The sequence below is a fragment of the Andrena cerasifolii genome, chromosome 15 (assembly GCF_050908995.1).
Source record: "Andrena cerasifolii isolate SP2316 chromosome 15, iyAndCera1_principal, whole genome shotgun sequence".
Classification (NCBI taxonomy): Eukaryota; Metazoa; Arthropoda; class Insecta; order Hymenoptera; family Andrenidae; genus Andrena; species Andrena cerasifolii.
The window spans coordinates 2,738,011-2,875,944 of NC_135132.1; the positions used below are offsets into that span (position 1 = coordinate 2,738,011).

The 137,934-nt window shown below is 35.2% G+C and overlaps 4 protein-coding genes and 1 long non-coding RNA gene across 7 annotated transcripts; 2 read left to right on the top strand and 3 right to left on the bottom strand.

Moving 5' to 3' along the window:
• Window positions 1–8,919: 8,919 nt before the first annotated feature.
• Window positions 8,920–63,381, top strand: LOC143377177 (uncharacterized). The gene is made up of 3 exons (XM_076828208.1): window positions 8,920–9,114; window positions 49,980–50,182; window positions 60,454–63,381. Exons 1-3 carry the CDS (start codon window positions 9,093–9,095, stop codon window positions 62,356–62,358), a joined length of 2,130 nt encoding a protein of 709 aa, XP_076684323.1. The 5' UTR covers window positions 8,920–9,092; the 3' UTR covers window positions 62,359–63,381.
• On the bottom strand, window positions 19,908–21,934 carry LOC143377288 (uncharacterized). The gene is made up of 3 exons (XR_013087278.1): window positions 21,763–21,934; window positions 21,294–21,389; window positions 19,908–20,147 (listed from the first exon to the last, which is right to left on the bottom strand). It is a non-coding gene; the product is annotated as an uncharacterized LOC143377288 (long non-coding RNA).
• Window positions 63,382–68,024: 4,643 nt separating the features above from the next.
• Window positions 68,025–76,113, top strand: LOC143377245 (uncharacterized). The gene is made up of 4 exons (XM_076828314.1): window positions 68,025–68,205; window positions 72,076–72,381; window positions 74,014–74,156; window positions 75,592–76,113. The coding sequence occupies exons 1-4, from the start codon at window positions 68,104–68,106 to the stop codon at window positions 75,677–75,679; spliced, it is 639 nt and encodes a 212-aa protein (XP_076684429.1). The 5' UTR covers window positions 68,025–68,103; the 3' UTR covers window positions 75,680–76,113.
• A 1,341-nt stretch (window positions 76,114–77,454) lies between these two features.
• On the bottom strand, window positions 77,455–101,430 carry LOC143377213 (uncharacterized). Of its 3 annotated transcripts, XM_076828267.1 has the most exons (7): window positions 101,203–101,430; window positions 90,592–90,650; window positions 90,385–90,534; window positions 88,020–88,217; window positions 86,651–87,043; window positions 82,337–82,612; window positions 77,455–80,791 (listed from the first exon to the last, which is right to left on the bottom strand). In XM_076828267.1, exons 3-7 carry the CDS (start codon window positions 90,463–90,465, stop codon window positions 80,678–80,680), a joined length of 1,062 nt encoding a protein of 353 aa, XP_076684382.1. In that variant the 5' UTR covers window positions 90,466–90,534; window positions 90,592–90,650; window positions 101,203–101,430; the 3' UTR covers window positions 77,455–80,677. The 3 variants fall into 3 exon arrangements, with proteins under 3 accessions (XP_076684382.1, XP_076684383.1, XP_076684384.1); XM_076828268.1 differs by lacking the exon at window positions 90,592–90,650; XM_076828269.1 differs by lacking the exon at window positions 90,592–90,650 and having other exon boundaries at window positions 101,161–101,430.
• Window positions 101,431–123,307: 21,877 nt separating this feature from the next.
• LOC143377221 (uncharacterized) lies at window positions 123,308–136,304 on the bottom strand. The gene is made up of 6 exons (XM_076828284.1): window positions 136,277–136,304; window positions 136,157–136,215; window positions 135,413–135,580; window positions 134,127–134,330; window positions 127,876–128,162; window positions 123,308–124,608 (listed from the first exon to the last, which is right to left on the bottom strand). Exons 1-6 carry the CDS (start codon window positions 136,302–136,304, stop codon window positions 124,593–124,595), a joined length of 762 nt encoding a protein of 253 aa, XP_076684399.1. The 3' UTR covers window positions 123,308–124,592.
• Window positions 136,305–137,934: the final 1,630 nt, after the last annotated feature.

Here is a 137,934-nt window from a genome sequence, read left to right on the forward strand (position 1 = left end):
TTCCATCGGACACTTCAGGCCTCCCTGCACCAAGTTCATCTTCAAAACTATACATATAGTTCCCAACTTCATATTTCTTGATCCATCTTTGACATTGGCTTGCACTAATAATCTGTCCATTCACCTCAGGTATGTTTTCCACCGCTACAGTTGCATTATTTCCTTTATTAAACTCATATAAGATAACATACTGAATATGTTAATTTGTCACGTTCATTTTAACGTTTGTAGTAACAGCATTATTCGATCTACACTCGTGAACTTTTGATGCGACATTGTCTGAAGGTTCCTATTTACTGTAGTGTATATATGTATGCATACCAAACTGGTGACGACCGCGGCGATTTCCATTGCTTTAAACTCAGCTCTCAGAAAACCCGCATTACTTATGGGACGAACTATTATTTTATTTCAGTATATTTAGACAAACATATTATTCTGGATACTCAGGACAACTGATTCGTGCTATATTACCGCAAATGCGGGATAGCCATCGACGTAGGTGGCGCCTCTACTTAGGCGTGTTGGAACTTCGTGCGCTCGGTGATGCGCAAAGTAAGTAGGTGCGTAAAGAAGTATACTGTCGATCGATGATGCGTATCGAAGCGGATAATGGATTCCTTGCTCAGGCGGTAATCGGTGACTAACACACCATTTTCTTTCCCTTAATAATCTTATCATAGCGGCATCAACTTTTTCACTGCTAACGGCGTGTTTTTACCCCCAAGCGATTTCATCAATTACTTGACATTGGCGCATTTTCACGCCAAGAAGCAATGCCATGGACGCAATGAAAGTGTTGGCCCACACCCTCTAAATGCGTGCTTTGAAACTGGATACTTCTTATCGCTGAGCTTGATGATTTGTCGATTCATTTAAGATCACTACTAACCACAAGGTTGACAATCTTCTCTGGTAGTTAAATGCACGAAAATAAATGCCAGGCTAACCAGTAGAGTGGCTCTCATTTTTTACTTTTGAATTTTCTTAGCGGCACCCACCAGAATAGTTCCAAATAATAACAAACAAATCTGTTTAAAGTTTGGGAACGATGGGATAACGGGAAAACGTACCTCTGGGCCCTTGAACATTTAAATACTTATTTAACAGCTCACAACGTCGATTTGATATAATATACTCCACGTTATTGATTACATAAAAAAATGTGTTAAACAAAAGTTGTAGATCCAGACAAGGAGCACTTTTTATGTTGTATTACTTTTTCTCGTGCGACAAACGGTTCTCGAAAAAAGTTCGAAAAATTGAAGAAAAAAAAATATTTTTCAAATTTTAAAAGTTTAAATCCTTCTCGAACATTTTTTATTTATGAAGGCGAACAAATAAAATACAATTTTTATTTTCGAGAACTATTTTTTAAACATTTAAGGGGGGGGGGCATATACCGAAATATGCGAAAAAAAATCTTATTTTCAGTGTTTGATATGTCATGAATGTTTCCTGAAAATTTGGGACCGAAATTCGCAAATATATCAAAGACAAAGGGACACTTTCCCTTTTTTCTATTAGATGACACCCAGAGGAAATATTTTTGGCACCGCAAAACCTCTTTCGTGATGACCTTGCTTTGTTCAACAGCAGCTACACGGCGAACAAGATGAATTATTATAATTTTTTAAAAATATTTTTCACAGTACAGTTTTTTTAACTAAATTACATATAGGTAAAAAAAACGTAATATAAAGTCCCCTGTTTTCATAGACCTAGGTGTATGTAACTCCTTAATGTCAATCAAAAACTTTACATCTGCCGCATTTATAGAAAAATATAAGTGTTTTACCAAAATATTTTCTTCCGATGCCAACAAGGAACCTAGTTATAATGGACATATTTCTTTATTTTTCAAATGTGGTAATTGTATTGTATTTAGCTTTGGATCTGTGTTTTTAACGTTTCTCTACCAATGGTTCTTTTATTCAGGATAGAAATGTAACTGAATTGACTTTTTTTAACCCTAAGCTATTATGCAGTAATTATATTAGAAACTCGTGAATAAAATTATTAGAATGCCTCAATACACGCACTGCCTTTATATAAGAGTTGCATAAAATAATTGCTAATCAGTAGGAGGTACGGAAAAATACAAGTAAACTTTCCTACATCATTTGTTTAAAAAACAAATAAATCGTGCTTATGTATTACCTGGTATTATCGCTTTTCACTTTATTCTATCTATTTTCGGTAGACAATACCATAAATCACTTTTAAAATGCATTCGCGTGCTGACGTATAAATTGTAAAAATCCTTTTCATCAACTTCCGAATACATTTAACTGTCATAATTTACATAACATAATTAATGGTATTTTCTACGGAGACAGTAAGTACATTAATTTTAATATACAGGGTGTCCAGTAGCTGGCAGCACAAACTGAAAGCTAGCGATTCCACGTGAAGAAATATGTGAAAAATATAAAATAATATTTTTCGTTTCAGTTAGAAAAAATGACACTGAATATGTAAGTAATTTCGAGAATGCAATGACAAATATAGTATACGTGCGAATAAAATTAATCATTTTGCAAAAAAGAAAAAAGATGGTAAATTAATTTTTTCGTATGGGGAATTTTTTTTGAGTAAATCAGTTGTAAAAATTCATCGACTTCGTATAGTTTGACTAGGTATTGGTTTCATCTTCAACACAGTTTTTTTTTGCAGAAACAGAAGTTCGTTTGAAAAAATGTTGCTCTACAATGGCGACTAATTTTTTAATAACGATTCATTTTATGAACAGTATTCTATTTGCTGCCGCATTCTATTAATTCTTGATCATGTAAATGTGTTATTAACGGATATTCTACGTTATTTTTTTTAAACATGAACCCAGAAAAAAATTTGTATTCTGTATTTTTGATTTATTTCTTCAAGTATAATCAACAAATTTCAGCTTGTACTGCCAGCGGGACACCCTGTATATCAAAGTATGATTTCCGCGCACCCTTTACAAACACCGTTATTGATTTAATTTTGGAAATCCATCATGATGCTGCAAATCTTAAGAGGTTATACCTAGTCAGGCGGCCGAAAAGAGGCGAATATTTGTGCATTTTTTTGTGAAGAAGCGGAAGCGTATGTTTTTACAAAACTTTTTGCGCTTAAAAGAGCAACGTTTAAAGAACATTTGGTAATTTTTTCGTAGAAAAATAGTTACGTTTATAATAAAATAACAAGCGACATCCAAAAAGCATTTTTAAAAATTTGGTTTTGCGGTGCGCACTGCCATTCGGAACCAGATTATCTAAAATCAAAAAACAAAAAAGATTTCGTTAGTATATTAATGTATCCTCAGGTTGACGGAGAGAATTTTCCGAAATATTAATTTAAAACGAAATGGCGGCTATTTAAAGTTCGCGAAAAAATCAGAACTTTCACTTTAAATAGCCACCATTTTGTTTTCAAGTAATATTTCGGAAATTCCCTCCGCAAATCAGAGGATACATTAATAAACTACCGAAATCTTTTTTATTTTTTGATTTTAGATAATCTGGTTCCGAATGGCAGTGCTCACCGCAAAAGCAAATTTTTAAAAATGCTTCTTGGATGTCGGGTGTTACTTTATTATAAACAATATAAATATTTTTCTACGAAAAAATTACCAAAGGTTCTTCAAACGTTGCTCTTTTAAGCGCAAAAAGTTTTGTAAAAATATACGCTTCCGCTTCTTCAAAAAAAAATCCACAAACATTCGCCTCCTTTCGGCCGCCTAACTAGGTATAACCCCGTTAAGTGCATCATAATATTTATGCAAAGTTATTAAATCTCACGCATGTTTAACAGTATAAATCATTGTTGTACAAAGCCTGACAAAATAATTTAAAACCAACAGTTTCCACCTCGACATTTATGTCACTAATAGAATTTAAATGATCAGCCTAACTCCAGTACTTAAATCGATTAGCATCCATAAATCTACTAAATCCAATTAAACATTACTCCGTACAGTTAACAACTTTACTCCGTACAATTATCATTCTTAACCTTTCTAACCACAAACAAGACGCACATTCGTAATCCTCGCCACTAGAACATACAGAAAAACACATTTAATCGTTTCATCTAGCTTTAATTAAATTACAGGTAAGCACAGAATTTAGCATTCGATACAACGATTACATTCTCTCAACATTCCCTCAATTAAACTCTCCAATTTCAATCCGTCCAGAACAAATGGATCTAATTTCGACGTAACAGGATACGTACCAGGCGTATCGGTCGAAGGGGCCCGGCGAGGTTATGTCACCGATGTAGGATCTTGAAAAACGGTTCGGCTTCCGATGCAAAATTATTTAGATCATACAACAGGAGATTGAAAGCGAGTGCCTGCCCGCGTACACATGTATACGCCTAGTCTGTTTTTCTTCTGACCGATTACCTTTCCCACGGCTTATAGGAGCATAACCGCGTTTATATTACAGCCTGCCGTGCACACTCAGTCGCACCGGCGTGCGCACGCACACACACGTGCACCGACACACGCGCGCCCAAACACGGGCAAACCCAACACACGGCCCGCTATGAGAAATTCTCATTGCGAGGGCGATTGTCTGTTGCAATCGTAAAACGTCGGCACTGATCCAGTTTGAAAATCAAACGCGTGGAATCTCCATGTGTGATTAAATCGCCGACGAAAGGGCTTTTGTCACGGTGCACAGATGTATCTGGCTGTACGGAGTCGACAAGTTCTGCTCGAACGATGTAGATCCGACTGATGGAGGGTATTAATAACGTTAAAGGTTTCCCAATTGTAATAGCGACTTGTACAGTGTTTTATGGCTGCGCCGACTTCATCTGATATATGGTGGGAACAAAAACGGATACAAGTTCATTATAAAATTGCGTTTGCACAACTGCGATATTATATATATATATAGGACTGTACTTGACTTTGGTATAATGAATTGTTAATAGGATATAGTTTTTCTTGGGAATGTACAAATTATATTGTGCTTGCTAACAATAAAATAGTATCCGTTTAATTTTGGTTAACTATGTTGATAGATAAGAACTTAAGGCGGATTTTAAAGCATTGCGGTGGAAGGTGAAATTCTTTTTCCATATGAATGAGTAATTCTGGTTTATGTGTAGAATAAGTTAGTTAATTGGAACTGAAGTTCTATGTAACAATTGATCCGTGTATACTTAAAATAAAAATTATAATGCAGTTGATGATTTTATGTACTTGATAATTTTGGTATTACATACCTCGGGGATTTTGAATACGTTGGGCAAATTAGAATTTAGAAAATAATTATTAGGATTTATAATGGCGTTCCTGGGTGTACGCTCCATGATGAGGAAGTCAAATTTTCTTGATGCATAAAATATTAATTGAACGTTAAAATGTTATATTTAAAATTGGTGATAATCGCAATACCATCATCCCAAATGTTAGGCTTAGTATTTATTAGAATTAGTTCCTAGCTCAATTTCGAATTCTCTGACTCATGACCTGGAAACTTCAACACATAAGAGATTTTTCTTTTAAAAAAAGGAAAAGTTTGTGAAAAACTCGTTGTTGATTTCATTATCAATATTCGGTTTTGGCATGTTCGCTATATTTTCATTTTGTTAGATTTCCAAACGGTGGTCCAACTGTTAGTGACCCGGTAGTTTGCTCTCGAATTTCTTACATTCACTGTACCACGTTCACCTAAGCGGACAGAACGTCGTGCTTTCCTTTCGATCGACTTCGTTGCTATGTATGTACCTTGTAATACTAGGTAGCTATGTGTTTATATTATTTTTTAGAGATCCTTCCTTGAAAAAGCAACAAACAATTGACTATTTGTGCATTAAATAACAAATGAATTGCATAAAGATAATTAGTGTTTTATTTGGTACACGATTAATTAGATAGACGATCCGAGTCAATGATTTTCTTAAGTGAGTGTACAAAGTAATTAAAGTTAATTAGTGTGAATTGGAGACTTTTTAATACCAGGGGACTTCGTTATTGCACATTTTGCCATTGTCACTGATTATTTAATGTACAATTTCTTGGCTAATATTCGATTCAATGTGATGTATATCGGCAGATGTTTGTAGTCTATATACCAAAAATATATAAATATAAGTAGGTATGTATTTATGTATGTGTATATATATATATATATATATATATATATATATATATATACACTCACACACACACACAAAATTGGTACATTGCTGTAAATAAAATATAATACAATACAAATAAAGCATTAGAAATACTTGGATTTTTACCTAATTTTTACACCTATATATATATATATATATATATATATATATATATATATTGCATCAACTACTAAATTTTGTAAAAGGGCGCTGGTGTAAAAATTCGGTAAAAATCCAAGTATTTCTAATGCCCTATTTTTATTGTATTATATTTTATTTAAGGGCGCTGGTGTAAAAATTCGGTACAAATCCAAGTATTTCTAACGCTTTATTTTTATTGTATTATATTTTATTTAAGGGCGCTGGTGTAAAAATTCGGTAAAAATCCAAGTATTTCTAATGCCTTATTTTTATTGTATTATATTTTATTTAAGGGCGCTGGTGTAAAAATTCGGTAAAAATCCAAGTATTTCTAATACTTTATTTTTACTGTATTATATTTTATTTAAGGGCGCTGGTGTAAAAATTCGGTAAAAATCCAAGTATTTCTAATGCTTTATTTTTATGGTATTATATTTTATTTACAGCAATGTACCAATTATTGTCTAACAAGTGTGAGTAGGAATTTCGAAAGAATGAAATTTCAACCTTTTTCTCTACAGAAAGACATAGTTGAGAGTATTTATATTTAAATGTATAATTTGTCTCTTTTTACCTTCGAAGATCTGCTTTACTCAAATTTAGTTTGCGAATTTAATATTTAAACGCATTATACCTACTACCTTTCGTTAGAATAGTGTTTTTAGATTTTGGCTTATGCATTGTATGATTCTGTACCGCTGTAGGTACCTGAAGTATTTTCAACGATATCTAGGGTACTAGAATTTCGATGACAATTATTCAGTGCATTTGCTGTTAACAGTTCATACTTACTCTTTGAAGATTATTTTAATCAGACTTCGTTATCGGTGTATGTGCATTATAAATTTTACGTTTAATTTACGTGAAAGAAAACACCCTGAGATTTTTCATTTTCTGTTGTGTTCAGTGCGCATGGTATAAAATTATTTTATTAGCATATTCGGAATAATTTGGGAAGTTAATCATTAATTTCTTTATATATTTATTTAGCTTCCCTATGTGCATATCATTGCATATATGTAAATAGATGAAAAAAATATACAGCATATTTTTTAATTGCCATCAAAATTACAAAATAACAGCAGTAGTATATAAATCTTATAATGTAGCTAACAAGTAATAAATCTTTCTATATCAACTGGCACTTAGAGCGTATTTTTTCCATTAAAATGTTATTTCATTTAACAATTCTATCCTTCTTTTTCCTTTCTCAAGTTCCTTTAATTGTAACAGACTATTAGCTTCATTCAAAAAAATGTTTCCATACACTACATATATAAATATAGTAATAAATTTATTGCCAATATATTTTCTATTCAATCCTTTCCACTGCATGTATTTTACTAATGAACACAGTTGACCTTACTTGTAGTATATTTATTGAATACTTAATATATCTGAAAGCATAAATTTTAATTTTATTTCTATATCACGCACAAAGAGTGGCATTCTTCCGACTATACGTTTTTCGAAAATTAGAGAAGACGCACTTACAAAAATTTTATTCAAGCTATTTTCTTGCGTTCGAACACTTAAAAAACAGCAGAATTAAATTCGTTTAGAAAAGTGATTTTACTAGCACGAAATTATTTTATTTTCATCATCTTGCAAACACTATAGTAATTATATTTCGCTTATCAGGTCCCATATTAACTTACCCGTATCCGTGCCTAATCTGTTAGGCATTACGACCGTATACCCTCCATGTTAAAATAAATACTATATGTACCATATTTCATTTTCAAAGTAAGAATTCACAATTCAAATTCACATTAACATAAACCTTGATTAATACACTTTCGTTTTGGGTGTACCTATTCAATTGCAATTTTTTACACAGTTTATTTAAAAAAGTATTATCATCCGTGGAACTAGTAAAGAGTAAACAGAAAATAGAGTAAACACAAAAATATTTCTCCAAATTCAATATTTAATTTAAATAAACATAATAGCAATAAGTTAATATTCTTCTAATATTCCTGCGATTTTATTATAACCTCGCCTAATCTATTATGCACATATTCAGTTCAAATAAAATCAAATGAAATTCGCGCTTATCTTGTTCCATTCTTCTAGGAAAATTTCCTTCACTACTTCTTTGACAGATGATAGTAACTAAAATTATATTAATCAAGGTTTACACTAAAATAAATTATAATGAGTAATTCTGAATTTAACATTACTTAAATAAGTAAAATATATTATACCTATCTAGCGAGCTGATACCTTTTAAGAGTAACTGTAAGTGTGACTTAAGTAGCGCCTAAAATTTGTCTACTCACCAATATCTCACCCTTTACAAAACTGTCTTCATTTTTAAAATTCTCTGTCATTTCTCGCCTTTTACTTTCTTCTGTTCCTTCACTTCCACTGCAAAACGAACTTTCTTACTCTACTTTTTGGTGCTGTAATAAAACTGTATTAATATTACTGCTCTGTTACTCTACTATCACCATTATTATTTATTTTCTTCCTCCATATAGCCAGCTCGTCTCACATTTTTTTTTATTATATTTCTTTCTAAACAGCACAGATGTAAAGTGGCCGTTAACGTCTGTGCGCAGAAACCGTTCGTCAGTCTCGTTGTAAAAGTAAGTAGGTATAACTTCAGAGGCGGGCAAATAATGTCCATGAAGCCAGACACTTCGTTCGTGTCTTTGTTTTCTGCATTTCGCGTATCCGCGATGCTCACTTAGAAACAGTTCGTTGTGGAAAAGTGGTTAACAACCCCACTTGGCCAACCCGGGCGCGGCCTTTCCCCTTCGTCTATAAAGCGACCAGGAACCCACTTCTACCGAACATTCACTCGGCACTTCGTCACTCATTTGTGCACCATGTGGCTGCTTATCCTAGCAGGTGAGTGTGCTGCATCCGCGCTTTTCACTGAATAACAGCAGAAATATTCGGCTGTTCAACACGAGCTTGTGACTAACACGTCTGTTAATGCGTTTCCGTGACAATCATTTCGACACACCATCCAGGAAAACGTGAGCACGTGTTACGATGTCGATTCGAATCGCGTGTGATTTTGTAACCAATCAGGGGTACATCCGAGGGTTCAAGGGTCCGGGGTACATCTGTAAAGCTGTTCACACCCCCAACGAACATAATTTCGATTTTAAATTCGCGGGAAAAATTTTTTTTCGAGGATACGAAGTAGTTTAGAAAATATTGAATATTAAATAGCTTTCGGGGGAAATTAGTTTCCTTATGAATTTGATTTATTTTATAACCTGCCGTGCAAGCAGATACATCACGGGGACGAAGGTTATTACGAGATCACAGTTTTAGCTAGTTTTTTAAAAATTTCAGAATCAGTGGTGTAAAATTTCTGTTGGGAAACGATTTTATTAACACTAAACCATTGCGTTCATTTTTCCCTATTTTTAAACCATAACTGTGTAAAGTGCAACTCGTGCTCCGAGCAAGTAAATAATTCGGAACTATAGAATTTTCTTCTGAATTACAATTACAATTTTACATAATTGCAATTAGTAAATTTACATCGAAGGCAAATTTAGTAGATAACAGCGTGGTGAAAATTGTTGGGCGAATTACATTTTCAAAACCAGATCAAGTACTCGAAGCATGCTAGTAACATTAACGGTCTCGTTATTTACTCGATTCGGCATAAATAATAGTGTCGTGAGGTATTTTTGCGAATTATTTGCTTCGAACTAAATCGGGGATTTGAATGACCCCAGTTTGATCGACGCTGCTTCTATTCATCGCGTTACTCGGTAAGGACGTTGCGCCAAGGTATGTCAGTGTGAACAGCTCCTTAAAATTGGGAGCATGCAGCACGACTTTCCTTGATTCACTAGATAAACTGGTGCGTACGGGCATTGCATTCGCATTAGAAACTTGCTTCCCGGACAACTGGCTTTACTTTCGCATTTCGGTTTGCACAAACATGCTGACTGCCATTTATTTTCTTGCCAGATCGCTGAAGAATTTCGTCCCGTTCACAGTTGCATTTTCATCGACGAGATTTTCAGATGAATTGATCTAGAACCGTATTAGAAAGTTCCCTTTATCGGCGAGATAGACGAGCACTTGGCGGTGTATATGATAATGTTTGCCAACGTTTCACTCTCTCTCTAGTCGAGTTAACATTTTAAACAACATTTTTTTTTGTATGGCGAGTGTATGTATTTAAAGCAGGGAAAGCGAAAGGATATGCAAAATAGGACAATAAGATATTTATCACCGCAGCGGTTGCGATGCAAGTGAAAAATATATTTAGGGGTAATACCACTACTGTTACATGTGATTCAGGAAACGTAAACGTGGCGAAGACGAAGAGTAGCGAAGATTCGCATTTGGGGGGTTGTAAATTCGATCGAAGGTTATGATAAAATACTTTGGCAGCTGTTATCAAGTTCAGTAATTATTTCGTGTGTACCTAATTGTGTAATTATCGTGCAGTGGCTATCGACCATGAATTGTTTGTATTTTAATTTGCAACCTTGACTTTTCCTTGCGAAAGCAACTTTTGTTCGATTTACTATTATAATTGTAAATATCTGAGATTATCTAAATCTCTGTAACGATTGAATTTCCTTGGGCTAATATTTTACCACGGGCACGTATACTTTCTCTGCATATCGCAACGTGGTGATTGCACTCGGCATTAGTGAAACCTGTTGTGAGAATAATCTGAGGAAGACGGCGGTGTTATTGTTACGCATGTGAATCTAATTAATGAGCTCTGACATATGTGAGGAACACTTTTTTTTTAAAGTCTTTTTAGATGGCGAAATGAAAGGAAATTTTTTATTTAAACTGTTATTTTAAACAAAGTATGTATTTTTGACGAAGCTCTGAGTTGTAATTATTATTTAACATGTCGTATAAAATTGTGAAGTGCATCGGTTTTACTATAAAAATGGTATTTATCTTTCGGTTAAAAAATTAGTAAACCATGATCTAATCATTTTCAAAACATCTGAACACGTACTCGGGTACTTATATACAGCCACTGATAACCGTGAAGAATTTTAACAAAATTTTGACAAGAAGTAATATAGTGAATGTCCCAATTTCTGCTCATGCCCCCATTTCTGCTCATTTCATATTTTTTTTTATTATTATATGCGTTACATTTGTACTATAGTTGCAACATAATAATTCTAAATTATTTAAACATCTTGAAATATTTTTCTTAAATAGTTTTTGAATTGGTTTATTTATTATTAAAAAGTTAATCAATTACTCTGCAAATTTTGATCACAAACAAATTTTTTACACCTTCTTTACGACGAGTTACCTCTTAAATCAGCAGAAATTGGGACATTCACCTTATAGCTCTTACAGTTTGTCAGCTTTGCCTAATAAGATGTCCCCATTTGCAAAATTTTATTTTCTGACTGACAAACAACCACGAATACAAAATATTCAATACTCTATGGATAATATTTTAAGTAAATTAGCTTGAAAATTTTTAAAATAACAAAACCTGTAATGGTAAAGCGAAGTAATGACATTTATTGTTTACAAAAACATTATTCCGTATTACTTTGCATAGTTGTGTTGAAAGTTTCTAGGTCTAGAGCCCCAAAAAATAGGTGATCTCTAGGAATTAATTAAAGGAAAACTACTATATATAATTTAATGGGACTTTTTGCATTGTATTAAGAATGTCTTAAGCTACAGAAATATATTTTTTCTTTTATAATTAATCATTACAGACGTCACTGGGGAGTCGTTAAAGTCGAGGCGTCAAAAAATTCATCCAAATCGGTGGGACCTGTATCTCCAAAAGAAATTACCCGATTCGACTGAAACTTTTTTTATTTTGAAGAATATACTTCTGGCTAGGGGGGAAACCAGAAATAATTACAAAAGTGACATTTTTTTAGAAAACAACGACACTTGAAATTTGAAATCACTTTTTCTCTATAGTTTTCATCCTTTCAACGCCTTTGAAAATTATTAATTTCCACTTTTTGTATTTTGTCTGGTTTCCCTCATAGCCAGAAGTATGTTCTTCAAAATAAAAAAAGTTTCAGTCGAATCGGATAATAACTTTTGGAGATACAGGTCCCACAGTTTTGAGAACTCTGTTTCGAGAAAAACGCGTTTGAAGTTTTACGTGGGTGCCGAGTGGCCGGGTTTTACCCACGCATTTGCCGCTACTCGAATGCCTATAACTTCGGGAATTTTACGAATTTCAACAAATCCTTTTAAACACGTTTTCCTAAAAGGTTGAACATTCGAAAAATGAAGTAAAAAAAAATCGATCTTTAGACCGGAACCTCCCCTTAACCAAGGACTAGATGCCTGAAGGTACAGAAAAAGTGCGATTCATGAAGTTTTGAAACAATGATGAGTCTCAAAGACCAATAAGCCTAGAGATAATAGCCAATTAAAAGATTTATTAGTAGAACTGATCGTGAATTCATGAAAGTGTTATAAATCTGAGTCACCTGTTGCTAGCCATGTGAGTGTGGTAGGAGTTTAAAAAGCAGGATACCTAAGTGGATGCCATATAAGTGTCGATTGGACATAGAGTGTACCCAAGGGAAGGGCACCAGAATAGGATCTCATTGGACGTGCAATTCCGAGTTAAAGGATTTCAGTGAAAATAGGTTCAGAAATTTTTCTTTAAACAGTCAGGTGAGAGATGTGTGCGGCAACCCGAAAATGTCGGGAACGGTTGGGTCCGGTTGGGTTCCCGAAAATTTAGGGATTCCCGAGAAAGTCCGGATTCACGGAGGTGTCGACACTGTCGGAAATCCCCAACATTCTCGGGAATCCCGACTTTCCCGGAAATTAGGGATCGCAAACCGGTAAATCGGTAAATCGGTTTGAAGGTTTTTTTTTCACTGATAACGTAGTAGATATCGACGGAATCATGCGCCACATATATGCCGCAAACTGGGGAAACATTGGCATACACCGGGATTACATTGTTTTACTTCAGATTAGTAAAACATAACCTCTTAATGCTATTAATATGATGTGCCAATGTTACTGGTAGATTTTAGTTAAGACGTAAAAAATGAAATAAAATAAACTGTGTCGATACGTAAATAAATTTAAGTGTCGATGTATCTTACTGACTTCAGATTATTAAAACTTAACGTTTTTAACGTGTATTGAAGAAGGAAAAGAACAAAAATTTTATGCATTTTGACACTCGTAGCACAATCACAAAAGATGCAATGTTATGATAGGATACTTGAAGCAAATGTAAACATGTTAATTTTTACATTATATAATAAAATGTTTCAAAAACCTGCCAATGTTCCCCCAGTTTACGGTGCGCTACATTGCTATACATACAATTTTTACCGGTAATACGCCAAATGTTTACCGGTAATTCGATAAATTATGTATTTCTCGCGATTTACCGGTAAATATCAAGAAAAACATAATTTATCGAATTACCGGTAAAAATTGTATGTATAGAAATATAGCGCATATATGTAGCGCATAATTCCGTCGATATCTACTACGTTATCAGTGAAAAAAAAATTCAAACCGATTTACCGATTGGCAATCCCTACCGCAAATCCCGTCTTTCTGGGAAATCCCGAACATTCTCGGGAATCCCGTCATTCTCGGAAATCCCGTCTTTCTCGGGAATCTCGAACGTTCTCGGGAATCCCGAACATTCTCGGGAATCCTAGGGTACCGATCGGGTCGAAAAATTCTCGTCCCGACCTGACCCGACATTTTCGGGTTCTCGCACACCTCTGAATAGTCAGTTATAATAAATAAAAAGTAATAAATGAGTCTGAATATAGTAACTATATATTCCGAACGCATTCTTGAAAACATGCCACGCTTTTTCCTTAGAGTCAGGATGCATGGCGAAATTTAAAAATAAGTCTATTCGACAATAATAAAATTGGTACCAATTTTTTTTTTGATGTTTTGATAATTGAACGATAAATATTTTTAGCTAATTTTTTTTTTAACCGGTATCATCGTGGTGAACTAATAATGTTTCTTAGACACTTAAGTAAATAGTTTTTAGCAATAATCTGTTGAAGAGACGTTCCCAAACGTATTTTCACTGGAAATTTTTAATACAGAATTGCGTTTCCCACCAGAACCCAAGTTAGTGTTCTTTCGTTTAAGGACACTCCGTATAATTGACTAGCGGACAGTACATCTACGGTAGCTGGCTCGATCTTAATGTAGGATTCAAAGAATTCCTAAAGCGCACGGTCGGTGCATCAAAAGAATGGAATAGTGACTCATACATAAGAGATTTCAAACCCTATTATTTACTTTTGCTTTCTGAATTCAGGTGAAATGATTAATGTGAACAGGTAATGTTAAGGTTTAGATAGAAATCATATGCTTCATGATTGATATTCAGCGTGGATAACTCCAGACTTTTAGTTTTCTTAATGACGACAGTCATGCGCATGCGTGACAAATGCTCCAGAAATTAAATGAATTATGTAGAATTCGGGCAGAATGCTCGCTGACGAATTATTTTGGTATCTCTTCGGCAGCTTTTTATGAGGGAAAATCTTTTACAGCTGAACGGATTTTGAAAAATATCTCTAAACAGTTTATTAATTTTAGAAACTTTAATTTTTGTTGTAGCAAAATAAATAGCTACCCTCTTCTTGGTAAATTCGTAGTAACTCGAATTATTTTGGTGTTATTGATGAAGTTCAAGTCCAAGATGGTTAGGAATTGAAATTTATTTATGGGATTAATGTCAATATCATATTATTATTTTTTGCGACAATGTATGCAGGATGTGAGCCGATGGGAAGAATATTTAGAATTTAACTATTTTTGACATACTTAAAGTCAAACATTTGCCTATCATTAATTGTAACAGATTGCAAATAAGCGAGAGTTATATTTAAAAAATGTGTGGACAGTCCAATGTACCATAGAATACATAGAATAACGATTTATCTGGGCCTTTTAAAGACCCACGAAACGGGACATCCTAACGACTTAGAAAAATCACGTACTAAAGATGTCGACGTTAAGAACCTGACTTTAACGCAGACGTCTTTAAGACATCTTCAAGACGTCCAGATCAGGTCGCATGATGTTCAGGCCAAAAATTGACGTAAAATGGTAAATCAAGATTATTTTTATTATTAATTTCAACCCCATTTATCTTCTTCCAGAAGAACCGAACATGTGCTTCATCAAAAGCTTAGGATGATGTTTGTAACTAAATATACAACAAGGGGATCGAACGGTTGGATTTTCGGGGATTTGCATGAAATTTTGAGAGATGAATCTATATAAATATATTTTACGCCAATGCGCAATTTTTATAAACAATTTAATATGAATATGTCTCTAAAAGTTGAAATCGTTTGCAAGGAAGCATTTTGGGTTGTTGTGCATAGTGGTTGTTTCATTTAGATGAGCTTTTGAAGAGTTACATTGGACCCCCTAGAGCATGGAAGGCGAACCTTTTTATCTGCGCATGCCAAAAATTTATAAATATTATTTATCGAATTGCTGATGTGCCGGGCAGTTTTTAATAGGGGAAAAAATAGTAGAAAATTAATCATTGCAGAATTTTATTGAGACAAGTTTAACAATTAACATAGATTTTCATAAGAATTAACCAGAATTGGGCATAAACTAAATAAAAAATTATTTAAATAACAAATCAAATAAAAGTTCCTTCAACTTTAGATTATTTGAAGAATGCAGTTAATTTCTTTATTCGTCGATTAAATTTTATTCAACACATGACGAATAATTAATTTTTGCCCATCTCTGGAATAAAATTCATAACTTAACATACACATTGCGTATAGTAAAAGCTGGCCAAAAATATTTCCGTAGGTGTATCGAACCATATAATAATTATTTTAGATTAATTTACAGATATTAATGATAGCATCTGTTAATCATTGACGTACCAGCAAAATTTCCGTACTTGCCACCGTTGGTACCGCGTGCCATATATTGTTAATCCCATAATTTAATTGGAAATTAATAGTAACTGGCATCCCCCGTCTCGGCTTCGCCCGAAATATTAGCGTAACTGATTCATAATCTTTAAACTCGCGAGCCCTCGGCCACTTATTCCCGCCGCGGTGCTATTTCGCAAGCGAGAAGCGCTTCGCCCGTTCGCCACCTGGCGGTCGCGTCCCGATCTACAATTATTGAAAAATCAGTATTTAAAAAAAATAAAAACATCGGAACCTTCCTCTCGGCAAAATGAACAAAGTGATGTAACACATTTGTGCGTACAGTTCATATTTACTGAGAAACCGCATTTCAAAGTATGCAACTTCAATTTTATATAATAGTATAGATAAGCTAATTACTACCTCAATCGCCCAACTTTTTGTTTCAACAGCTTTTTAATTAAACTGTAAGGTTAACAAAATTATATAACATTTTCAATCATTTTAGGACTAGAGTGATTAATAATATAAGTTTACCTACTTTGTCCTGAAAGAGAAAATTTCTTTTCGACATAGAACGTGTTCAAACATAACATAAACATTCCCTTTTTCTGTTTTAATAAAAATTTCGCCAGCAAAGGTCATGGATCGAAACTGATTAACTCTGAAATTGGCCGAGATCGAAGCGAGGACGAATCGAAACCGTTAATTCTTATTTTTGCCTTATGTCTCAGCGTTCGCTTTGTTGGCGTTTAAGGCCGTTTGTCCATCGCCGCAACGTAACTGCAATTGGACTAAAAAACGATTGCATGCAATGTCGTGGGCATAACTCGAGGAAATTTGTCAGGTTGTTTCTTAAGGGGTTATACCTAGTCAGGAGGCCGAAAAGTGGCGAATGTTTGTGATTTTTTTTTGAAAAAGCTAAAGCATATATTTTTACAAAACTTTTTGCACTTAAAAGAGCAACATTTAAAGAACATTTGGTAATTTTTTTGTAGAAAAATATTTAGGTTTATAATAAAAATACATCGACATCCAAGACACACATCTCAAAAACTACTGCACCCATCTTTCTGAAATTTTGTGAGCTTATTTTTTATATAAAAATCTATTAAATGACGTTTTTCCTTGATAAAATCGAAACTACACAATGGAAAAAATCTCTCCGTCATTCAGTAGATTTTTATATAAAAAATAAGCCCACAAAATTTCAGAAAGTTGGGTGCAGTAGTTTTTGAGATATTTAGCTCACCGTTTTTAAAAAGGCTTCTTGGATGTCAATGTATTTTTATTATAAACATAATTATTCTTCTATAAAAAAAATTACCAAATGTTCTTTAAATGTTGCTTTTTTAAGTGCAAAAAGTTCTGTAAAAATATATGCTTCCGCTTTTTAAAAAAAAATCGCCTCTTTTCGGCCTCCTGACTAAGTATAACCTCTTAAGTAAGAATGGCTGTTATTTGTTAATTTTTTAATATTTTTCTCTAACAAAATTACTGAGGGTTACTGCATAATGTACTTTTAAAATAAGCGAATAGTTATAAAAAAATATACAGCAAATATCCCACAAAAAATTCCGGAAAATCGCTTTCTTTTTCGAAAGCTGACTAGGCATAACCCCTTAAGAGGTTAACGAAAGAGACGTTGCGTTGGCAAGACACAGAACTCTGCGAGCGATCGGCGCCATTGCATGCAATCGTTTTTTGGTAAAATTGCAGTTGCGTTGCGGCGGTGGACGAGCGGCCTAAGCGTGTCCAATTGATTACACGGTATGTAATCAACGCTTTACCGAATAATTAATGAAATGAAGAGTTGAGCAGGAGTGAAGAAATCGACATTGACTTTATCGGGTCATCGCATCGCATAACCGTTACGCACAAACGCTGCTTCAGGTACCTACCTATATTGCTAGAAGATGAAACGCAATAGTTTATTTACAGTTGCCACTCATTCACGCCCAATTGTCTACATTCTGCAATCCATCTGATACATTTGCAATGTTTACAGAAACTTTTCTCGATCTCATTGACATTGTTCACCTTCCTTCATTCAAATAACGTTGCTAGCTTCTTGGAAGATGACAGTCTGCTGGTGCAATATCCGGGGAGTAGACGTGGTAAATCATCCTTTCCCAAGCAAAAATTCTTTCTGTTTCTGTAATATCCGTTCTGCCAAGTGCAGCCGTGTGCTGTCCTGGAGAAAGAGGATTCTGTTTCTGTCGAGCAAAGGCGGGATCTCGCCATCCGTTTAGCTGATGCCAAGCACACCTTAGGCCGAAATTAGGGCTAGAATTATTTGTCGAATTTTTCTTTATTTAAGTGTTTCAGCAACTGGAGTGTTTGAATATGTTATTTTTATTCGTATTTCTCTACTTCCCTACTAATATATAAAAGTGAAACGTTGTCTGTTTGGTTGTCCTCCTTTCACGCCTAAACGGCAAAACGGATTTCAATGAAATTTGGAATATATAACATTATATGCGCCCTAGATTAGATTATAGGTTATTTATTTTTTCTTTTAGGCTTTTTTATTTTGGAAACGTCTTAAATAATTCCCGGGTGAGGTTCACCCAGTTGGGTAACGGGTCAGCTATTAGTATGGAATAAAATTCAAAGATTATTTTACTTCTCGAATATGTTTCAAATAAAATTCGAATATTGTAGTATCTACCTATTAGATAATGTATTTAACCCGGCGGGAGGTGCACCCCATATTGTAACACAGGTTGTCGCTACCGGGTCAAAAATACCCAAAATTGAAACGTAAGAAACCACGGTTTCAAAATATTTTTTTTTAATATTGTAATTTTTATGTTAAAGTACAGTGTTTTAAGAATCAAACAAAATTTATGAAATATCTTAAAATCTTCATTAAAGTTTTTTAAAAAATTGTAACAAAATTTTACCGCCGAGTTAATAAGATTTAAATATTGTTGTAGGTACTCGAATATTACATTCGAATTAGGGCTCTATTAGAATCTTCGAATATTCTTATATTACAGTCCTCAAATTTTTCTTTGTTGAAACCGACATAAATGTGTAGAACATTGAATATAATAGTAACGTATTTTTTTATGTCTCTGTTAATAAACGGTGAAATAAAGTTGTCAAACTATTTTAATCCCAATCTATTTGTCTTGAAATTAGAATTTTATCAAAAAGAAGAATTTTAGTATTTGAATATTATATTCGAATATAGGCATTATTTGAATATGGTTCTATTTCGAACGTAATATTTAAATATTTCAATGTTCAAGAAATATTTGTAATATTCGACTACTTGTGAAGCATCCAAATATCTACCGAATTATTCGAATAGTTTCAACCCCAGTCGAAGGAATTTCACTGGTTTTTAATGTGTTTCGTATAATCACCACACTATCTCAACTTTCCATTGAAGAATTTCGACGGACGGTTGCCTACCATTAGCTGGGCGAAGAGTGAGAATGCACTGTAATTATTCAGTTCAGTTCTAAGAGCTTAAATTATAAAGTGTTCCATGTACGTATATTATTTTTGTACCAAACAACCGGCATTAGTATCCTCCTGAAGTTATCCATTTTCTTTTGCGCATACTTTTAGGACTTTCCCCGCACGACATTCTCAGACAATTGTCTACCACTCCTTCTTTGTTTTCAAGTATCCTCATTTTATGTTAGAAACAGGAGTGAAAAATTTCTCATCAAAACTAGGAATTCCAATTTTACCCGGCATTTTGTTATAAATTATTGTTTCATATTATATTTGTATTGATACATTTTAAAACGTACTATCACAACTTTCATCGCGCGGATCTATTTCGAGGACAAGTAAATTTCATATTTTACAACGATTTTAATTTCATTTTGCTCTCTAGGGAATGCATTTTGAATGCTTGATTAAATTGCAGAAAACAATTATTATAATAGTAAATAATTGCTTTTTGTTTTTTCAACTACCACAGTACATATTCCCTTTAATCCTTGGCCTTGGGCGGGTCGCTCGACCTCACAAATGGCGGCGCCTATGGCCTTAGGCCGGGGATCCACTTGGAAACTGTAAGCAGTTTAAGACGACGTTCCTTTCACCAGAGCAATTCATTTGTGCGATTTCTAAATTTTTCTCCATTACTGTAGGAAAATTGTAAATATTTTGTAAACATTAAAATTCGTTAAACGTTAATTTGTGAATTTGTACTCACGAGAGTTGGCACATAATCGTGCGTCGTAAAATAATAAGAAATGGGAGTTGGAAGAGTTCAATTAGTGTTCAATTGTTCCATCATTAAATACGATTTTCACAATTACTATGACGCTGGGCAAGGTTACACTTGTGGTCGAAAATTACCGGAAGTAGAAACTTTTTCCAGCCCAAAGAATATCCCCGCGTGAGAAGATATTGAAACATACGATTAGACGCAATCTATTTTTTTTAGACACAATCGTCGCTAAAAGTACGAATATGAAAACACGAAGGACGAAGTTTCCCATATGATATGATTTTAGTGAAAATGGACAAGTGATTTTAAACTTTTGTGTACGCTGAGGATTATTTCAGTACCTACCAGGGTAGATGTTTTGTAGATAGTATATATTTGTGCCAAACATATTCGGCAGTAAATAAAATAGGCATAGTGGGTCCGGAGCGTGAGAATGTGGTTAAATGTCTCCTCATATGATGTCCTGCGCCACCGTATACGTGAAACTACTGCAACTGGCGTGTCCTCAAGACAAAGGCACTCTACAGAGTGTTCCTCTACTTATGGCCAATACTCTATGGTGTGATTATACAGGCAAAAATAAGACGAAAATCAAGAGTGACGAAATTGCGATAAAGGCTTCCTTTTCGAAAAAATTGACATTGATTTCACCTAAATACGCGAGCATCGTAGGCGCTTGAGAGACACGCGGAGGAGAGCGGAACTTCCTACGGGCAGCTGACGCGTTCCGCTCTCCTCCGCGTGTCCCTCAAGCGCCTACGATGCTCGCGTATTTAGGTGAAATCAATGTCAATTTTTTCGAAAAGGAAGCCTTTATCGCAATTTCGCCACTCTTGATTTTCGTCTTATTTTTGCCTGTATAATCACACCCTAGAGTATTGGCCATAGGTAGAGGAACACTCTGTAGAGTGCCTCTGCCTTGAGGACACGCCAGTTGCAGTAGTTTCACGTATACGATGGGGTATAAGTGATCCAGGCAATACCTCATCCCACGGGCCGTAGTACTCCTCGTCGCGGTCGACTAGGTGGATTGCCAAAGTGTGTAGTACTTGCATTTTTGTATTCTACGTAATATGATTCTTTTAACCTTTCGTTGCATACTGTTGCAAATGTGCGACATATATTTTCTTTTTATTATTTTTTTTTTAACTAGCCTGTAGTGTGATGTAACTACTTTATCATGAAAGATACATATCCTAGTTTTTCAACATTTACAAACATCACGCTGAACATTGCAATTCCGCGGTTTTTAAGTTTATAATCATAATGGAGGAAAGAGTGGAAAAATAAAAAAAGTACCAATTTTTTTTTCTCTTATTATTATCACTTGTACGAGTCCAAAAATGTATTTTTTCAAAAATCGAAGAAGTTATGCAACCAAGGGTTAAAAGATGTATTTTTTATTACAAAATCTGATCCACTGTGTTACAGTGTGCGTGACAATTTCCTTACTTTTTATCGACAAATCGACAAATTCCCTCACTATGCCGTGCCGATATCAGCCACCATTTTTAGCACCGTAACTTCTTGTCGTACAACGTGTTGCCGCCAGATGCTAAACGACTGTAATAGCCTCGCAGCATCTCCAGGTACTCGCGTGTAATCCGTATCTTGAAACATGTCTAAAGTTCAGTGGCGGATTTAAGGAAAAAGGCCCAGGTGGAAAACGTTCCGAGGGGCCCATTTTTTTGAAAAATGAGGAGGTAGTTTACTAAAACGGATAAGTGTACAGAGAAGTATAGAAAAAAAAATATAGTGCTTGGATAAAGTCATAATTTCTTTTGAAGATAGAGCCCTAGGAGGGCCTTCTGAGCAGGGGCCCATTTTCGGGGAAATAAAGCGGTAGTTTACTGAAATCGGGTTCAGTGTAATAATACAAACAAAAAAAAAATACAGTTTGGATAAAACCATATTTTTTTAAGGGTGGGGGCCTGAGGGGCCTTCTGAGCAGGGGCCCATTTTCGGCAAAATAAAGCGGTAGTTTACTGAAAGCGGGTTCAGTGTAATAATACAAAAAAAAAAATATAGTTTGGATAAAACCATATTTTTTTTAAGGGTGGGGGCCTGAGGGGCCTTCTGAGCAGGGGCCCATTTTCGGCAAAATAAAGCGGTAGTTTACTGAAAGCGGGTTCAGTGTAATAATACAAAAAAAAAATATAGTTTGGATAAAACCATATTTTTTTAAGGGTGGGGGCCTGAGGGGCCTTCTGTGCAGGGCCCCACGCGGCAACTGCTCATCGGCCGCCCTGTTAAATCCGCCACTGCTAAAGTTGCATCCGTTGCAAAATAGAATACCTCTATTCTTCGCCTTCTTCTTCGCTGACCATTCCTTTCCTTGTTCATCTCGCCAACCCTTCTTTTATACGGGCACTACTGTTGTGCTCTGTACCTATCGATATGTGTTTATATTTAAATAAACCGTACAAAATTCTCACAGAAATATATAAGGAAAGATATTTTAACCATTTCTGACCTACAATAAAATTTGTTTATTTAAACGCCAGAGAATGAACGTCCTCAAATTTTCATCTTAACAAACTAAAGTACACATATTTATGAAATAAAAATGTACATATTGTGTGTTACTTGTGGTGTGTCTTGACAGTTATATGGGATGTACAAATGTCCTGTGAGTCGCATACTGACGAAGGCGGGACACGGGTCAAGATTGACCCACCTTCGCTGGCGCCGCCGGCGGACAGTTTATGCACAGCTAACCGTGGAACATTCTTTACGTATCTTGCAAACTATCCATTCGATGGGTGTACTTCCCAAGGCTTTGTGCATGCCACCAGATTAGAAAGACTCCGAAAAGGAAAGATCGAATCGATAGTAAAAGGAAAGTGAGCGCTTACGAAGATGAAAAAAAACCAGGCAGCTCGTTAAATTTTTTGCTGGTCTGAAAGTGAAAAACGGCCGGCGAAGTGTGCGTGACTAACCTCGTATATTAGAATCGAAGCAGCTGTAGTAATATTGGACATTTAGAAATCGTTTCAACTGGCGGAAGAATCTGTGCAATAACGGTGCGCTTTCATTTCGAGGGAAATCAGAACCCCGTCCTTGGTTGGCTTCGCATTAAAGGAGATTTTGAAAGAGCCACTACGTTATTTCTCGTCAATTACAACTCGACTCCACGGTTCTCAAATGATGAGAGAGTAGTAGTAGTCACAATAATGACGAGTGAGGATGCATGGGGCCGTTGTGGATCGACGGGTTTCATTGACTTTCCAAGTCATCGTCCGATTGCATCGGCTTCCGGTTCGGGGGTTTATCGGGTCTGCGTGAGATTTCTATTCCTAATTGCCTTGCGATATCAATGCAAATTGATGCGAATCGACGTAAACATCTTCGCAACGATATAAGAAAGAACTTGAGGATATTATTACTAACGAAAGTTTAGCCTCACTTGTGCCATTATTATCATCGCAACTATTACTAAATGTGGCAGTAATTATGAAAGTGGCCAAAGTAAAAAATTATTTTATGTTCTGTTTTTATTGGACTAAGGTCATTTCTGCAACCACTGGCACGAACTTCTCATTTTCATTATTTTTAGTTTTACGTTTGAATTATCATAATGAATTCGTAAAATCAATTAGGTAACGGTACAATAAATGCCCACTTGAAAATTGACTATTTGTATATTCTGAGATTATTTAAGCGGTTGCGCTCAGTCAGCCGAAAAGGGTGCGATGTTTGGGATTTTTTTTCTCAGAAACTATCAAACTTTATTCAAAAAACTTTTTTTTGTTTGGAAGGTTGTACATTTAGCTAGGTCTCTGAATTTTGGCGGTAAACAATATTTATTAATAACAAAGTTATTTACAATCTCCTAGATGTCCTTTTCGAAAGAGGGGTTTGCGGTGACCACGATTACTCGGAAGTGGATTATCTAAAAACGAAAATTCAAAAAAATTTAGTTAATATATTAAATTATCTAGTTCTTGGACCAAGGGTTTTTCGAAATATTGATTTAGGACAAAATGGCAAATGTTTAAACGTAAAATGTCGATTTTCGGCCACAACCCCACTTAATTTTCATGATTGTAAATAACTTGGTTATTAATACATATTTTTTAACGCCAAAATTCAGAGACATAGCTAAATGTACTACCTTTCAAACGGAAAAAAGTTTTTTGAATAAAGTTTTATAGTTTCTGAGAAAAAAAATCCCAAATATCACACCTTCTTCGGCCTCCTGACTGAGTCTAACCCCTTAAAAGGAGAAACAGGATTACACTTTATCTCTTTCAAAAACAAGCCTGCATAAATTTTGTACATAAAATAAAACCTAAAAGTAGTGAAAAGGCGTAGGCGTGCGTTTGCACACGACAAACTTGGGCATTGATATTAATTTAGATATCTCGCGAGAGATGTTTACTGAAGGGTATCAAATAGAACTGAAAAGCCCCTTTCATTTATCCAGTGAGTGGCAAAAACTTGGACAGAGCTCTTTGTTTGAGCAAGGCCATGCCCCAGAAATATTTGAAATAGCTACGGTTTCTTTAAAGTCGTTACAACCTACCGAGGACGCCATTGCATTTCCACGAATATTCGTCCTTTTTTCGAAAGTAGCAATTACGGAAAATTTAGTTACCGTGGTTAAACTAATTTTAAAGTTTCTTTCGTCAGTTTTATGACGATGTAAAAATATAAGAAAGTTCCTTCGACGGATGCTCGTTTCCAGAATTACAATCGCAGCAAAAGAAGTGATAAGAAAGAGCGGATTAATACACGAGGATAATGATAGAAAATCTTGTCGTGTCGCATAGGACCGAGAATTCTCTGTCGGGAAGTATAATAAGCGGACATATGTACATGTATATGTTCCACGATATCACCTTTCTAACCAGCAGTTTACTGGCGACTGCAACGCCGCAACTACAGTCGCAGTCGGCTGCTAGCCTAAAAGAGAATGTGGACTGACCTAATATTAAAACCTGGGTTTTTCAGGTGACATTTTCGATTCCTTTTCATGTTCGACACACGATCTTGACTCTACTGCTAAAATACACTACGAGTTTTATTAAATATTACGAACTGTTTATAGTTTACAGATTTATATTTCGCGCCAAAGCTTTGCTGGGAAATAATAAATGGCGGAGGGATCTGTTAGGTTAAGAATTTGTACACTGTAAACGTTCTTTGACAAACGCGTTAGTGGCTTAAGTGGCGTTTTTATTTCTCAGATATTTGCGTGCAGAATAAAACTATTAATAGAATATTGTTTTTTAAAAATAAAGTGACACGCTCAAAATTTCTAAAAATTTTACTAGGGCCACTTTCATGGGTACTGGTGTAAATAAACAATGTAAGAATATTAGACAATTATTTGCGGGCCCTAATTTATTGCTGTTTATATACTCCTCGTTTATTTATAACAGCCGACGAAAATTGATCACGAGAGCAGTGAAACTCTAGGCAATTTAATTTGTTCATCCCGTTAATAACTAAGGGTAATTTATTTTAAACAAACATTTTCGAACGTTTGGGCTTCGCAGGACTTCGTGGCATTTAAGTCGAACTGGCATTCATTTATCAAAGGGAACAAAGAGTTGCGACTAGCTCCGTGCAATAGATTTAATTAGAGGGGGAAAAGCAAATTAATGGCTACGTGGTGGGTAGATTCCGTGGTTGAAGGAAATAACAGAGTTTCAAAATGTATGCAAGACAACTCACAGGCAGAAATCGATTCCAAGAAGTTAATTGTTAGAAGATAAACTTAGCGGTTAGATCAGAGGTTAATCGGTGAAATACGAGTGGCGGGAGTTTCAAAATCACGTTGGTAGGAGGCGCAGCAAATTCGAACGTCAGATCGAGAGCGAAATTAACTGTACTGTCGACCTTTCATTGTTGAACCACTTTGTTACTGCTTAATCATCGGGTCCGTTTTAGGCTACATTCTTTTTTGCTCATCTGATGAAACACGTTAATCTCTTTTTTTTTAATCTACTGAATGGAATTACGTGCATGGTGTAATATCTTTCTTTTTAGTTAACTTTTTTTCTGAAAATTCATGAAGAAGGATTAGAATGGGTTTTAAAAAAAAACTGTGTGCTTTTAGTTAAACAATATTGTCTCCTTAATTACGAAACAAAACTAATTGTGTAAAGATATAGTGAAATATTAAATGAAAAATGATGAAATAACATTTGGGTGCTTGAAATGATGCTACAGAAAATTATTAACATTTTGACTTTCCTTCAGAATATTATTTCATTTGTCGCACTAATTCTCTGCCATTTCTACTGTCATGGCGTATCAGTTTGCTTGGACTATAATTTCGCAACTGGAAGCACTGTGATCATTCATGTTTGTAGTATAATTATAACAGAAGAGTTTCGAAAAGAAAAAGTCAGTCCATGATACTTTCACTTTGTCATCGGAAAACGGTTCCTGTGCTATTTTTTTTATAATCACAGTTCTCAGGGATCAAGTCTACAAAGCTTTTTATAAAAAGTGGACAAAACATTGAACGAATACTGTTACTGTACTGCCAACAAATAGTTACTGCGATATTTCTTTGTAATAATAATAATTATAACAGCATCAATTTCATAAATTTAGAGTTTATAAATTGAACCAAACGTGGTTTGAGTTTCGAAGAATTTACTTCATAAATATCCCCAATATTTTAATGCACTGAGATACAATATTAATTAAGTTTGATATTATATGTTGATTAATTCTATACTATAGATTGTAAATAATTCTAATAATTCTATAAGATAAAATAGCAATAATTCTATAATAATAACATAATATATTAATTATAGAATTACACTGTCCAACAAAATTGAACTTTTTTTCTGTTCTGTTACATTCAATAGCAGTCTCTTATAAATTTTTGTGCGCTGAAAACGAATCCGCAAACCTTTTATCGCCATCACCCTAAGTTTTCGAGAAATTAGATTTTGGAAAAAAAAATGCAAATTTTCAACTTTGAACATCTTTTGTGTTGAAACAATAATAGTTATTCGGTTGCATGGTCTGTCAAATTATTCTATGAACCCTAACGAACACAACGATATAAGTTATTATTGAATTTTAAGCATTTCAATCTGTTTAAACAACGATCAAAGGGGAAAGGACACCCGAAATGCACCAATTTTTGCATATATTTTGCTATATATTTTAAAAACTAAGGGTCTAGGAGAAAATTTGACTGCTCCACGCGATGCAGCAGAAATTTTTCTTTCGGATAGCATCAACAGAAGTGGTAAGACACGTTTTGTTTTCAATACAGAAGCGAAATAGTTTGGCAAAACGTGCGGCGCGGACAGTGGTAGTCACGCGCGCCGCCGTTGACCACCACTGTCGACGCCGCACGTTTTGCCAAACTATTTCGCTTCTGTATTGAAAACAAAACGTGACTTACCACTTCTGTTGATGCTATCCGAAGGAAAAATATCTTCCGCGTCGCATGGAGTCGTCAGATTGTCTCCTAGACCCTTAGTTTTGGAAATAAATTTAAAAATATCTGCAAAAATGGGTAAATTTCGGGTGTTCTTTTCCCTTTGTTCGTTGTTTAAACATATTTAAATGTTCATAATGCACCAATAACTTATATCGCTGTATTCGGGAGGGTTTATAGAATAATTTGACGCGAAAAGCAACCGAATAACTATTATTGTTTCGACACAAAAGCTGTTCAAAGTTGAAAATTTGCAGTTTTTTTTCAAAATCGAATTTCTCAAAAACTGAGGGTGATGACGATAAACGGTTTGCGGATTAGTTTTCAGCGCACAAAAAATCTATAAGAAACGGCTATTGAATCTTACAGACCAAAATTGCTGTTGGACAGTGTTTTTAGAATCATTTATAATTTAGAGAATAGGATTTTCAGCGTAACCAACACTGTTTCCTCACATTTGTGTGTTACGTTATACTTGTAAAAAGTGCAAGACTTGTCCCAGTAACATTTATTTCCCAATGTACTTACACATGACGGTATCGAACGCGAGACATTGACAAAAGGAGTCAAGTTTTACATATATGGGAATGTGGAAACGCAACCCGTTAATTAAATAAGATGCGTTAACCGGAGGTTGTTACTTAACTGTCTTTCGGTTGAGGATGCTCGGTTTATTACTCAACGCGAACAAATTGCTCGTATCTGTGTAATTTCTCGCGCGGTAACAAAGGAAAGGGAGACCTAACGCTCAGGTTTCCTTTTTCTCTGTTAGTTAAAACAAAGATTTCCCGGCGAGGAAAACGTTCCAAGATCGATCTAGCCTGTAGGTACACCGTGTGGAAACGGTTTAGCAATCTTTTCTCAGCTCAGAAGTTCCCACAATCTTACATCTTTGGGCATGTTCGCAACTGACTTGTGAGTGCAAAATAATTGGCAGATGAAGTGAAAGCGGCATAAGATTATAGAGCTTAACTTCCTTCGATCTTATTACAATTATCTGACAATTTGTCTTATTGGTATTTATTATATCTTACTGAAAAAACATTGAATTCTATCGCTTTATAAATATCAGTATTTATCAGCATTGGGAAATATTTCATTTCTTTGCAGCTTGGCAGAGTCAAAAATATATATTAGTAGTGTTATAGAAAATATAACATGGTGTGTTTGGTTTTCTGCACAAGGTGCATCGGAAAATTTAGAATAAATTTTATACGAGGCTCCGTTTCCGAGAAAATCCCTCTGAATTAATTTTTAAAAATTTCGTAGAATACAAAGGTAAATATTGTATAATTGTGGCCGAAATGAATTCTTGTTGAAAAATCTGTCGGAATTGTGAAATAACTTTTTCCCGAATGTGACTTCACTTTCGAAAAAATAGACTTGAAAATGGAGCGAATTCTTAGTTCAGTGCACATATACCTGACGAAATTTCAAAATTGATTTTCTCAAAAGCACAGCTCATAAGAAAATATTTCATTCTAAGTCAGGCCCGTTTAGCCTGTGCCACAATTTGCAAAACACCCTGTAGCTAGGGTGGTGCGTTTTCGATGCTACACACTGGTGAAAGGGGTGGTTCCTCACGAAAGAATGTGTTGCAAATGTGGAATATCATTTTCTGATTTGAGGCTTTTTTCAGTTTTCGAAGTTCTTTTTTCGAAATGGACTGTAGATATTTGTCTTAAAGTGAATTTTGAAAATTCATAGATTATGCGTACACTTGACTAGGAGTCGGTACCATTTTCAAAAACAATTTCCTAAAAAATAAAGCCACGTTGGAAAAATAGCAATTCTACAATTTTAACTCATTTTGCAGAAAAGTTCATTTCATCTGCAACTGTACCATATTATTCTACCTGTATTTTTCCGCTTCTAAGTTAGGGGTTCGCATATAGACTAGTTTTCAAATTCGTTTTTCTTAGGTATAAACCAGCCCCCAATCAAAAAATTAATATTAATATGAACTATATAGATAATTTATAGGTATGTAAATTATTTATATATATACCTAATTAAAACTGCCCTATCTATTATAATTCATTTAAATGAACTAAAATTACACTCTAACTATATAAAAATTTAATAACAATATAAAAAATGTAAAAAAATTCATTAGTCATAATCTAGACCCTCCACCTAGATTTATGTACAGATTAAGAAGTATAGCTCAATCTAGAACCTCCACCTAGATTTATATACAGGTTAAGAAGTACAGCTAAATCTAGATCTTCCTAGAATTAATATTTTTTGATTGGGAGAGAGATTCTTAGTGAAAATATAAATAGTTAATTTACAAATTATTGTATAAATAAATAAATAGTTAATTTACAAATTATTGTATAAATAAATAAATAGTTAATTTACAAATTATTGTATAAATAAATAAATAGTTAATTTACAATAATTTGTAAATTAACTATTTATTTTTCCACGAAGAATCTCTCCCTTTCAGGTTGTAGCACCAGAAAGGGACTGCCCACACATTAGATGGGTGTGCATAAACTTTTGTGACTATCTGTATTTACAAACACACGATAATGTAATTTCTGCACACAGTAAACAGACTTTACTGCTTTATTAATTTACTGATCTTGTATTTAGACAATCTCGTTTACTCAAGAGGCGTTCAATGAGATAAACAGTAGATGTGTTTAAAGTCTTTTTGCATACACAAATGAAAATCTCACACTGTTGTTTTCAATTCGTCCGTACTTGAATTTATATTAACCATACGACTCTATTCATAAAATAGTCACACTTATAAAATGAAGATGACACTGGTATACCGACAAGAATAAGGGCTTTCTCACACGAAACCCTTTCGTACCTTGTGCATGGTATTTTAGGGACATTCACACCTTTCACATCCCTCTGCATCTGTTTTATATGTTCTGCTTAGTGCTGTCTCCGTCAAGTGCCTACCGCGTACATACCTACAATACAATTACATCCGCGACGCCAGTCGTGAGTCACCGAAGCGTGTCGTGTGAACACAGCCTAATGTATTTCATGCGAACTCGGACAGATTTCGGAGTAATTTTCGTAGATTGCAGAAATTTGAATATTCTGTAGTCTTTAGTGATATTTAAACGTACCTGAAAGGATTTTTCAAAATTTTGAAAAATGTCGATTTCACAGCTGTTTGAAGTTAAGCGCTAACTTTTTTTCAATAAATTATAACGATGGAAGTAGTAAACGGATGGGGATGCGCTTTACGGTGCTTATAGAGAAGGCATTGAAGTTTTAAGAAAAAATTATTTCAGTTTAAAAAAAAAATTGCACCATTTCTGTGCAATTATTTTAAACCAATGCAGGTTTTTAACATCGGGCGCGATTTTAAAAATCTGAAAAAAGGAGAATATAGTTCTATCCTTCCCCTTGATGTTCAAATTTAAAAAAATATGGACACTTTAAAATTGGCGCCGTAAAAATTGCCGAAAGTTGACGCTGCGTCGCCCAGCACCGCAGCGGCCAAGCGGCTATACCCGATATTCTTATACAGGATTTTCGAAAATGATAATTATTTGAAAAAAAACTGAAGGAGAAAAACTCTTACTGTTTTTTTATCTCCAACATAATACGGTATCTGAATTTTTGGTGTTCGCAATATTTTCCTTGAAACGAGGGTGACTTTTATTTTTTTTTAAATGGAATGCTATATATTTGATTACCCAATATCGACTGTCAAGACAAATTCAATCATATTGTACACTATGACCTTCCAAACCACACAAGCTTAGGGAATCACCCCCGGGTCAATCAAAAGTGGCCTTTTCGTGGCCAGACTCTTATTATAGTTTCTCTAAAAATTTATTATTCCTAGCGCTAATTATTTATGAACCCCGTTTAGTTGAACTGAGCGCAATAATTATATTTCTTAATTAATCTTATTTATTGAATAAGGAAGCTCAATATGAAATTGTTTAAAAACTGTGAATACAATTTTCCTACACGCTTCCTTGGTGAATTAATGATTTCTTACAAAAGTTTAGAAAAAGAGTAACGTTGACCTGACAACATTATAATCTAGAACTTCAGGAACTACTGGAACGAGACGTTACAAAGATTGAAAATGTGTGAATACGTCTGAAATACCAGCCGTATAATCCTGGAAGTATTTCGTGTGAGGAGGCCCTTATGTACATATATGTATCTCGTGTAATTAGAGTGACAGTACACTGTCAGTTCGTAAGACTGTAATTGCATATCGCCTTTGTGACTCCGCATGGGAGGAAAGTTGATCGCAAATACTGATATTTCCGTTCCAGAAGGGAAATACGTGTATGCGTCACGTTATTATTTTATTACTTTCTCACAGCTATACAAATTATCATCCTCTCGGTTGTTTAATTTTTAATAATTATTCACGTTGGGCGAATTCCACTCACGCCCAAATCGCCCGCGCCCACGACGGTAGGAATTTTCGGTTTTTGTAATAAAATGAATATCATAAATTATATGTTCCTGTTTCCGAGTGATAATTTATATTTAAAAATAATTATTTTCGTATTTTCGGATAATACCTTTTTCACAGATTTCTCTTCCATATTTCAGGAGATTTTCATAAATTTGAAACGAGAACCACGGGGGTTGCGGGCGATTTGGGTGCAAGTGGAGTTCGCCCATTATAGTCTGAAATTTTTGATGCTATAGTGACAGAAATTAAATTTATTATGCGCTTATTATGTTGCCATAAAACAATTATATTAATCACATAAAGTTATTATAATATTTATATAATAACTCTTAAAATAATGTTAATACATTAGCTTCAAGCTTATGTAAAATTAATATATTGTACATTAATTTATGTACACATTTAAGTTCAAACATCCTGTACATTTTAATAGGGCGTGGTTTCTAGGATCATTTAAAAAAAAATACCTTCAATGCTGTCGAATTTTTTAATCGTGAATTTACATTAATGGGGGGGGGGGGTGAATTTTTTAATATAAAAAAGTTAGCAAAAATTCAAATTCAAATTTTACACTCAAATTCAGAATTATGGACATTAAGCCAACAAAACGTAGTGGTAGGTTTTGTTACATGCATAAACATTATTTAATAACTTTCTAGGATCTAAAGATATTTTAGTTATGATTTAATCATTTGTTTATTCAATATTAAAGTACTCTAAATCAAGCTTCTCTACTTCTATTACGACTTTATTATTTGTCTCAAATATTACATTTTCCACTGAACAATATTACATACGATTGATTTCTACAAAAATATTGTTCCAATATAACTAACTAACTAAATATAAGCAAGCAATATAACGAATTAACATTATTGGTAGGACACGAACTTAAGTCACTTTCTTTCAATGTTCTAAAGTTTTTATTATTCGGGTGGTGACCAAATTGAAATATATGAAAGTTTTACAGATATTAGAAACGCGCAATTACACATATTTAATTGAGAAAGCATACAGAATATTAATAACGAAGCAGCACGCACTGCGCAAAAAATTTATTACTTGCGAGTAAAAGCAAAGTAAATTTTGTAAATTAAATCACAATTACCCTCTTGTTTCGCTTCATACCTGTCAATTGGGTTTTTATTTTTCACATATAAAAAAATTAAAAAAATTAAAACCTCAAATAAACAAATTTACCAAATTCAAATTCCCTCTAAATTTATTTTCTCAGACAACTGGTTTTCACAAAAGATCCTATAATAAATATTAAATAAATTTTCTCTTTTCACTATTATCTTCGTGTTTATTAGAATTATACTGTACTCTAACTAAAAAACAGTAAGTTACACAATTATTATTTAAAAACTGTCTATAATTTCAACTGAAATTAAACTGCGAGCACTACAAAATGTCATCAAGTGAAGTTTCAAAATATTAACAAACAAGTAATCGCAAATGTGAATTCGAAATGTCCGCTTGGTCGCAAAATCAGGCGAAGTTTTTTTTATTAGAAAGTTCTTGGTACACCCGTTCGATACTTTTCTTATTTAATAAGGTAACAATACGAGTAACACATTCTACATTCCATTTGCGAACCAACTGCGAGCAATCGGTCATGGATTCGAGGTTATATGAAGTAATTGAAACTTTCTGGATGTAATTTAATTCGGGCATAAGAACTCTGCAGAAGGTTGGTAAGGTTTTTTGTTATCGGTGGTTTATTTGCTTCCAATGCGGTAACGAAATGGAACAAAAGTGGGAATAGATGTAATACGATGCAACGTGCACCGTGTTTATTTCCTTGCTAAAAACGTATTTTGTTCATCTTACATAGCAAAATGAGAATGCCTTACTATAATTACACAATTTACAATTATATAATTATAACTCTCTATAATCGAAAGTTTTATGACAACCAGACATTTAAAGATTATAGTTACATTAATACGCAAATTTTAGTTTCATTTTACAAACATTTTATTGTAAAATGCAGATTTCTGATTCCTATGTTCCAATAGCTGAATTCGAAACTTTTGTTAAGTAGCACCTGGAATGTAAAAAAATGAAGGAAGGGATTTTATTCACATAAAAAAATTGGCAATTCAAAATAATTTTTTTTTATTTGAATCTTCGTTTTATACAAAATTGATTTTCAAATCTCGACTAGTATGCGTACAATTCGCTTAAAATTGATACAGTACAGAAGTAAATACGGTTCAATTAGGGGTGAAATAGATCCTTATCCAAAAATAAATGGAAATTGTAGAATAATTTTTTTTTGAACGTGAATTTTTTTTTAAGAAAATTTTTTGAAGGTGGAACCGATTCTTATTCCAGAAAATCCCTTTCTAAAATGGATTAGGTCTGCGTGAGAAAATCCAGTTTCAAAATAGGAATCCATTTACAAAATGTGTTTTCTCAAACGGAAAACCAAAGTTGAAAAAATATTATCCCACAATTTCAACTCCTGTCTGTAAGGATTCGTTTCATTTACAGTTGTGCCACATTTCCACGACGAATTCTGCGCATTTTAATGAGATGCCAATTTTTTCGAAAACGTAAAGCTCGAATGAAAAAATTTAATTTTTCAATTTCGACTTACTTGTGCTCCTTTCAGTTGCGAAAACATGATTTAAAAAATTTATATCACTTTGATATGCAATATATGAAACGATTCTGTCAACAAGGTTGGGACTGCAATACATATGCTTGCAGAGTCAGACTATTTTAAAAGCAACGCGGATATTTCGTTGCATTATTTATTAGCGTTAAAGCTGCGTGGGTGTGGCGTTACATTATCCTGGTTTCAATATTGCGAATTCATGTTTCTGTAAAACACAGTTGACTCTTTTAATAGCACCATTTTCTAATGTAAAAGAACTGCTTCTCATAGAATGCCTGATAAAATATTTTGAAAACGAATCAAAATCATGAAACTTGAAAGTAGTAAGCTGCTTTTGAGTATTAGATTAGATAATTAATTACATGTATTCTATGGTGATAGAATGTTGCAAAGATTTAGGTACGTAATTTTAAAAACAATTATTACAATATTTCAACGGTGCTAGGGGTTGCTTTGCGGCTTAGGGTAATTGCGGGAGAAATGCCGCACTGGGAGAGACGCCGCACCTTCGGTATTTCAGAGTTATCGGTAATAAAATACAACACTGTCGATTTTATTTGCTTTAGGCCAGGGGTGCACAGGGAGCCGTTTTTAGCGCCTAGATGCGGGCAACCCGCCTGTCCCGTTGCTAAGGTTAGAATCGGTGAGGCGAACTGCAGTAGTGTATATAGCTGGGTTTAAGTCATACCAAATGCACGTACACTACTGCAGTTCGCCTCACCGATTCTAACCTTAGCAACGGGACACGCGGGTTGCTCGCAGTTAGGCGCTAAAAACGGCTCCCTGTGCACCTCTGCTTTAGGTTGTTCGTTTAGGTTAACTTAAGAAGCGAGAACGTGTTTCCATTATTACTTTTAAAGATTTTGCTATTTTTCAAGGTAAGCCTACCGCACTTTGCCTCAATAGTTATACGTCGAGTTTATTTTTGCTGTCGTAGTAGTTAAAAATTCATAGTTTTTCGTGATATAAATTTTTCAATATGTTAAAGGAACTCTGTGGATTATTTCTCGGCCAGAATAGGTGATATTCGACATAGCACTTGGAAATACGAAAGTGCGGCGTCTCTTCCGGGCATTTGCGATAGATGCCGCACTTTTATGCGCACTGTATCGGAAGGCACCTACACTGCATTCCACATTAGAGCATACCTGCTTCGCGCAGGCACGACCCTCGCGAGGCGTTGCTACGCCCGACACCCCCTTAAGGGGTCATGCTCAGTCAGGAGGCTGAAAAAAGGGTGGTCTTTGGAAATTTTTTACTCAAAAGCTATAACACATTTCTCAAAAAATCTTTTTTCCTTTTATGGATTGCATATAGTACCGTGCATCGTATTTTTTTTATTTAAAAATATTTATAATTAACTATGTTATTGTCCATCACCCGAAGGTTCTCTAAAAATAAAGGCTTCTGCGGTGACCACTGCTGCTCGAAAGTCGATCATCTAAAATAAAAAATTCAGAAGAATTTACTTAACATATTATATTATCTAGTATTTGAACGAAGGATTTTTCGAAATATTGATTCGGGAAAGAATGGCTGATGTTTAAAGTAAAAGTTTCAATTTTTATCATAAATCGTACCTGATTTTCGTGAATTAAAAGGAAACTAAGCATCGGATAAAAAATCCTTCGTTCAAATACTAGATAATATAATATAATAAGCAAATTCTTTGGAATTTTTTATTTTAAATGATCGACTTTCGGCTGCTGTGGTCACCGCAGAAGCCTTTTTTTTAGAGAACCTTCGAGTGATGGACAATAACTTAGTTATTGATAAATATTTTTAAATAAAAAAATTACGATGCACGGCATTAGATGCAATCCTTAAAAGGAAAAAAGATTTTTTGATAAATGTGTTATAGCTTTTGAGTAAAAAATTTCCAAAGATCACCCTTTTTTCGGCTTCCTGACTGAGCATGACCCCTTAACCGCTTATGTTTTTCTCCGTCGCACAGCCTTCTACTCTCTCTGTTAACTTTTCGTGCGGGACGTTGTTTACGTTGACAACGGGTAGGTCCCGCGTTTGGGATGTACAGTATTGTCTCGTTAGCGGCTCGCTGGTCGGGGCCGGCGTTGAGCCCATATCGTGAACGGAGCTCTAATTCCGAGTGTTCGTTTCTCGCTTCTTTCTGGCCGAAGGGGGGAGCGAGATGGAACACTGCGTGCGCGGCGAGCGTGCGCGATGGTCGCAAGCGATTACCGTGGGCCGGTTTTCGTGCTCACGGTAAACGCTCGCGACCATCGCGCACGCAAAGGACGGAGTGTCAGGCGTCCGAAAGACGGAGCGAGTCAAAACATCAACGCGTCGTCTGTCTCGTACCGTTCTCGCTCGCTTTCACTACCTCTCGCTCGATCTCATTCCATATCGCTCTCGCCTGCGCCGGACAAGAGTGAGACAGAAGTGGTGGGGATAACGAAAAGTCCGTATCGTGTACACCAAACCGAGCCCTTAACGAGACAATACTGTACCAGTTATTCCTTGGAAACCACCATGACGAATCGCGTGCGGTTCAAACCGCGGGTAGTAGTGGGAGCTGCGCAGACCGGTCGCATATCGGTAGGGGCATCGGGTATGCTCTTATATGGAATGCAGCGTAAGTCGACTAAATGGATGCTTTTAATGCTAAAAATACAAAAAGAGTGTCTCAAAATAGATAGGGTAGATGTCCCATTTACTGTCAGTGTCCCTATTACTGCCACTTTATTTATCTCACTTAAAAAAAAACGTAACGTATAAAGAATGTACTGTAATAATAAGAACAGTCCCAACTTTATGATAAATTATTTTTTACACTATTCTTCATACGTTGCGTGTTTATTAAGTAAAGTAAATGAAGGGGCAGTAATAGGGACGCTGGCAGTAATTGGGACATTTACCCTACCGTGATATCTCAAGGCAAATTAGTTATTTTTTAATCAAAAATCTGATAATCCAAACATATTTGTGGGCTTTTACTCTTATTCACATTTCATTTTTATTTTATGAGTAATGAATGTGGAAGCAAGAAGAAAAGAATTAAATTTAGAAAAACCGAAATAATATCTGCACCTATTTATTTTTACAAATTAAAAAGATGTTTCATTTTACTTTGCTTTTAATATTTTTTTTTAAGTAAAAAGTTAAATTTAACAAGTTTAAATGGAAAGTTAAATGTTTTTCGAAATGCGGCACCACTCCCGCACGCGCAGCGTCTCCCCTAAATAATGGATGTTTTTAGTTTCAATTTTTGAAGTGCGACAAATATTAAAGTTTTGATTTTCTTTAATGCCAGCTAATAAATAATGATAAACTAATAATATGTGTCCTTAGAACAAATTTTCATTGCAAAATTTAGGCACGGTGACAATTTTGCGTAAGGTGCGGCAACTGTCCCGCAATTACCCTAATTGGTATTTCCTTAAAATTCGCGAGATTCCTATGTATTTCTGTTGTTTTTAAACTACTACAACTGTCTCTAGCAAGTGAAAATAAACAGGGTCAGATTTAATAGCAACAGGCTATATTGTCAACCCCTCCCGTTACACACTCTCAATTAGAAATTTCTCTTTCCCTTGCACTTTCGCCATACAGTCACTACCGTGTAATAGAAACGTAAGTGTAATGACACACAAGATATCAATCGTGAGCCACAGAAGTGTCTCATGTGAAAAGGTTCTTAAATGATTTTAGTAACATTAAGAAGATTTTGAATTAAAAAGATTAAAAAAAGAGAATATAAAATTCGTTATTTTTAAGATGTCTATGAATTTTATTTATAGGTGTAGCTTGCCAATAATTAAAATAATAATACCGGTTTATATCCGCAAAGGAATTTTTTTTTTTACTATAGATGGACATAGTTGGCTCTGAAATGATCGTTTCATCTCTTACTTCATTATACCCTCCCAGTTCTTCAATCAGGCGTTTCTAATTACATACACCTGCGCCTACATACTGCAATTTACGTTTCGCTGCAGCTATTTCTAGTTGCTAGTAGAAGTCGTGTACAGTGAAAGACCGGTTTAAAGGCGCGACTATTACAAGATTATTATCATTATATTCCGTCTGCAGAGGAAAAGGAGAAGTGCAGGAGAAATTTCCTGCCGGTTCACTTTCACGATTCTTTGACACTGATCGATAAATCCAAGGTCGTTATTTTTTACATAATCACTTCAAGTTTACCTACAGTCCTATATCCTCTCAAATAGGATAAAACAAACCATGGCTACGGAAATAATTATTTCTAATTATGTTTTTAAATTTACCGTGCTTAGAAGAATACAATTTCCCTTGTTAAACAATAAACAATAGACTGGTTTTAATATTGATATATTTGTTATATATTTAAACATACAATCATCCTTATATATTTCTGGTTAATTCTTAAACTTAAACATTATATATTTTATATTTAAGTATTGCTTAAATATTATATATTTTATATTTAAGTATTGCTTAAATATTATATATTCTATATTTAAGTATTGCTTAAATATTATATATTTTATATTTAAGTATTGCTTAAATATTATATATTTTATATTTAAGTATTGCTTAAATAATTTCGCACAAGGTATAAAGGAGAATTTCCTTAATTGTATTAATTAAATAATTAAGGCACTTTGGTCATTAAATAAGAGATTTGATGCGACAGTAGAACGTAGCATTAAACTCATTCTCCACCTGAATCCAATCAAATTCTGTCCATTATATCCTGAGCAGTGATTTCCTTCTTGCAAGCCACATTGAATCAAAATAAAACGATACCAAAGAACATTGATCCTGTAAGAGGCTTCCGGGTTGGTCGATGAATAAGCTTCATGGGTATAAGCGTCAACTTATACAACGGATGTAGACCTATAGGTTGGTTATGCTCTTACCTTTATTATTATTATTATTATTATCAGCTTTCTGCAGTGGCGGATTCAGGAGCCTTTCTTGAAGGGGGTGAAATATGTAAAAGTACATAAGTACAATTTTTAATCTTCCTTTACAAGATTTAAAATTTCCTTGTAATTTATATTTTAATATCTCTACCTGATACTATAACCTAAATAATTAATTACTTTACTTAATTAATTAATTTACCACATTAATTATTTATATAGAATAGTACACAGTGTCGTAATATTTTTCTTTTATTACTTTTGGGGAGGGGGGGGGGGCGATCGCCCCTATCGCCCCCCTCTGGATCCGCCCTTGGTTTTCTGTCAGATACTTTTGAAGTTAGAGTACCCGAATAATTCTATTGGAAGATTATATTGGATCATTCAATAGTAATGAACTTTTGTTTAGAGCAGGGACCCTAACTGTTATAACCTAAATTTTAAAAGTTATAGCATATGAATTAATATTTTTGTTTAAATGAATTTGGTTATGAATAACCATTATTGTCAACCGAAATATTTTTTGGTCACTAATAATCATTATTGACGACGGAAATATTTTTTGGTCACTAATGAACTGTTATAGACGACGGAAATTTTTTTCGGTTACGAATAAACATTATTGACTTATTGAACATTATTGTTTTGGTTACGGCGTAACCAATATATGAGCCGTTTATTTTGAAAGTGGCCTAAGTCCATTTGTTATTTTTTTTTGTTGTTGACTGTAGTAATACGTAAAACTAGAAGTTAGTATTAAAAATTTATATATAAATTTTTTTTAAATATAAATGGACTTAGGTCACTGTCAAAATAAACGGCTCATATATTGCGGGAATCCAGCGGCCATGGCCGTGATGGAAACACCGGTTCCCGTAAGATCACCGAAGTTAATCATCACGGGGCGGCGTACTGGGGAAAGATGGGTGACCGACCACTTTGTTTCCCGGTGCGTCGCTGCTGCTGGGACCCGAAGGAGGGAGGAGGGAAAAAGGAAAAAGGACTATCGTTCGTTGGGCAATATAAACGAAATGCTTGAAACCGCGCTAACCTGTGTGTTAGGAACACACAGGGAAACAAAAAATACAATACAATATATTGCGGGAATTTTATTTTGGTTACAGCGTAACCAATATATATTGCGGGAATATTTTTTGGTTACGGCATAACCTATATACATTGCGGGAATATTTTTTGGTTACGGCATAACCTATACAAATTGCGGGAATTTTTTTTGGTTACGATATAACGAATATGTATTGCGGGATTTTTATTTTGGTTACGGTATAACCAATATGTATTGCAGGAATTTTTTTTTCGGTTACGGAATAACTATTGAACTATCGAATATCTGGAATGTAAATACGGCACGGAAAACCCCGGACTGGCCAGGCCAAGAGAGTGGCATTGAATGGGTGTCTATCCTGTATCATACACCATCCTGTAGTAAATCTACTGCTATCCTGTAGTAAATTTGAGTATAGGCAGGTATATACGTGTGTGTAAGAGTGAAACAGCACCCCGCGCAGTGCAACTATCTCTTTTCAACAGCGCGTCGCGGCTCCAAATACCCACAGTTCGCATTCCAGATATTCTATAGTTCAATAGTTATACCGTAACCGAAAGAAAAATCCCGCAATTCATATTGGTTATGCCGTAAACAAAAAAAAATTCCCGCAATAGATGTTGGTTATATCGTAACCAAAAAAAAATCCCGCAAAAGATATTGGTTGTATCGTAACCAAAAAAAAATTCCCGCAAAAGATATTGGTTGTATCGTAACCAAAAAAAAATTCCCACAATATATATTGGTTACGCCGTAACCTAAAAAAAAATTCCCGCAAAAGATATTGGTTATACCGTAACCAAAAAAATTCCCGTCAACGATAATGGTTATTAGGGTGTGTCAATTTTTTGAATGTTGTAATTTTAAAAACGACTAGTGAGTAAACGGTACAATTTCAGGTTTAAAATTAACCACTACCTTTAAATTTTGTGTAATGCAAAATTTACCTAGTTGGGATTGCATTTGAAATTATAGAAAAATACGAAAATTATTAAAATTATTTAAAAAAAAATTAATATTTGAACTTATGAACCGCAACAAAAGCAAACCAGATGTCGTTTCTTTGGTTGACTTTGTTAAATAGCATTAAATTTACTACATAAATGACATATGCCTAGATCTGTTGCTAAAGTTACATATATTTTCATTTTGTAATAAATTTCCATACATTTTCATGTGAATGTAATAAACACTAATTTTCACATATTTTTATTTTCATTTTCATGCTTTTCTGTAAGCAAGACTCACCTTAAGCAGTATATGAGTATGTAGTTTGCAGTTAAATTTTACTTAATTTTCACTTTTTTCAACTGTGATTTGAAGTAGCTAAACCTCACTCAAATAAATTTCTGAAGATAGTTTCAGATTCAGGATTAAAAACAGCATTACTTTGTCATCCTAAATTTTTCAAAAAATTTAAATTTACCCATAAAATTGACACACCCTAATAGTTATTCATAACCAAAAAAAAATCTCGTCATCCATAATGGTTATTCGTAACCAAACAAAATTCTGGTCATCGATAATTATTATTATTCGTAACCGAAAACAATTTCCGTCGTCAATAATGGTTATTCGTAACCGAAAACAATTTCCGTCGTCTATAACAGTTATTAGTGACCAAAAAATATTTCCGTTGACAATAATGGTTACCAGTAACCAGGGGCGGCTTTAGCATACTTGGCACCCTGGGCAAGATTATCATGGCGCCCCTCCAAGGGCACGAAAATCGATTAGCAGAACGGATATAAATGAATAAACGCATACAGCGGCGCCCCTACAGATTCAGCGCCCCGGGCGGTCGCCCTGCCACCCCCCCCCCCCCCCTTAAAGCCGGCCCTGTCAGTAACCAAAACAGATAAATCTTAATATTTTTTAATCACTTGATTTTTCTGAAAATTTATGCAGTATTTAATGAAGACTGACTTCCATTTAAATAAAAATGAACTTTTCCTCAATGATTTTTTTAGAAAAAATTTAAAAAATAACTGTTATTTCTGGTCTATGGTTTAGAAGCTTAATATAAAGTTATAACAATGTTTATAAAGGATTTCACTTTTAAATTACATATTACATATAATAGTGTATATTTTATATTATTAGATATGTTAAATAAAAATTTATTTAACATGCGCAGGAAGTGTTATATGATCTTTATAAGAAACTAAACACATGATACGTGGTTTAGAAATTTTTTAACATGTCATCTATTATAGGTGGTTTCTTATATAGTAGGCTGCGGATCTGATAGAATTAATTATAATAGATTAATGTTATTTTGAGGCATGGTAGTAGGTATACAGTGTCCAGAGGACTTTAGATTTATTTGCTAATGTTATTCCTTTTGTTAAAGTTAGCAAAATTCTTATGAATTACTATAATATTCCTGAACTGGAAGGCTTACCATACATTTCTTCTGTGGAACGTTTTTTGTCTCACGGGAACATCTGATACTTTTCGAGTACTGTACCATTAGCACCTTCAAATATCTAATGACATTAACTGAAATACTGATAATAACATCCGAAAAAACTTTCAAAGAAAATTAGAAAAAGCTATAGATTTTAAAGCATTAAATTTGAACAATGCAGACTTTAATTTAAATTGCACGTCCGAAAATTAACGACACGTTAGGAATATCAGTTGAATAATATTGTTTTGTAACTATTTAAAGCTTGACAGAAAAATTTCAAAGAATACAAAAAGGAATTGCAGGAAATAAGAAGAAATTCTAGTGAATTTTCAAAATAGAATAAGTGGGTGGTCTATTCTTTCTTTGTAATTTCAAAAATTACTCTACCGGTACAGAGTTTCATTAAAATGTTCATCTAAACTCGATATAAGTAATAAATAATATTACGCATTTTAAAATATAGCTAATAGTAGGTTATTTGTACACAATTAGCAATACATTTTTTAAACTAAATAAACTTCGTGTTTTTTCATTTGAAAGATATATTACTGTAGGAACAGCTACAAATTTTAGCATACCGTATATCTTGCCCTCTTGCAAACTCTTATATAAAAAAGATATTAAATTATTTAAATGCCCATACAAAGAATTTGAACAAAATCCGTTCTTGAGAAAATGTCTACAGACTATCCGATCCAGTGTAGGGGCAGAGCTGGCAAGGTATAATATGAATGTACACACCTATGCGGATAAAATATTTCTTATTACACCAATTGTTTTAGTCCTTTCGTTAGACTTGCTAGTGACGAAACGTTTTATTCAAAACGTCGAAAGTGAACCTCGTGGGAAAAGTTTCTCAAGAGCGCGTAACTTTCTCTGCGTTAAACTGCTTTCCCAACTCCTTTCCGCCTTTGGACTGCGCACTCTCAGTCAAGCAGAACGACATAAAGTTACCCGCGAATTCGTCCTTCCGCAATTTTGTCGAGTCGAATTACAAATACAAGTCATTCCTTTCATATCTTCGTGTTAGGGGTTTCTCCGAGTCGTTATGCTTTCACGGATCATTCTTATGAGATATATAACAATAATCATAATAGTACATCTTTATCACACTACCAATTTATGATACGTTAGTCTACGGTTAAGGGGACTAGGCAGTCGAAAAATCGTTTTTATTGCATTTTCCGAAAGTACTATTTTTTCTTAATAAAATGCCGCTTGGTTTATAGTAAAATTTGCAAAATTGTAGATTTGGCAGCTAAAACTTTAAATGAGCTTTTCTCGAATATTTTTCTCTTTATTTTTTCCTGATTGCGAGCGAATTGAGGTTCAAATCGACTTGGAAAAAATTACAGGATGCGTAGAACAAGTGTCATTTCGGCGCAAACCTCTGATATGGTCCGTAAAAATTCGAGAATTTCATAAAAAAAATTAAGAAGTCACCAGATTTATTTATGAAAATCTCGAATTTTTACAGACCATATCAGAGGTGTGCGCCGAAATGACACATGTTCTACGCATCCTGTCATTTTTTCCAAGTCGATTTGAACCTCCATTCGTTCGCAATCGGAAAAAATGAAGAGAAAAAGAGAGTCGAGAAAACTTAGCTGCCAAATCTACAATTTAGCGAATTTTACTATAAACCAAGCGGCATTTTATTGAGAAAAAATAGTACCTTCGGAAACTGTCCTAAACGTTGCGGCGGAACCATTGCTGTAAAATCTCCGAATTGCGGGAATACACTCCTGCAATATTACCCAGGGCGGACATAGGAGTGAACCTGCAACTTCCCTGCAATGATGCGGTGCAACATTGCAATCTCGCACCGCAATATTGCCGAAGAGTTGCAGGATCATTGCCACAATTGTGCCGTTTCGTTGCAGAATCATTGTCGGAACGTTGCAGGACTACATATTTGTAATGCTGCCGCAATGTTTCAGAAATACACTGCTGCAATATTGTTAAGGCGGACGTGGAAGTGAACCTGCAACGTCTTTGCAATGATGCGGTGTAACATTGCAATCTTGCACCGCATCATTGCAGAGACGTTGCTGCAATGTCATGGTCCTGTGTGGGATATGATTTTTTTTAAATCCAATTTCACACCCCTACATCATGACATTACAAATTTCAAGTGCAACATTTATAATATGGTACCATTTATGTCCACGAAACTATGAAAATCACAGATATCAGAAAAAGGGCCATAAAGTATTGAATATTATTAAATTGTTATGAATCTATATGCAATACCCAGATATACCAAACTACTACAGAGAAATGATAGAAGTTTTCACTAAAGTGCTAAAACAAAAATAAAAGAAATTGCTGAAAAATTCACTCTCGTCTAAAATACAGTGTGTAAGAGCTGATATTTTTGAAAAAGGCACAGGAAACATTCGTCACAGAGGACCAAGTAGATAGCATTGATCGGAATAAGAGTTGGTCATACTAAGTATCTACATACACACTGTCGTATCTTTTGAGAGGGAAACTATTATTTCTTCTTATTTAAAATATTAATGGGGACGAAGTTTATCAAGTCAATAGAAATCTAAAGAAAGTGAAGGTTAAAATTCTTCTTCACATACTCTCTGTGCTTCCTTTTCCTGAAACAAACAATAATATTGGAGTCACTTCGAGAGTTTACGCCTATAGCCACCCTCTGTAAATTAAGGGGTTATGCCTAGTCAGCATTCGAAAAAGAACGCGATTTTTAACATTTTTTTGTGGAATATCTACTGTATATTTTATTACAACTATTCGCTTATTTTAGAAGTACATATATGCAGCAACTCTCAGTAATTTTGTTATAGAAAAACATTAACAAAATGAACGAATAACAGCCACTCTCGCGAAAGCTGTGTTGATGTCGGTGAGCAAGATATTTCGGAAACCACTGTATCGATTGGCATAAACTTTTGCAGACTTCTTTTATATACCACGGACTAGTAGATCAACGAAGGATTTTTTATTTTAACAAAAACTGTATTTTTAATTAACGAAAAACGAAGAATTCAGACATCGGAAAAGGGTGGTTTTGCGCCAAAAGGCCGCCATTTTGTCAAAAACCAACTTTTTGAAAAAACCTTCGATCAAAACTTTATATGCTTTTACAGTAAAATATATAAACATAATTTAATAAATTTAACTAATAAAATCATTCTCCAAATTTCTATTATTACTATTATAATAACTATAAACTTCCTTCTAACTAACAAAATCCTCATTTGAATATCTCTAGAAATTACAACCATATCATTTATTAGAATAACAATTATATAAAAAAACTACAACACCAGAATCATCTACTTCATCATCTCCTTCATTAGAATTAAGTACAATTATTATATTTCTAGGCATTATTGTATATCCATCAATCAATCCAAACATAATAATTATTTTAAGAGTTATAATTAAAGTTGCCATATTCCAATTCAATTTATGATTCAATTCAATAAGAAAATCCCTAAGATATATAAATTTAGGAGTACTAATAACCCTTATAAAATTTATCCCATTAAACATTATACATCTAACAATTGAAATAATTCAATAAGAAAATCCCTAAGATATATATATTTAGGAGTACTAATAACCCTTATAAAATTTATCCCATTAAACATTATACATCTAACAATTGAAATAAATCAGTTTATTATACCATTCATTTTAGCAAGAATAATTATTTCCCCAATTACAGCAATGAATAAATCTTCACTAAAATTAATCTTATCATATTCATCAATTCATTAAACTAGATTAATAATAATAATTATATATATATAAACTTTTAAATATTTATTAAATACTTTATATTATACTCAATTATTACAATAAATCTGCTATCTATCCTGAACAGAGAAAGAAATAAATTAAAATACGAATTTATTATAAACAAAAAAACAAAAATTACATTTTTTCTATTAATAACCTGATACTCGATATATCAACAGAAAGTTTTTGAATTTTTAATTTTAGCTGATCCGGCTCAGAGAAAACTTGCTCACCGCGCAGCGCCTTTATCAAAACAGCTGTTATTCGTTCATTTCTTAATGTTTCTCTATAACAAAATTACTGAGAGTTGCTACATATATGTACTTTTAAAATAAGCGAATAGTTGTAAAAAAATATACAGTAGAGAATCCACAAAAAATTCCCGAAAATCTCGTTCTTTTTCGAAAGCTGACTAGGTATAACCCCTTAGTGTGGGTTATTCATAACCCACTTGAGCGTATGTAACCTTAGAGATACCATAATCATAACACTTATTTGCGTTCTAATGAGGTGAATGAGTCACCGCGGAATCGGGGCAACTAGGTAAAGAACGTCATGAACATTATATCCGGCTTCATAAATCACTGGTAGCCACATTCACTGGAAATCGAAGCCATAAAGGAAGCGCTGGAAGTTATTAAACAGCGCTCTCTTATAGACGAAGTGTTGCACTGCCCAGAGCCTCAGTGTGTGTTAGCGTGATCTAAAGTGAAAAGAAAAAATCGGAGGAACAAACTGGTATTTTTGTTTAAACTATTCAAGTTAGCGGGTGGAAATTTAACACAAACTATCTGGTTATATTTAAATTTACAAACGTTTTGTGTTGTTGGAGGAAACTAGCTATGGCAGAAAATACATTTTTTCGAAGAAGCTCTAACATAACATACACACTGGCAAAAAAGTTTTGGTTCTTACTTAGAAACATAGTAGAATAGAAATATTTTATTCTACACCTAATTTGTGGGCTGGACATAAATTTGCAGGACACATAAAAATTTTGTTTATTTTCTGTATTTATTTTAAACGTTTACTTACAATATCACTAATATTTGGTAGCTAAACCTTTCCGTCGCAATAATGCAGCAGAAGTGACATGGCTTAGATTTTATTAATCTTCAGCATTTATCAGAGGCAATCGTTTTCTGAATTTCTTTATCAGCCACGTACCTACAGTTGTTCCAGGTTTCATGATTTTTCTTGTTTCATATATCGCTCGACGTCAATCCGTAGCATTTCAATCGGATTTAAATCCGGAGATTCCCCGGCAACTTCGTTACATTAATATTTTCGTTAATTAAAGCCTGTGTTGCATCATTATACACCTGGTAGATCCAATCTTCCGGCATGCAGTCCCTGACAAATGGTACCAGCACATCCGTCAAGATACTCAAATATACAAATCGATGCATAATGCCTTTTATTTGATGAATTGGACCTGTACCATTTGCATTCATGGAACCCCAGGCGAGCACTGACCCGCCACCACCTTTCACTCTTGCTTTCGTGCAGTTTTTATTGAACTCCTTCCCCACACGACGTCTCACATACAGTCTCTCGTTCCAAATTTAAATAAGATGTGTCCGTAAGCTTATGGCCGTCACTGTACGTAACATAGTTACTCCCGAAAATATTCGCCCACCCCGTACGTATAACATATTTCACTTATTTACGTAATGCTTTTTAAGTACTGCCATATACCAAAAAAAAATTGCTAGAAGAATGGAGCAAGATAATCCCAACTTTCACAGAGAATTATTTAATTGAATGTGTGGGTAATAGATTAAAGCTTATAATAAAATCGCAGGAATATTACGAGAATATTAACTCATTGCAATTACGTTTGCATAATTTAATCCCGATTTAACCCAGACCTAACCCAGACCTAGTTTAGTTTAGTTTAGTTTACTGTGCTGGTGGGGTGGCGTGGTGACGTCAGAGGCCGCAAAGGGAGGGGCATGTCCTATCGGACTAGCTACCCCCGAAGGGGAGCCTCCATTACCCAACCGGGGATAACCAGGACCTAACCCAGATCTAACCTAGACCTTTTTTTATAGAGGGGGAAAATACATTTACGCATACCCCGACATTTGATGTCGGGGTTATGTTGGACTACCCGCAGAAATTGCGGACTACCCACTAAAAACCCCCTCTGAAGCCCTCCAAGGGCAGGACCCAGGGCGCTACCCGGAACTTCTGACGTAGTACGTCGGGTACGGCTAAGACCTAACCCAGACGTAACCCAGACTTGTTTTTTTTCTTTTTTGACGTGGAGAAATCCCTAACGGATACCCCGCCCCCCGGGGGAGGGACGGGGTGTCGCGGAGGGGTGAGTGTGCCCCCCGGCACCCTCACCCCGCCACCCCCGCGATCGAACAGTAACCCGAAGGGCCGCGGCCGGGCGAGGAGACGGCACCTGGTCAAATGATCCCGGGGACCGTTCTTCCGCCGTCGCACCCGGGAGGGCCGCAAGCGGCGACCGGGCCTAGGCCCGGCGGACACCCCGGGGCAGGGGCAGAGTGCAATGACGGTCCCGTTGACCGCCGAACTCACCCTATCTGTTCGATCGCCTACGACGGGAGCGCGTTAACATAAGCGCTTATAGCGCGGCTCCCGGGGGGGTAGCGGATGTTCGGCTACCCCCCGAGGAGGCCCTCTACGAGGACCTCCAGATCTTAACTGCGCCACCGCACGTCGCGACGGTCATAATAAAATCTCTACTACAGTAAGCACTAAAATTGCTGTTCTAAAGTTCGAAATTTTATTTCTAAAAGCTTCAAACTCTCTAAAAAAGGAATCCACAACTTTGTTTATGGATACAAAAAGTGAACCAAAGCTACTGCAAACTATTTTGGTGAATAAAATAAAGTATATTGAAATTGTGTGATTTCCTTTTAAACGTTCTTGGAGAAATAGAAGAAATTTTTTCAATCAACTTAATATGTACCTGACTTTGAAAAGTCAGGTTCTGTATCTGGAACATGAATATTTGAAATAAGATATATGTACGATTACAACATCCACATTGAACATGTCTTGTTATTTTGTGTCTTTCTTTGTGACTTATTAATTTTATCGAGCTCTTTGTTGGTAGGTTTTCTAGCGGTTTCCACGGGGGAGCAGACGATTCCTAATGCAGCTGAAAAGACAGAATCGTCCTCTGGCAATGCAGACGACATTGTCATGTTGGAAATCGACGTGAAGGAACCTGTTAAAAGATCACCAATATCAGGCGGTGCCGAGTATGGAGCCTCCCCTAATCAGTACATTCTCCAATCCGCTGATGGTATTCAAGAGGTAATAAATCATTTCTTAACGATTCGATTTGTCGGTACTGTTCTTATCAAATATTCCGGCTTATGTCTCTAAAACAATTCTAACTTCGTTTCCATATTTGGAAACTGAAAACTAAAATGAAAAAAGTGCTGTATAAACATGGTGTCAAAGACGAGCACTTAACGAGATATATGTTTTTAAACATTAGCACCACTCGCGCCGCAAAGTTGTAATAATTTTACAAAGTTATATGGTCAAAATAGCCACCGGTTTCTTCTATGCAAAGATCAATGCGGCGCGGCGTAGATAACAGTGATTGGTTCTCTATTTGTTCAGATAATGCTGCGCGTTGACACCTTCAGATGCTTCTTTGGATCTTATGTGTCTCATTAAGCATTCGTTTTTGACACGACGATTAGAGAATATTTTTTTCTTCATTTTACCTCTCTAACCGCCCCCTCGAAGGGTATATTTACCTTGTATGCTATATTTTATTTGTCGGTAACCGATAGTCACTTTAAGGGGTTGTTCCGGTCTAGAGCCCATAAAATAGGTGATCTTTAGGAATTAATTAAAGGAAAACTACAACATATAATTTAATGGGATTTTTTGCATTGTATTAAGGGTGTCTTAAACTATAGAAATAAATTTATTGTTTTATAATTAATTATTACAGACGACACTGGGAAATCGTTAAAGTCGAGACGTCAAAAAATTCGTCCAAAACGCTGGAACATGTAGCACCTAAACCATTGGTCTGAAATAAAAAACAATGCCAGATTATTAACCCCTTGCCCTACAAATTAGCAGGAGAAAATCCGCGCCAAACTAGTTTGGGACGACTTTAATCGAATCCCTTGTAAACAGTAAAGTTTCGCCTTCATGAATAGAACGTTCATCTTTGTCTCGAATTTAATTCCACGAGTCTGACTCGTAAGAATCATGATTGGTCTAAAATGTTCACCACGAGTGGACTCGTCAAAGTAAGGCAAGGGGTTAAAGGCCACGAAACTCGTTCGTGGACATAGCAGTAAAAATTACAAACAATGCCATTTTTTGAGAAAGTAACGACACTTAAAGTTCGAAATCTCTTTTTCCCTATATTCTTCGTCCTATCAACGCCTTTAAAAATTACAAATTTTCAATTTTTTTAAATTTTACTGGTTTCTCCACGAGCCAGAAGTGTATTCTTCAAAATGAAAAACGTTTCAGTCGGATCGGATAATAACTTTTCGAAGTATAGGTTCCAACGATTTTAAGAACATTGGGCCGTATGCACAAAAGCAAGTGTCAGCTTTTACTAGTGATTTTTCAAGCAAATACTCAGTTCCGTATGCAATAAAGGATGAAGTATTTATTAGAAATAGTTTTTACTAATTTTTCAGTAAATACGTAAAATACGTATGCATAAAGGTACGTCTACACAACGACACTTTTGTGTGTAGATCAAGTGTATACGACACTGGAAAAAAAATTCCGGAAGATTGGAAACTGCCTAGGGCAGTTCGCGACACTGAATTGGACCTATCGTGGCGGGAGTTGCAGCTAGAGCTAGGCTGACAACACTGCAACTAGCTCTACTGTGCCCGGGTGGAAAGAAGTCGGTTGAGGTGTCACAGGGGCAAGAGGGGTTCTGCGCTCGCTTTGGCTCCCGCCGCCCGTGTCCCGTTTGCTCACTTTGTATTCGTCGAGGTTATCGCGCCGGCCAATACCCTAGTAGCATTTCTGGTTGGCCCACAGCAGGCCTTCCCAAGTAGGGGAAATGCACTACTAAAACAGATGTTTCGGTTCTCCCTCCACCGGTGCGCCTTCGGCTAAGGTGGGACGACTCCTACAACCCTCTCTCCGAGGAGACAGTAACGTCACTGGGAAGTATGTTGGGCGCTTTAGGGCGAAAGTACCAAATGTGTCAAATTTTTATAGGAAATTTCATAATGACTTAAAAAATAGTATGAAAAATTAAAATTTAAACTAGTTGAAACTAATTAAATTAAAATTAAAACTAGTTTAAATTTTAATTTAACTAAAAAACTAGTTTAAATTTTAATTTAACAATGTATGTAATACATTTTTTGTAATTTTTTTTACGTCATTTTGAAATGCTAGTTTAAATTTTAATTTTTCCTACTATTTTTAAGTCATTATGAAATTTCCTATAAAAATTTGACACATTTGGTACTTTCGCCCTAAAGCGCCCAACATGCTTCCCAGCGACGTTACTATCTCCTCGGAGAGAGGGTTGTAGGAGTCGTCCCACCTTAGCTGAAGGCGCACCGGTGGAGGGAGAACCGAAACATCTGTTTTAGGAGTGCATTTCCCCTACTTGGGAAGGCCTGGCCCACAGTATCCCCAAGTTGTGAATAAAGCTGGGATTTCCAATGCGCGGCTCGCCGCGGCGGCTGACGGCGGTCCCACTAGTGCAAGGGAGAAACAGATACATACTTCTCCCTTGCACTAGCGGAACCGCCGCCGGCCGCCGCGACGAGCCGCGCATTGGAAATCCCAGCTTTAGCTGGCCATCAAAGTGCCAACAACAAATGCTACTAGGTAGGGATATACTATTCGGGCCTGATATTTGGACACCAGAGTTGGTCGACCGACTTCTTACCATCCAGGCACAGTAGTTAGACACAAAAGACACTTGAGCTATACTCGTTTCATCCTAAGAAAAATCCCGTTCGCGCAGGGATGATTCGGAGGAGGCGCTGGTTGGTCCGACTCCCCACTTAACCGCCTACGTTTTTCTCCGTCTTACCACCTGTTACCTCTCTGTCAGCCGTTCCGCAACCTGCAGTGTTGATATTGACATCGGTCATGTCACGCCCTCGGAGGGGCAGGGAAGTCGGCAGGTAAAGTGCTGCGAGCAATAGCCTGCGTCGGGCCCGTAGGCGGTAGTGGGGGCTGCGCAGAACGGCCACAAAACGGTCGGGGCATAGGATTTTTCTTAGGATGAAACGAGTATAGACACAAAAGTGCCGCCGTGTAAACGTACCTTAACACATAGTACTTACTGAGAACTGCAAGTAAATGCTAGTGTTATCTTAAGTCTGCCAGTGGTCTGTCTTAAATTGTCTGCGCAATCATGGCGTTGTTCGTGCAAACTCATGCCCCTAACCCAGACCTAACCATTCCCGAGAGTAACGTGCCATGTTTAGACTCGAAGAACACCATGTGAACTACCTGGGGGATACATTTTTAGATATCGTGAACGAAACCAGAGGTGGCGATCTTTCACGGAAAGAGAAAATGAAGGTATTCTTTAGATACACAGGTGATCCCGGTTTGCAAGTAGGCATTGGTGAGGATACGGGTGTTCATCGGAGTAGGCATAGTTAGTCGAACAGTAACTGAAGTTGCCGGCAAAATCTGCACCAAGCGCCGAAACTGGATTAAATTTCCAAAAAATACAAATGAAGTAGAAAAAGTGAAAAGAGAATGGCAGACAAAATTCAATTTTCCGTGCTGTATAGGAGCTTTAGACTGTACACTCGTGTAACGGTTCCGTGCGAGACGTTGCCGCCTGTTACAGGAAATATCCACAATTAGAATAGTTTACTCGTGAAATTGTAAATAACGTGAGGTAAATTTTTGTTTTTTAAAAAAAAAGCTTTTTAAAAAATTTTGTTAACGGAAGTTTGTAGTGCTTATTGCGCCATTCAACTTTTGTTTGAAAAGTTTTTTTCCTTCTGTTGTACTTTGGGAGTTATACGGGAAAAAGTGGAAGTGCCTATTTGACTTTGGGGTTAGTTATCACCCCCTTAAAGGGCGGTAGGGCCTGAATGAAACACACCCTTGTTCTTGTCTTGAGTCACTCTATGAACCCAGAAAGTTGCGTTCCAATCGGTGAGTGCGAGTTCGCGGTGTTCCCTTCTAAGTAAATACTAGTAGTATTTGTTGGAAATTACTCCACAGAGGTAGAAAAATAATGTCACACTATAAACATAACTATGGTTTATTATATGAACAATGCACAGTGTATCAATCCACGTACTAGTGTTATTTTATAAAGTATAAAGGTATACAAGAAATAAGAACTTAAATTGACGAGTCGGAACACGATATGCACGCCGTGGTCACATTTCTTAGACCAGGCCTTCCCAAGTAGGGGAAATGCACTCCTAAAACAGATGTTTCGGTTCTCCCTCCACCGGTACGCTTTCGGCTAAGGTGGGACGACTCCTACAGCCCTCTCTCCGAGGAGACAGTAACGTCGCTGGGAAGCATGTTGGGCGCTTTAGGGCGAAAGTACCAAATGTGTCAAATTTTTATAGGAAATTTCATAATGACTTAAAAATAGTAGGAAAAATTAAAATTTAAACTAGCATTTCAAAATGACGTAAAAAGAATTACAAAAAATGTATTACATACATTTAAAACTAGTTTAAATTTTAATTTAATTGGTTTCAACTAGTTTAAATTTTAATTTAATTAGTTTCAACTAGTTTAAATTTTAATTTAATTAGTTTCAACTAGTTTAAATTTTAATTTAATTAGTTTCAACTAGTTTAAATTTTAATTTAATTAGTTTCAACTAGTTTAAATTTTAATTTTTCCTACTATTTTTAAGTCATTACGAAATTTCCTATAAAAATTTGACACATTTGGTACTGTCGCCCTAAAGCGCCCAACATGCTTCCCAGCGACGTTACTGTCTCCTCGGAGAGAGGGTTGTAGGAGTCGTCCCACCTTAGCCGAAGGCGCACCGGTGGAGGGAGAACCGAGACATCTGTTTTAGTAGTGCATTTCCCCTACTTAGGAAGGCCTGACTTAGACTGACTACGGTCGCCACTTTACGTTTCGGCCAAGACCCTTCGCCCTCCCCCTTTTTCCTAGTTTGGGGAAACGCAGCCCCTTAGGACTAAAAACCCTTACGGTGAGAATCGTTGAACTCCAACAGTATTTACTTAAAAATTTTCATCACTTACTATCTAGTACCAGTAGAAGATTATGCATACGAAATCTAGTATTTGCTGTTACTTATACTTATTACTTTCAGGCATTTCCTTATTTTTATGCATACGGTGTTTCGAGAAAAACGCGTTTAAAGTTTTACGTGAGCGCCGAGTGGCCCGGTGTTACTCATGCATTTGCCGCTACTCAAATGCCTTTAACTTTGGGAATTTTACGAATTTCAAAAAATCCTTTTAAACAAGTATTCTTAAAAGGTTGAACATTCAAAAAATGAAATAAAAAAATAAATTTTTAAACTGGAACCTCCCCTTAATGATGAATCCAAAGACCCACAGTCCTTCAAGTTCACCAAAGGTCCTTTAAAAAACTTGAAGGAAAGAAAGTTTCATCTCATTAACCCCTCCCAACAGAACGAAGCTATTGTTACCACACGCTAGCTTCCACAAAACTATGCAACATTTATAGAAACCATTTTTATGAAATTTTAAATATAGCAGAATTATTTCAGGTTATAGGTGAAACACCCTGCATGTCTGCTTATAATTGGCTGAAAGGCAGACCTAAATTGGATGGTAAAATTGAAGCATAGTAGTATTTTAATGTGCAATGGGTCCGCCTATGGCTAAAAGGTGAACTAAAATTGGCTGGTAAAATCGAGGTATACTGTTATTTTGATGCGCAATAAGATTTAGCTAGGTAACCACTTCTGTGTACCTTCTGTTTCATGTTCCATTGGTTTACGGGCAATACTTTTTATAATTTCGATGAACAGGTCAGTGAAGCACAGATTCTATCAAGGACAGTTCCGTGAACGGCAAATATTACGTGTCTAGCCCTTTCGTCGGGAGACAATACACGTTCCTAGAAATAAGTAACATTATCGCTCGCGGTCAGCGACGTCCATTGGTCGCCTATCGCCGCCTAGCGTAGTGACTGACTACGTAGCGTGCACTGTGCAGTCATGAGCGTTCCAGATTTTCCTTTCTTATTAGAACGGAGAGTTCGCCTTCATTATCTAGATATTGCACTGCAATAACAATTGGAATGCATCAAATTCCACGGGTTTCGTTATTCAGAATTCTCATTCCACATTCCACGAAAGTGAGTTCGATATTAACCTGTTAGCTGCCACGATCCGCATTTGGGGATTTTGGAATTTTACGTACACCACTCGGCGCCAAAAATATATTTGGTACCCCTGACAGTTTAGTTTCATTCTATATATATATATATCCGTCAATATTGTGTGTAGCAGAAAGTGTATATTCTGTGCTTCGTTTCTTTACAACAAGCGAACAAATTTGAAGTGCGTTTGCAAGTTGAACGGAACAGAATTGGAATTGCGTCGGGATAGGTCTGGGTTAGGTGGACTGTTTGGAAAATAAAAGAAATAGTTTCTTATTAGTTTTCTTTCATGCAACCTGCCACAATCCCCATTTGGGACTTTTTCAAAAATATCGAATATTTTCAACACAAAACATAAGTTGAATATAATTATATTGTTACACAACTTTTTGTGCATATATATATATAATAAAATAAAATAAAATACCCTTTTTGGCAAGATATTATTCTGTCAGAATGTCCAGGATATATATATCTCGTATATATATATATTTTTTTAATTTTTAGCCGGATACGATATATATATACGAGATATATATTTAAAAAAAAATGAAAAAAAAAATTTGGCAGTTAATGGGTTAATTTATGTAAAATGTTTTCTCTCCCCGGTCTTGATCAAATTTTAATAGTTACATGTCCCGGACATTCTGACAGAATAATATCTTGCCAAAAAGGGTATTTTATTTTTAAATGACTGTAAATAGAATCCAGTGAAAGAATTTGAAATCCAATGTCTGCCAACCTATGAAATTTTAAACCTTTTTCCGCAATAAACTACGGTATAAAAAATTTACAATGTAAATTATGATTTCATAAATAAAGAACCTGCAAAGGATATAAAAATAAAAGCAATTCTATTGTACGAAACGAATGCCAATTTACGTTAACAATTCCAGTAAAAATATTACATCTATCATCCACCTTTCAACCTTCACTAATAATATTAACAGAATCCTTTGAATTAAAATGCAGAGGCTTTGCGATGCGATAGACCGCGTTGTAACTCAGTGCATGATGACGATTATGGGCTAAAAAGTATAAATAACTGAATTTTGAAAGAAGTAGCACGTAAAGGTTATTCTTGTTGTATTTCCCGGAACAAAGTGAAGTTACTCTTTAAAAATGGGAGAATGAATCACTGACCCGTGGTGCTTTAGTTCTGGAGGGGTTTTTAAGTCTCCTCAACACCTACACTCGATCATGATCGTGTCTAGTCGTGCTACACGCGATCGTGCTTTCTTGCATAACTTTTACCTTCTAATCGGTTCGACCTGACAAAACCGGTAAAACCACACCCAATGATCGTGGATATATCCGTATGCAAGTCTCCCAGGTCACAGATATGTTCTCTATATAGTGCACGGCCTTGCCTTGCACGTTACCGTAATAAGTCACTTTGAATGGGATCTTTACTAACGCTCATTTATGGACTATCGATTCATCCGCAATATTGCAGAAAAATGTTCCATAATTACTCGGTGTATTTAACACGTTATAAGTTCGCCATTAGTTTGTAGGGTTATGGGGAGTAGCTACTCTCTCAAATTTTGTAGAGATTTTACTTTTTCAATGTCTTTCTATTTGATATCTTACATAGGGTTTGGAATTTTAAAGAAGTTATTTTCTCCGGGTTTGAATAGGTTTTGTTTTAAACAAAATATGCTTAAAGCGTTTTAAACATTATAAACACTTTAAAATTGTAAGTAATTCTTTTTTTTTCAAAATAGATATTTCTGTAACTCTGTTATGGTGTTACGTATGTACTGATTAAATTTTAATACATATACATATGTACATATATTTATATTGATTGAATATTTCGATTATGCTCGTTATGATATAGTTTATATTTTTTCTTATTTTTATGGCGACTACCACTGTAACTGTTTATGTAATAGGTATGTGTGTACGTGAATGTATTTTTGGGTACAATAATGGCACAACATGTTCAGATCAGTTTTCATAATTTGATTTTACAGTAACTTTTCTAAATAGTAACGTCACTTCCTTTAGAAAAGTTAGAATATTGGGTTTCTCTTGATATTTTACAAATATGTCCTTCAAATTTAGTTGCAACTGAAAAATATAGGTAACGATAATATTATACAGGGTGGCTGAGTAATCGTGATATAACGAGGAAGGGAACAATTTTTAATGCAGAAGTAAGACAAATCTGCAGTATAAAATTTTTACATTTGAGCAGGGGCGGATTTGAGGAGCAAATTTTGGGGAGCATTCAATTTTGGGGAGTATCAAATTTTGGGGAGCGACAAATTTTGAGGGAAGAAATTGAAAAAGGTTTAAACCTAGAAACTTGAGACAGCTTTAAAATCAATTCATTTTTTTCGTGTAGCGAATTAGTAATGGCTCATATGTGAGTTGCCATATTCAATTAATTTTGAAATTGTCTCGACTCTTTTAAATTAAAGTATTCGATAATATTTCGCGGAAAGGGCGGCACCCGCTTGTTAGCCTCGGGGCGCCAGATCTCCAAATCCGCCCCTGGATTTGAGTCTTCGTTCTTCGAGAGAAATAGCTTGATAAATCTATTGAATATGCATAAGCTTCGCTAATTTTAAGTCTCGATGCAACAGATTTTAGTATAAACAACTATTTCTGTACTGGTACAGGATATTTTCGGAAATAAAGGTGTAACAATCAGTTTGTAAAATTCATTCTATGCGAATGTAGGAATTGTGCATAATGTCCAGGTACTCTGGATTATTGTAGCTTGACATTGGGATAGATTCGTAGAGACTGATTGTACGAGCCGATAATAGGTGAGAGAATAGTAATGAATAGAAATGATAGGAAGCAAGTCATGACATTGCCCTTGTGTACAGATACTAACACGAGTAGAATGAAACAATAACGCGTATTGTGATCCGTTAGATCGAGAGTTACGATTGGTCAAGTTCAAGAGTACATACATGTTTGTCTCACAAACGAAGATCTGTCTGCAAAAACATTATATCTACCGCAATTTCAACCTATTTTTCGAAACATAAATAAAAACTACATGACAACTTTTATTTTTCTAATAAAACATGAATTTTATTACTTTAAGTAGGCTAACAACTTTAATTAATATTTACTCGTTAAAAGATTATAGCATAAACTCTTCAGAAATTGAAGCAATGCGGGAATAATGCATTCAATATAATTAATAAATAGAAACTTTTTATTTAAATAATCCAATTGAGTTAATATTCAAATATGTAGCACACATAGATACTTTGTACAGTTTTCTGAAAATATAAAGCTCATTTTTTGTGAACGACAATACCACGTGCACGCAAGATACATAATTTTCTTCCTACGTTCTTAATTTCGCTGTTGCAATTAACAACTGACTAACATTATATTGTTACACCCTGTTTCAAATATTCTATAAGCTACTGTATAAAAAAGATTGACGGGCTAAGAGTCTCAGAGGCGCTGAGCAATTAGCCACTCTATCGGATGTTATGGTAATTTTTTAAGGTTTTTGGTACCAAAGGTTATGTAAGAAGGTTTTCATAAGATGCCCGCAATGAACTATTAAAAAAACACGCATGACACCAGTTCTCGTCGGAAGTTAAGCGGCGTTGGGCGCGGTTAGTACGTGGATGGGTGACCGCTTGGGAATACTGCTTGTTATTGACATTTCTTTTTCTCCACCTCCTTGTTTTTACTCACAATTATTGTTTATAACTACAACGAGGATTATATCTTATCTAGACAATTAATTACTACTTCCAAGTATAACATGTTCCACAAGCGACCAGTTTTAACACTTTGAATGGCATTCCAGTCTTTACCTGACTTTGGCGTGTCTTCACACGAATATTTTTTGTAAAGAATCGAAATTATTATGCAAGTGCCCCGAATGTTAGTTTTAGAAATGGCAACCGACTTTGATATGAGTCATCTTCGTGAGAGTACTTATTACCAATGAATTGGCAAGGTTCTCCTGATGAAAATGAATCTAACCTCAATTCTGTTCCGACTACTTTTAACTACATGAATTGTAGAATTAGTTTACGGAATTCCTTCCGAAAAGATAAATTGGCATTTACAGTCGTTTTCAGTAGAAAAACCTTCCCAATCTATTAATAATACTCCCACGGAGTTTTAATACAAAATTCAATATTTACATTTTCATTAGTCTCAGTATGTGTCCGACTAGGAATAATATTTCGCCAAATTCAGTGCCACTCAAAGTGTAATTACTTCTGGTTAACATGCATTATTTAAAAGAATATATGAATTTCCAGCTGCCAGCGGAGTACGTATCGGTTGCACAACAGTATGCGCAAGAGCAACCGCAAGCAGCGCCACCTCAACGCAGACCACAGTCAGCATACGCGAGACAGCAGCAAGCGTTGCAACAATCCTACTATAACTTCCGAAAGCCAACAGTCGTCCCGCCTAGACCACGCGCTCAACTTCATCCTCAAGCCTTAGCGCAGGCTGAAGCAGCTGCGGAGGTTCAAGCTCAAGTCGATGCTCAAAATCGTGCCGAAGCCCTTCGTCTCGCTCGTTTAGGATCAGGTCCTTCCAGCCCCATTGGTTATGAGGGTTCATCCTATGCTCAACCGAAGTTGGGAACCTTCGAGCAAGAGTTACTGCAGCTAGTCTCGGCGAATCAAGCTCAAGAATTCAAACTGATTCCAACCCAACCTAAAGGAAGTTCGTCAGCTTATTCCCAGCAGTTAGCAAGTTATCCAGCTCAATACGCGAAACCAGCAGCGGCGCCATCTCAGTTGCCTGAACAGTATCACATCGAGACGTCTCCGCCACGATACCAGCAACAACAAGTCGTTGCTTACCAGCCAGTCGAGGAACCCATTCAGTACCAACCAGTTCAACCTGCCAAAGCTTTCGTTCCTTCTCCTCAGTACGATTACGTTGATGAAGAACAGAAGGCCTATGATCAGGCCCACGCTCAAGCACAAGCTCAGGCCCAAGCTCAAGCACAGGCTCAAGCATTAGCTTTGCAAAAGGTTGTGCAAGCCGCTTACAAGAAACATTTCCAAGGTGCGCTAGACCTGTCCAGGGCCACGAATCAGGCCCAAAAGGAGCACGAATCTGCTTTGGAACAAATTCAGCAGGGTTCTCAAGTGAGCGACGCTGGACGCTCACATCTCCAAGAACAGTACCTGCCAAAAAACGCTGAAGCCGCTTACAAGGCCAAGCTGAAAGCCCAAGCAACTGCTGAGACGGCTGAGGCGAGGAAATTTCAACAGACCGCGGATATTAAGGCGCATGCTGACGCCATTCGAAAACTGGAAGCCCAACAACAGGCCCATCTGAGGGTGCAGGAGGAGGCTCATAATTATGCTCTGAATTTTGAGGAGCATCAAGCGCGTGCGCAGGCACTGGCACAGGCTCAGGCTGAAGCACTCTACAAACACCAACTTCAGGCTCACAATCAAGCTAACAAAGAAATCGTGGCGATCTCCAAGGACGGACAAGGAAAGAAGAATGATAATTCAATATACCGTTACAATCTGTCACCCGCGTCATCCCTGCCTTCGCCCAATACTTACCTAACCGCCGAGCAACTGCAGAAATATCACGTCCCTGGCTCGTCCCATGTACCCAGGTCCGCTCCAAAACTAGACGACGCAGGCGCTATCGAGGCGGCGCAGGCGCAGGTGCACCCGGTGATCACGCAGCCGCGGCAGGCTCACAAACTAAAGATCCCTTCATCTGCTCAGGCTGTATACGTGTCTGACTCAGGTCTGCTGAAAAAGTCGCCCATCAAATCGTTGACCATCGAAGAAGTAATCGAGCCAGAGCAAAACAATAATCGTCCAGTGGTTCAAACTGCTTCATCCAGAGGGCGCACATTGTCCGAGGAAGATTTGTCAGCTCTGATCAACGCTGGATACACCGTTACTCCTGTGCCACTAAATACGAAACCTGCCCAGCAGATATACGCTTTAGAGGGCGCGCCTGCGGGATATTACCCGAAGAAACAAAAGGCTCCTGTCCTGAGGCCCGACTACGCAACTTACGAAGACGCGATACAGCGTCCACGTAAGCTTGTTAGGAAAAACGTATCGATTCTAAAACAGGATGAGAGAGATGGCGCTGAGAGCGAAAAGGTTACGTATTTGGTACCTCTAGAACCTTCCTTCGGCACGAGACAACCTCCATTGAAGCACGAGGAATAATGCAGGGTTCAGACATTCCGTTTGTCATCATTGCATCGAGTATTAACAATGCAACATATAACTGAAATATAACTTCTTATAATTTTATCTCTCGTCTCTGGTTTCGCATTGTATTGCACCGAATCGATGTTTTCAGGCATTGTTTGCAACGCTAATTTAGTACACTATGAAGCGGATACAAATAGGAAATAAACGTTGGGGAAAATTTGTAAATGATAAATTGAATTATTCACTTCACGATTATAATCACATACGTCGACTGATACATCGATACTATGATGGAATATTTATTAAATACTCGTTTTATTTAAGAAGCATTGAATTTCTTTCGTTTACGATGAATCCAATAGGAAAATATATTAATTACATGTTCCCTTTTGGTACGTAATAATTGTTAAATATAGAATAGTGATGATTTACTTCCTAGATGCAATGCAGGCTGCTCCTTCCGTATTCCTCGACTTATATTCCCCTTTAAATTTTTATTTCGTGTACTGCTTTGGACTAAGATTGAAACGAACCAAACATATTGATTGACAAACATAATACAGATAAGAAAGATAAGAAATTGTAAATTAATTTCTACCAACGTATTATAACGTATTATCGAGACTCAAAATTCGTTCGTGATTGTTTTCATCTCAACACGTTTCGTTTTACACCATATTGTTTCTTACACGTCAATCAAGATGAGTGATCAAACTAAATCAAAGTTCATCAAGCGTAAATATAGATCGACCAATTTTATAACGTTAATGAGTACGACAAGTACGTTTTTTACGCAATGTTATTTTGTAGATGGTATGTGCGACGGTGCTAAGTCGAATAATCCTTAATTTATACTTACTGTTTGTATATACTAGATTTTTACTAAATAAAACAGTTTAAAGTCTCGCTTCGCGATATACAAAATGTATTCTCTTTCCTTCTAGTTCTTCAACAACATAATTTAAACGACCTTGCTTTTTTCCAAAATACGATCATTCCGAAAATATTATTATAACAGCAACGACCACATCCATTTCGTCGATCAAGTGTTTCTATGTTTTCATTGAAAGTGAAAAATAAGTAAATAAATGTATTATATAAAACGATTTCAAATTTAATTATGATTTATTACCCATTTTACTAACGATTTTAACACGAATAAAATTATGTAGTTATTCACTTATAAAGAAGTATACAGATTTGTATAAAGTGCAAGTATGTATATTGGGTGGCTTGTGATCTTATTTCAAATTTCATTTAAACATGTATTAAGATTGACCCACATGCTCTCCCCGTAAGGGATAAGACGGGAGTTAACTTGTATTTTTTTTTGTATTTGTATTTTTATTTTTCCTGTGTTTTTACACAGGATGATGGGCGGCGTTGCAAGCATTTTGCTTACATTGCCCAACGAACATTAGTCATTTTACTTTTTTTCCCTCCTCTCTCTTTCCTTCGGGTCCCAGAAGCAGCAGCGCACCGGGAGAAAAAAGGTGGTCTCCCCGGTCACCCATCTTTCCCCGGTACACCGCCCCGTGATGCTTAACTTCGGGGTTAAAACCTAACGAGAACCGGTGTATCATCACGGCTACGGCCGCTGGTTGGGGGTTAACTTAACAAGTTCAAATGGAAACCTACAGAAAAACTATCATATCCTTAATTCGTCCCACAAAACGAGAGACTTTTATCTGAAACAATTTTTCTTAAAATTATAACCTCAATGTGTAGTTACAAGTATTTCAAGTCTGGAAGGACGTGATTTCATTAAGTCAGGGTTAACTAAAGGGCCGTTGAAGGCCTCTTCGAAATTATAATTTCTCTGGTTCGGAGATTCCGGCAATTAGGTTTTTCAGTAATTGCCGTTTGAAACTGCTTTATAGGTTCCTTCAAATTGTGAAACAACGCGTGTAAACTCAAGGAATTTGTCATTAGATCATTGAATGGATACGATCCTTCAATCTTACTGTAATTTACTTTGAATTTTAAACGCCTGCTATACTCCCTGTCATTTAAGAAGGAACCTGCCGACCGACGAGTTTAGACCGGTTCTGCGCAGGTTGACGCTCATTGGTGCCGGGAGAAGCCACTATTGGCTGTACCCCCACCAACGCATTTTCGGAGCCAATGAGCTCATTCTACATGCGCGAAACGGGTTCCTTCTTAAATGACAGGGAGTATACATTCGGAGCAATGGTTTTAACAAAAATGTTTCGGGCGAAAGTTGCTCGTTTTGTATGGTAGATGCACCATTTGTGGCCACTTTAAAGTATTGTACCAGTTTTGGCCACTTCTTAAAAAATATAATATTTTTTCGTGGAAGCAATAAATATAACCTTATGTTTCTGGCGGTATACTAAACAAAATATTTATAATTGTGAAATTCTCCACATAATAATGATCTGCAGGCAGTTCAAAAATAAGATAATTACCCTAACACAGATTAAGGAAATGATAGGTTTTTTATAGGTTTCCATTTGAAATTTTAAAGTGAATCCCTATTTTCTTTGTTAATTTCCGCCCCAGGGATCTATATAATTTTAAATAAGATAGATTGAAACTGATCGAGGGGTTTTCGAAATATTAAGCTGTAAACAGGAACGTAGATCACTCTGTGCACTTCTTTCTTACAACGTGTGATAACAGAAATCTATTAATTGTAAAGCAACTTATTAAAATAAAATAAAATCAATAGGATATATGTAATTGGGATCCATTAAGTGTAAGTACAGTACATATTTAAATTAATATTAAACTATTTTGAAAGTTGAAAGTGTTTAAGCTCAACGATCATAAAATTTCCCAAAATTGTTAATGTATTTCGATATGCGTAGCAAAAAATATCACCCAACTATGAAACATAAAATACGACCATTATTTGAGTAAGTTCAGGGCTTCATTCAACAATTTATGAATTTTAAGTTAAGTTAGTTAATTACTCTAGAATGAATGTAAATAAAAATATTTACTCGGAAAATCCCCCCATAAAACAGACATTTTTGATAAGTTAAGTAGTATTCTAGATATTCTATGTGCTCAAAAACTGCCAATTGTCCAACGAAAAATTGGAACATTCACTTCTGACGGACCTCAGAAATCAAGATCGCAATTTTTTGCGCAGAAAAGACAAGTTCATATATTAAAACTACGCTTGATTTTTTAGTTCAGATGAGACGTTACGTAGATATCCTATTAACGCGACTGCCATGTCTATTTGGAATGTAGACTGCTATTAGAAGCACATTAGAATAAGATTTTGCAGTGGTTTTCTGTCTACGTAATGTAGACGGAGCATCGTTCTGAAATATTGAACAAAAATGTCATATCTAACTCTACTTTTTTCACGAGAAGATCATAAATTTCGCCTTTTCTCTCGGCCTTTACAGTGAAACTCTTTAATAAAGCGTGAACCACTTTTTAACTCGAAATTAGCATCAGTACGAAATAAAAAGGTGTTCTGCGGTTTTCATTATGTAAGAGTTCGGTAACGAAGTCGGTAGGCGCACACAGCGTGACAACATCGCGAACAGAGTTGCCCAAAAAGCACCTCAAATGACGTAGTAGGGAGTGGTAGGAACTCAGTGACGTAGAGCTGTTCGGGTATTCGAATAAAGTGAGCCGAGCCGGGCACCCGTAATAACCAGGCGGCCCGAAAAATCTGGGTACCTGATTCGGGCGGCTCGGAATAAGAGGTTATCCCGAATTGTTTCGGGTGGCTCGGGATATCCGAGCGCCCCGAATGTGATACATGTGTAGATGATATATTTCGAATATTTTAAGAAATATTTTTCTGCTGGGATGTAAATGATGGTTATCAATAACCTGAAAAATAATTAAACTATAAACAGCAAATAGGAATATTCGGTAACAATAGAAAATAATTAATTAATTCTAATCTGTTTTTCTTTTCTTCGTGTTTGTCACGTTCTCTTTGGTTAAATTTTATTTCAACAATTTCCTTTGTTTTTTAATAAATAAATAAAGAGATAATCGCGATGTGTTTGTAAACATTTGAACATGTACCTCTTGCGTAATTAATTTTTGTCAATTCAGTATTTTGGGAGGATGGGAAATATTTATAGAAGTGTCTACGAAATTATGGATGATAAAATAAATATATACAGTCGTGTAAATATTTCTTAAAATATTCCATATACCTCGAAATATTTCACCTACTTAACACAGTCTGCTCGAATCACATTCGAGGCGCTCGGATTTTTCGGGCCGCCCGGGTTTTACGGGTACCCGGCTCGGCTCGAAAACCGAGTCCCGGCTCAGTCCCAATTTCAAGCTGCTCGAATATTCGAGTACCCGAACAGCTCTACAGTGACGTAGTGAGGTATAGCAGAGGGGGAATCCTCCCATGGTGGGCACGAGTCGTATATGTACAGCTCTATACATGCGAGGATTACTTTTCTATTACTCCCTACTATGTCACACAGGGCTTAGGTACTCCGGGCAACCTGCTCGCGTTGGCGCGCGCAATATAAAAATTGTTGTGACGCAGTGGAACGAGAATTAAGGGGTTATACCTAGTCAGGAGGCCGAAAAGAGGCGAATATTTGTGAATTTTTTTTGAAGAAGCGGAAGCGTATATTTTTACAAAACTTTTTGCGCTTAAAAGAGCAACATTTAAAGAACATGTGGTAATTTTTTCGTGGAAAAATATTTATGTTTATAATAAAATAACATGCGACATCCAAAAAGCATTTTTAAAAATTTGGTTTTGCGGTGAGCATTGCCATTCGGAACCAGATTATCTAAAATCAGAAAACAAAAAAGATTTCGTTAGTACATTAATGTATCCTCAGGTTGACAGAGAGAATTTTCCGAAATATTAAGTTAAAATAACATGGCAGCTATTTAAAGTTGAAATCCTGATTTTTTCGCGTAATTTTTGCAGAAAAAATCAGGATTTCAACTTTAAATAGCCGCCATTTTGTTTTAAATTAATATTTCGGACATTCCCTCCACCAATCAGAGGATACATTAATATACTAACGAAATCTTTTTCGTTTTCTGATTTTAGATAATCTGGTACCGAATGGCAGTGCTCACCGCAAAACCAAATTTTTAAAAATGCTTCTTGGATGTCGCATGTTATTTTATCATAGACGTAAATATTTTTCTCTGAAAAAATTACCAAATGTTCTTTAAATGTTGCTCTTTTAAGCGCAAAAAGTTCTGTAGGAATATATGCTTCCGCTTTTTCAAAAAAAATTCACAAACATTCGCCTCTTTTCGGCCGCCTGACTAGGTATAGCCCCTTAATAAATTGTGTGACGCCAGTTCGAATCGAGCAGGGAAACGAAGCGTATTGAAATATAGAAACGCGATAAAAGCACAGCATCATTTTAAGTATCCTACCCGAAGTGCCAAGGAGTCGAATCTCCACTACAGTTCTATACCCCTTCTCCACGAGAAACATACCAGACCTATGTAGATTTATCTATTTACCAGGAAATATTTTCACAGTTTTTTCGGAGTTTCACTTGGACAAGGAGTTCGCGTCAAGATTGGTGTAAAGAATCAAAGAAAAGGTCAACAACGAGTCTGTGAAAGCCTTTGTAAGACAGCATTTCGCGGTGCAATTAAACGTTGCCGCACAAAATAAGAATGGTCCTTGCTCGAGTTACGTAGATACCGGTACGACTTTCTCTCTCACACTGTGACATAATCTTTTGAGCAGTTAGGGAGTTGAGCCTCGCCTGCACATTGAAAACTGGACTAGTTTCGTTTATTATTACCTACGGTGCAGACATGCCGCGAAATTGTTGCAGCTTTGCCGCGGTGCTGTTGAGTGTCATCCTCCTGACAACGCATACCACTCCTCTTCAGGTAACAGTAATAATAATATTATTTATTCAGCAGGAGTATTTCGTTTTCTATAAAGCAACTGTACGAAAGAGGGTACGTAAATAGAAGGACATTGCGAAGTGCGGTTATTACAGTAGAAAGAAAAAAGTGGAATGGATTTGTAAATGAAAAAGAGAAGGCTAAAGCCGGGAACCCACCGGGAAGCTAAGCTAAGCTAAGCTATGCGATGCTATGTTTTAACGTAGCTTTTGGTGGAAACGGTTCCATAAGAATGTATTGAAGCTAATTTTTTAAAACGTAGCATTGCATAGCATAGCATCGCACAGCTTAGCTTAGCTTCCCAGTGGATTCCCGGCTTTACTAGGCATTCCTCGACACAGCAATTTTTTGAGGCTCGTTAGGAGTAATGAAACTCTTTGTTCCTAACAGTAACATTACTTTGTTATATTTATAAACATTAGGACGTGGTTTATTATTAATTTTTTATATACTTTGACGTCCTTCTTTCTTGCATGGAAAATTAGGACAAGCTTATATGATTTATGTTTGTATTATTAGGTCGGTAACTCATTAGTCGGTGATTTTTATGACACTATATTAAATAATATTTTCCAATTTTGTAAGACTAATGGTAGTTGGTACAAATTATAGAGACGTGCGTTATAGCAAGTAAATAAATTGTATCCAAACGCGCGTAAATAATAATAATAATCAGAAAATATTGTATTATACTTGACTTTAACTCTGCTGTAAAAGTTATTAGAGATAGGATACTGCTGTACATGATATTTGAATTAGAAGTTAAATAACCGAGATTCATGTAGTTAAAAAGAGAGAGAAATTGTATTTATCATTTTTCACGTGTACACAGTCACTTAAAAATAATAGTAATCAATGTCTTATTGAATTTTGTACCCTCGACGTAACATTAACACCTTAATGTTGGATAAATTTTTCGATTAATAAATGTAGGCACTACGAAATACGATGTCATAAATTATACAAAGTTTATTTAAAATGAGCGCTATTAAAATGAAATTTCCTTGTTATGAAAATAACAACCACCTTTTCATTACTATCGTTCGTAGTTCATATTTGTTGTTGGTATTGGTATTACTACATAATTTATATAACTTTTATTTACGATTATAATTATTTAAAGCGAACGCTACTGTAAAATCTTCCTGTTATCAAAGTACTAACGTTCTTTTGATTACTGTTTTATGACAAGTTTACGAAGCTTTGTTGATACTATTTGGGATGAAAAATCCCAAAGTTAATATAACTAATGGTAAAATCATAGTAGCGTATTAGCTGGAGCTACAAGTAAATTACGTGTTCTTGTAAAACAGTTATTATTCGACAAGTATGTAAAGATTAAATCACACTCAGATACTAGACTGTCTATTTTTCATTCGAACGTAGAGTAGAAGGCAAACACGGCAATCGTACTAAAAATTTGTAGCGATAGCGTAGACTGTAGATTGTTGATCCACGTGTTAACGTTAGGAATTTATCATACAGACCTATCGTGCATGCACATAGGTACACAAGTGCATACATACTTTATTTATTACGCGAAATGCGTAACATTTTGAACGAGCTTTTCACAAATGACTCGTTTCTAACCATTTGCATCGTACGTTCACCTCCCTTCTACTTGCTAGATCAAGGATAATGTTGAAATCAGATGGCTGTGATAGTAATAGTTATGCAGAGGTTTTTATTTCGGAATAATGTATGTAAGCGGAATTCACGTGTTAGTCGGTTAAAGCTAGCATTAACTAAGCATTGTAGGTTTGCTAAAATTTCGTGTTATTTTTTGATTTTCTAAACGAAACGTATGGATTATTTGTCAGTTTCAAAGAAGTAGAGGATTTTATAGTAAAGATCAGAGGACAAAATAAAGTCAGTTGTTTTAGCAATATTATGGGTTGAATGTTGTCTTCTACTATTTCTCGGAATGATTCTGCAAAATAATTGTCATTTTTGGTCACTTTTAAAATTTTGACATTGGGCAGGTCATTTTTAAGATTTTATGAGCTTGTCGAACTTTTTCTATACAAACTTGTGTATCGTTTATTGGAACCACTTCCCCAGAGGACCTGAGGCACAAACAAACTTTGCGATTTAAATCCATCCATTTGTAATTATATTTTGTAAGCATGAAAAATAGAATTCTATACGGCACGAAATAATAAACATTTAGCAATAAAAAACATTAAAATCCGTACATTAGTTCTTGAGAAAAAAATTAATGAAAATAGCACCTCTTCTTCGACTAACAAAGTAAAATGGGCCTTTAAACTCGAATAACAGAGGGTGCCAGAGATGTTCTCCATAGTTTTATATTTACAGCAAAAGAAAAGTGAAAAATCATATGTACAAGAGAAACTTAAACGTAGTAAAATAGTGGAAGCAGCAGACTTCACAATGGTATAAATACGAACGTAATATTCAATTTTATCGGGCTTCAAGTGTTCATGGAACAAAAAAGGCACGATTTTATTTAATAACCAAATATTTAAGGGGAGTTGGGTGCAAGAAGCACAATGAATTAATATTTTATTGATATCTAGAAACAGGTAGATCTGTTACAAGTTCAAAAAATATGAACAAGACACCCTATAAGCTATCATCTTGATAGATGATATAAGATAATACCCTATAGGTATCAAGATAATATTAATGTCCCATTGTGCCCCTTGCATCAAAGTGGCCTAAGTCCCCCTACATATACAGTGAGTAAAAAAGTATTTGGACACTTTATAAAATCGCATAACTTTTTTAGAATTGGTCCAAACGCCTTGAGTATTTTTTAGAAGCTAGAAGGATTAGTTTGCTAAATGACGTATTTGGTCGTTTTGAAAAAAAATGTATTTGGTCGGAATAGCGAAAAAAATAGTAAAGGTCGATTTTTTAACTTTTTTTGTGAGCTTGTAATGAAAATTCAAAAAAACCGTTTGTAGATTGCAGTAAGTTGTATACGTGCCTAAAATTTCATCAAAATCGGTTAACGTTGCTCCGAGCTACAAACGTTTAAAGATCGCATAATAAGGTCGAAAATCGCTGATTTCGGGAATTTTCACGATTCTCGACCTTATTCTGTGATCTTTAAACGTTTGTAGCTCGGAGCAACGTTAACCGATTTTCATGAAATTTTAGGCACGTATACAACTTCAATCTACAAACGGGTTTTTTGAATTATCATTACAGGCTCAGAAAAAAAAGTTAAAAAAAGGACCTTTACAATTTTTTTTTTCTACTACGACCAAATGCATTTTTTTCAAAACGGCGGAACACGTCACTTAGCAAACTAATCCTTCTAGCTTCTAAAAAAAAACACATGACGTTTGGACCAATTCTAAAAAAGTTATGCGATTTTAAAAACCGTCGAAATACTTTTTTTACTCACTGTATATAAATATAGAATTAGTCGCCATAAAAAATAGCATCTGTCAAATACAATTAATGTTTAATATACAAATAAGTATCATACACTGAAAATTTTCAGAATCATGTATTATTCTTATTTAGCATCGCATAGTGGTTGAAGATTCTGATTACAATGGGTACCAAAACGACAACAATGGGTACCAAAATGTGAACAATGGATACCAAAACGACAACAACGGGTACCAAAACGATAACAATGGGTACCAAAATGTGAACAATGGATACCAAAACGACAACAATGGGTACCAAAATGTGAACAATGGATACCAAAACGACAACAATGGGTACCAAAACGGCTACAATGGATACCAAAGCGACTACAATCAGCGCCAAAACAACAATGAGCGCCAAAACGGCTACAATGGATACCAAAGCGACTACAATCAGCGCCAAAACGACAACAATGAGCGCCAAAACGTCTATAACGAGCGCCAAAACGGCTACAATGGGTTCCGAAACGACAACAATCAGCGCCAAAACGGCTACAATGGGTACCAAAACGACAACGGTCAGCGCCAGAACGGCTACAATGAGCGCCAAAACAACTACAACGAGTACCAAAACTTTCAACCGATAGCGAAGTTCGATAAACCGATCGTCGTAAAGGCTCTTGAGAAATCGAAAAACAAGCAGGACTTCAGTAAAATTCCTGGTATTCCGGGCGTAGACTTTCCTTTGTATCACACCGTACCGCCAACAAGTTTTTCTTGCGCCCACGTTCCATACGTACCAGGAATGTACGCGAACGTGGAAACCGGTTGCCAGGTAATCTACTCATTTCGATAATTGATCTTATTGTTACACGTCAAGTCTGTCGAGTTACAAATTGATAGATGCTGACTAATCGTAAGTGAAACTTCTCTCCTTAAACTGTAAACTATTGGCATGCTTAGAATATTTGTAAATGGGTCAGAATTTAAATTAATTAAAATTTTCCTACGAATTCCAATTTAGTACGTATACAAGGTGAATGAGATAATTCCTTGCTCAAAAATATAATTTAAGGTAAACAATAGGGTTTCCTCGTCCGAGGCTTTGTATTCGCACATTTTATTATACTTTTTATTGCGTAATTTCTTATTGTAACTTACAAGGGGGGGTACCACGTGATAGACGTCGATTTTGATGAGCTTTGGCACGATGGATCTATGTCGAAAATAAGTAAATAGGTGTCCCAATATTTGCACGTAAATTATTAAAAATTTCATAGTGGCCGCTGGGTTTTAGTGGGTTAAAATCCCACACTATCCTGGCGCCCCGGGGGATTCCCCTCTGGAGGAGTCAGGGTGTCTTTTGAAGATTTCCCCAAATTAAAAAAAAATATAAAAAAAATGTATAAAATTTTTTTTTAACGTGGAGATTATTGATAAACATCATTTACATCCCAGCAGAAAAATATTTCTTAAAATATTCCATACCGTTGGAAATATTTCAGCCACTCAACACAGTCGGACTGCTCGAACCACATTCGGAGGCGCTCGGATTTTCCGAGTCACCCGAAACAATTCAGGCTAACCCCCTCTTTCGCGCCACCCGGATTTTACGGGTACCCGGCCCGGCCCGGCCCGGTCGGTCGAGCCGAGCCAGGCTCGGCTCACTTTATTCGAGTACCCGAACAGCTCTATTCCACCGGACCTCCTCGATCTATTCACCTTTCACCGAAGTTTCGATTAAAATGTTGTCTCACACTAATTGAAAAGTGTGGAGGACGCTCGTAAATACAAAAGTAGATTTTACATTGAACGGATTGATTTTGGGTCCTATGTTGATTAACCCTCGTCAGACGGCACAATTTTACAACGTTAACAGACGGCAGAGGCACAATTGCACCCTCACATATTTCATACGAATATTCCCACTGTCGGTATAATCTGTACGATAAATTGATAACATTCAGACTCAATGAAAATCAATAAAAAAATTCCCAAATTTTCTTTTATAATGTAAATTATTTACATTTTTTACTTTCTTTTATAACAAAATAACATTATCATTTAAAAAAATCGCATTCTTTTTTTCTTGCATTATCTTCATACAAAATATATAGGGGCGCCACTGGGCCTATGCCGCTGTTATGGATGCAACCCTCGACTCGACCCCCTGGCTCGGAAGGGGGTTGAGATATTTTTCTGAAATTTGGTCTATATAACCTAGACGAAAAATTTAGAGATGTCACGAAACTTCAGCCCTCCCTGGGTTCTCGAAAAAAAGTTATCGCAATTTAAAAACGCAAAAGTTACAATTGTACCTATGCTGTCTGACGAGGGTTAAGCCTTGTTTACTACTCTCGGTGAGAACTATAAGCCCCTAAAGTCTTGGACCCTTTTCTTTAGCACCCGGTACATATGTAAGTTAGGTAGGTATGTCAATTGTAAATGACCCAAATTCATGTTTCAGGCGTATCACATCTGTCATGACGGTCGAGAGGGTCATCAAGGTGCATCTTTCCTGTGCACTAATGGAACGCTTTTCAACCAACGAGACTTTGCTTGCGATTGGTGGTATAATGTGAACTGTGCTGACGCGCCGTCTTTGTACAGGTGTGCTATAACACTTTCTTTCATAAACCCAGCTGTACCTAGGTGACTGGCACTTCAGCATTCTATTCAGAGCGAATGAATATGGTTAGCATAATCGGTTACAGTGTTTGCGAGATAAACGAAGGGGCACAAGAATAAAAGGTATAACAAGCTTAAGGGGGTAGGTCACCCTCGCTAGCCTTAAAACAGGCCTTTTTTCAAACGCAAATTGTAAGGTGATAAATAACAATAGAGACAACGTTTTTTTTAGTTTTATTCGTTGTTCTATGAGCTTTAACACATACAACGAAAAGCGCTCCAATGATTTGGATGAAAATTTAATGAGACATGCAGAAAACCATCCCCTAAGATGCGTTGGAAGCAGATTTTCGAAAAAAAATAATACAATTTTTATGTTGAAAAATACGATTTTAGTGATTTCTTGTATGGAAAATATTTTTTATCTTTTTTTTAAGAATTTATCTCGAAAATCTGCTTCCAACACATCTTAGGGAATGGTTTTCTGCATGTCTCATTAAATTTTCATCCGAATCCTTGAAGAGGTTTTCGAGATTTTATGTACATCATCAAACGGTGCACCGCGTGCATGCCATTACGTTTTTACTCACAAGTTTTATGTACTTAGAGATATTTAGACTTTTCTTTTTTGGTGTTAAAGCTCATAGAACAACGAATAAAACTAAAAAAAAAACGTTGTCTCTGTTGTTATTTATCACCTTACAATTTGCGTTTGAAAAAAGACCTGTTTTAAGGCTAGCGAGGGTGACCTACCCCCTTAAAGCCTTCTTACATGAGGCTGTCACACATTTTTCTTTTCTTTTTTTTTGCGTAATTAAGCCCAGCACAGCCACGTAGGGATACCGACAGAGTAGGAAGAATGATGTAGCGACATCTTTGAATAAAAAAAAAAAACAAATGTGTTATACGTATTCAGGACATTTATATTTTAACGTACAAATTAATTGAATTTTTACTTTCAATTATCAACAATTACACTTTTCGTATTTCAGAAATGTTGCTTTGTTGCAAAAGGAACCTTCAAATGTGAAGTAATATTGCGTATAGTACACAATATTTATGTTGGCGTCTGATTAAGATACATCACTTTTATATTAGAGTTGCAAAGTACAGTTGTGGTTTATATATCTAAATTTAATAGAAAATATTAAAATTTAATTAACAAGAAAAAAGTAAATTAATCTTCGTTTAATTTTCTACAGATAAAATTTTAATTTGTAATTCAAGCCTTTGGTCCTAACATTTCAGAGGAATATTTGAGACATGATTGTAATGATTGTATAGAAGACGTACTATAAAGTAGTTTGATTGTTTAAACATAATATAAAATGAGTTTAGTCGCGTATTTTGGTTAACGATGTGTGAAGTTTTAGCTGCCAGCCACCAGTTATCTATATTCGTATTTTATTTTTTGCAGAGTGAATCTAGACCCGGAGAAGAATCCCTATATACCAAAGAAACCAAAAGAGACTGCTCCGAAAAATATGAGGATCGTGGTGCTTTAAAAATCATAATCTACCTTCAGAATAAGTTATTAAAAATAAAAGCCTTATGTGAACTTGAACGGTTACATTAATGTCACAAAGAAAAGTTCGACAGTTTAAAAATTCAAAACATCTGATTTTTACAAAAAAAAGTAGTTTAAATGGTACTGATGATATACCTTCCTCCTGTTCTGACAATGAAACGAGTCCAAGTGGGGACACACCTCCCCCAAAAAATTGTTTTCATATTATCGTGCATATTCGCGAAACCGTCAAAGTTGTCAAGAAATGTTAAATGCAAAATTTTATGAGTTTCAATAATTTAAAATTAATAAGAAAGTATTTGTGAAAATAATTTGTGACAGGGGTGAATTCCGAAAAATATACTTTTTTTCATTCAAATTCTGACGAACTTGAAGGGGCAAGTATTTCGTGTCATTTTTATAAAAATATCTGGCCAGAGATTCTTAGTATTTTACAATTTGTTTATTACGGTCTTTAACGAAGCAAGTGAACAAAAATTGTTTGTATTTTATTATCAGAAGGGAAAATTTACGGGGCGTACGTATGTTTATATGAATTTTCTCTTTTATTAAGATGGTTATAATACGCTCCTAAAGTTTCTCCACCTGTTTGTGTTATACACTGTAGATTGTAAAACAATTTCAAAACGAATAAGTATAATACAACTGCGAGTTTCTCTTTCTGTGCGCTCAGCAGGTATTTACAGATTTACTCGAAATGGTGCAGCCGATTATCTATTAAACTTTAAGTGTACAAGAAGATATAGAAACATTATTTTTAATAAAAAAAAGTAAAGTTAACTGTTAAATAAGTTTCTTGAGTAGGTGCAGAGCAGGCATATCAATCAAATTTTGAAGAGTTGTGAATATTGAAATTTAGGTCAATATGTAAAACTTTAACAATTTATTTAAAATATTTTGTATAAAAAGTCATTGATCTGTATATATTTTTACGTAAATAGACTATAAGGGAAGTGATAAAAACTATCACATGCCACAAAATTGTTGTTAACATAGATTAATAAAACAAAATATATCCATAATGGTCGCTTTGGAAGCAAACTGGAACATTATGTTTTATAATTAAACATAAACAAATATATTATGTAAGTAGATATTTATAAACACCTCATTTAAAACTTGTACAAAATTTTAAACGTAACAGACAATAATGATCTTGCTGGCAATACATTACGATACGAGAATAGAACGACAACTAAGTAATGTAATGTGTTTATTGAACTGTGCTTATTATTTATTACCAGTATCGATGTAATGCACATTACTTACAATTAGATTTATTTTTTATTAGAAATATCCATTGAATTCTCTTTTTAGGATACATGTACAAGCAGTTATTTAGAAGTGTTTTTGAAAAGTATTTTATTATCACCTTACCCCCATTATGCAACACAAGTACAACAGGAGTTAAATGAACATCATCTTCAAAGGTAGACAGAAGTTAACACACCTTACTAAATTATCAGATTGCTAGATTATCTCAACATTTACGTATGTTTTACAATAATTGCCATAAAATATTCACCTTCATGCTTTTATTTCAATATTACAACATTAACACAACTTTGGCATTACTACTTTAATTAATAGTTTGGCATGTAAATAGTATAGTATAGTAGAAAACTGCAAGTTTATATGTATGTATATTGTTATGGTTAACAAATAGAGGGGCGTTTGCATTCAATAGTACATATAAATATGTATACGAAGTGCATACTATATTATACAAAGGGCAGAGGGAGAGAAAATTAGTTATTTATTTTACTATTGTTACTCATCTGTTATTATAAATTTGAATTCATAAACACTCCTTAAAACTATCGAAAATGAATTACAGTATTCCCTTTCTATGTGCACACCGGTTGGGTCCGCTCGCATGCTTTTGGTTTTTGGCACCAAAACGAGGAACTCATCATCTGTTTAGGTCCAACGACTGTCAGTTGAGATGGATAAGACAGGGCACGAAATGATTCATCCCCTAACGACAATTAACATTCTTATATTTCTCATTAGATCATTATGAGAACACTAACAATGGATGGACAAGATTTTCTCGATGAAAGTAAGTTCAAATGCGATCTTAGTCAGACGATTTATAATTCTATTATAAATAATGAGTAATTAATTTACAGTTGAATTTAGTCTTATTTTTAATTTGAACCCATCGTTGATCCATTTGTAATATGAATGCCATAAAGATCTAGTAAAACATATAAAATTTACTTTCTTTAGTGAGTGACATCTTGGACGTCGTTTTGATTGCTCCTGAGCAGAGGTGTCGAGCTTCCCCACTCCGAGAGCCGCGCGAGTCGGGCCCCCGGTCAGCCGGTTCCCCCACTTATTTTTCTCTAGGAATTGCACGAGACCTGGCAGGGCGAGAGTGGGGCGCCCGGAGGAGAAATTCATCAGAGTGAAGTAGGTGTGGAGGGGGTCGTTCTCCTACGGCTCTACGGAGCAGGCGAAGAGGAGAAGGAGCCACTGCGGCTCGCGAGCCGCTTGTAAGACACCCCTGCTCCAGAGCAATCGAGAGGTAAATGGAAATAACTCTCAGCATACCTATGTACACCCAAGATAAACATTGTGCATATAGTGAGGATATACTGTCGACGCAATATTATTACATAAAAATAAACATAAAGAATGTTTACTTTTAATCATTTCTCTTACATGCTGAACTTTCACACAGGCACGCCTGTGCAGATCTACCGGAACATGTGTAGCCGGCTTAAGCCGTCCCGAATTTCGCCTAGTACATACTGTGCTTTGCTGAGAAGATGTCCAGGAGGACGGCACGGTGGCAAGTGCTCTACGTCACGCGGAATTAAGGTGCACTCCCACCTGGGTGGTGCGTGGCGCGTGGGTCGGCAAGTCTTCTGGGCTCGTCAAATCTGTTTAGTGAGCGCGAGTCGGCAAGCTATGAGCGTTTCGACGACGCGGCTAGCCGAAACTGATCATTCCTACGGCGGATGGCTTGGCGAGTTTCGCGCCATTCGATCGCAGCTGTATGTGATTCGATTTGTCGATGTCAATACTATGGATACTTTGGGGATATAACCAATCGGATCCGCATTCCTTCCGCTTGCCACCTTCTCAGCAACGCACAGTACTCTCCATAGTACTCCAGGTTACTCTCCAATCTCCGACACGATCCACAGTCAAAATTTCACCACCCTAGGGTGTCAGTTATCTCAATACGATAGATGTACCGACTAGTGGCTGTCAGAGCTCTGCAATGGGTGGGTATATCGCGGGTCAACCCGCCCGTTACCCGGCCGTCTTTGGATTCACCCGATCCGCCCGTGCCCGCGGCAGATAAGTTGGGTCAGCGTTGATTTCTGTCCGCTCAAAGCGCCCGAGACACCCGAGGTACCCGAACATCCGAGACTCCCGAACACCGGAGACGGCCGAAACGCCCGAAGCAGTCACCAGTCATGACGTCACCGCGCGTATCCGACTCGCTCTTGCTCACACTGTTACTCGCTCTCACCCGTGACTGGTGGCTGTTCGGGCGCCTCGGGCCGATAGAAATCAACGATGACCCGACTCATCCGCTGTGGGTAGCCACCGGTATCGCGGGTTAGTGAAAGTTCGAGTCCGGAAGGATCCGGCGCATCGAGATACAGTCGGGTGACGGGCGGATCAAACCCGCCCATTGCAGGGCTCTGTTGGCCGTCTAACTACTTAATTAAGCCGACCATCCGGCCACATTTGTAGTTGGCGAGTAGTCGGCTCCTTGGGAGCCAATTAATCGGCTAGTCCGCTAGTTGGCCAAAGCTCTAGTCGGTACATCTCTACAATACGACTAACAAGGAGAGTATTTTAGGTGTCTGCCTCCGATCATTTTGATTTTTGGATATGTTATAGAGGACCGAAAAATAAGAAATACGTGTTTTTTTATTTTTCCCCGTTTTCATATTTGGGGGTGAAAACTGCGTTCAAAGTTAGGGTTGAAAAATCATTTTTGTGGATTTTTGAAAATCTGGTGTGTCAGTCATATTTCGCATTCAAAGATACAAAATTCGTCCATTGACACTATTCCCCTATCTCTAATAGTTCTCGAGATATTCCACAAAAATGATTTTTCAACCCTAACTTTGAACGCAGTTTTCACCCCCCAAATATGAAACGGGGAAAAATAAAAAAACACGTATTTCTTATTTTTCGGTCCTGTATAACATATCCAAAAATCAAAATGATCGGAGGCGGACACCTAAAATATTCTCCTTGTAAGTCTCTTTAAGTTGATATTAACATAAAAGTTTGAGCGATCACCGCTCAATATTCTATTTTACGCAAGATATAAAATGCCAAGGAAGTATTTATATCTATTTGTACTCTTAACAATACGAATAACTGGTTATTAATAATATATCGCTTGAAGTCTGTATTATATTTTACTGAACAGTATGTCAATAACTAATAATAACATAGAGTTATTTAAAACGAAAAGAAGTAATTCGACTTCTGCATACTTAAATTACTTAAAAGGCGCGTCACGCCATTGGAATGAGTTACGCGGCCTGTTTTATTGAGAGTAGCAAATGGTGGTACGAAAAAGATTGAATGATGTAGCAAATTCTATCTTTCCAGGATCTTACCACATTCATACATGCTACGATGCACATTCAGAATGTAATTACATCTTCGTTAAAGATAATCTCATATACTTTTTTAACAAACGAATCTAACTTGGCTAGATCAGGTATTATCTTATAATTTAAAAAAAAGAAATAAAAATTGGATATTATCACGGCTATCAATAAATAATGAAAATAACATATTATTTCCATATTTTTGTTTCTAGCCGTTATTGTAAATTATAGAAAGATATTTTTTAACTATATTCTATGTGTAAAATAATTTGAATGTGGACTTACGATTCAAGTAGTGGACAGTGTTAAGGTTAAATTTGTGTGTTAAATTATTATTGTGTTCATAATTTTGATACAATTAAACGAATATTTAATTGTCTTTCTTATTTGCAGTGTACCGTATTCCACCACTCACAACGTTTTTTCACCTCACTAAACGCAGTACCGGCAGGACAAAGCGAGGAAGTTTTTGACCATCCAGAACAGTTGTGGAAAACCTAGAAATAAAATTTCACATAACAATCATATGTTTAATAAATATTAGTATATCCCTTGCCTACTCAATCTGCTGATACGAAATCGAACTGAAATATGACACATTTAACATGTCTTTTTCTGAGAAATGTCAGTAGAAATGACATACATCATCACTGGAATTACTTTAATCAACTCCACGAAATTAAAGGAGGAAACTTATATACAATTCTACCAAAAAGAGTCAAGGTGATCGTGTTCTTTTATTAAAAGAAAATATTATTTTGAAAATCATATTACTCTAACTCATAAGCGATCAGGACCTGATTATACAAGGTGTTAGGATCGCCCTACAGACAGCTGCCGCAAAAAGACATCGAAAAGTCTTTTACCGTTTTGGGAACTGAGGCTTCGTTCTCGAGATATTTACAGTTGAATATTAATCGTGGAACGTCCGGGCCGCGGAGTTTAAAGCCGAGTCAGCTGAGCCTGCGGCAGCATACGCTCGCACGCATACACAGGAGCCGCGTATGGCTGCAGGTTCACGCCTGCAGTTGAACCGACCGTGCTGGTTCATTTCCACGGCTTGAACCAGCGCGGTCGACTCTACTGTGTGTGTGGGTCTTTATCTGCGTGCATCTCCTGTGTGTGCGTGCTGCGGATCACTGCTCCGTGCTCAGCTGTTTGGGCTTCAAGCTGCGCGGCCCGGAAGTAGCACCGCTAATATTCAACTGTTAATATCTCGAGAACGCAGTCTCGGATCCCAAAACGGTAAAGGACTTTTCGATGTGTTTTTACATGAGGATATTGTATGTTCCGGGATGTCCCCGAATTTTGGGACACCCTGTATACTGCAGAACCTTGGAGTTGGGCAGTCGTTCCAACATATATGTAACCTATGTATATAACTTGTTAAGTTACTTTTATATTTTTGTTATATATTAATTACTTTATTAACTATTATTACTCGTTACAGGCAGGGTGGGGCACTAACTTTGTCCACCTGAAATATCTCCATAATTTTTCGAGATATGAAAAAACTTTCTTTACAACAGTTGTACGATACCAATCTATACCTGTCAGTTATCATTTTTTATGTATTGCGGGTTTTCGGAGATTACCAGGCGACCTCTATTTTTTTAAATGGCAGGCTATACTTTTTTATCTCTAGTTGAATAGTAGATGTTTAGAATTTCAACGACCCATAGTGCAAGGTCACTCGACATTAAGTAATGAAGTGAAAGAACGACCTTTGTGTCATAGCAGGTGCTCGAAGTGGTGTCCTTGAAAATCCTGTGAAAATCCTCTATCCACAAAAAATTATTACTCGCATATTATTGCCCCCTTGGTACCGGACAACTTTTGGTAAAAATTATAAATTCCCCCACAGTATATATCACTTTCCTATATCAAACTATCGTTAGTACTTAAAAAAATCGTGATTACTGTTACGATAAACACGATGTATAAACAATAACTTTAGAAAAATGATAATGATCAAAGCTAAGGTCCAGTAAACGTTTGGGGCTACCAAACAACTGCACCCAACGACAGAATGAAATACTCACTTGACAGTTAGTTTCAACATCAGCAAACAAGCCTCGCCTTCCATTGCACGTGAAACTAGTTTCTGGTATATTGGTAAGATTTGTATAGCGAGAAACTGTATTACCCACGGTCAATCTGACATTTTGGTAAGACGTTGCCCGTGAGCTAGTATCCTTCGATTCTTGTTTCCTAACTTGGGCAGCAATATTCTGGTTTCTATTTGCAGAATGGGATCCAACATGTCTGGAGGATCGCTCGTGGAACTTATTGAGGAACCCTTGATAATCGGTAATGATCTGGAAACAAATGTTGTAAAACAACATACCCGCTTTTAGATATACGAAAAAAAATATGTACGTATTTTAAATAAGAACACTACAGGGTGGACCAATAAGAATGACCCTTCTTGAACATCTTTGAAATCATGGCAGTAAGAAAAAAATCTCTCGTAACCGGCTAAAAATCGTCAATATCATACGATGGTCCTTCTATACAAAATAACTTTTGCTCGAAGATTTTTCCTCCTCTTCCATGGTTTAGGAAATGTTCAAGGTAAAAATGATTTTAGCTTACGTTTCAGACTAATGGTACAAAGTAAGTTCGTTTACATTAAATAAAGATTTAGAATTTTAACAGACAATAAATCATCTTAATTACTGAAAATTTCTATTTACCAATCCCAGGGATTAGTCTCGGAATCCTGAGATAGACTTAAAAAAATCCCGCGATCCCGGGATAATCTTTATACAGATTACCGAGGCGCATGGTTGGTATAGAAATGGCACATGTTCCACCTACAAGTCTCCGTTGAAATCAGTCTGAAAGATTGAGTTTCAACGCAGAAACGATATGTGAAAGCACGTGCGTGTTTCCGCAGTACTTCGAAGAAGATGAACATCGAACATAAACACAACATCTTTCCTCATAATTTTCTATATTATTTTAATAACATGTCCATTCAAACAAATAAACAGTAAGGTTGCGCCACTAAATTTAAGGTAACAGTATTGAACAAAATACCCCCCAAAATCTTGGAAAAAATGGTTTAGGTACCGCAGAAACCACACACGTGAATATTCTTCCAACTTTTATTTGTTACTCCTCTAATGGAAATTTAGTTGCCTAATTTTCCAGAACAGTGTAGAAACTTTAAATTTGAAGCATATTCATTTTCACTGATTTTTAGAACAGGAATTCTTCGAATGGAACAATTTTTATTTTATTTTCACAAAAGCTAGAAAATGTCACATTTGTGACATAATTCAATTTTGCTATGATATAGTGCTACACGTTCACGGAAACAATTACCTACTCAAATATTAAAGAGGAAGAAGTGGTACTAACATTAAGTGCCATATACTTCGCTTAACGCATCAGCGAGACGATAGTAACACGATTCAACTACTGTTGTTGTGAAAGATGCTCGCGAGCCACGCAGATGAAATCCTGAGAAAGAGAAAAGGCGTAGTAACGCGCATAATTTGCATACCACGAGCGCAAGCGAGCGTGCAGTAGCAAGTGTGAACCAGCGTACACTTCTACGTGTCCTGAGTACAGGACGACCAGATGACCTATCTTCTTGCAGCAGGCAATCCTATAAAATTGCGGTTTGCAAATACGAACTAGGCAAACTAGAATCTCGTGTGTCGACATACATATGTATGTGCGTTACGTCCTTCTTTTATAGCCTGTGGTTTTCTAGTCGTGACAGCTGAGAAAGAAATATCGTTGAATATTTCTGTCGCCAGAGAACTACAGCAAACTTGATTACAGTGACTCGCATTAATATTCGGACACTTTTTAAAATCGCATAACTTTTTTAGAATTGGTCCAAACGACTTGAGTTTTTTTTTAGAAGCTAGAAGGATTAGTTTGCTAACTGACGCGTTTCGTTGTTTTGAAAATAAATGTATTTGGTTGGAATAGCGAAAAGAATAGTAAAGGTTGATTTTTAAACTTTTTTTTGTGAGCGAAAATTCTCGAAATCAGCGATTCTCGACTTTATTCTGCAATCTTTAAACGTTTGTAGCTCGAAGCAACGTTAACCGATTTTGATGAAATTTTAGGCACGTATACAACTTACTGCAATCTACAAACGGTTTTTTTTTTTAATTTTCATTACAAGCTCACAAAAAAAAATTAAAAAATGACCTTTTCTATTTTTTTTTTTGCTATTCGAACCAAATACATTTTTTTGAAAACGACGAAACGCGTTAGCAAACTAATCCTTCTAGCTTCTCAAAAAAACTCAAGTTGTTTGGACCAATTCTAAAAACGTTATGCGATTTTAAAAAGTGTCCGAATATTAATACGAGCCACTGTATATGAAGAGTCACATAATTGATGCAAATAATATTTGGTATAGCAGTACCAATATTTTAGTACCAGATTTTTTTAGCCGTTAGGATAATGTGGTAACAAACGTTATTACCTGAAATGTATCTGTGACGAATGGGGAATATGAGACATTGAGAGCAAAATAGGACTAACCCATATTTTTGGCGAAATTGAGTTAGCAGCAATAATGTATTCCAATTGGCTGAACTAATCATATGAAATAGGAAAAATTATTTTTTTCCAATGTGGACTAGTCCATTTTTGCCCGCAATGCTTCATATGTTCTATAGAACGATAACAAACGTTTCTGAAATACTTTCTTTTCATTGGAAAACCAAGGTCGCCTTGTGTGTTTTCAGTGGAATTCATATGATTTTACTTTCATAATATTTTTTTTTATGTACGAGTTTATCTTACAAGGGAAGGACACGATGTGGTAGACACCGATTTTGATGAGCCTTGGCACGATGGATCTATGTCGAAAATAAGTAAACAGGTGTCCGAGCGTTTCTGCCAATGGGCCTTAATAATAGAGATATTTACATCTAAATTATTAAAAATTTAGGGTTTTATTGTGTAAAAATCCCACACTACCCTGGCGCCCGCGGGAGTTTCCCTTCTGGAGGCATCGGAGTGCCTTTTGAAGATGTTTCCACTTTAAAAAAAAAAAAAAATTATAAATTATTTTTTTATCAATTTTTTTTTTAACTTAGGGAAATCTTCAAAAGGCACCCCGACTCCTTCAGAGGGTAATCTCCCGGGGGCGCCAGGATAGTGTGGGATTTTACCCACTAAAACCCAATGGCCACTATGAAATTTTTAATAACTAAATATTTCCTCAAATTTTGAAAGTTTAAATGCTTCGAGAACACTTTTTATTTATGAAGGCGAACAAAAAAAATGGAATTTTTATTTTCGAGGATTATTTTTTAAACGTTTAAGGGGGAGCATGTACCGAAATATGCGAAAAAGATACCAACGGCCCAAACACCCCTTTCCAAGTGGGTATTGATTAATTTATAATCTTGAAGTTTACTTATTAAAAGAATTTCTAACGGCCCGAAACGTTTCGGACTACCCGGAGTTTTCGGGTCGCCCGGATTTCACGGGTACCCGGGCCGGGCCGGTTGGTCGAGCCGAGCCAGGCTCGGCTCGCTTTATTCGGCTACCCGAACAGCTCTCCTCATAACGCGGTTCCCATATAACGCGGAGCAAAAATTGCGACAGTCCTCCTACCTATAACGCGGTACTCTCATAATGCGGTTTCCATATAACGCGGTTCGAATTAATATGATTTGTACTATGTAATTCTGAGTTTCTTATAACGCGGTTTCCATATGGCGCGGTACGAATTAATCGCGTTATAGGAGGGTTGACTGTATTATTATTTTTAAAGCGTTATGTTTACCGCGACGGAATTTTCAAAACAATTTTTGCGAAAACAAAGTTCAAAATAAAAAATGTTAGTCTGCATTGTTTACTTATATTTTCATACAGAAACTCCGTGTTGTTGATTTTACCACCAGATATTATTTTTAATCGTAACCCTTCGTGGTCACACCTTCTTATAATCACAAGTTGGTCACACAGGCTTCACTTTACCCCAGCCTCATTTTTTGAGTTACCATTTTCGTATTTTTGAATCTTTTAACTTTTCGCTGATAATTGTACGTTCGTAATACTTACACAATCATGGTCTAAAAGACTTTTTCTAGAAATGTAAATTTTGATGTGGTAAAATTTGTAGTTGAAAATGAGCGATTTTCCACGGTTGTGGGGAAAAAGCGATTTTTTAATAATTTTTTTTTCTTGCGATAAATCCCCTTTGGAAGTCGTAAGGACACGACATATTAATTCGAAAATTATTCTTGGGGTACAATACACCCCGTGCGACCACGAAGGGTTAACTTAAGCATTCGTCGATCGTGCAATTTGGTGTTAGTAAATAAAACCAAAAGTTAGACTTTTTTAAATCAATAAAAAATATGAAAACGTACCTGATGAGAGTTGAAAAGAGCAATGTTGCTGACGAAATAATCGTCAAGTGGTTCGTACACCGCATCCCAATCGTAATGTATGTTCCACGTGGGTATATAAGTTTCTCCCAACAAATCAGTGTTCCCGGGAAGTACCAATGGTGTTACTATGGGCTTGTAGATTCCAGGTTTTGTGGGTATCGTTAAAGGCGCGAATTGCGCTATGCTGGTGTAAGTGTGTGACTTTGGATAGTCACGATGCTTATTGCTGCCAAAGTTGTTGGAGTACTTGTAGCCATTATTAGGCCGGGAATATGGTGCACGAATGACGTATGTTGTGTCAACTGTTTTAGCATGATTATAGTGAAATCGTCCTTCTGGTGGAACGTATCGGCCATCTGGCGTTAAGTATACCTTTAAAAGTAACGTCCACAATTAATTATTGACACTTCAGCCCTTTAATCGCCAAGTGACATAAGTGCAAAATTAGCAAAAATGAGTTTATTATAAAAATACTAAAAATTAAGACTATGTGTGTCTATTTTCTTTTATATCATTTTTTTTTTTTTGTAAAATCTTTCATGAAAGTTCATTTTCACAAACAGGGGCTCATTTGCTTCATTACGATGTTATTCTTTTTTTCTGACAAGTTAACAGATTATTTAACAGAATAATGCTAGATGTATGCTCCGAGTCATTAACGAATATTAATGTTGGATCATTCCACGCCTACTCGATCACTTTTTTCCCTCGATGTCTGAGATTTTGTTCAAACTTGAATATGTTGTAGCCCTCGTGAAATTAGGAAGGGTTTGATTCACCATTTTGCTGATTTCGAATTTGTTTTCGTGAAAATGGGCAAAAATCGCAAAATTCAAGGCCCTGTATTTTTTAAACAAACTCGAAATCGGGAAAATGGTGAATTAAACTCTGCCTAATTTCACGAGGACTACAACATATTCAAGTTAGAACAAAATCCCAGACATCGAGGGAAAAAAGTGATCGACTTGGCGTGGAATGACCCTGTTATTGTTTTCTTTATGGTAGTGACATTTTGAAATTGCAATTTGAGACTTTGCAGAAATGTAGTTCAAGGGATGCTTATAACGAAACTATTTTTTGTTTTGGAATTTTCGCAAAAACGGGGTGGGGATAAATTTTGAAAAAGAAATTTTATCCGAAAATTCTTTATCACTATATTGTAGGATATCAAAACCCATCCAACTTTGAATTAACCTTTTTCGATATCTTTTACGGTTTTGCAGATATTCGCGATAATATGAAAACTCATCACTTGAACTACATTTTTGTAAAGTTTCAAATTTTGGGGAATTTTCGAGTTGCCGAACATCCCTAATAAGTATAATTTTTCATGAATGCTCTTGCATACCTTTAATACTTCTGGTATTGTTTGAACATGTTGTGAGTGTTTATGCATATGCCGAGCATCTAAAACTACACCATCCGGTACCGTGATACCTTCCTTATTTAATCGGTTGAGCGCCAAACGATCGGTTTTAAAAGCTTCCTCTGGAATCTTCCCTCCCAGGGCTGGCAGCACTTGCTCCCTGAATATCTGACGCTTTTGCTAGGAGAATGTAAAATTTGTTTGAACCGGATATCAGGAAGAAATTAGAAAAATGCCATGTAACATATTTAGTAATTCTACAATGATAACACTGCCCAACAGCCATTTTGGTCTGTAAGATTCAATATCCGTTTCTTATAGATTTTTGTGCGCTGAAAACTAATCCGCAAACCGTTTGTCGCCATCACCCTCAGTTTTTGAGAAATACGATTTTGAAAAAAACTGCAAATTTTCAACTTTGAACAGCTTTTGTGTCGAAACAATAATAGTTATTCGGTTGCATTTTGCGACAAATTATTCTATAAACCCTCCCGAATACAACGATATAAGTTATTGCAGCATTATGAGCATTTAAATATATTTAAACAACGATCAAAGGGAAAAGAACACCCGAAATTTACCCATTTTTCAGATATTTTTAAATTTATTTCCAAAACTAAGGGTCCAGGAGAAAATCTGACTACTCCACGCGACGCGGAAGATATTTTTCCTTCGGATAGCATCAACAGAAGTGGTAAGTCATGTTTTGTTTTCAATACAGAAGCGAAATAGTTTGGCAAAACGTGCAGCGTCGACAGTGGTAGTCAACGGCGGCGCGCGATACACCGCTCAGCGTCACACAATCGCTTAACGTGCGTGACTACCACTGTCCGCGCCGCACTTTTTGCCAAACTATTTCGCTTCTGTATTGAAAACAAAACGTGACTTACCACTTCTGTTGGTGGTTTCGGAAAGAAAATTTTCTGCTGCATCGCGTGGAGCAGTCAATTTTTCTCCTAGACCCTTAGTTTTTAAAATATATAGCAAGATATCTGCAACAATTGGTGCATTTCGGGTGTCCTTTTCCCTTGGATCGTTGTTTAAACATATTTAAATGCTTATAATTCAATAATAACTTATATCGTTGTGTTCACGAGGGTTCATAGAATAATTTAACAGACCATGCAACCGAATAACTATTATTGTTTGAAAACAAAGGATGTCCAAATTTGAAAATTTGCATTTTTTTTTCAAAATTGAATTTCTCGAAAATTGAAGGTGATGACGATAAACGGTTTGCGGATTCATTTTCAGCGCACAAAAATCTATTTAAAAAAACGGCTATTGAATGTTACATAACAGAAAAAAAGTTCAATTTTGTTGGACAGTGTAATCTGTAATTAAAATTAGGAAGAACTGGTGATATTAACAGAGGAATTCAACAAACATCTCGCTTTTGGAACCCGACAGATACTAAACTTCAATATCAATTCCCGAGCTATAAAAGGCAATCAACACAATTCCAAAGAAATATCACAGCTTTGAAATTTTTTTAAACAAATTAAACTTTACCAAAAACTGTGTTCAACTAATTATAAGTGCCTAATAAAACCCATGTATCGGCCGATGAGACTGCAAAGACTGAATAAAAAAAATCATTTCCTTTATTTTCTTATATTTTATACTAAGATTCTACAAAATATGCGTTTGCAACCTTGACCTTCGACGATGTTTGCAAAACGAAAATTTGTTTATATGACGTTGCATGAACGATTTTACGAATTAAAAAAATTTAATGCTTCTCGATCAAAATAAAACAAGAGGGAGCTGCATACGTTTAATAGTTTCAAAGATAGGCGTCCTGGTATTACGAAAAAGGCGAAAAATTAAAACTTCGATGAACAATATTTTTTAAACAAATTCTAAACGAGTAAAGTAACTCATTAACCCCTTTAATTTTACGTGGACTACATCAAGTTTCAATTTTACCAAAATCTGTGACATCAAGTATTAAAGGTGATCGATTGGCATGAGATGCCCGAAAACTTCAAAGAGGGCGTTGCAGTTGTCTGAAAGAAGACTCAGACTGCTAGCAAAAAAGCAGTGCTTTCATGTCATCGAAATAGCTATAATAGTTATTAAGTTTTCTTAGATAATACATATGCTACATTTCTTATATATTTTTTAATTAGATATCTAAATACGTGTGTGGCGTTGATGAAAGAAAATAATAGGTTTTGTGTGAAGAACGTAGTTCTGCGCCCTGTGTCATAGTACATATATACGATTTGCAGTATTGATTTATAAGTGATATTTCAGCTAATAGTAGTTATCTGTATTATTAATAGCATTTACTATTAGCTGTAATATACCATAAGTGATTATTACACATTTTCCTTTATTTCACCTTTCTTCCATCTACGTATACTGCCAGAAATATAGCAATCAGTGTCAAGTGGAACCAATTTCCTGTTCCAGTTGTCTTCATCGTGGCGACAGTTTCGTTGATCTCTTATACCAACGTGTTCAAAAACATCTCTTCCACGCATTCGCGTTTCTGAAACATGTGTAAAGGTATAGTCTTTTTTATTAAATATTTACATTTTTTTATTACCATAAATCACGCGATAGCCACGCCTATTTCTTAGTTTGCTTATATTGCTTCATTTATTACTGAAACAACATTTCATCTTCAATTGAACAGAGAACAAACAAAGAATTAACATATTCCCATTTGCGAACGTGCTAATAAAGAGTGACCCAAAAAATAGCCTCTTTTTGATCCCACGATTTTGGAACGGAATTTTATGCGAAACAATACCTTATGATGAGACACCAATCACACGAAATTTTCAAGTTGAGGAGACAATTAGTTTCTGAGATATGGGAGGTCAAAGAAGTAAAAATTCGTTAACGGCTCAACCCATACTCTTCGATGTACGGACCTTTATGTCAGTCTGATAATTTAAACAATTATTTCCAGGGGTTTTGCTCATTGCTAACAACGAATTTGAACTTAGATTTTCAAAATTCACAATGGCCGATTCAACATGGTGGACGAGATATTAAAAAAAACACTCACTGCACAGACATTTATATTTCCTGATTTTAATTTTTTTTCGTGAATTTTGAAAATCTACGTTCAAATTCGTTGTTAGCAGTCAGCAAACCCCCTGGAAATAATTGTTTAAATTATCGGACTGACATAGAAGTTCGTACATCGAAGCGTATAGGTCGATTCGTTAACGAATTTTCACTTCTTTGACCTCCCATATCTCAGAAACTAATTGTCACTTCAACTTGAAAATTTGTTGCGATTGATGTCTCATCATAAGCTATCATTTGGCACAAAACTCCGTTCCAAAATCGTGGGACCAAAATCAGGCTAAAAAGGCCTCATTTTTGGGTCACTCTGTATTAATCGACTGTGGATGTTTATGCAAATGCATATTTTGTTGTGCAAAAATTATTTTGCATATTACATATGCTTTATTAAAATGCATATGCACATATGTTACATATTTCTTTTATATCTCTCTCACTATATTTGGTTGCGATCATAAATGAATTATCGAGCCGTTACATGGCATTGGTGATAAGTTCCAATGTCGATATCATGCGATAGAATAAGTCATTAGTAGAGACTAATTCATTCGTTACAGATGCACATAAACAATTTCGATAAAATTAAAGAGGTTCGGCCATTTTTTTCTCTTAACACCCTAAAATCGTAAAATTATTAATGTTCACTTTTTATTTTATTTCTGCAAATAGGCAGTTGAAACTGTTAATGGAAGTAATGTCGTTACAATAGCAACTGTTCAGAATGTTTTCCAACAGACACAAATTCCTCAAAATTTAACATTTATTAAGGCATATTAATAAATTCTTCCAGCCAAAATAGATAAATTGGAAACTGTCGGTCTACCCTTAACAAATTCGATAAAAATAAACATGGCATATTTTACGTGCATATGTGCATATGTTACGTGCATAAACATTCGCAGTCTATTTATTAACAAGCTGACTTGTGATAATATAAAAAAAATAGGGCGTGAAATTTTTGATTACAAAAACATTTTGGTGTTGTCCATGCACGTATTTTGATACATCTCAATTGGTACATGAATTCTATATCTCAAATACAAACAGCGTTTTATGTTAGTCGTATTAACTAAAGATTGTAAAATAATACAATATCAGAATCATTAAAAGAATTTTAAATGAACGACTTTAATGAACGTTTTTTCAAATACTTGTAAATAAAATGGATTTAAGTATTAGTGTTTTTATACGAGTCACAATATTTGGGAAATTGAATACTAAAGGTCATGGAATTGCAGGACTCTATTTTCTTGAAGAGCAAACGCTCGAATATCTTCAACTTATAAAAGGAACATCACTCAATAAAATTGGCAATCTCCGTTTTTTATAAAATTCGGCACATGGGTAGAATATTAAGAAACACTTGACAGATACTTTTTTTAACGGCTCATATCCATGTTTAGGGGGTGAAAGTTGGCGACAAACTAAGCATTGGAAAATCTGTTTAGTTAAGTATTTTTTAAACTAATGGAGATAGAAGAAAATGTTGATTAGTTCTTAAATTTTGTATCAGGTGTTCTTTCTAATACAATGGGTATAACATAATCTATTAATTGATCCACAAATTTCTCAACATTGCTCATAAAATAATCCTGATTGAATTGAGAATTTGATTAATTCGAGCTGGTGGTGCATCTAATTTAATTCCTTATGATGGAATTGTTCAAGAATGAAACACATCTACGTTGATGTAGAAATTAATTTAAAAGGAATATTAATAATTAATCGGCTATCAAAAACTAGTTTAATCTGTATGCATATATATCTATTGAATCAATTTCATGTATTATAATAATATATGAATTAAACATAATTCAACATTGTTAAAATCATTAATTTTATTGTGAAACATAGATTTTTTTTATGTATAAAAATCTTTAATTTTGTTATACATTTTGGGAACTTTTCCTTGTCAGAAGAGATTTCAAAATGGATATTTGTAATCCTAGCCATCAATCATCATAATGTAGATTGCAAGGAAAGTGCTGCAACGAGAGTTAACCGGTGAGATTTAACTCCTACAATTGGTTCGATATGCACGACTTGAGTTATTCTGTTTGGTAATATCAGCGTCCCTCAATGCGGCACTTGCCATCGGTACATTCGCTTCTTACTGTCCCACAGCCTTGTTCTAATTATGTACTTACATCCCTCTACCAAGTCTGTCGCAATACTGTCTTGGAAAGAGGTGAGTTTCTAATTGTCTTTGTAGTTTCTATGCATCAGTCAGTATGAAGCCCTCCAATATAAATGAATCTCTTCCCAATTCAATAGAATTAAGAATGTTTCATTACATTTAGGCGTTACTTTGGAAGGAGGCTTTCAAAATATGAAATTTAATGTTTAGATAACTGTAAAATAATATTTTTAGAACCTTCTGAACAATAGATGATTAAAAATAGAATATTCTTTTATTTGGTAAATTAAAAAATGGTCATTAGTAAGTAGTAGTATATTGAATTTAAGAGGGCATTCCGGTTAGGGCGCCGATAAATTCAGCGATTTTCAGGAATTTATTGCGACAAAAATAATTATAGTAATGGAATAAAACTTTTTTCTATTTATTAAACTATGTTATTACAGTAAATAAAAAATATAAAAGTAATAATATTATTGTTTTTAAAATGCTTTTGAAAGCGGTCTCGATGACATGTTTAAAAATTCATGCCTCGCTCTTGAAGGCGATTTCAGCTGTTAGACTTATCTGATCCCAAAAATCCAAACAGATTCTTGATCAGTACCCTAGTAGCACAAAATATTAAATACACATACATCCAATATTAAAAAGAGGTTCAATCTCTTTTTGATATTTAAATATACATACAATATTTATTCTAAATTAAGAAGAAAATATTTTTTTCCAAGTATACTGGAAATATTCATTTTTATTCCACGAATATTTGGTTGATATTTTCAAAACGTTTATTTTACATTTTCAGTATGTGTATATAATATTTGGAATCAACATTTTTGTCATATTAAAAAGTGTGGTCAAAAAAAATATTTCTTTAATATTTGGAAAAAATATTTAACCAATATTTTGTGCTACTAGGGTATGACCGTCGCTATCGCTCCGACTGTAGTTAGTGATTTATCTTAAAAATTAGCAAAATGGCGGGCAAAAAGTAAGAAAAATATTTTTTGGCTTTTTTCTTTTGCTATTTTCGAATTTAAAAATAGATTAGACTCAATGGAAATACTTGGCTGCAGTCCTTTCGAGAGCAGTAACATTTATAAAACAATCGGTTCGATAGATTTTGAGATTTTATCTCCAAGATGTGAAAAAATGACGTTTCGAGAAAAACGCGTTCAAAATTGTCATCTCTAGAGACCGAACCTCTGTGCTCCCTACAAAATGCCTCTGTAGAAGCTAATATAATCGAATTCTATTCATGAAAATTTAACAGTACATTCTTGAGCATATGCACTTTCGAAAAATGTTTAAAAAAAAATCGACTTTTTCAACCCGTCTAAACGGAATGACCCCTTAAGGTTTGCAGTAATAGTGATCCAATTAATACAAACATGTAATTGCTACAAAAAGAAATAAAGTTTCGATATTACAAGTAAATTCAATAAAATATTCTTTTCCACATTATTGCCATTTAAAACGTTGCATATTCGAAAATTTGAAAATGTTTGTACAGGTGTTATCTGCAAGAATTATTAACACAAAGGCACAAAACGTGTATAGAATGTATAAAATAGAAACTACCAATCGCATTGTAAATAATAGAAGACTGCTTGAAAAATTGTAAAACAATACCTACAAAGAAAATTTATTTAGAAGTGTCGAGTTCAAAATATTTATAAATATTTATAAAGGGGTTCAGCGCAAATAGTACCTGCAGTGCAGTGCGATCTATCTTCATTTCTTCATATTTTTTTAACCCACTCTACTACACACTAATTGTAAGTGACGTCTTTATAAAATTCTTACATGCGATTTTTTGATACATGAAATAGAGTACTAACAAAAATTATAATTAATACTTAGCAATAAAATAATAAAAATTTCAAGAACAGTTATTTTTCTCGAGTGTTTTAAGGGGATCTTTCGGTCTAGAGCCCAAAAAAATAGGTGATATTTAGGAATTAATTAAAGGGAAACTACTATATATAAATTAATGGGACCTTTTGCATTGTATTGAGGATGTCTTAAGCTACAGAAATATATTTTTTGTTTTATGATTAATCACTGCAGACGGCACGGGAGAGTCGTTAAAGTGAAGGCGTCAAAAAATTGATCCAAATCGGTGAGACCTGTATCTCCAAAAGTTATTATCCGATTCGACTGAAACTTTTTTTATTTTGAAGAATATACTTCTGGCTAGGGGAGAAACTAGAAAAATTACAAAAATGAGATTTTTTAGAAAATAACGACACTTGAATTTTGAAATCACTTTTTCCCTATACTTTTCAACCTTTCAACGCCTTTGAAAATTAGAAAATTTCAATTTTTTGTATTTTCTTTTTGGTATCCCCCTAGCCAGATGTATATTCTTCAAAATAAAAAAAGTTGCAGTCGAATCGGATAATAACTTTTGGAAATACAGGTCCCACCGTTTTGAGAACACTGTTTCGAGAAAAACTACTCAAATGCTTATAACTTCGGGAATTTGACGAATTTCAATAAATCCTTTTAAACACGTATTCCTAAAAGGTTGAACATTCGAAAAATGAAGTAAAATAAATCGACTTTTAGAGCGGAACATCTCCTTAAATGAAGCCACATAATTCTGTTTCAGTAATATTATAGAAAATATTAACCCAAAGCTAATGACTGCTAACAGTATTTTAACACTTCGATCATTTTAATTCGGAAACTTTTGTCCAACTCGCTCCACTCTTACACTACTAAAAATTTTTTTTCTATTAGAATTTCATGGGAATGCTACGCACGAGTCAGTGGCATTTTTCTGATGAAAATGAGTCCAAACACAACCTCATTCAGATTATTTTCAATTCTACAGAATTCAATTTTCGTCTAAATCCCGTAAAGCCGTTAGCCATTATTTGTACAATAATTAAAAATAATATTAATGCAGTGCAGTTTGAACTTATTTTCATCGGGAGAATCTCGCCTATCCATTGGTGATATTTTCACAAAGATTTAATAGAGAATATAGATATTACAATTTTTAATATTAGCTGACTCAACGGAAGCGTGACTGCAAATGTAAAAAAGTTATTTTGCGATTCACACAGGCGATTAAAAAAATATTCCGCAAAATTGACCTTGACCTTGAAATTCAAAGTCACTTTTTGTTTTATTTTACCGCGCTTGACTCACTAAAACCAGAAAAAGTGTCAAAGGAACTATGTTCCAAAGAATGTTTCAAATAATGAACGACAAAAATTGTTTCTTTTATAGACACTCCCAGCGAGTAGAGAACACAAAAATAAAAAAAAGGGGTCTCCAATTTCGAAGTCAGGATCACTTTTGCGGCACACAGTATTTTAAGGAGACTATGCAGTCGAAAAATCGATTTTTTATTGCATTTTCCGAAAGTACTATCTTTTCTCAATAAAATGCCGCTTGGTTTATAGTAAAATTTGCAAAATTGTAGATTTGGCAACTAAAAACGTGAAGCGGCAACCTATAGCGTCGCCTTTGCCCAGAAACTTTAAATGCGTGTTTCTCGAATATTTTTTTCTCTTAATTTTTTCCTGATTGCGAGCGAATTGAGGTTCAAATCGACTTGGAATAAATTTAGCACGCACTATCATTGTTTGTGCGCTACCAAAATCCGGTGACTTCTTAATTTTTTTATGAAAATCTTGAATTTTTAAGGACCATATCAGAGGTTTGCGCCGAAACGACACATGTTCTACGCATCCTGTAACTTTTTCCAAGTCGATTTGCACCTCATTTCGCTCGCAATCAGGAAAAAATGAAGAGAAAAATATATTCGAGAAAAACCTATTTAAAGTTTCTGGGCAAAAGCGACGCTATAGGTTGCCGCTTGACATTTTTAGCTGCCAAATCTACAATTTTGCAAATTTTACTATAAACCAAGCGGCATTTTATTGAGAAAAGATAGTGCTTTCGGAAAATGCAATAAAAAATTGATTTTTCGACTGCATAGTCCCCTTAACAGATCTCCATCGATCCAGAGGTGTAGAATTAGCTAAGCGAGCCATGACGTGAAATTGTATTTTTTTACACTCTGTACGAGTGATTTCTGAGCTCCGTCTGTTTGCGACACAAACATTTGGGTACTCTCGAACATTCTCCAGAAAATAGCAACATGAAAACATGCCAAAGCCGGGCAGAGACTGGAAATCTCTTGGCGCGAAAACACGTCGACGCCAGTCAAGGTGCGAATTTAAGGGGTCGGTCCACTGCGAAAAATTGTCATTTTTTAGGATTTATTTTTTAGCAAACGGAATGTCCAACGTAAATAATGTTTTGTCTACTTATTAATACACTTATTGAAAGTATAAAAAAAATATATTTTAAATTTTTAACAGTTTTTATATATATTATATATCGCACTGATGTGAACGCCTTGAGAAAGCGATGGACTGCTGGCGCAGGTGATTCCGGGAGAACGACGCATTTGAAAGAAAAAAAGCAAAGTGTGTTGTAATCATTATGAGTGTGGTTATCGCTGGATCTAGGATTATTTTTACTGATAAAAAATTAACAAAATGGCGGAGGTTTGAAGTTTAAGTTTCGAAGTACGGTGAATTTTTCAATCATTTTGCCTTGTAAAAAGTATGAAATGTTTAATTCAAAAATGTTTCCGTGGTCCCGGCCGTAGCCACTGATGTTCTGAATAACGTGTAAAAATTTCAGACTGATTGGTCTAATAGTTTTTTTGCAATCACCTGCACCAGTTGAAAAAATGTTGTTTTGAGATAATTGCGTTTTAAGTTTTAAAACAAATTAACAAAATTCTTTTAATTTTTCTTTGTATAATATAAGAGTAGCTTAACAAATACCAAAAAGATTTATTACATTATATGTTGTATCTGCGGAGAAAAAAAAATTAAAAATTTCTTAATTCTTCAAACCGTCACAGTGGACTGACCCCTTAAGAGTAAAATGGAAAGACATAATTTATGCGAGTAAATATTCGAATTGCGTGTCTGCTTCTGTAAAAGAAGAATGGTCTTTATGCAGTGAACCAACACTGCCCAACCTGAATCTAAGTTTCAGTGCGGATGGACATATTAAACAAAGCGACGAGCCAAACTGAAGGAAATGATTCCTTATAGAATAAATCAGAGATCAGACAAAAGAAAATAAAAATTAAAAAAATTAAAAAACCCGACTGCTTAAAAAAAATTAAAAAAATTAATTTTTAATTTAATTTTTTATTAATTTTTTTTTTAATGTTTTTTTTATTAATTTAATTTTTTAATGTTTTTTAAGCAGTCGGGTTTTTTTAATTTTTAAAATTTTTATTTAATTTTTTTTTAATGTTTTTTTATTTTCTTTTATATCCTATCACATTCGGAACGTCAAGACAATTCTAAAGACACCTCATTTGTCCAAATCATGGACATACATACATAGCCTGATAAACACAATACCCTCCTTTGCGTGCCGCAGTCGGGTAAAAATATAGGAAAATGTCATATAAACGCATGTTCAAGAAATTAATCGTTTCCAAGATAGCTGATAACTGTCACAACGCAGAATATATTTCCTAAAAAATATGACCTTGTTTCTCTATTTTTTACATTCACTAAAAAATAGAGAGGCAAGGTCATATTTTTTAGGAAATATATTCTATCTGCATGCCGATTCATATAAAGTGCAGTATCACATTGTACGTTTAATATTTCATAGTTTCTATTATATTGGCATAAATATAGGATTTGGAGAAAGCGTGAACCTTGAGAGAGAAAATGGCGAGATGAGCGATTACCTGGAAGGAAAGTTTTACATAAGCGCAAGGGAATACCAAATTGACCGGAACAAGTAAAGATGGAATTGCTTTTACTAAGTAGTAGAACAAGTGAAGTTGGAGTTACATTTAAGCAACTATATTTTAGGAAAATCTCATCTGTTTCGAGCCACGAAATCATGTATCAAAATTCATCTATTTGGAAAAAGAATATAGTTGGGAAACAATTTTGTGATTTGCATCAGAAATGAAAATTGATAGGGTTATTATAACAAGTTATAGGTATATAAATTTTATTTTAAGAAAACCAGCAATGGATTAAAAGAAAAAGCAGCTCTTTTGTTTGATTTTTCAAGTTCGCCAAATGAAACAGTCTTTCTATGTATAATTGTATTAATCCCTCGTAATTTATAGAATCAAAAGATATTTTAAACAGAATGTGCTCACTTTTGAATACGAAATCATATTGAAATAGGAAAATTACATTTGCAACAACTTTCGCAAAATTTCCCCCCTTTTCTCCATTTCATTAAAGTAAAAAATAAATACATTGAGTGAATATTGCAACATTTTAAATTATGAGAAGAAGCATACAAGTGTTGACTATTCGTCCCAATCACAACAGAATTAATTAATATTAACATTAGTAGAATAATAATCGTCAGCTTCCAAGATGTTATATTGCATCATAATATACTATTTATTTTATATAATTCGAAGACAAAATTTAGTTAATATTCTCTCTTAATACAATTTTTATATTTGCACGAAACTGAGGACCGACAGGGGAATTTTTCAAAAATTGTTGGAAATGAAATTTCTCTATAATTCCATATTAAAAGTTATCTTTTTTATTCATACGAGCATAATTTTTTGAGGAGGCAAAACACCCATTCCATACGAATGTACATAAACCATTTTTGTCGCATAGATTTTCTAATATATTTTAATAATATGCTGGTTTGGAATGGCCGTTTGAACTTATTACAATGATTGATTACGCGTACGTCTCACAACTGGCAGACTAGTGTTTTATGATTGACTAACAAAATAAATTTTGCAGCTAGAAAATTTAAAAAATCGTATACTTTACAGAAATGTAACTCATGTGGGCCTGGTGACATATCTATTTTTGGTTTTGTTAATGAAACGGGCTTAAGGGTGGGCACAACCCTTCAAAGAAATTGTGAGATTTTAAATTATCGTGAGCATCTATAAAACTGAGAATAAAAATTTAATACAATGTTATATGATTTTCAATAACCAACGTCATGATAGTAAAAACTTAATTGTTTCTCAAATTCTTTACTGCCATGTTGTAGGTCAATGAAATTTCTAAGGGAAGATCCCGAACTCGAATATTCAAAAAATTCTGAGACTTTGTGAATATGTAGGGAATTTCCTCCAGATTACAACGCAATTTTTGTTTCCAGCCCAAATTCACTAGAAGGGGGTGAAATTAACCCCTGAAAATTCGGCTATTTTCCGATTTTGTGTTATAACTCCCAAACTGTAAGAGACAGAAAAAAAGTTTCAAGACAAAAGTTACTTCTTTTAATTAGATCTAGCATTTGGTAAAAAATTATTTTACAGTTCGCGAGTTACAGCACAAATTCGGAAAATAACCGGATTTTCAGGAGTCAATTACACCCCCTTAGAATGAATTTGGGCAACAAACAAAAATTGCGTTGGATTCAAGAGGAAATTCACTACATATTCACAAAGTTTCAGAATTTTTGGAATTTACAAATTTAAAGTTCAAAATGTTACAGTAAATCAGGTATGAATTGAAAGCTACTGCAAAACACGGAAGTTTTCCTCATATAGATTTTTATTAATCTACTAGCTGACCCATTACCCGGTTTCACCCGAGAATTATTTACGATATTTCCAAAATAAAAAAAAGCCTAAAAAATAGCCCAAAAGTTAATCTAGGGCGAATGTAATATATATTCCAAATTTCATTGAAATCCGTTCAGTCGTATAGGCGTGAAAGAAGGACAAACAAAGACCTAACCCAGACCTAACCCAAATTGTTTGAATAAAATATTTTCGAAATATTTTGGAATATTTTTAAATATTTTCAAATAATATATTACCGTGTTTGGCTAATAATTATTTTCAAGATATTTTAGTGTGTACGAACAAGGAAATGATTCTCCTCTGAATTATTTCGTGACATAATTATGAAAGTATGGAAGTATAGTGTCACTACAAACCAATCAAAGAGTCGCCAAACACTTGAAATAGCATTCACTCACTTTTTCTGTTAATTAAAAAAAAAAACACAAGTGTCAACACAGCGCGCGAAACGATTGCTCAGAATTGAATAAGAAGAGATGAATATGCTTGTTAGTCAGTTTAATGACATATCCACGTGAACTGTAATTAATTAACGCGTATGATTGAGACTTTCATCCATGGCAGGAGCTTGAAGCATGGAGACCGAGTCAGGAAGTTGAAGGATGGTGAAGATGATACTGAACTCCTCGGTAAGAGTTCACCTGATGATATACCTCAGGGAACTGAAGCACGTGATTTGTGCTCGAAGCACTTTCACTAGTGGACTAGGATAGTTCTGCATCTTATCCCGCTTCGTTTCCCTTTTTCCTAATTTCCTTCTTTCTTACGCTCGCACCGGCGAGAACATCCAATGAGAACGATCGACATTACCGTGATCGATATCGTGGGTCAATGACGATTGACCAGCTGGCCGTCCTCGTGAGCGCAGCTTTTCTTTCGTGTATCCGAAGCTCGTCAACTTTTTAGTAACGGGATGGAGTTTATTCTCTCTGTTTTCAATAATTTTTTATCGATACATACGGGTGCGATCCTATTGGACACAGTTGTGCCAATTGAATTACACTGTAATTCAATTGTATTGTATTCCAATTACAGTAATTAGGAATTGAATTAATTGAAAAGTTTGATTTACGTAATTGAGTTAGAACGTAATCGAAATACAATATAATTGAATTACACTGTAAAGTTTACTTTAAAGTTAACTTTACAGTGTAATTCAATTATATTGTATTTCAATTACTTTACAGTGTAATTCAATTATATTTTATTTCAATTACTTTACAGTGTAATTCAATTATATTGTATTTCAATTACTTTACAGTGTAATTCAATTATATTGCATTTCAATTACTTTACAGTGTAATTCAATTATATTGTATTTCAATTACTTTACAGTGTAATTCAATTGTATTGTATTTCAATTACTTTACAGTGTAATTCAATTATATTGTATTTCAATTACTTTACAGTGTAATTCAATTATATTGTATTTCAATTACTTTACAGTGTAATTCAATTATATTGTATTTCAATTACTTTACAGTGTAATTCAATTGTATTGTATTTCAATTACTTTACAGTGTAATTCAATTATATTGTATTTCAATTACTTTACAATGTAATTCAATTGTATTGTATTTCAATTACTTTACAATGTAATTCAATTGTATTGTATTTCAATTACTTTACAATGCAATTCAATTGTATTGTATTTCAATTACTTTACAATGTAATTCAATTGTATTGTATTTCAATTACTTTACAGTGTAATTCAATTATATTGTATTTCAATTACGTTGTAACTCAATTACGTAAATCAAACTTTTCAATTAATTCAATTCCTAATTGCCGTAATTGCGCGTGTAATTGAATTACAATGTAATTGAAATGCAATGTAATTAAATTGCAGCTCAAAACTCTGAAGAAGTGAAAAAGAAGTGGAAAAAATGTAACAAAGCAGTTTATTTCTCTTTATGTGTTGTAAATTTATGAATAATACCATATTCAGCACTCATAATAATTTTTTTTCTGTTCGAAACCTTTACCTACGTGTTTCTTCCCCACCTCTTATTACCTCTCAATTTGGTTACCCCTTAATTCGTAATTATAATTCAATTACATTGTACTATGCAATTACAATTGCATATACATTGCAATTACGAATTGCTATGTATTTTACTTGAATGCGAGATCTGAATTACGAATTACAGTGTAATTGAATACGATGCAATTGAATTATTTTGTAATTATTCTCCATGTCATTTAAGAAGGAACCTGCCGACCGACGAGTTTAGAGCGGTTCTGCGCAGGTTGACGCTCATTGGTGCCGGGAGAAGCCGCCATTGGCTGCACCCCCACCAACGCCTTTCCGGAGCCAATGAACTCATTCTACATGCGCGAAACGGGTTCCTTCTTAAATGACAGGGAGTATATAATACATGGAGTAATTCAATTGTAATTCTGCACAACTCTGCCATTGGAATAACAGTAAAAGAAGAAACAAGAATAATAGTACAAATATAGGATTAGCCAACGTAAACAGTAGAAACAAAAAATCAAGGAAACTTGTAAAAAGTACACAAAATGGAAAAAATAATAAAATACATGAACCGTAAACCATAAATAACAAAATTTTGTACACGCTAGTGTTAACATTATTATAAACTAATGCGATAGCTCTGATTTCATTTAAAATTCAATGAGTCCTTTAAAAATTTATTTCCTTACTATTAATTTCATTTTTATAATTCAACATTTTCTTATCTCTTAAAATGTTATATCGTGCTTTCCAAAATTGCATGTATTTTGGTATTGTTAAGAATTCCATCCTAAGGACCCTGCAATTCTAAAGATGTATTACCTACACGATTAACATTAATTTGTTTACTGTTTCGCATCGAGTTATAAATAAAAAGATCAGTGTAAATCAACGTCAATGACAAGCCAATCTCGCGCAATCCACAGTTTACGATACATGGTACACCAATTGGTACTTTTCACTCGCTCTACCTTTTCCCACGGTGATGCGAATTTTTCCACCGTGGTGTTCCCCGAAACTGATATGCAAATTTGATTCCGCAACGATGCGTAAACTAAGAAACCAACCATTCGAACAGGTTGATTTCATATGGTTAAGTGATCCATGATAGCCAATAGCGTAACACTTCACCGTGAAAACGCATTATTACTACCTTTCCACGCTATACTTTCTCAACGTCTAAATTCGCTGGCTGACAATTAATATGCTAACGGGGCATGCAAATATAGGACATAACTTCAAATAAGAATGTGTTGAATCAGTATAAATATTTGTGAACAAATTTTACTGTGGGTCAAACATTTGAATGAAATGTTGTATCGATTACAAGTGTTTATTAGAAAAAATATAAATAATAATAATAATAATAATTTCGTGTTACGCTGAGGGAAAAGAAGAGAGAAAATAAATCGCCTTTTGTAATTTTTTTTTTTTAGTCACGAGCAATCACATTAACCAATAGAATAGGTTATTAACCACTGGTTTGAAACTATTAATTAAATATTACAGTTCTTGGAAAAGTTTAATGTATTTTTTTATAGGTCTTCGTGACAGTTACTTGAAAATGTGTCATGCATGAAATGATCATTAAATAAGTGTATTAGATTCAGAATAAGTATATCATATTATATAATATACAGGGTGTTCTTAATGTCCTACAAACGAATGGTATAAACAAGACAGTGCTGATTCTACTTGTTTTATTATAGAAAATTTTAACTCTACATTTCCCCATTCATTTTTGTATATAAAACTATGTATATTATTTCTTATTTGTCACAATCAATGATTCCGTAATTTTAGGATAGTGTTAAGTGCGAAGAAATATGTAGATGCAACAGTGTTTTTTATTAAAAATTGAAAATGCAAGACCAGTCGCCTTATTGATAACATCATCGATCTGCAGGAAAATTAACACCTGTCTTGGGCTCGAGATCGTGTCGTAAGCGAGTCGTGATCTCTTCAATGCAATATTGCACGTAGCATGTTACGAAACTCGAGCATCCGTATTTTTGTTTTTTTTTATCAAGAATCACTCCGCTACCGTGGGATTATTATCTGCTGGCATTCCAAACTCGTATTTCGAAAGGACGTGTTTTTATTAAATTATTTCTAAAATATTATAATATATTAATAATAGTTGTATTTATAGTAGTATAAAATATTAATGATAGTTACTTTAAAATTTGCATACAATTTTTTTATAAGTATTTCACAAAAATATACCTATATCTTTTTTTCATAACGCAGTATAAATTCATAAATTTATTGAAGGGAGAATCAATAAATTTATGAATTTCCTAAATTTGATCTAGTGTAGAAAAAAATAGCGAAGGTTAGTGTTCAGTATTGCGTGTAGCTATCTTGGATACCATAAAGAATAACAAAATATTGAAAACTTTTAAAAATCGCACCACTTCACAGGAAAGTAAGAAAATTTTACAGCAAAATATGTAATATTTTTTTAAATGGAGAAAAACGAAAAGATTACTAATGTATAACGTGAATAAGTATGAAATAAGGGAATAATAAAAAAATAAATAGAAACACAAGCAAAAGAATATATACATATATATATATATATATATATATATATATATATATATATATAATTTCTGTTTCAAAAAATTCTTCATGTCAACTATTTTAAATAGAGAAATTATCTCTATATATTATATATATTCACGAAATAGCAAGATAATTTCTCTATTTAAAATAGTTGACATGAAGAATTTATATATATATATTCACGAAATAGCAAGATAATTTCTCTATTTAAAATAGTTGACACGAAGAATTTTTTGAAACAGAAATTTGGAACTCGTTCAATAGTGTCTAATCGTTGGAAACGTCAGCTTGAAAACAGTAGTTTTGAAGAAAGAAAATCACTGAAATAGATTGCAACATATTTTGTCGAACCAGAATGAAACTAATCAAAGCGAGATAAGAATACAAATAATTTTTATTTGACAATATCAAATATCTTACACGCCATCTTCGTATATCACTTCCTATCTTCCAAAAGTATGAACTTAATACTTATAATAACAATAATTGTGTGAAATAACTAATAAACCTGCTTATATAATTTTTTTATGCAAATTTTACGAATTTCATTGGATTGCAATTATTATTCCCCGCGATTTAAAGGAAGATGCGGATTACAGCTAGAAAAAAGAGTTCTGCCGAAATGCAACAGTAACGATCAGTTCTGCGCCAATTGTGCATCAAGTAATTAGCAAGGCGGGCTAATTAACTGAAAGTATCGAGCTTGCCTTTCCCATGGTCTTGTTTAATTGCGTTGCAAAATCGTTGGTAAGCATAAGCTGAGCGATGGCTGTTAAATTGAACGATCCCCCACGGTGCATTGCGGGCGTTGCGTTGCTTACGGACTAGAATGAATCCGTTTTCGACATCGATACCTTTGGCGTCTGTGAAGAGATGCACGTTGGTAGCTTGCCAATTTATGCATACTTTCGATTTATTTGTATTTTGATATGCACTATATCATCGCCAGCCAAATATTATATTTCACAAGTGTCATGTTTTTATATTTGAAATACAAGGAAAACAGAAGCTGTTGGAAAGTCACTTGTGATTGCAAGTACTATTTGAAGAGTGTTTTAAAACCTACAAGTTTAACCCGACAAGTGGAAACGACAAGTTAATTCGTCGTTTAAAAAGCGTAGGCCTTGGATTAAAAAATAATAATTTATGTAAAGCGGTGATAATATTTAGGTGAAATTATAATTAGACTTCTGCAAGAGAAGAGAATATAGTGTTGTGTTGCACGTATCATTTTTCTTACGAAAAATAGCAAGTTTCGTCTTTCGCTACGGAAACTAGCACGTTTGTTTGTTTGTCGCGTCAACTTAAATACCATAGGCGGATTAAGGTCGGTTGACGCCCCGGGCGCAAAAGAAAATATTGGGCCCCTTACAAAAAGGGGAAAGATAGGAAAAATAAAATCACGTTAACCATATTTTTAAACACATAAACAGATTATGCACTCATAATGTTTCAATTTCAATAAAATTTGAATAAAGTATACGTATAATATAATTAATAATACAATTATAATCACAATGTTTTGAACTAATAGTTGAACATACGAAAAAGTATGGTTATAATCAATGGTACTATGAAATCAAATTTGGTGTCATTAAAAAAAAGTGGAAAGTTGGTTTTTGTGGGGCCCCTCAGAAGTTGGGCCCCGGGCGCGGGCCCGGTGGGCCCGCCGTTAAGTCCGCCTCTGTTAAATACCCACCCGATTTTTATTTAGTACTACTTAGGTCCGTAAGTTATTAAACATTCAAATACCGTAATTAAATTACGTAGATTAAAAGTTTCATATGGGTTTCCTTTTGGAGATTGGATGAAGTTATTGTGTATTAAAGAATATTTCCAGAAGTTGAATTCTTCAATGCAAAATGCACTTCAACAATTTAAACCGGCCACGCGCCGCAACGTGATAGTTTCTGCTGTATAATCCAAAATGTGCTATTCTTCGTGGTGAAACAGTATAATGTGCTAGTTTTCGCGGCGGAAGATCAAACCTGCTAATATTCGTCAGAAACGATGGAATGTGCATCTTTTCGTGGCAAACTGAAACGTGCCGTTTTCCTAAGAAAAATGGAACGTGCTACTCTTCGTAACGCACGTCGATATGTGGCGTGGTTTCCCATCGAAACTAGTTAATTTCCCTCCTTGCAATTTTTAACACAGGTACACTTGAAAATACACAAAGGATGTTTCTCGCTGAGAAGTGATCCAATTAAGGGGGAACACGTAAGCCATTTTTAAGAATTTTTTTTCAGGAACAATTTACAGTTTTCATAGAAAATTTGCATTGCCTACCTTTAGTACGCTGTCTTAAGAGACTATACAAAAAAAAATAGAAAAACATCCATCAATTTTAATATATTAATTAATCTTCTAGACCCCCTCGCCCCTCCCCCAGCGAGATGGTCGAAGGTGTAACTATGGAGCAGCAGGTCCGAAATCAAATTTCTTTTCTTTTTTATAAACTATATGAGTGTAGTTTTCGTTGTACGTGCGGATTTTTTTATTGAAAACAAATTTTTTGAAATACGCTCGAAAAACTGTCCATCTTATTCACGAATTTTCAAAATTTTTATAGTAAAGCGCACCATTTTTACAAAAATAATTTGTTAAGAAATCGGTACGTACAACGGAAACTACACTCATATAGTTTATAAAAAAAAAATGAAACTAGATTTCGGACCTGCTGTTCCATAGTTACACCTTCGACCAGCTCGGGGAAGGGGAGGGGGCAGAAGATTAATTAAAATATTAAAATTTATGGATGTTTTCCTATTTATTTTTTTGTATAGTCTCTTAAGATAGCGTACTAAAGGTAGGTAATACAAATTTTCTCTAAAAACTGTAAATTGTTCCTGAAAAAAATCTTAAAAATGGCTTACTTTTCCGGCCGTCACAGTGGTGTTCCCCCTTAATTAATTAAACTAGAGATATTCCTATTTTCTAATACATTCCAATGCGCAATTGCGCAATAATGACTATATACCAGACTAGTACAATGCTATACTACTATACTACTATACTACTGTACTACTGTACTACTGTACTACTGTACTACTGTAATACTATACTACTGTACTACTATACTACTGTACTACTGTAGTACTGTACTACTGTACTACTATACTACTGTACTACTATACTACTGTACTACTGTAGTACTGTACTACTGTACTACTGTACTAATGTACTACTGTACTACTGTACTACTGTACTAATGTACTACTGTACTACTGTACTACTGTACTAATGTACTACTGTACTACTATACTACTGTACTACTGTACTAATGTACTACTGTACTAATGTACTACTGTACTACTGTACTAATGTACTACTGTACTACTGTACTACTGTACTACTGTACTACTGTACTACTGTACTACTGTACTACTGTACTACTGTACTACTGTACTACTATACTACTATACTACTATACTACTATACTACTATACTACTATACTGCTACGCTGCTACACTGCTTTGCTACTATATTATTATACTACTATACCGTACTTGAAACCAACATCCGCGTAACAGAAGTATCTTGCTCAGTCAAGTTCTAGGAATTTTTCTCAAAGCCAGATGATAAACGCGTATGGTCAACAGACGTCGGCAGTACCTCTTACGTCTAGCCGTTGTAAATTCAAACTTTCACCTATCATTAACGAAATTTCCTCGCACCCGCCAAATGGTTCCAAGGTCTAAAGATTTTGGCTTTGAACTTGACTTTGGATGAGTTTATTACCCACGCGTGGTCCCCGAAACCTCCCACTGACCGTGAGATGCAAAGGCTAGCGGTTAGGATTTCAGTTCCGAAGGTCTCCGCTGTAGGTTGTAAGCAGTCACTCGTTACCATTCCTCTTTTTTCCAACTCACCAACAGAGCCGACTGACTCAAACCCAGGTTAATAAACTACAAGTTTTTTGTATCGACTCTCCCCCGTCTACCTACCCCTCCGTCGAATAAGTCTTCACGAAGACTTCACGAAGTCTTACGACCAATCCAGCATTATGTTCCATATATTCACAGAGTGTTCAGACCTCAAGAGCTTATAGTACTCACCGAGAGGAGTAAGAAATGCTTCATCAGCATAAGTCCTAAAATCAATCGTTTCGATGTAAGAGCTACTTTTGTATTTACGAGCATTCGATATCATAAGTGACTCTCATCGCAATACTTACATGCACTGAATGTAAACCGAGGAATCTGTTTGGAAGTAGGTACATTACAACGAACAGAGAATGCAGACTGTACATAGAATACGAGACAGGGAAGGAATACTTGAAAATGTACGTCGATCTAAAATCCGTAGGTGTCAGTCTTGTATCCAAATGGAAAGAAGACACAATTGAACGTTTCGTGTAAATGTGGAAACAAAGTTCCATTTAGAAAACTGACGAAGACCTTGGAAACTGAAAAATAACAGAAAAAAATGTATTATAGTCAGCCTCCAAGCTAGGACCTTCCAAATCAATGTATTTGAAAAAAATTAATTTAGATTTGTCCAGTAGTAATAGAAATAAATAAGGCGATCGAGTTACTTTCATTAGCGATCAAATTAGATAAGTGTTACTTATTGTTAGCTTTACTGTTCTTTCTTATTGTATTATCAGCTGTTATACAGACAAGCAAAAAGACGTACTATATAGGTACTTATATAAAACGAATATAACACAGTAGATAACAATTTAATAATACAAAAGAAAAGTGTTTCGTTGCACATTCTAATATAAAACTACGTAGTACGATATGCACTAAAATCGTTGTACAGATTGGAAAGATGACGATCTAAACTGTAATAAAAACATAAGGGATTTGATAGCAAAAGATACGAACTGTGATTTAAGGGGTTATGCCTAGTCAGGCGGTCGAAAAGAGGCGAATATTTGTGAATTTTTTTTGAAGAAGCGAAAGCGTATATTTTTACAGAACTTTTTGCGCTTTAAAGAGCAACATTTAAAGAACATTTGGTAATTTTTTCGTAGAAAAATATTTACGTTTATAATAAAATAAGATGCGACATCCAAGAAGCATTTTTAAAAATATGGTTTTGCGGTGAGCACTGCCATTCGGAACCAGATTATCTAAAATCAAAAAACAAAAAAGATTTCGTTAGTATATTAATGTATCCTCAGGTTGACGGAGAGAATTTTCCGAAATATTAAGTTAAAATAACATGGCAGCTATTTAAAGTTGAAATCCTGATTTTTTCGCGTAATTTTTGCAGAAAAAAATCAGGATTTCAACTTTAAATAGCCGCCATTTTGTTTTCACTTAATATTTCGGAAAATTCTCTCCGTCAACCTGAGGATACATTAATATACTAACGAAATCTTTTTTGTTTTTTGATTTTAAATAATCTGGTTCCGAATGGCAATGCTCACCGCAAAACCAAATTTTTAAAAATGCTTCTTGGATGTCGCATGTTATTTTATTATAAACGTAAATATTTTTCTACGAAAAAATTACAAAATGTTCTCTAAATATTGCTCTTTTAAGCGCAAAAAGTTCTGTAAAAATATACGCTTTGGCTTCTTCAAAAAAAATTCACAAATACTCGCCTCTTTTCGACCGCCTGACTAGGCATAACCCCTTAACACCGCGCAAATCTTTCACTTTATTATAACAGAAAACTACGTTACAACGCGCCAGTTTGTATTTATTAGTCACGAGAGAGGTGGCAGCAAGAAGTATGAAAGACGCAATCTAATGCGGACAAAATTGGAACTAAGGAAACGAATGTCGTTCCCATGGTTTCTTCGGAACCATTCACCACCTTTCCACTTTTACCAGAAACGTTACTTTGACTATTAAAGCCAATAATTACGGCCCTAAACGAGTAACTTCTTCCGGTTAAATGGAAATCAGGAAGTGGCTCAATTAACAATAAAGACAAACAACAGAATTTCAAACGCGCAAAGAGGAACTAAAATTCTATTTACTCCGTCGGTCTCGCGAGCAAAATGATGGAAGTGGAGACTCGGTTCGGTATATCCAATTTGGCAAAGAATGGCCGCATTCTGGTGAAACCAGGAAGTGTACAAACAATCAAACGAGGTATGATGATGATAGACCGTGTGAAAAGATAGGTACATACCTATATTCGAATCGTTCTTATCACGATCACAATTACCACAGGGAAATGTACCAGCCTTTAAGTCAGAATTGCAAATTTCTTTGCCCAATTCAATCAGCCCTGGAGGCATACAAAAAAACAGAACGTACTTACAGTATACTCTAACATCTTGTAACAGTATGTTAGAAACATTGTAAATTCCTTTAATACACATTCTTTAGTAATTTTTTTTATATTCTTGAGCACATAGACTGTTGCACAAATTTTTTAAATTAAATCTGAATTTTTCATCTTCGATTATTTATTCTAATGTTTTATTTGAAGAGTCAGTTTTGTGTAAATTATACTATTAACTGACATGTGAAAATCGTTGCGAATAAAAAAAATGTCTGTAACAGATTTGTAAAATATTATAAAAAAAAATTTAAAACAGTTTTGAATTTTTAGATCTTCCTCAACAAGCGTATCTAAATTGAAATGAAAGTACAAGTAATTAGCTCTAATCATAAGTTGGTGCAATGTTCTTGTAATTTCCGCGCTGTTATGATAAACGTCCATGTTACACATATCTAGACATATAATTTCACGTTTCGTTTACTTCGTTTTACGCGCTGTTACATCGCCCAGCATTATGATAATAGACATTCTGATTTGCTAAAATATGTAGACATGAATTATTTGGTTATATTTTATAACTAATGCAGAAGTTTTTGGAAATATTACTATGGGAAATTTTGGGAAAATTATTGATAAGGGGAAAGGATAAAAATAATATTTACATTTCTCAAGTGTTGACGTGTATCCCAATTTTATTACAGTTTATTAGTGAAATTTGAAAAAAAAATTATTTATAAAAAAAGGGAAAAATGGAACACACTGAAAATGTTTATCTAATTATAGAACGATGATCACCTGAACTGGCCTTATCATATATGCATAAAAAATTTAGTATGTGAATACTAAAGTGGCTCTTTAGGGTGGCCATTTAAACTTTCAAAATTTGAAGAAAAAAAAGTTTTTTTTTTTTAGTTTTTCGAACTTTTTTCGAAAACCGTTTGTCGCACGACAAAAAGTAATAGAACATAAAAAATGCTCCTTTTCCGGATCTACAACTTTTATTTGACATATTTTTTTATTCAATCAATAACTTACAGGATAATATATAAAATCGACTTCGCGAGCTGTTAAATAATGATTTAATTGTTTAAGGGCCCAGGGGCACCCTTTCTCGTTATCCGATCGAGCTCAAACTTTACACGGATTTTTCTTCAATTATTTGGAATTATTCTGGAGGGTGGCCCGAAGAAAATCTTGAAAAAAAATTTTACCAAGAGTAAATAAAAGCCACCCTAGTAAATACGTACAAACTTATTTTCTTTATTTTCAAACATACTTCATCTCATATGTAATCTTTACATGTTTCTCAAGAAACCTATATCATTATTTCAATTTCATAGAAATGAAAAATTCTGCAAGCCAAAATTCTTTGAATTAGTATGGTTTTATTTTAAATTCATATTAAATAGCGGATATTTGTAAATCAAAATGACCAAGGGAAAACAGCTTCAGGAATGAACATATTAATTTCGCATCGTATATTAAAAGAACTACTAGAATTAAAACAGTATTAATCAATCTACTGATAAATTATTACAATTTTAGCTAACTAGTAAAATGCTTACAAGAAAATGACGTGCATCTGTATCGCATTGTTTTGTGCAGAATTTCATATATATATCATAACACAGTTTTCTTCGTCCCTAGAGGGCACCATACGTCTTCAATAATTCCCACATACTACTTGCTGCAATCTAGGTGCGAGGAATAGATTTTGATGATGTATCTCAACTCACCAGTGTTACGCAAACGAGAGACGAGCTACTCTGATTTCCCGTTTGTAGATTTCTTTCCCCTTCCCCAGATCATCGAGTTCATTCACCCACGCATGATCTCGTTCCATATCTACACGGATCTGAAGCTCACAGACTTTGGTCTGCGATTCGCTGTTTAAAATTTACTTAATATAGAAAGATAAAAAATAAAAAAGTGTTGGACGTTTTATTAAATACTGACAATAAGTCCAATTCGAATTAATCGACATCATTTGAAAATTTTGTCGTGAATAGTATTTACTGAGCAACAGTGTTGAGTTGGAAAATAAACTTCCTTGTGTATTTAAGGAAATTCAAAAATAAGTTTTATACAGTTACTCGCGAAAGTATCTGCTCGAATATTAAATCGACTTCGAACGAAGAATTCACAATTCTAATTCACATTAATAAAAACCTTGATTAATATACTTCTGTTTTAGCTGCGTTCAACTGAAAAATTGTGCACAGTTTATTTAAAAAAGTATTATTGTCTGTAGAAGTATCGTGCAAAAAATATTCGTCCAAATCAATATTAAATTTATGCAAATTTAATTAGAATAAATTAATATTCTTGTAACATTTCAGTCATTTCATTATAAGCTAATTAATCTAGTATGCATAGATTCAACTAATTGCCTCTGAAATCTGGGCTCACCTTATTCCATGCTTGTAGCAAAATTTCTTTCAGCATTTTTTTGGTGGGTGGTACTAATTAAAAGTGTATTAATTAAGGCTTACACCAATGTAAATTATAAGGGGTAGTTATGACTTTAACATTACTTAAATAAAATATGTTTTATGTATGGGGTGGGCCTATACTTTTGTAAATAACTGTAGGCTATACCAAAACTTTTGATGCACCTGTTTAACTCGATTTTCATATAGCGAGTATCTTTACGAATTGATTCTAGATTTTATTTGTATGCATGTTGCACGCATTGCAACCAAAATGCTATATTGAAAAGAAGGTAATACTCTTTGGCCAAACGAAAATCAATAGTCAAACAAAATTCTAAAATATACGTATCACTTCATCATGACTCTTAAAATATTTTAAATATTTAATACTGGTTAAATAAGTAGTTGTTAAAATTAATTTAAATAAATATTATTGAATGGTCCAACCAGGTATTATTTTCTTTATAATAGTTTACCGACAAACAAAATTAGGTTAACGAATAGTGGATAAAAATAACAAATAAGTTTTTCATGAAATATCAATTTATTATATGTAATAATACAGGTATCTGAATCATTTTTACATTTATTTATTTTAATGGTACTCATCTTGGGGAATAAAAATTTTAAAGGAAAGTAGATTGTGTCAGGCACTTTTGCTTGGATTTAGTAATTATTAGCTAACTGCAGAATGAAAAGCGAGCAAGAACAGATTGTGAGTATGGTTTTAGGAAAATTGATAAAAGGCTTTGCAGCTATTTGTTTCGACAAAACTGTACAGAGACTGGTGGCATAATAATCATGGCATAACAGGTGCTTTTATTTATGTAGTTACTGTGTCTAGAAGTAGTAAAACTTCCGGTTGTAGGTGTAATTGTGTCTAAGTAGGTACCTATAGAAGAAACAAGGTCATGGGAAGTTAGATTACATGACAGCATTCAATTTCTTCCTATACCATTTTTTTTTCCAACGTCAATCAAACGAAAAGGTCCCACAACTTGTTCCACTTCCATTCCTCGGCCTGTACTACGCACAATTACGGCCAAAATATTGAAACTAATATTTCCCGATTTTCTCCCGATTCGAAGTAAATATTTTCGAAGTGTGGTCGCTAATGGCTAGCAGATGCGACATTAAATAAATTAATAATAAAAAAAACACTTTCAAGGATAGGGGAGACCGGGGCAAAGTGAACCCCGGAGTAAAATGAGCTTCCTTAATTTATTCTTTAAGAATAGAATATATTTACAAATTTTGGTGACGGAATAAATGTATGTAATACGACAATGATAATTATGCACATTCAGGTATCGAAAAGTGGAAATTCATTTAAAAAATTAAAAATGAAGTTTTAGAGACTTCCAATTGTTTTTTTTTTCAATTTAGCTTTTTGGATAAGTCAGTCTTAAATGTGTTATTTTAACTCCATTTTTTTTCTACGTATTTATAACAAGCTTATAAACATACGTGTACACGCGTTTGAGAAAACATTAATCCTAACATTATTAAATAATTAATTTTCCACTGAGTACACATTCGGGGCAAAGTGACCGAGGTAAACTGAGCTGCAAAGAAAAGATGCGCATTTTATTAAAACATCGTTATTTTATGTGAAACCTGTCTGCCAAAAATTATTGAAGCCCATTTGAAAAAAAATTAGATAGAAAAATATATGTTTTTGTTGAAAAATTTATTTAGATATTGTAAGTACGTATTTTATTAAAAAGTATGTATGTATTTGTTTTATTTATAATATGTCTGACTGTTCATGTAAACAAAGTTCCTTTAAAAACACATTTTCATTTTCACACATTTACAAAGTACAAATTATTAACATTAAGCTTGTATTAATGAAATATGTTTAAAAAAAAATAGTTTAAATAGTTTAAAAGTTCTAATAAAGTTGATTTTATATTTATATGTTTCATTAAAACACGTATTTTATTTCTGCTCACTTTACCCCAGAGAGTAGCTCACTTTACCCCATATATGGGGTAAAGTGGTCGATTTTGCATTTTCTTTTCAAGTTGAATTTTAATATACTTTAAGTTTATTTTAAGTATTGATATTCGTCATTTATCAATAGTAATGTTCAAATTATATTATAAATCTATTTTCACACATTTTTATTGAAAGGGAAAAATTTTATTCGACTTCAAACATTTTTCGTCCCACTTTGACCCGGTCTCCCCTAATTGTAATTTTCACTTGAATAAATTCTGATTCGTTATTAATCGAAGACGTCATTTAAATTTGTTTATGCAATAATAGAATATCTACTTCCCTTGATTTAAAACTTTCAGGCGACAGCGCATTCAACTTCTAACCTGTTATATTTTTCTACTTTTTACGTTTCTTGTTGAGTAGGCTAACTGTGATCAATCTTTTTCTCGCAAGAAAAATTAAATTGAAGTGAGAAGGTCGAACTACCGCAATACCGAAATTCGTTTAAACCCGATTTTATTATAGTAGTGAAGACTTGTTCCCAGTCACAAAGTGTTCTCTTTTGTCAAGAAATAACCAAGATTTTTCTTTGGGTGTTTTGTCAAATTTTTTTTAAACCGGCGCCATTTTGTTACTTTTAAAAAAAAATGTTGATTTAGTTAGGCTATAGCGACACTCATACAGATTAAAAATCTTTTCGAATTTTTGTTTCGGATAAGCCTGAGCCGGGAAATTACCTGCGCCTTGAACGTACCTCATTTTTTAGGTGTCATATTGACACTGTAAAAAAAGGTTAAAACAAGTTTCAAAAATTTTTTTTATTTTTTTTGTATAATATAAGAGTAGCTTAATACATACCCAAAAATTTATTTAAAAACAGCTCAATTTTTCGGCCGATTAAAATAGAATAACACCTTAAGGGGGGACACACACCCCTAGATGTGGCAAAAAGATCGATATTTTTTCATATTTTCAGTGTTCGTTATGTCAAGCATATTTCCCCCAAATTTGGGGCCGAAATTCGCAGAAATATCGAAGATGTAGACAGTAAAAGTGAAGTATGCGCACGTGTTGCCATACTTTGATGACAACTGTCAAGATGCCAAAAACTATTCCACCAAAGATCGCATCTTTTGAGGCTTGGGGGAGGTAAAACCTCATCATTCTGATTTTAGTTCCTTTCCACAAAGAATAAGAGTTTTCATTAACTTTAATTTATGTCTGGTCCGAAACTCCACATTTTGTGAAGATACTCGAATTTGTTTCGAATCGATTTGAACCTTCGTTTTTTTGAGTTTTCACTGCAAAACAAAAGAAACTTTTTTTAAAAAGCCTCTTTAATGATCCACCTGTAGCGTCATATATAATGCATATTTTTGACTAAACAAACAAGTTTTTTAAAGCTTATGATGTTAATGAACTTCATGCCAAAGAACAAATCTCAGTTTCAATTTGTTTCTTTGTAATTAATTGAAACAGAAATGCTTCATTTCAGACAGGAACGACTGCCCAGTGCCCTTAAGGAAAGAAAAACTTGCTGTCGGTATTGCAAGTCACAAGTCGTTCGCTATGCAGCGCATAGTTGGAATACGTTATCTCATTTGCCTATTTGCCTCTTCTAACGTAATTCCTATTTCAGTACTTTTCAAAGATGTTACCCTGCTTTTCTGTTCTTTTTTTTTTAATGATCTTTCAGGTTGATTTCGTCGGCGAAGGGTCATACCATTGGAAAGTACTGTCTACTCTCCAATCCTTAGTTATATCATGCTCGTGTAGTATGTGCCTTTCCCTTTCACACCTTTCATTAGACAGCCAAAAAAAGGAAATTATAACGCGAGAATTTTCCGGCCTCTCAACAGAGAAGCTGTTCCACGGAGATGTATTCCACACACTTCAACGATTTGCAACGGTGACCCATCAACCCAAGAATACGTTATATTCGCTCCATGTTAACACTTTTGACAAAATAGCACCTCCCTTCGATGTGTAAGTGTACGAAGTTGATTATACTGGCTTAGGAGATATGCGTGTACGTACATAAAATAATAATAATGAGGGGATAATAGTCTTTATTATTAACTAGAACTGGCAAAATATTGGGCCCATATTGGTGCAGTGTGGGATGGGACCACCGCCCTCTTTCGAATAATAAAAAAAAAGATTATCAGAATCGGTTCATATGCTGAGGGAACATAAATAATGAGACCAAGTTTGAATTAAGGGGGAAATTATCCCTTTCTAATGATTTAGAATTGAATATATTCTACGTTTATTTAATGTTTCTTTTTTAATTCTTTCAACTAATTTGTTATAAAAATTTGAAAACTGATTATTTAGTAGTTTATTTAATGCTCTTTAAGTGATTTAAATCGCACGTTGGGGAGACTTTTCGTTTCTGAGTTGTATGGAAAAGTCAAATAGTACTTAATGGGGTAAGTTACCCTCGATAGCCCTAAAACAGGCCTCTTTTCAAACGCAAATTGTAAAGTGATTAATAACAGTAGAGAGAATGTTTTTTCTCTAGTTTTAATCTTTATTCGATGAGCTTTAACACCAAAAAAGAAAAGTCTAAATATCTCTATATACATAAAAGTTGTGAGTAAAAACGTAAAGGCGTGTACCCGGTGCACCGTTTGATGGTGAACATAAAATATCAAAAACCGCTCCAACGATTTGAATGAAAATTTAATGAGAGATGCAGAAAACCATTCTCTACGATGTGTCGGGAGCAGATTTTCGAGACAAATTCTTGAAAAAAAGATAAAAAATATTTTTCATACAAGAAATCGATAAAATCGCATTTTTCAACATAAAAATTGTATTATTTTTTTTCTTGAAAATCTGCTCCCGACACATCGTAGAGAATGGTTTTCTGCATCTCTCATTAAATTTTCAACCAAATCGTTGGAGCGGTTTTCGAGATTTTATGTTCACCATCAAACGGTGCACCGCGTACACGCCTTTACGTTTTTACTCACAACTCTTATGTACATAGAGATATTTAGATATTTCTTTTTTGGTGTTAAAGCTCATAGAATAGCGATTAAAACTAAAAAAAATGTTGTCTCTATTGTTATTTATCGCTTTACAATTTGCGTTTGAAAAAGGCCTTTTTTAGGGCTATCGAGGGTAACCTACCCCCTTAACCAGTACTAGCAAAGTATTGGGCCAATAATGATGCAGTATAAAACGGGACCACCGGGACGTCGCCTTCTTTCGAATAAAAAAAAAGATCGTCAAAATCGGTCCATATGCTGAGGAGTTATGCGGGGACAAACATAATAAAAAAAAATACATACGGGTCGAATCCATAACCTCTTCTTTTTTGAAGTCGGTTAAAAACACTGCCGCCCCTGGCACTAGAAGGAGAGAGGCTTTCCCTAATGTATATTTTTCTCTTTCTATCGTCGTCTACATTTTTGCCCATGGCATGCTTCCTCCATGTTTATATGCTGTAAGATATTAGCGCACGCATTCAGCGCCGAAATGTATATCGAATGGATTTCCTATTGAATGGTAAATAGAAGAAGGAACATTCTATTCTCGATATTTCAGCTTCCTCCTATTTCTTGCAAGAACTTGCCAATGATCCTCTCTCGCCCAGTTTTTTCTGAATCGTATGTAGATGGCGCTAATACTCACAAATGCGTGGCATCGCAGGTGCGCTACCTTACCGACACCTTCAGAAGGCGCAGGATCTTCGCTCTAGGGCAGGAATGTACAGAAAAATTTGAACACATTTTTCAAATCTGAATTAATAAACGTACAATGTTTAGAATTATAATACTCAATAATTTTCCTTTAAATTATTCCCCAAAATGTGTCTTATTTTCGCAGCGTCAAACTCGAGAGGGCCATGCGGCAGCCTGTGTATTACAAACCCATGGTGTAAGAAAGATAGGTGGACCGACTCTATAGCCGGTATTCATAGTTGCTACTTATTCTTAAGCAAATGCTTAAGCATTCGGCATTCTTTACTAGCTACTAGGTTAGTAGAGGATGCCACATGCTTAGGAATAAGTAGCGACTATGAATACCGGCCTATCCCCACTCCTGTGATCTTAAAGAAAAAGTTTCTTGTCCCGCCTGCAGAGGGTATTAGTGTAACATGTGAACAATATCGCGTTTACTTCCTTATGTTTCTTTTACAAGGGAAAAAGGACATTGGTAATATGGGACGGCAGTGTTGTGTAAAAGGTTGTTACAATAAACAATCAAGTGCCACGAATATCACCCTTTTCAAGGCACCAAAGTGTGCTGACGGTTTAAATATATGGTCGGAGCTCCTTAATTAAAAAATAACGCCAAATTCTTATGTTTGCGAATAACATTTTAATATATGCGATGTAAAAAGTACAGAAATTGTACGTACAACAAACAAATAAATATTTTTATAATTGAAACAAAGTCTTAATGCGTGTTTATTATAATATTATCCTAAGTATAATTTATCCTCATAAAATAAGCATTTTACATAACGATAAACATTTGTTTGGTCGTCAACCGACTCTCATTTTCTCGGTTTAATTAATTTTAAGAGTTAAAATATTTTACTTTATGAAACTTTTTATTGGATGAAGTCATTACAAATTTTAGTGCATGAAGTCATTGCAAATTTTGAAACCCACATGGTATTAAGCACGTGGTTATGGCACGGTGTAAAAGAAACATAAGGAAGTAAACGTGATATTGTTCACGTGTTACACTAATACCCTCTGCAGGAGGGACGAGTAACTTTTTCTTTAAGATCACAGCAGTTTTGTGGTGGGGGTAGCGTAGTCGGTCCACCTATCTTTCTTACACCGTGTACACCATAGACATATATAGACAGAGCGTAAGCTGAGGGGGGGTGTAAGATTCGCGGTAAGGGGAGCGATACAGGCAAATCGGGTAACGCAGTGGTTATGCATGCCGAATGCTTCCGAAGCTATCCCGACATGCCTGTATCTGACCTCTGCCTTTCCCCCTCCAAGCCTACCGTTCCCCTCGTCGATAGTTCCAGCTTCTGCTCCGTCTATATATGTCTATGGTGTACACACCTAAACGCTTCGCTCTCACTACTCCAGCCGCTCCCCACTTATGATGCCAGATCGGGGACGGGTTCCCTCGAGAATTTCCCCCACCTCGCGCATACTACGCCGGAGCAGCGTGTCCGTGAGTTGGACTCCGAAGCGCCGAGCTCACGGACACGCAGCTGCGGCGTAGTGTGCGCGAGGTGGGGGAAATTCTCGAGGGAACCCGTCCTCGATCTGGCATCACAGCTCCCCACTCCGTTGGCGGAATCGCTTGTCCTTGAACGAGCTCGGAGCCCGAGCCCGAATGTTTGCCCGCCACGGAAACGGAGGTCCTTGGCGTGCCTCCTCTAGGGGACCACAGAGACTCATGAAACGATTTTGGATCTGTAGTTTTGACCATCTAAATACTCAAATAAATGTCTGAATGGAAGCTCGTTGAAGTGTCGCATGCAAATAATGCATTGGAGAGGTATTTTAAGAATCATTGCGATATTGTGAATTATATCATTCTTCCATCCAGTATTAGTTGCAGTTCTATCACAACCAACGACGTCTAAGCTCCCAAGGGAGATTTTTCGATTCATTTAATTAGAAATATCAGTAATATTTCTCCCGGAACTTGATGTTGGAGAAACATGACTGATGTAGTTAGACCCCGACTCTTGAATCAATGAAATATGTTCCTCTTTCACTACAATCACGTTACGTCCCAGACGAGAAACACATACGTACTTCGCCCTACGACAATATATAAAACAGGACATTTCGCGTGTTTATGTGCTCAAATAATATTTTCTAATGTTCGACAATGAAATGTACAAAATTTTAGGAAAATATACGGAAGTTGCCAAACTTGGTGAAAAATTAAAAACTTTAACCCCGATGTGCGAGGGTCGAATATTGACCGATTTCAAAATTCTTTGCCTCGCATTTTTCTTCCCCAACGGCTACTTTTCCGCACTACGCCGTTTCGAGTGTCGAAAATTTGGGTTTTCGGCCCACCCTAATGAATATATGTAATATGTATAATTAGAGCTGGTCGAGTATTACGCCCCAATAGCTACCCCTTACGTCTGATCTAGGTATGCACTGCATTAAGGATAAAATCATAAAAAAGAAAACCAGAACAATAGATTCTGAGATCTGCAGAACTAACACGTAATTGAATAAAAATTTAATTTCTCAATTTCTGAAAGTAATGATACAGAAACAACTAGCCTATTGTTTACCAACACCACGAATTTTAAAAGCAGCATTAAAACAGCATTAAAATACAGTATCAAATAAACAGTTTGCAAAAGTTGTTTACAACACTTATGGTTAAAAAATTGATAGAAAAAAATTAAGTAAATGTAAAATATTTTAAATTATTTATAGTTCAAAAGTTATACGAAAAAGGCCCCAAATTTTTCCACCCGGGCCGGGAAATTTTGAATAGCTCTTTGCGACTCTAATTTGAAAGAGACCACCCCAAAATTCTCGAAGCTCGGGCATCACTGCTGCCCAGCGGTCGCTGGCAGCTCTCCGAACGCCGGAACGGTGCATGGTTGTAGTGTAATGCGTCCGTGAGGCGCTGTTGCCATTTTACCTGTTCGCGCGAGCGCGGGTTGCAGGATAAAACGTTGACCCTGTATGTATATCAGCGACCAGTGCCCTCTTTTTCCGTGGCTCCCACAATGGTAATACCTGTTTAAATTAGTGAGTAATAATATTGACATTTTTTACTGAGTAAGCCCATACGTACAGACTATTGTCAATCTTTGCAGTCATTTGTAACGAACTTAAAATAATATTTTCCAGTTTTAACCCTGTTCAGGAATTTTGTAAAAAGTTACTTGTAAGATGATTTACTGTATTCATGTAAGATGAGCAGTTTAATTTGACAGATGAAAACAATTGAAGAGTCCTTGTAGAAAACACTCAGAAAACACAAGTTCTAAAATTTGAAAAAATTTAAAATTTATCGGAAAATATTCTATGTGCAAATGGTAATACTGTAGCATAGAATTTTATTTTCGACACTTACAGTGTTTTCTACAAGGACTCTTCAATTCTTGAAAACATATTCGTCAAATATTACCTGCCAGTTATAAATGTATATGATATCGAAAGAGATTGAACTTATCATGTCGAAAAGTAACCAGTTCAGTATTGAATTACTTTAATACAGCCACCGCGTAAATGCGTCATTGCTCTTTGCTCTAGAAACACTCCAGTTCACTGAAGCGTGGCGCCACGTTTGTGCGGATAAGTCACGATTTCAATGTAAATGTCAGTGAACGTGACTGGAAAACCGTTGGTGATAAAAGATCATTGACGTAATAACCCTACGCGCGGTGGACGAAAGTAAATAATCATTTAAGGAGAAGTTAAAAATTTTATGTGCGATATAATGTATTTTAATACAAATTCATGACATATCAAGGCATGAACAGTCTTTTTATACAGAAAACATTTCAACTTAATGGATCCGAAATATTTTTAATTTTTTAGTAGTTCATACCGCATTTCGACAAATCTTAATTTTTTATTGTTAATGTAAAAAAAAATATGTCATTTCCCCACTAATCATTCAAAGTATTGCTGAATCCTTTATCCTTCTAACTTACCCTGATTTTCTTTATCTACCTTTTCCAGTAATAGTTACTCTAATATTTTTTAGATTAAGGTTCGATTTTATAATAGACTGATGACTGCACTTTCCCTTCTGTGTACATTATGCACCTTTTTGTATTCTGTTTTTTCTTGTTCCACAATAAAATTGTAATAATATTAATAATAATAAAAAGATATGGTGAATATATGGATTTGGTTACCTTTCGGTCCAGGCTACTGACCAGATTACAACTATCATTAATTTATATTCTACAAGTTGTTTATAAATTGATTCAGGGAATTAAAACTTTGTGTCAGATCATAGCAAATCCAGATAAGAATAAATACTGATAAAGGAAACTACTTAGTCGAAATGATGAATAAAATGTAGGACTTCTGATCTCTATCAAAATAATTCTCAGGCTCTATTAACGTATAATTTTACATAATTTTGGTATATTTTAGTTTCTGTTTTGTTTCTCTAACTGAAGAAAATACAGGTGGAATACGAGTCTTTGTTCACTAATGGATTTACACCAAAGTAAACGAAAGATGTGAACCCAAAATAAATTTGAAGATTTACACAGGTCTCCCTAATAATTATATAAATATTTAATATACAATTTTATGCTCGTTACTTATATCATCACAGAAAAAGTCTCTTGTTTTGGTGCATTATAGTAAAATTTACGATAATTAAGTATATACTTATGCCAAAAGTTGCAATTATGTCAAAAACAGCTGTAATAGACAATAATACATCGATAGTACCTGTTAAACTGTTTAAACGAAACCATTCCCAATAATTTTGACGCGAAAATTTAGTAAATGATATTTAGGTTCTGTCCAGTTTGTAATTATTTATATAGGAATAAGCTTTTATGGCAGAACAGTGTTGTACAGTTTTTATGCTTCGGTATTTGTGGTTTGCAAGGTACGTTCTTTAAAATAAATGACCATTCAATCGCGAGAAGTTCCCAGGTTCTATACTTAATCGATGTAACATATATATCATTTATATGTCCAGAAATTATTTTCAAGTCTTCGATTTCATCCATTTCTGTCTTCAACCATGGACGCACCTATAAATAGAAGAGAAAGTGCAAATTAATTATCTGAATTTACTTAATTTAAATCAACCATTACTCGCATGAAATAAATAAATTTATAATTTCAATAAATATAAATAAAAAACTTCTATTCAGGGTGCGCAAAAATTTCTAGTACGAGCGAGGGTAGAATGATTTCAGTTGCAAAAATAAGCAAGACTTTTTAAATAACTTTTTCTGTGTAAAGCTTTTTTGTTCCAAAAAAACAACTTCGAAATTTCTTCGGGTTCACCTACACTGATTTGGCTTGGCCTGTCTGGCTACGAGCAAGTAGGCGTCTACTTATACATGTACAGAATATATTTCATCCGTCTTGCCATACATAAAGTCTCTTTATTATACTAAAAATATCCTAAATTTTGTCCAATTCAAAGAAAAAGCCACAGTAGTATTTGAACAATCGAAATCTGAGCACACATTAGCAAAACATCATACAGCAATAATTAGAAGAGCAAAGATAAGTATTCAATTTGTAAAATGCACAGATTAAACATAAAAAAGCTTGTTTAATTTTCTACAACTTCATTTTATAATCTTATGTGTGGACATTGTATATATTGTTCCTATCTGTAGCTGGACAAGTCAAGTCAAGGTGTTACTGTAATAAACAAAATTGAAAATCGTGTTTCTTGAAATCGAAGCCTAGCGAGAAAAAAAAATTATTAAAATTTTTGCTTCTTTTTCCAAGATTAGTCATTCTATCCTCGTTTGTACCACGAATTTTGTCGCAATTTGTTTATACAATATTGCGTTTTCCATATTACGTGGATATAAGTTTTGGGATAAACTAGGCACACATTCTTAAAGAAATTTAACGAAATAAACTAATTCCACAATTAAATACTAATAAGTAACTAATAAACTGATTGAATTTGTATTCAAGTCCAATGTCCTCAGGTTGCACCGAAACGTGCTGAAACTGAAAAATACTCAAGACAAAGGCTAAATAAATTTTATATCATTATCTCGGTCTGCCTAATTGTGAGGTGGAGCACTTAAATGGCAACGCCTTAAGGGATTAGACCTCCTTGGCCAGGTCAAGAAATATCGCATCTTTGGGAATTTATTTCTAAGAGACAAAAACACTTTTATCGATAAAAACTTTTCAATGAAGATAGAGACATCTTTGAATAATATATACAATTTTTTCCAAATATCAAAACATTCCGAAAACTTTAAATGCGTTTTTCTCGAAACCAAGTTTTTCGAAACATTTTACGCTGTAATTTGTGTAAAAATCTATGGATTTTTAAACAATTTTGCACAGATGTTCTTAAATGTATTTTCTATCGTCCCACCGTCAACTTTTTCGATTCGTTGAAAAATAACAAAATAGCTACACTTTGAAGCAAAAAGCTCATTTTCGTGTGTAAGAAAATGGACTTTATTTACGCATAAGTCAGGAAAAATTTAAAATATTTAAAAAACTGACGGTTGGACGATAGAGAATATATTTAAGAACATCTGTGCAAAACTGTATAAAAATCCATAGAGTTTTATTCAAATTACAGCGTACACCGTTTCGGAAAACACAGTTTCGAGAAAAACGCATTTAAAGTTTTCGGAATGTTTTGATATTTGAAAAAAATTGTACATATTATTCAAAGATATCTATATCTTCATTGAAATTTTTTGTATCGATAAAAGTGTGTATCTCAATTGGATTTAGAGAAGACCAGGACAAAACCGGGGCCCTAACAGAAAATAAAACAAAAATTGAAGATACGGTTTATCATTAATAAAATACATCAATTAAGCTTTGCTACTGGCTATTAAAAATTGTCTCATATTAAATACAAATACATTTTAGTAAGGTATACGTACTGCATTAGAACAGTAGTGGAGAATTTATGAATCAATATAATAATTAATCAAAGCTAAATTGATGTCTTTTAATAATGATAAACCGTATCTTCAATTTCTGTTTTATTTTCTGTTAGGGCCCCGGTTTTGTCCTGGTCTCCTCTAAATACAGCCCTGCAAGAGGTAGTAGGGGGGGCACGTTTACCGGCCAGTACCCAGCAGGATGTCGGGTAAGACCCCGCTGACTTCACACCTAAGTCACTATATCTCGGATAGGCCCTATACTTCCGCTATTTATGAATACATAAAGCCCTATTTAAGGCGAGTTACACTGTCCAAAGAGGCAAATCTTTATTTGGAAATGAAAAAAATCATTTGAACAATTCGGGTTATTGAAATGGTGCATTGTTACAGGTTGTTGAATTTGTATTTTTATCCTCTGTACAGATACAGATGGAAACAATATACAATTTTATCTAAAAAAATCACAAATGTCCTTGAAACCTAAAAATCCCCTTTAACAGAATTTACTTTTAACAGAAAGAAAATTTCCTTCAAGACCATTCTTCTTGGGGGTTTTCAAGTTTCAAGGACATTCGTGATTATCTTAAATAAAATTGTATATTGTTTCCATCTGTACCTATACAGAGGATAAAAATACAAATTCAACAACCTGCAACAATGCACCATTTCAATAACCCGAATTGTTCTTTGAAAATTTTCTTTCTGTTAAAAGTAACTTTAAACAAAATTTCCTTCAAGACCATTCTTCATGGGGGTTTTCAAGTTTCAAGGGCATTCGTGATTATCTTAGACAAAATTGTATATTGTTTCCATCTGTACCTGTACAGAGGATAAAAATACAAATTCAACAACCTGCAACAATGCACCATTTCAATAACCCGAATTGTTCTTTGAAAATTTTCTTTCTGTTAAAAGTAACTTTAAACAAAATTTCCTTCAAGACCATTCTTCATGGGGGTTTTCAAGTTTCAAGGGCATTCGTGATTATCTTAGATAAAATCGTATATTGTTTCCATCTGTACCTGTACAGAGGATAAAAATACAAATTCAACAACCTGCAACAACGCACCATTTCAATAACCCGAATTGTTCAAATGATTTTTCCCATTTCCAACCTCATGCGAGTTTGAACGTTACTGTATCTCGTATCATTGAATGTGTCTCGTCATTCACTCTAATATCCTGTAACAATAAGATCTACTTGTCCATTTGAAAATGGACCAATGTCACCATCTTTATTACCAACTCATTACACATGACAAAAATTCACACACTCAATCGTGTTGCTCATAAAAAGTAGTTAAACTTCTTCATCCCCCTTTCTTTCATACATGTACTTGTGATTCACGAGGAAAATATGGGACAGTGGTGTCACGAAAACGTTTGCGTGCAGGAAAGGAACTGTTCGTTTACCGTTTCATAGTTCTCATCCTCCTGAAATTTTCCAATCTCCTTTTGTTCCTCTGGGCGTTAGCTTTCGCTTCGCTCGCGGCGGCGTCCGCCTTAACGGCTGCCCGATTCGTATTAGCCAGTTCCTGCCTGGCGAGTTTCAGCTGATTCGACAATTCCTCGACCCGCCGTTTCGCTGCGTCCAGCAATTCCTCTTTCTCCCGCAACGATTTTTGCGCTCCGCTCGCAGCTGCCTGGGCGTTCGCCGCGTTCGCTTTGGCCGTTTGCACCGCGTGCGATAGTGTCTTTAACTGCATTGCAACCGAGGGGAAAGAAAAGTGAGATGACTGACTACGTTTATAGATGCTGATTTACGATTTCTACGGCGCTGAAGGTAACGAGCTATCCCGGATGGCTTGTAAGGTCGTGCATTACGCATGGTAATAATACGTATCTGCTTACGTACATGCAATGATTCATAAAGGAAACTGAGCTATCCCAGTAAACGACTAATTCTACCTAAAACGTATTATTCAGCATTTACTAACTGTTAATCTCGACATTACAAGCTTCGTCGATACTTTCCAACGTTTGCAATTTTTCTGGTGGGAAGGTCTGAATTGAACTTTAACCCTTAACTGGTATCTTGGGGTCGCTCATGATCCCAGGCACGCAAAGTTCGCTGCAATATTTTTGGTTGCCTAAGCTTGTAAACTGTTTTTCTGATTAATTTTATAATAATAGTTTAACTTTCTAGGTTTCTATTATTTTACACATTACCCAAGAACAAAATATTCATGGAGGGTGATTCAGGGTCGACTTTACAAATTTCTGTGTCCTTTTTTATTTGGGGTCTGCCGCGACCCCAGTATACCAGCCAAGTTTGCCAAAAACAGTATACCAGTTAAGGGTTAATTGAATGTGTTAAATGGTTGATTTCTAAGGAATAAATAACACGAGGAATAGTGGAATAGTCGTTTTGCAGCACTTAAAAGTAATATACATATATTTCCGTTCTCTTTAAATTATATTTTTTTATTTTTTTAATCACTCGATGTCGTATAGCAAAAGTCTGGTTCGCAGGTACTATTATCCTTACTAATATATAAAAGTGAAACGTTGTCTGTTTGTTTGTCCTTCTTTCACGCCTAAACGGTTGAACGGATTTCAATGAAATTTTGAATATCCATTAAATACGTCCTAGATTAGATTATAGACTATTTATAAATATGCTATCTAAAATAATAAATAATAATAATAATACCCGGGGGAAACCGGATAACGGGTCAGCTAGTACCTACTATATGTTCCACAAATAAATTAACTTTAAAGCTTTTCTAGTTTTATATGTGTACGAATATAAAGTGCTGGTCAAAATTAAAGGCACACTATAATTTTCCGAAAATTTTGGTCATTTTTAAATGGCTGTATCTCCGCCAAAAATGGTCGCAAAAAATATTTAAAAAAAAAAACATTTTAACGCTTAAAGTTTCTAGTTTTTGAATCATGGACTCAATTTTTTTCAGCCATTATGATACTGTTTTATCAAGAGAAAGCGTAAGAATTGAAGTTTCAATTTTTTTTGCCTAGTTTGAACGCATATCACATTATATGTTATTTCCGCGTATCATGATATATGTATTTGAACATTTACTAGTGTTTCTTTAGGTGAAGCTTTTCAAAACAGTGATGTCTTCAGAAACTCGGCAATAATAACTACGATAACAATTTCTCGAGTACCGTATTTCCGCTTCAAGTCCAGAAACTGACTTTCGTTTGCTATTTTTTGTATATCTAAATACGGCGCAAGTACCTGACTGTAAAATGATATTATAAAAAAAATAAACACACGAAATAGGACTACGAATAATGTCCACTAGCATTCAGGGAGGCATTAGCCGCAGATCAATTTGCTAGATCCGATTTCACAACCGGATCTTTTTTTCTAGGGAAGACTTGGGACAAAGTAACACTAGATGAATGTAACAACTGTTATAAAACAAATGCCAATCGACCAACGATCGTCTTCCATTTTTGTGCACCAGTTCCATCTCTCTCCCCATCTCGGTTGTCGCCAACACGGAGCAGTAAGCGGGTTTCTTACTAAAGCCGGTATCAGATATATTGGCCGGTGAGTTTCCGGAGAGGTAGTCTCCCACAACACAGTTTGCCTGCCTCGGTGCTCCTTTCCTCAACGTTTTCTGACTCGCTCTCGCCTTCGCAGAACAAGAGTGAGCCAGAAGTGGTGGGGATAGCGCCAAGCTTCTGGCGTATAGGCCAAACCGAGCTTTCAGCGTAGAAATGCACAGATCAGAATAGGTGTGCGTTAGCTTCGAAAAAATTCAGGAGCTTTATTGGTCAGAATATTGATTCTTTCTTGATAGCTTCATCTCGTATTAGGCTACGCACAGCTTTGTAACGCACACAACTATTACGCTAAGAATAAATAACAGCCAAACGGCTAGGTTCAGGTGGAGCCGAGCAGCGTTCCCTTTACTCCACCATACCCTGCGAAAGCCGCGCAACTCCAACTGACAAACCCACGATCGTCAGATGGTGGTGGTTGATTTCTCCTCGATCACTGTTCCCGAAAACGAATTCACCGGCCAATATATCTGATATTGGCTTTTTATCCCATGCAGTTTTCTAAAGGTCAGAAACTATCCACCATCACTATTATAACCTTATAAGAACCGCTAATAAAGATTCAGAAAATTTGCAAGTTATTATGCATTTACAAGAAGACGCTGCTATCGAAACGAGCGACTTTTCAACGAAATATGGCTAAAAAAAATGTTGGGGAGGCTGAGTATAAATAAATTCTAGAACAGTAATGCGAACTAGCCACTAATGCGAAGCTATTTTTCTACAAAATGGATATAAGCTTTACAATTTTGAAGTCCTGTATCTTAATTTCATTAGTAAGTACTGTCGTTTGCAGAAAAGAAGGCGCCCGGACGCTAAGCAGGGCAAGGGGGGTACTTTGCTCGCATTGGCCGATGCGACAACGTCGACCAATACAAAGTAAGCGAACTGGACACAGGCGGTGGGAGCCAATGCGAGCAAAGTAGCCCCCTTGCTTCGCTTAGCGTCCGGGCGCCTTCTTTTCTGCAAACGACAGTAGGTATGTCTTTTTTTTAGCCATGCAGCGGATTGTTTTTGTTTTCTTTTTTTTTTACATTTTCGTCCTCGCGCATCGTGAGACTAACATCTCAATAAAAAATTGGATTATAAAATTGTTTGAAAGAATAATTCAATATGTGTCGTTGCATCCAGATTGGTACCTTCAATGTATGAAAAGCTAAAAGTGTATAATGTAATTTATAATCTAATTTTCTTTTTATTGAGATATTAAATTGGAAGTTATGGAAGTTGATTAGTCTCACCACATGCAACAACGGAAATGTGAGAAATTAAAAAAAAAAAACAAAAACCAACTTCCGTCTGCAAGATTCGAATTCCAGCCTCTTGCTCGTGATTTCAAATACTTACACCGGGACTCTACTGGGGTAAGTAAAAACTATGTATTTATTAATGAGGTTACGGCGGACGACTTTATAATTTTAATGTTCAAAGTCATTTTTCACGAAAATGGCTTACAATTAGCATTAGCAGCTACTATTCTTACATTTATTTATACCCATGGACTGCAACACTTTTAGCCTGATTTCGTTCAAAAGTTGCTCATCCCGATCGTAGCCTCTCATTGTTAGATCTGTAACGTCCCAGCCCCATCATGGGATCGCGACTGTAGTGTTCGCCAACGCCACCAGAGGTCTAATCTTCCTAACTCTTTCTCACAAGTCCTAAGTTCCAGTCTCGCTCGTATATATATATATATATATATATATAAGTTCAAAGTTTAGTCCTCTCGAACCCCTTGCACTCCAGCAGATCCAAAACAAAATATTAAAAATTATTTGCACTGCACTGCAATATCAACGTCTCGCTCATTTGTGACTATATACATCACTTAACGTCCAACTACCAAGTTCTCGTGCACACCAATCCTCTGGCCCGCCAAACGGGAATCTATGATATCAACAAGAACCCGTACCGGATTAAAATCCCTTTCCCTACATCCAAATGACCCCAGTCATTGGTCCCCCCCCCCTTTTTTCCTTCCCCTGACATCACTCCTCTCCAGCTCCGCCTCCCTCCTTCCCCGCCCTAACCCAAAGCTTAATTGCCATTAGTTAGCAAACATAAACTGCGCTTCACCTAAGCTAGTACATGCACATACACTCCGACTATCGATGACTTTTACTTCACGTGCCCTGCATGAAATTGGCTTCTACTTCCTCGTCACGCTTGCTCTCATTTCTGGCTGGACTACCTAGCTTACTGCCAACAGCGTAATGTGTTACCACTACCCGCACCTTTGTTCGTATTTTAATTTCCCTATTATCTTTCAGCATCCTACAGTTTTTTGACAATTTCCCCACACTTATACCTCCGAACATTTTCCACTTCAGGCTGGTGACCCCACTACACTAAGCTTTTGACCGGTAACAGGGCGCCAGTTCTGAGGGACGGTCCGCAGAGGGGGCACAGGGAGAACTCCCCTCTACTAACCAAACATATAAAAAAAAGTCCTCTCGAAACTCCTGCATCTAGCGCAGCGTCCGTCGACTGTAGCCCTGCTGATGAGAGTCTGCCTGACGAAACGCACATCTTCTTTTCGTCCTCAACCCTTAAAAACGCCAATCCACCTGCCTCACACAAGTAGTAGGCCATTGCGCGTAAAACCGGCCTTAGGAATTACGCTTACGCCGGAGGCGATGAGCCAAAAGATTTCCTTCTGGTCCAGGAGCCGGTGGTTGCGGATATGTTTATAGATCCCCAAACTTTATTACAGGTTCATTGACAGAGCGCAAAACCTGATACACCAGACTTTACAATATATTGTCCCGAACTAAGGATGAGCTTTCTGTTTCGAATTAAGGATGGGGTTTCTGCCTCGAACTATAGCGAGCGCTATCCCCCTACTTCTCCTGTTCTTGCCGCAGCGAAAGAGACAGACTGCGCATGACCAAGAGGTGCATTATTCAGTCTCTCTCGCTCATTCGCAGCCTCCTCTCATTCTACGCGATAAAACAAAGAAGGCAAGCCGAAAAGACTCTCCATGTCGCGACATATACAGATTTTGATGTGCCCCGTACTATTACTGCATAGAAAAAGACTCCTGGCAGACGATGTAGTCCGCTGCTAGCTCCGCATGAACCTTGCCTGTGACCTTCCCGAAGCTCCTACCTCTAGGTTTTTGGCGGCACACGCTGCATAGTAGTAAGTACATGTGGCAGCTTCCACCAATAACCAAAATACGCGTGTATCCTGTCTTTAGAAGTGTGCCCAAGTAGGTGACAAAAATCAACCGTCACAGCGGCGGACTGCACTGCCTGCCATTAGCCTTCTTTGTATACAGTAATAATACCGCAGAGAACGTATTAGGCCAGGGCTGTCCAGGGTTTGCTCGCACCAGCAACCGCGAGTTGCTCTTCGCTCTTGAAAGCACCGAGCCAGGCCCCTCGCGTCCCTCAAGAGCGAAAGGTCCCTATGGTGGGACACAACCATCACTCTTGCCTTCGCTCGCAACCATCCGCGGTTGCTCTATGAAGGCAAGAGCAAAAGTTGGACGGGCCTGTGTTAGGCAGTTAAGAGGAGTCATCCACTACATTAAGCTTGAGGTACAATCGACTCCACCTACTTCCTATATTTCCTTTGGATTGGAAGGGCCCGGTGTAAAAGTTCCACCGACTTTTCCATCTTCAGTTGGGGCATGCGCATTCGGAAACCTATCATACCTATCATATCTATAGGTATGCGAGTATCTATAGGTATATCAAACAGCAGTGAGGTTTGCAAAAGGAATTAAGAGGAGAAAATGTGAAACAAAAGAGTCTACAGAGTCTGTCTTCGCGAGTGACCCAATAGTAATGCCGTGATACCAGGTCCTCTGCTGAACCTCGAATGTAGTCATCGCTATACACATAGTCTTCGCGCTATGGACTGGAGGAGCCGATGACTCCACACACATTTTCATATTCTATATGTGTCTGCGCATTGGAAATCTCATTATTGCTTGGTATACCAACTGATCGTACCCAGCCAAGTCTGCGTAAAGTGCACCGCCCTAAATTTTTATAAATAATATCCTACAAATTTACTTATCTCCTTCATACGCCCTAATTATAATTATTTTTCCCAAGTGCAATTATCTTTATTATTGCTAAGAGTGTACTTCTATTTAGAATTATTAAGTCGAATTACGTCACCTGATCTTGAGACTGGCGCGCTGCCTGCATTGCAGCATTAACATCAGATTGCTCTCGTTCCCAAGATGAGGACTCTTCTTGGACGACCGACTGGGCCTCCTTTACTTCCTCCTGTAACTGGTCTACTATTACCTTCTTTCGCGAGAGCACCTCTTCCGCCGCTTTAGCAGCCTCCACTGCTTTTTCGGCCAGCTGTGTCTTTACCTACATAGTGGAATACGTTTGTGTCTCTTGTTACAACACTCAAAAAAATTTCCGCATACTACATTAATTATAACTTTTTCATCCTACCACTGTTTCTAAGGAAATATTAATAAATAATAGTAATGTACTGCCAATTATTTGTGTTTTGCAATAATAAAGGGGTAGATAGGTAATAATCTTTGGCTTTGCAACTTTGTGACTTTGTAATGAGGTTTCTTTGTATTTCTTTAATTCACTGTGTTATTCATACGGTAAAACCTACGGTTACAAAGTCACCCCTCGATGCGGGGTGACTTCGTGACAACTTCAAATTTGATTTCTCACTTAACTATAAAAGGGTAATTATTTACTTTACGTTTCAATGACCTTGGAATAAATTACCAAGGTCATTATTCTAAACAACTTTTCTCTTTACATGTTACCCCCGCTCAGCTCTAGTTTTCGAGATATTCCAAAAAAACTCTGATCGGTAGTTGGTTGTGGCCAGATTGGTTCACTGCCCACCCCCGTCCCGCGTCAACTTTTGAGAAATCAAAGATAAAAAAATGTATTGCAGAAACATACCGTAAACTACCTACTTAACACCTATTAAAAAGGAAAAGGATTTTTTTTTTGTATTTTCACACTTGTAGTACAATCACAAAAGATGCAATGTTATGATAGGGTACTTAAAACAAATGTAAAAATATACTCTCGAAATACGAGTTGCTGGTTCCAATCCTCACGACCATCTATTTCTGAACTCCTATGCCCCAGTTCAAATCAATCGTTGGTTATTATTTTATGCATTTTTTCCACCAGAATGAAGTGTATTCGTAAATTATGTTTAAGTAAAGTTAAAAAGGGAAAAAGTTACTCAGACTGACGACCTTGACAACATATCTCAAGGTCATCAAAATCGGTGAGGAATGCCTAAAGTAAATAACCACCTTTATTCTTCCTTGTCCTCAACAGTGGCGCCACTTTCGCTTGAATTTTTTAGTATTTTTCATGGAAATATTTGCAATTCGTTGCACATACCTACTTATTTCTACAATTTTATAACTCGTGAATGTAAACATATATGTGACAGAAATAAGTACTTGACGTGCAGCTTGCTGACCAGCAATATTCTGCGCATCTGAAGCTGCTTTGGCTTCCTGCGCAGCTTTCTGCGCAAGACTGCTGCTTTTCTCTGCTTGATTTTTCTTATGATTGCTGTTCGGTGAATTGCAACTGGGACCGTCAACATAACGGACCTCCCTCTGATTCTATTTGAACACAAAAGCAGTGGCATCCTTAATAATATTTAATAACATGTAAAAAAAAAATTGAGATCAATTTAATTCAGGGAAGTCATAAACATGTTTAATTTAATTCGTCACATTCAGCGTTCACAGCGATTAATTGCAATGAGTGGAGGGGGAAGCACCTACAGGAGTGGTGGTAATGCGCGCATAAACTGCGCCTGCGTCAGTCACGCACCCCCACTCCTGTAGGTGTTTCCCCCTCCACTCACTGCAATTAATCGCTGCGAACGCTGCTCAGATTCATAATGATGTGGGTACACACATAAAGCACAAGCATTACTATTTGCACCGAAGATTATAAAAAAAATCAAATTTTTCAAATTTTTTATTCGAGCCACTTTCATAATTTCTGCCACATTCGTTAAAATATTGAGTAGCTATGATTATACAAGCATTTCTGATAAAAGGACAAAAATAAGCATTGAAGCATAATGGTGATCTGAGGTTATTAAAAGATTCATCTTCTTGGCACAAAAAATGATACGTGCAGGAATAACATCCGTGTAAATAAATGATTTGGAGCAATCCTCGACTTACTATGTTAACTGGAATCTTGTGGATCCTTCCACAATCAAGACAATCAAACGCCAACATTACTAAACAATTATAGTTATTTGGTTAGGAAAATTAAACTACTCGGGCTTGCACGATACTCACCGATGTAAATCACGTGGGAGATGTACATTCTGAAAGCAATGGATTTTAGGTGAATGAGGGATTGTAGTTCGTATAAATCATCATATAACAAAGTATTAAGTAATGTCTAATTAATATGGTTCGTAAATGCACATTGACGAGGGAAACAGATGAACCGCGACTGTATCGAATTTTGTCTATCGAGATGCATGTAGCATTGATTAAAATACTTGTCAGCAAATATTACTCATTCACTTTCAAATATACGTGTATCAATTCCTGCTTATATGCACACGTCCGGGGTCAGTGGTACAAATGTGTGTAGGGCGATTTCTTGTACAAAAAAGAATCGAAAATAAAGAATATAATTTTTTTACATGAGCCTTCGGTTTCGAGGAAATCAGTTTTAAAAATTCGTTTAGTGCACGCGCGTCTAACGAAGATTTGGCTCAATGCGGGGGCAAATATGTCGCGACTAAAAATGAAATTATTCGTTTTATAAAAATAATTCAAAGATGTGAATGAATTTTTTTTTAATGAGACTTTCATTTCGAGAAAATCGATTTTGAAAATCCGTCGAGTGCATGTACATTAGACCAAAACTCGGTTGCATTTTCAAATCAATTTTCTCGAAAATAAATCCACAGTCGGAAAAAAGTTATTCTTCAATTTCGACATGTTTTTGCAAAAGAAGTCGTGTTGTTCACAGATTCATTATATTTTTATTCTATTCTACAATTTTCCAGCAAAGTTCTTAAAATCGATTTTCTCGAAAGCCAAAGTCTCATTAGAAAACAAATTTAATATATCTTTTCCAATTATTTCTTCATGTAGAAACATCCCCTTTGTAAATTTCATAAATTATATATATTGTTTCTTCTTCTCAAGAATAGTGTATATAATCTTGTCGAAATAAAATTATGCTGCATTTCTTTAAATTGAAAATTAATTGTACTTTAATATGGAATATTGTTTCATATAAACATAATACTAAACTTTCATTCGAGTATAATTTTCGAAGGGTCTTATCGTTTTGTTCAGCATTGTGTGTGAGTACTTGTGGATTTCAATCGTGTTGATAATAGGATTGGGACTATTTGTCGAATTTTTCGGTATTCGAATATTCGAATACTTCAGTTGCTCAATTATTTGACGAATATAATTCGAATACCATTCGAATATCCAAGTATTCGAATACCATTCGAATATCCAAGTATTCGAATACCATTCGAATATCCAAGTATTCGAATACCATTCGAATATCCAAGTATTCGAATACCATTCGAATATCCAAGTATTCGAATACCATTCGAATATCCAAGTATGCGAATACCATTCGAATATTTCAGTATTCGAATACTGATGTATTCGAATAATATGGTGTGAAGTGGATCAAAATTAGCTCATTACATCAGTTTTCGAATAGTATTCGAATAATAAAATTCGAATACTCAAATATTCGAAGTTTATTCGTAGCATTCGAATACTTGTAAAATATTCGAATATTAAATTATTCGAATAGTCCCAGCCCTAGTTGATAATAGAACTCTGTTACGAGCTGTAGAATACAAATAACAAAGTTTACATGTCATATGAAACTTAAAATGTTAATAAATAATAATTAAAGATTTACTTGTTTTGAGGTACTGGTAGAAACAATTTTTCATTATATCATTTCC

Coding starts and splice junctions, on each gene's coding strand:
- LOC143377213 (XM_076828268.1), bottom strand. CDS start 90,465: ATGAAGACAACTGGAACAGGAAATTGGTTCCACTTGACACTGATTGCT. Junction 82,613..86,650: donor CTCTTTTCAACTCTCATCAG/GTACGTTTTCAT, acceptor ATTTGTTTCCAG/ATCATTACCGATTATCAAGG. Junction 80,792..82,336: donor ATGTTGAAACTAACTGTCAA/GTGAGTATTTCA, acceptor TTTTATTTCTAG/GTTTTCCACAACTGTTCTGG.
- LOC143377177 (XM_076828208.1), top strand. CDS start 9,093: ATGTGGCTGCTTATCCTAGCAG. Junction 9,115..49,979: donor GTGGCTGCTTATCCTAGCAG/GTGAGTGTGCTG, acceptor CTTTGTTGGTAG/GTTTTCTAGCGGTTTCCACG. Junction 50,183..60,453: donor CCGCTGATGGTATTCAAGAG/GTAATAAATCAT, acceptor ATGAATTTCCAG/CTGCCAGCGGAGTACGTATC.
- LOC143377245 (XM_076828314.1), top strand. CDS start 68,104: ATGCCGCGAAATTGTTGCAGCTTTGCCGCGGTGCTGTTGAGTGTCATC. Junction 68,206..72,075: donor CAGTAATAATAATATTATTT/ATTCAGCAGGAG, acceptor GGGTTCCGAAAC/GACAACAATCAGCGCCAAAA. Junction 72,382..74,013: donor ACGTGGAAACCGGTTGCCAG/GTAATCTACTCA, acceptor TTCATGTTTCAG/GCGTATCACATCTGTCATGA.
- LOC143377221 (XM_076828284.1), bottom strand. CDS start 136,304: ATGTACATCTCCCACGTGATTTACATCG. Junction 136,216..136,276: donor CTCCCACGTGATTTACATCG/GTGAGTATCGTG, acceptor ATAATTGTTTAG/TAATGTTGGCGTTTGATTGT. Junction 135,581..136,156: donor ACAAGATTCCAGTTAACATA/GTAAGTCGAGGA, acceptor GTGTTCAAATAG/AATCAGAGGGAGGTCCGTTA.